Genomic DNA, 139,174 nt, shown 5'->3' with positions numbered 1-139,174 from the left:
GGAAGCTTCCACTCTGGGGATATCACTGATATGGCCACAGTCAAGCAGTTTGTCAGTGTCTGAAATGGGATGTCTTTGCCTGTTCTGAGGCCTCACATCTGACCCTTGATAACCACCTTGGCATCCAGCCCACTGGCCTCCCTGCCCACATCCTGCCCAAGCGTCGCCAGTACGTGACACAGACTGTCACAGGTCTTTTCAGACAAATCTGTACAGAGGCTGCTGGGCCCCTCTGAAGCAGCCATGGGGACGAGATAGGAGCAGGCACCGGCATTACTGGAGTTTTCCGGCAGTGCCATCTGGCAGGGCAGGACAGCAAGGACGGAGAACTGTCAGATCTGCTTTCTAACTTGGTCACTGCCACTTAGCTGGCTTAGGGCCCAGGAACCTTGGTCTGCTCGCCTGTAAAATGGTGACGATGACACCAACCTCACTGGAGGATGTGCAAAAGTATATGGCAATGAGTGCCACTGTCCCAGGGAGCTGGACACATTAGGGACGACTAAGGCAGGACTGGGGGGAAAGGGTTTTTCCATTCCTGGCTTTTGAGGTGGCTGAATCATAAGAGAGTGCCAGGCACTGTTCTAAGCATTTTACACAGTTTAACTTATTTAATCCTCACAACAACAACGAGACAGGCAGTATTATGCCCATTTTACAGAAGAGGACTCTGAGGCTCAGAGGCTGAGAAACAGGGCGTGCTCCATCAATGGCCGTAAGCTGTTTTTGCTCTCTCTTGGGTGGGAGATAAGAGTCCATTGTTGTGATGTCTTCACTTTGCCATTCGAGAAGTCAGCCAGATTTCTTGAGCCCGGAAGTACATGGCACATTGCTAGGCCCTGGAGGATTCTGCACGAACCAGATAACACCCAGGGAGGCCCAGCCTGGGGGAGAACTACCCGAGGCAACAGGCCCTGTTGTGTGATAAGAGTTTGTAATTGGGGGCAGAGCCCTGGGAAAAGGTGGCTGGTGATTTCTGAAGTCACCCTTCTGCATCTGTCATACTAAGAAGCCACAGTCCCAACAGCCGCTGATCAAAACTTCCCAACATTCACGGATCAACGCTTCTGAGTCCAAAAATCTCTGATTACAACATCCTTCGAAGGAACAGCCTGTGACCCAACCTCGGGGCTTCCAATTTTCTATGATTCAACAGCCAAGTGTGACATGGGAGGGTCCTAAAATACACCCATCACCCAGCGAAGAGGCTCAGCAGCCCCACTCAAGCCCCTGGATCTGGCTGGAAAGGAGCCTGAAGTCGGGATGGGACGCCCGCCGAGAGCTCAAGTGGCCTGATAGTATGTTTCCAATTGTTTTCACAGCAACTGCAGCTTTAGCCCATGTGGATGAGCCTTCCCCAGCCCAGGGCTGTGGCTCAGGCCCGGGCAAGCCTAGGAGGGACAGAGGTGCAAGCCAGGCCTTGCCCTCTGGAACCTTCAGACCAACTGGCCCCAGGTGGTCCAGGCTGGAGGCTGGGTTGGAATGGGGTGGGGGCGCCCAAGTAGTCCAGAGACTTCCAGGGCGGGGGAGGGGCAGGAGGGGTGGCGTCTAGTGTCAAGCTGTTGGCTTGGGAATCTTCCACCTCCTATCCCTGCACGCGGTTTGTTGAGTACATCGCGGAAACAGGGGAAACTGAGCCACAGCCAAGTTCTGGGATCTGGCCAGTGGGGAAGGTAGAGGGGACAAGACCAAAAACCCCACCTGCCAAACCCCAGCCCTGCATTTTCAGAAGCCAGACTGACCCCAGGCCCCGGTGCCCAAGCAACTGGAAAGGCTAGCTTTTCCCTCCACCTGGGCATTCCCCAAGCCCCGCCCCCATTCTAGAACCCACTCCAGGGGTCCTGGCCTGCCTTGGCTAGACTCATAGCCTCCCTGTTGGGAGAGGGGACATGGATCTCCTCTTAAGGCTGGTGCTTTTGATCCCAGACCTCCTGGCTTCATGCCAGGATTCCATGCTCAGGGGGGCTCCAGCACCAGGAGAGGGTGGGGTCTCTTCTCAGCCTCTCCCCACTCTCGCCCCTCCCCCACCAGGGTCTGCCTGACTCTCCCTTTGGGGAGTTGAGGGACAGCCTGGGTCCAGTGAGTGCCCCTACCCACCAGGCCCTGGGCTGGGCACAGAGGACACTGAGATATCTGAGCCCGAGGCCCTGCCCAGGGGACATGCCCAGGTCTGTCCGAGAGCCCGGAACGTGGAAAGAGCCCTGCTGGCCCAGGCACCCTTCACAGCCCGTGCGCCTGTGATGGTTCTTGGACCGAACTGAAATCAACAGCAGAGTGCGGTCAAGGGGCTGCGCAGTTCTCCGCACCCCCCACCCCTTCCCTCTCCCCACCCCCAGGCTCCTGATGCTGAAGGATGCAGGCTTCAGAGTAAGGAGAGCCTACTTTTTCCCCAAGGCTCTCCTTCTTTTAGTAACTAGCATTTATGGAGCACCTACTGTATGCCTAATCCTGTCCTGAGTGAAAGTCCAAAGAAGCAACTGCTCCTGGGTTTGGGATGTGGAGGTAGAGCAGCACCCACATCACTGCCTTACAAGACATAAGGGAAGACTGAGGGAAGTTTGCCAGAAGGTATAAAAGCAGGGGGCTGGGGAACTGCTCCCAGCGGATTCACTGTGGCTGGAGGGCAGTGGGCACCCCCTAGAAGGGGCGACAGGAGCAGGGGTGAGGAGGCTGCAGGAGCAGACAGGGGTCTTTTGTCAACTCTTCAGGATGGGCAGGGCCAGAACAGTGAACCCAGAATTCTAGGGACTTGTCCAAGGGCACAACACATGGGACCCAGGAAACTAAAGCTTCCAGCCAATCGTCCATCAGGGGGGCAGGGGTGGCCCCTAACTCCAGATGGCCAGGAGGTCCTTTGACGAAGGGAGTCCAGGGTGCCTCCTTGGCAGATATGCCAGGACAGGAGAGGGCCGAGCGGCCTGTCCTTGGCCTGTTCCTCCTCAGCCCGAAACCCTCTCTCCCTCTGGAGGGGTGCAAAGGTTATTTATACTCAGCGCTGCGGGCGGGGTGGCCGCGGGCTTACCTGTTCCCGCCACCCACCGGCGCGGGGCGGGGCGCGGCCGGGGAGGAGGGGCCAGGCCACCACCTGTGGCCGGCCGGGCGGCCCGCGGCTCGGACACTCGCGGGGGGACGGGCCGGGGCCCGCGGGGGGCCCGGAAGACCGAGCCGAAGGAGAAGCGAACTTGGCGAGAGGAGTGACCTGGGGGCCGGGGGCGGAGTCGCGGGCCGCGGAGGCGCGGGGAGGAGAGCAGCGCGCGGCGGCGGCCCAGGAAGCGGAGAGCGCCGCCCCCCATCGGGGCGAGAGAGGCGCGGCGGCCAGACCAGGCTGGGCCGGGGGGCTGCCCGGGCCCTCGACCCCCCGTCTCCCGTGACCCCGGAGCCCCCAGCCCGCCCCCAAGATGATGAAGAGGCAGCTGCATCGCATGCGGCAGCTGGCCCAGACGGGCAGTTTGGGACGGTGAGTGTAACCCCCCCTTCCACCAACCAGTCCCCGCTCCAGGACTTGGGTGGGGGGAAGGGCGGAGGGGTGGGAGACGACTGAGCGTGGGGGGGGAGCTGAGGACAGCTGGACAGCCACCCTGTGACCCACCAGAGTCCTGCTCTCTCTTCCTCCCCTCTAAACCTACCCCAACCTCCCAGGCAGAGCTGGAGAGCAGCTGGGCTTTGGGGGAAGGGGTGCCCCCCCCCCACTGTTGATTGAAGGGGAATGCGGGGGCAGAAAGTTCTCTGATCAAGGACCCTGGGTCTTCTCTGTCTCCGGAGCCTCTGAGTGGGCCTCAATTGTTCCCTCTGGACAATGGGGATAGGTAACCCTAAGCATCTCTAGCTGCTGAGAGGGGGAAGGGGGAGGGCAGGTAGGGCCCCAGGCCTTGGGGGAGGGGAGGATCAGGGTCCTGGCCTGGTGGGAGGAGGGGCCTGCCCCTGCCCTGCTGTGTCCCTCTCCCCAGGCCCCCACCAGCCCAGAGGCCTCCTGCTTCTCTGTCTTGCTTCTGCTTTTCCCAGACTCAGGTGGAAACGGCCCCAGGTCTCCTGGTTCCCACCCCCAGCCTCTGAGCTTGTGGAGCTTAGGCCGGAAGTTTGGGGAGCCTCTGAGGGCTCACTGAGAGCCTGCCTTCTCTCCTCCTCTTCCCCCAGAGTTGAAGAGTTCCCCATTCTCTGGGCTCAAGGGAGGGGACTTGTGTTCTAGTCTCACACCCGGCACAGACTCCCCATGGAGCCTGGGCAGTCAGGTCACCTTGCTCTGAGCCTCTGTGTCCCCTCGTGTCCCAGGGCAGAGGCCCAGGGCCTGCCCACAGGCACAGTCCAGAGTCCAGGTGACCGACAGCCCAGGAGCCTGGAGCGTGCACACTTCCCGTTCTTGGGGTGCCTGGGCCGCCTGTCCCCAGGATGCACTGAGGATTTGGGGGGTGGGCAGAAGAGAGAGGCTTTGCCCCTGCATTCCAAGGCTGGGCCCTGGGGTGGCCCCCACCCTGCCCCCTCCTTTGGTTTCGTCTGCCCACTCTCGGGGCACAGCCCTGGGTGGAGGAGGAAAAAGCCATGTGCCCTATTCCCGCCCCCATGGAATGTGCTCCGACTGGGATGAGGCAGATGAGCCACCCAGGACGGGCCCCACCTGGGATGGGCACTGAAAGCAAGTGGGGTCCAGGTGCCCCTGCAGAGAGTGAGGGGTGGGGGAGGCAGGGGGCTCCTAACCTGGGTGGGTCCAGCAGAGGCTCTCTCCCCACCGCAGCACCCCGGAGACTGCTGAGTTCCTGGGTGAGGACCTGCTGCAGGTACGTGCCTGGGCGGGCGGCAGGGGCTGGCAGGTCTGTGCAGGCTGGCTGAGCAGAGGTCCGGGCAGGGAGGCCTGCTGGGGACCCAGATTGAGTCATCCCTGAGCCATTGACCATAGGGTCCCCAGAAGGAGGGAAGAGAAAGATGGTTCCTGCCCTGGAGGGGAAAAGGGCAGTGGGGTGGAGGGCAGCAGCTTCCCGGGCTCCCTAACCCCTGCACCCCTCCCAGGTGGAGCAGCGGCTGGAGCCAGCCAAGCGCGCGGCCCACAACGTCCACAAACGGCTGCAGGCCTGTCTGCAGGGCCAGAGCGGGGCCGACATGGACAAGCGGGTGGTGAGTGGGGTCTTCTCGGGAAGGAGGGGCCCAGCCGGAGACCTGGGTTCTGGGTGATGCCTGGGCTAAGTCAGGTCTCCCCTGTGCTATGGGAAGCAAGTTCAGGGCTGGGGTCTCCCTGCCATTTGGAGCCTCTGGCACCAAGAGGGTAAAGCCTGCTCTGTCCCAGGGCCCCTCATTCGTGCTTCTCCTTCCTGGGGTCTGGTCTTTTCCCCCAACCCCTTCTTGACCCCATCTCCCTCTACACCACCAGTCCCCATGAGCCAAGACGAGGCCTGTGACAGTACCTGAACTTCTCTAATTAGCACCTATAGGGCTGGCTCTCTCCATTGGGGCAGCCCAAGAGGGCTTCCTGGAGGAAGTAACATTTGAGCTGGAGTGTGAATGAGATCAGTCAGGATTTAGTGATTACTGCTATGCTGTTGCTAAGATAAGTTCATGCATCATCTCCCTTAATCCTGGCAACTACCCTAGGAAGCTCCTTTCATTAGCCCCGTTGTACAGATGAGGAAATGGAGGCTTAGAGAGTTAGTGTCTCACCCAAGGTCATGCAGTTAGGAAGTCACAAAGTGGGGATTTGAACCCTGGTCTCTGATCTCAGAGCTAGTGCTCTCTTTAACACTAGGTGGGAAAGCGTGGCCAGATTTTGGGAACCAGCCTACAATTCACTGTGGCCACAGCACTGAGAGGGAGTGAGGGGTGGCGAGCAATGGGGTGCCATGGACAGTTTTGAGCACAGCAGTGGCCACATATGCCCTGGAGCAGGGGAAAGAGCCCCACTCAGAGGCTGGGGTGTGCTCCCAGCTCCTCCATTCTCCCTCCATCTGCCACCTTGGGCAAGCTCCTGTCCCCTCTGCATCCCAGTGACCCAGGCGGTGCTGAGGGTGGGTTGTCCTTCCCTTCCCAATCAAGTGGCTGCTGGGAGAGAGAAAGGGACCCCAGATGGGTGGGGACTTTGTTCACAATCACAAGGAGATGTCACCCCCACCATACCTCGTCACCATCCTGTTTCCGTTCCCCACTGTGACTGTGGCCCTGCTGGGTTCCTGCCTCCCCTGCCTACACCTAGGGGCTTGCCGGGTGCTCAGGCAGGGTGCAGAGGCCGAACAGGCTGGCACAGATACTCAGCTCACAGCTGGCCCCACCTCTCCCTGCAGAAGAAGCTTCCCCTCATGGCTCTGTCCTCCACGATGGCCGAGAGCTTCAAGGAGCTGGACCCCGATTCCAGCATGGGGTGAGCACGGCATGGGGGGCCTGGTTCCGGCATGGGGGATACCAAGAAGGATCTGGACTGGGAGGAGGGCCAGGTCAGCAAGGTGTCTGAGCTGGGGAGGCTCGGGGGTGACTAGGCCAGGGACACTGTTTGGCTCAGTGAAGACAGAGCAGACATAGGAGGGGAAGGAGGTGGTGGGGAGGGGGAGCCCCACCAAGTGTTTCCAGATAGAGTGAAGGGCTCTGGGTCCATCGAGTGCTGTCTCCCACAGGAAGGCCTTGGAGATGAGCTGTGCCATACAGAACCAGCTGGCCTGTACTCTGGCTGAATTTGAGATGACCCTGGAGAGGGATGTCCTGCAGCCGCTCAGCAGGCTGAGTGAGGTGACCCTGGCCCTGCCCCCAGCTCTCCCAGCTCCCAGCTTCTGTGTGCGTCCCCCCAGCCAGCCCACTGAACCCCTCCCCTGCCTGCCCCCAGGAGGAGCTGCCGGTCATCCTCAAGCACAAGAAAAGCTTGCAGAAGCTGGTGTCCGACTGGAACACCCTCAAGAGCAGGTGGGGGCCACAGCTGCTGGGTGGGGTCTGTACCTGCCCAGCCCACAGAGATGGCCCCAGTGCTTCGAGGCCCGTCCCACACTAGGAGTTCCCTGCAGGGCCCGCTGGGTGTGCGGCTTGTGTACTTGGGTGCACGTGTGCACCCCTGATCCATGAGAACACACGTGGGTGCCTCTGTGCACAGTGTGTGCCAGGCTTGTGCTGGGGTGACCCCAAAACCTAGGCGGCCGTAAGCCATCCTCCAAGATCCCTGGACCTGGGTTGCCCACCACCCTCCTCCCTGGACCTGGGCAGCTGTGAGCACCAAGCCCGCCACCAGGGGGGGCCCCCGAGCACTCACGGCTCAGGCTGAGCAGAGACCCAGGGCCACTGGGGCCCCTGTGTCCGCAAGCCCCAGAATCCTGGATGGTCAGGCCTCTGGCCCTGCGGCGGGGCCAGTGACCACCTGGCCTCGGGTTCATCTCCAGGCTCAGCCAGGCAGCCAAGAACTCAGGCAGCGGTCAAGGCCTGGGTGGCGGGCCCGGGAGTTACAGCCACGCTGCCACCGCCAACAAGGTGGAAACGCTGAAGGAGGAGGAGGAGGAGCTGAAGAGGAAGGTGGAGCAGTGCAAGGTGAGGGGCCACTCGGGGTTGCCTGGATGTGCGGGGGTGGAAGGGGTGGGAACCGTCCCATTTCACAGATGAGGAAACTGAAGGTCAGAGGCAACATGACAGAGCTAGGAAGCAGCAGAGCTCGGATTTGAACCCAGGCAGTCAGGCTCCAGGGTCTGAGTCTTAGCCATTACCTCATAGCCTCTTCTGTCTACACCACATACATCACACCTCAGAGGCAGGGTCTTGATCTGCTCCCCAGAGCCTTGTGTGTTTGCTAAGAGAATGAATGAATGAAGAGTGTTTGCTGAGTGAGTGAATGAATGAATGAAGGGTGAATGAGTGAAGGAAGGATATGGGAACACAGATGAGGACTTGAAGCCATGAAAGGTGCTCAAGAAAGACTGTGCTGGAGTGGTACGGGAATCCTGTATTTGATGCATGATTGTTCTGTAAACTCGCAACTTCTCTAGTAAAGAAAAAAAGAAAGTTCTTTGTGAACTGGCCCAAGTAAAAACCTTGGCAGAGAGGAGAGTTGACTGGGACACTCTGTGTACCGGCTGTGTGGCCTTGGGTGAGTCCCCAACCCCTCCAAGCCACAGCTTCCCCCTCTGCCCCCAAGGATGAGTACTTGGCTGACCTGTACCACTTTGCCACCAAGGAGGACACATATGCCAACTACTTCATCCACGTGAGTCCAAGCCACTGGGACCTCCTGTGAGATGGGGGAGGGAGGGCTCTGCTCCTCTGGACCCTGGGGCAGGCTCAGCTTCTCTCCCCCCGCCCCCACCCCGGGGGTCTCCCCTGGTGCCCACAGCTCCTGGAGATTCAGGCCGATTATCATCGCAAATCCCTGAGCTCCCTGGACACAGCCCTGGCTGAGCTGCGGGAGAACCATGGCCGAGCAGGTATGAACACGGGGGACCACCCACTCCTCTGACCCCCTGCCCTGACCGAAGCTTGGACTCACCCTGAGAGGCAGTAGGGAGCCATGGGTGAGTTCTGAGCAGGGGAAGTCTGGATTAGATTTGTGAGGGAGAGATTACTATAGCTGCTGCGTGGAAGATAGAAGGAAGCGGGCAGGGCTGGGGCTGGGAGAACCATTATGGGGCAGAAGGGAGGTGGGGTGGTCATGGAAGTGGACAGATTAAGGAACTGCACTGGATTCATCTCAGGGCCCTGGGCCTCTGATCCGTCTCGTCCCTGCAGATCCCTCCCCTTCGATGGCGGCTGCCCCCTTCTCCAGGGTGTATGGGGTGTCACTGGGAAGCCACCTGCAGGGGCTGGGCCGGGCCATTGCCCTGCCCATTGAGGCCTGCGTCATGATGCTGCTTGCCGAGGGCATGAAGGAAGAGGTGAGGCCCACCGGGGCAGGTGGGGCAGGAGCATGGGGTTCCTCATTCTGTCCCAGAGGCACCCATAATTCCACCTGAGAGCTCGGGCCCCTGGGAGAAGGCACGGCCTGGTATTGCTGAACTGATGAGCCTTCCCACTTGGTGCTGCCCACATGGGCTGGGTACTGTGCTCTAAGCCCTTTGCATTACTTGCCCTGTTAATTATCCCGATAACTCTTGGAAGGAGACCTCATTGGTTTCATTTTACTAGGGGGCACAGAGGCAAAGAGGTAAACATGCCCAGAGCCTCATGGGAAGGTGGCGCTGGAACCAGCAACTCCAAAGTGTGTCTTTGCTACATTCTGGTCCCTAACAGACCCGTGCATCTCCATTACATGAGGGCGTGGGTCCCTCACCTGAGGCTGGACCCTTAGGAGGCCAGAAATACTCAAAGTCAGGCTCAGCCCTCTCTCTAACCCTGCTGAGGCTCCCTCTTCCCCTGCCACTCCCACCCAGCACCAGTCTCCCGAGACTTTTCCCAGCTCCTCCCAGACTTCCCACCCCTGCCTTCTGCTCAGAATCCTAGACCCTGATTGTTGAAGGGCTCCACCGATCCTAGGGTATCCCCCCTGCCCACCAGAGCAATGGGGACACTGAGGCCCAGAGAGGGCCAGCAACTCACCCCGGGCCACACACGAGCCAGAGCCCCCAGTCAGGGGCCCCCCCCCCCCCCCCTCCATGGCCCCCACCTGCTCCCTCTCCCACCAGGGCCTCTTCCGCCTGGCCGCCGGCGCCTCGGTGCTGAAACGCCTCAAGCAGACGATGGCCTCGGACCCCCGCAGCCTGGAGGAGTTCTGCTCTGACCCCCACGCTGTGGCAGGTGCCTGCTCCAAGGAGCCCTGGGATGGGGGGGGCTCCACACAGCTGCCTAAAATGACTAAAATGACCCCCTGGGAGCTGGACTTGAGGTCTGATGTTCCGATGAGGAGACAGGGTTCTTTTCGCAGGGTGGGGGTGTGAGGGGTCCATTTTGAACCCCTTGTATATACATTTTTCTGGCAACAAGATCTCTAGCCTTCATCGTTTTCTCAAAGAAACTATCAGATGTAGACACTTTAGTGTGAACAAGGGCTGGAGGCGCCTTCCCCATGGGGAGAGCTGGGTACTCGGGAATGGGGTGGGAACCCCGGTGTCTGCCTCTGACCTTCTTCCCCCTTTCAGGTGCCCTCAAGTCTTATCTGCGGGAGCTGCCTGAGCCCCTCATGACCTTGACCTCTATGATGATTGGATGAGGGCAGCTAGGTGAGGATGTGGGGGGAGGGGAGGGATGGAGAGGAGGCGGCTGCAGGGGTGCAGCCCTGGGCTTGGCTCACCTGGTCTCTCTTTCTCCCCACCGCCCCGCAGCCTGAAGGAACCAGGGGCCCGGCTGGAGGCCCTCCGAGAGGTGTGCGGCCGCCTGCCCCCCGAGAACCTCAGCAACCTCAGGTGAGCCCCGAGCCTGCCTCCCAGGGCCTCCCTTCTCAGGTGCCTCTCCTGTGGCCAGAGCCCAGCTGGGACTCAGAGGCCCTGGGTTCAAGTACTGGCCCTGCCTCCAGCAGGCTGTGTGCCCGGGGGCAGGCCTTGGTTCCTCCAGGGCTTGGTTCCCCATCTGAAAAGTGGTTGAGGAGTAGGCCAGGACAGGGTACCCCACCTTCTGCCATGTCCACAGCCCTTCTTTTTTATCACTGTCTTAACTATTTGACTTAAACTGACTTGCTCTTTTATTCAAAAAACCTCCTTTCGCCTTGTCCTAAGGAATATTTCTGAGGACACAGCTTCGATGTGTTAGTCATACTTTTTTATACTAGACATTGAAATAAACATATACCTCGAGCCTTTGAAGCCAGACTGCCTGGCTTCAAGACCCATCTCTGCTGCTGTGTGGCTCTGGGCAGGCGACTTAACCTCTCTGAGCCTCACCATCCTCATCTGGGAAACATGGACCATAACTGTCCCTCCCCCAGAGGGTAGCAGGGAGGATTCTCAGCTCAGCTTAGTGCCTGGCACATAGCACTCTGCAGGTCAGCTAATTTAACTTAAACATTTTAAAACCATACTGTCTGGTAGCTTTCCCCTCTTTGGAGACCCCAGACTGAAAAATTCCCAGGCCTCTGGGGCTTTGATGGGCATTCCTGGCCCAAGATGCCCTGACCCTGGCCCCAGCCCTGCTCCCGCCTCCCCAGGTACTTGATGAAGTTCCTGGCCCGGCTGGCCGAGGAGCAGGAGGTGAACAAGATGACACCCAGTAACATTGCCATCGTCCTGGGGCCCAACCTCCTGTGGCCACCTGAGAAAGAAGGGTAAGGGGTCACGGCTGGGGGAAGATGGCGACAGTGGGAGGCAGCCCCCACCCCAACCACCTGCTGCTTGTTTCCCTTGAGCCTCAGTTTTCCCATTCTCAGAGTGGGCTGAGCCGCACCTATTCTCGAGGCTGCCACAAGGAGCAGCCTGAAGAGACCACGGACCACACGGGGCTTTGGAGATAGGCATTCTGGGTAATGGTGGTGTGGGGTGCTTGGCAGCCCCGGGGTGCTGGGAGCCCTGAGATCTAACTCTGCTCCCCACCTCCCATAGATGTGCCTGGAGCCCTCTCTGGCCTCCTTTCCTCATCTGTAAAATGGGGGAGAAATTATACAAGCTTCCAGGGTTTTGCTCTGGGGATTACATGAGATAATGGTTGAGGAAGTGTTCTGTAAACTGTGAAGTGCTGTGATATGTGAGAGGTCATAATTATTCACTTGGCCATGGATGGCAAGAAGAGTCCATCTGTGTGCTGAGTGCATGTAATTGGTAGGGGCTGCTTAGAGCCAAGATCTATGAGGAGAAGGACTCATGATTGGCTAGTGATGTCTGACATCGGAGAATGAAGGGGAAAATTTGGTGTGTGAGCAACATATTTGCCACCAACTAGTTATTTTGACTTGTTTTTGAGAACAGGGACTCTGACACATCCTTGTGTCCCCACTGCCCAGCCTAGGGCCAGCCAAAGTTGAGGTGACTGAGAGTTTGCTAAATGGATGACCCCTTTTCTCTCCCTTTTTGTTCCAGGGACCAAGCCCAGCTAGATGCAGCCTCAGTGTCTTCCATCCAGGTGGTGGGTGTGGTCGAGGCTCTGATACAGAACACAGACACCCTCTTCCCTGAAGGTAAAGCTCCTGCCTTTGGAACTGCACCCCTTGGTGCTCTCCAACTGCCCATCGCGGGGCCCCCCACACCCAGCCTCAGTTCCTGGCAGCCCTGCAAACTCACCAGGAGGCCTGGAGGAAATTGCTTCTCCACTCTGAGCCTCAGGTTCTCATCTGTAAAATGGGGATGCTCCTGCCTGCTTCGTGTGATTGTGAGGCTCACGTGAGAGCGGGAAGGCTGCACACAGTCTGAAGCATTCCAGGGGGCAGGGAAAGTAGCCCTGAGATGGGCTGCGGCAGGGATGCTGGCAAAGGCTCTGAAAGTCAAGACACATTCCTTTCCTTCTCCAGATATCAACTTCAACGTGTCAGGCCTGTTCTCAGCCCTCGTCCCCCAGGACAAGGTCAGTGACAGGCCAGCCTCTGAGGAACTGCCCACTGTTGCCATGCCCACTCCAGCTGCCACTCTGGCTCTGGCCCCAGCCCCGGCCCCAGCCTCAGTAGCGACCAAGGAAAGGTGAGGACTGTGGGCTATGAATGGGTCCTACCCTGACCCCAGAGATGCCCAGCCTGAGGGCTTCCATGAGCATCTGGGGGAATGCAATGATTGGTATTTTCTCCCAAAGACCAGGTTTCCCAGTTTGCGTGGCTGGGGTGGAGCCTTGGAGGTGATGTTCTCTCCATCCTCTGATTTTCTCCCTCATTTACTGAATGGCTATTTGCTGAGCCCCTACTATGAGCTGGGTGCTCCTTTAGGCCCTGGGGACTTAGGGAAATAGGGAGGTTATCATTTCGGAATTTGTAAAGACCTTCTAGTCTTCTTTGATCCTTTTTTCTGGAAGGGTCATTTAGGACTGTACATTCTCTGTACCAAACAAGTTTTGTTCAGTTCACACCATCACCCAAACCACGAATTTTCTCCAATGGGCAATACAGATAAATGCTGCGCTTCGAGCTGGCTTCCCAGGGGGACGGTGCGAGATAGATAATAAACAAGGATACTGACAGATGCATAACAATGTCAGCTCGTCTCAGTTTCCCAGTACCACAAACTGGGAGGCTTAGAACAACAGAAATTCTTTATCAGTTCTGGAGGCCAGAAGTCCCAAATGAAGGGGTAGGCAGGGCCAGGTTCCATCTGAAACTTGCTGGGGAGGATCTCTCCTGGCCTGTTTCTAGAACCTGGTGCTTTGCCAGCCATCCTGGGCGTTCCTTGGCTTGCAGCTTCAGCACTTCAGAGACTTGAACATCTCTTTTTGGGGGAGACAACTCCACCTTAACAGTGATGAGTGCTCTAAAGGAAAATAGAGCAGGGGAGGAGATAAAGTGGGAAGCTACTTTAGCTGAGGAGATGACAATGGAGCAGGGGCCTGGAGAAAGTGTGGAACAAGCCACGGGACCCCGTCTACTTCCCAGCTGCTCTCTGGCCTCCTGTGGCCAGGACACCCCTTAAGGGTCACATGGAAGCCAAGAGCCAAGGGCAGGGGGGAGGCCCTGCTTTCTACCTTGCACCCCGGCGTTACCTACCAGGCAGGTGGGGTACCCTCCCCATCCTGTGGGTCCATGGGAGCCGCTACGGAGTCATATGGCAGCCAGGAGCTCAGCAGACACAAAACTCTGGCCAGTGCCAGAAGGATCTTCCCAGGGATGCCTGGCTGGGGACCGGTTTGAAGCACAGCCTCAGGGCGATGGCAAACAAGTCCTGGAAGGGGCTGAACCCCACCTGGTAGCCAGGAGTCTCCCAGGGGAGACTCCAGGGAGATGACCAAGCCTGACCCTGACCCTCACCTTCCCTCAGCAGGACAGAGTCTGAGGCACCCCCCAGACCAGCCTCCCCCAAGATCAACCGGAACCCCTCAGAGACAGCCGCCCCGACGGAGGACATAGCTCGGAGGAGTGAGTTGGCTATGTTGGGTGGGGAGGGGACAGAGGGTGGACAGAGGGAGGTGCTGGGCCATCCCAGGTCATCCCGTGTTTCCAGCCATGTTTCCAGGGGAGGCAGAGATCCAGGTAGTTAAAAATTCTGGTTGCACTTCCCTTGCTTTCTTGGCTGTGGGAGCTTGGACAGGCTTCAGCTGTCTGAGCCTCAGTTGCCTCCTGTGTTATGGGAAAAATAACTGCTCTTACCTTGTGGGGCTGTTTGGGGAATTAGGTGATGAGGAAGGGGAGTGTCTGGCTCAGCCCAGCACAGAGTAAATGCCTGATAAAGGTGAACCATCGACACATTAAGGCCCCTGCAGCCCATCCCTCAAGAAGCCCAGAGAAGCAGGAGGAGGGAACCTTCCGAGGGCATTGAAGGAGGTAGTGTTGGGAAGGAATCTGAGGCTTCCTTCTAAGTCTGTCGCCCTCACCTACTCACCTGGCTCAAAGCCAGATAGGTGAGAAGCCAAGGGTTCAGGCGGGACATCTTCACCAGGGTGACGAAGCACAGGCAGGAGGCCCACCCAGCCTCTTCTGGGCTGGCCCCTGGAAGCACTGGAGTTTGGGGCCTGGGTGTACAGCATAGAGCTGGAGAAGGCAGAGCAGCTGCGGATGCTGCTGGGCCAGCAGGAGCCGGGCAGGTCACCCAGGGATCCCTTCCTGGAGGCAGGGGGCTTCTAGCCATGTTTCTGGAAGATGGGCAAGGAGGGCTATTCACTCACCTGAGCGGGTCCTCGCCCATGTCACCAAGGAGGAAACTGAGGCCTCGGGGCCAGGTGAGGTGCCCCAAACCCACAGTGGGTTGCAGGCAGAGCTTGGACAGAGCCCCTCAGCTGTGGAGTGGGATGTTTGAGAGCTGGGCGGGGTAGTTCTGGTGGGCTTCTTGGAGGAGGTGAGCAAGACCCAGTGTCACCGGGGGAGGCAGGTTTCACTTATTCAACAAGTACGGACTGAACACTGCTCAGTGCCCAACACCGGGCTAGGCAGAGCCCCGAAGCTGCCCTCACTTAGTCACGTCCTAGTGGGGGGCAGTAATCAAGTCAAATACAAATTGACAAGATAATTTCAGAGGATAACAAGTCCCATGAAGAAACTCAAACTGGAGAGTGTGACAGAGGCGCTGGGATGTAGGGGGAGAAGGGACATGCCTGGAGGGATACCTGATCCGTGAGGAGCCAGCTGCAGGAACAGCGGTCCCAGCAGGAGGAACGGCCGAGAGCAAGCTCCCAGGGTGGGATCAAGCTCGGTGGATTTTCCACAGCAGTGTGGATGCTGACTTTCCGCCCTCTCCCTCCTCCACAGCCAAGCGCCCAGCGCCAGCCCGGCCCACCATGCCACCCCTCCAGGTCCCCAGCACCCGCTCCTCGCCTCCAGCCCCACTCCCGCCCCCTGGCTCTGGCAGCTCCGTGACCCCCCAGGCTCTGCCCCGCCGCCTGGTGGGCAGCAGTCTCCGGGCCCCCACAGTGCCGCCCCCGTTGCCCCCCACGCTCCCCCAGCCTGCCCGACGCCAAAGCCGCCGTTCGCCAGCCTCTCCAGGGCCAGCCTCCCCGGGGCCAGCCTCCCCCAGCCCGAGAGTTTTGAGCACGTCTGCTCAGATGGACCCCGGGGACGCCACCGAGGAGGGAGGGGCCCCTGCCCCAGCCAGCCCCCCGCAGCCCTGGCCCAGAAGCCTTCCCTCAGAGACTGACTGAGGGGGCAGCTCCTGCTTGACTAGCCCGCAGCTCTCCCTCCCTCCCTCCCCACCTTGTACTCCTGGGACATGGCCCTCACATCTCCCAAGGGCTGGGGGCCTCCGGCTTTTGCCCCCAAGTGCCTCGGTGCCCAATGGGCTGGGCCCCAAAGGAGGACTCAGGACAGTCTCCCCACTTCCAGACCTTTTCCTCTTCCACCCTGGGCTTGGGGGCCCCACATCCGACTCCCCACCCTCTGGCAGGGTCCCAGGGGAGCTGCCAGAAGGAAGGAGAGGCTTGCCTGCTCCTACAGGACATTTATTTTTCTCTTGCCGATGTCTTTTTTGTAAGGCTGATAAATAAATTATTTTTGGACAAAACCGGAACAGCTGCCCAAATGATAGTATTATTTTCTGTCCTTGAAATAAATAAGCCACTTTCATAAAGGGGAAACACTTATGTATTCTTTGCCTCCTTTCTTCCTGTCTGAAAAAACAACAGGCAACGTTTTTAGCAGTCACCATACGCTGTACGCTGTGCTTTTATACGCATCATTTCCATTTAATTTTCTCCCAGGAGGCAGATGCATTACCTCTTTTTACAGGTGAGGAAACTGAGGCTCAGGAGGAAGTGACCTGCCAAGGTGACCTGGCAAATGAGGCACGGAACTGGGATTAGGACCCAGGTCTAATGCCAAAGCCGAGGCTTGCGCCTCACATCCGGCAACTCGTAACCTCTCGTTGCCCCAGTTCCTCATCTAGGAAACGGTATCACAATTTCCACCTGACAAGTGCTGTTTTGAGGACTAAAAGAGACACCCCATGTAAAAACCAAGGCACCACCCTAGGCATACAGAAGCAAACAATAAATGTTGGCTGCTGTTGGTGCTGTTTGTCCCACCCTGCAGTGTTCCCAGAGGAGGCAGGGAAGGAACCTTCCCTGAGAGCTGCTCTGAGCCAGACCCTGGGCTAGGCTCCTGACTCAGCCCTGTACCCCAAAAGCCCTGCACCCTGCCTGACAGACAGGCAGGAGAACTGACAATTAGAATCAAGTGTCATGGCACTGGGAGCCCAGGAGCAGGACATGTAGCCTAGCCCAGACTGCTCTGTGTGTGTGTGTGTGTGTGTGTGTGTGTGTGTGTGTGTGTGTGTGTGTGTGTGTGTGTGTGTGTGAAATGTAGTCAAGGAAGGCTTCCTGGAGGAGGTGATATCTAAGGGGAGTCTTTCAGGAGCTGGCAGGTCAAGGGAAAGGGAAGACTGTGAAAAGTTCAAGGGAAGACCATACCAAGCCAAGGAGACCACCTATCCAAGCGCCAGGAGCAAAAGGCTTGGGACACTGAGGAATAGAAAGCTAAAGCATCAAAGGCTGGGTGACTGTGACTTCCCTGGCCTCTGATGCTCCAGTTGCTCCTGGAGGTCAGTCGGGTCTTCAGAGCTTTCTCTGGGGTTGATGTACACCTTTGGAATTGTGTAGCCACAATTCATCCTTCATTCCTGCACTTTAAACCATTGGCTCTGAAAGGTCTCAAGACTTGCAAACTGCCACCAGATCAGAAGCCAGGCCAGCCAATCACCACCCTGGGCAACTGGCTCCTTCCCTCCCGTGGTGCTCCTGTGACAGCCTCCCTCTTGCCCAGTGCTTGCCCTCCCTGACCTGACAGTAGAATCCTTGGGTATTCAAGAAACAAACACACTTGCCCAGGCCCCACCCAAAACAATCAAATCCGAATTTCTGAACTGCAGCCACGCACCAATATTTTCAAAAAAATTTTCTTTCAAAAGTCATCCAACTGTATATATAAGAACAGCATGTAAATCATACTGCACAAGCCAGGATGGAGAATCGCTCGTCTCGTATGAGTCCCAGCGCCCCAGCTGACACCAGGTGCCTCTGGCCCCACCAAACCTACAAGCTTCTCAGGCTTTGGCTCAGAACTGGAGCGTACACGTCTCCGAAAGCAAGATTTGACCCAAAGATGACACCCCCTTAGCATCCGCTTTCCTCCTAGCAAGCTGCTCTCTGGAGCTTTGGATTGGCTGGGGGACGCGGGGCATCCGCAGCTCCTTATTGGTTAAGAAGAGCGCACATCTCCTAGCCTCCCTCCCTCTGAGAGGTTAGTCGAGATCCTTGAAGCCTCGCTCCAATCCGAGACGCTCGTCCCCATTGGCCGCGGGCCGGGCCGTGTTCCCGCCCCCGGGCCCACCCAGCTCGCCGATTGGCAGCCTCGAGCAGCGGGCGAGCGCGCCGTGCGTGGCGCGGGCGTGCGAGTGGCCAGCTGGCTGCATGGCGTCCTGCGAGCGGCTGCGCGGCGCGGCCGTGCGGGACGTGCTGGGCCGGGCGCAGGGGGTCCTGTTCGACTGCGACGGGGTGCTGTGGAACGGCGAGTGCGCCGTGCCGGGCGCCCCGGAGCTGCTGGAGCGGCTGGCGCGGGCCGGGAAGGCGACGCTGTTCGTCAGCAACAACAGCCGGCGCGCGCGGCCCGAGCTGGCTCTCCGCTTCGCGCGCCTCGGCTTTGGGGGGCTGCGCGCCGAGCAGCTCTTCAGCTCCGCGCTCTGCGCCGCGCGCCTGCTGCGCCAGCGCCTGCCCGGGTCGCCCGAGGCGCCGGGCGCCGTGTTCGTGCTGGGCGGCGAGGGGCTGCGCGCCGAGCTGCGCGCCGCGGGGCTGCGCGTGCTGGGGGACCCCGGCGAGGACCAGGACGCGGGAGGCGGCGCGGCCCCGCGTGTGTGCGCCGTGCTCGTGGGCTACGACGAGCACTTCTCCTTCTCCAAGCTAAGCGAGGCGTGCGCGCACCTGCGCGACCCCGACTGCCTGCTCGTGGCCACCGACCGCGACCCCTGGCACCCGCTCAGCGACGGGAGCCGGACCCCGGGTGAGCCGCCGGGCCGGCGAGGAAACGGGGTGCGGGGAGGGGGCGTCTTGTGCTTTCATCTCCGCACCTGGAGCGGGGCGGGATGGGGGGAGACGGGCAGGGAGGGGGAGGCTCCCCACCCAGGGAGAGCCCCTCGCGCTTTCCAGTAATTCTTGCAGCCACCGCCTTGCGAGGGGCGGCGGTGGGTTCCCCGTTTGACAGATGAGGAAACCGAGGCCCACCGGGGCTTAGGGAGTGGCTGGTGGAATCCGGAGCTCCCCACTTCCAACCCTGGCCTTCCTGAACCGACCTCAAGGGCCCCTGTCATTGTGCCGACCCGCCATCGAAGTGGAGTTAGAGGGTTGGGGCCGTAGCCTGGAAGGATCGTCCCGGTAGGAGGGTTGGAGCGCCGTTCCCGGAGGCAGGATGGAGTCAAGTGCGTGGGGAATGCGGAAGGTGGAGTGCGACCTGGGTTCGAGTTCCAATTCCGGGTCTGCAATCTTAAATTACATAACCTCCTCAAGCACCTCTGCCCTGGGAGTAAAATGGGAATACTACTAACCTTACCGGTTCCACCTGAGGGAGAATGATCAGACTTAGTGCAGTATGACGATGAGATGGTCTGGAGCTGAGAAGATCCGGGAGGGCTGCCTGGAGGATGCTTCTTGCAGGGCAAAGAGCTAGGGGCGGACCCTGGGACCAGGACTTGGTAGAATCAGTATCAGGCTGATACAGTTCTAGGTTAGTCCTACCCTTGCTGTGGACCTACTTCCTGTGTGACCACCTCAGCCTCAGTTTCCCCATAATCCTGCCTGTCCTAGACCATGCTAGGAAAAGTGGGTTTTCCTTGGAGGCCTCAAAGCTCAGGTTAAGGCTGTGGGTTAGAAGCCCCCTGAGGCTCAGGAAGGGTGGGGGTGAGGAGCTGGGGAGACTTGCCAGCACTTGCCAGCACCTGCCTCCTGGGTGAACCCAGCCCCCACCACCAGGCCCTGCTGGTCATTCCCACAGCCTAGAGGGGGAGGCAGAGGCTTAACAAATCCAGCAGTGCCGCGACATTTATGCACAAAGGATGCAGCTTTGAAACAGCATGGTATAAAAATAATAAAGACCCCTGTTAGGCATAAAATCTGAAATAATGCATGTCTTCCCCCTACACCCTGCCCCTCATGAGCCATCTAAATTGTGTGTTTACCTCATTGCCATGTGGCAGCCACTTGAGCTGTCTTCGGGATACGCCACCAGCATGCCAGGCCACAGCCTTGGATTGCAGGATGCTGAGACAAGACAATTAAGGGGTGATCTTGAGGGGCAGAGTCATGTTCATAGACTGCTCTGCTAGAATGCTGGGTCCCAGGTCGGGGACCTGCACTGGGTTCCCTGCTCCATCCCCAGTGCCTGGCCTGTAGTAGTTGGGCCTCAGTAAATAGTAGCTGAATGAAGGAAGCAGGAATAAATGAATGTCCTGGTGGGAAAATAAAGAGCTGACTGAGCTGGAGCTGTTTTTGAGCTCAGGGATACACTTTGGGGGGACTCAGCCCAGCCCTTCCCATCTTGGAAAGAATCTGTAACCAAAGGGGCAAATGACTTTTCTTCCCTACCCAGTTCTTAAGAAAACAAGCAGGCGAGTTCTAGGTCAGATGTCAGGGAGAACTTCCCAGTGGGATTGCTCAGGGCTGCCTGGAAGCCTGAGTCCTGGCCCAGCTCTGCCCTGCTCCTGTGACACTGGCAAAGTCCCTCCTCCCCGTCTGGGGGCCGCAGGGCTGAGGATTCTTGCCCTCTGTGCTTGCTTGGCTCTTCTGGCTTTGGCTTGACTAAGCAGGATGTTGCTACCAAGGTAAGGGAAACAGAGGCTGCGGGTGGAGGGGCTACAGTCTACCACCGGTAAATGTTTAATAACCCAGGCAGCCGTGCTTTGTGCCATTTGTCATTTTCTGTGGTGTGAATATTGCCCCACAGCCAATTTCAAGCTGCTTAGGTGGTCACTGGGCATGGGTTTGGGAAGAGCTATGCAGTAGCCCACCATTAGATAGTGTTTCCACCATAGGGATGTATCCTCAAGAGCAGAGACAAGAGTAAAATGTGGTAAAATAATTAGGAAGTGATGGATTTTGAGAATTTATTACCTTTGTGTTTTTTAATTCAGTTTTGTTGAGCTGTATTCACATACCCTACAGTCGTCCACAGTGTACAATCCGTTGTTCACAGTACCGTCATATAAGTTGTACATTCATCACCAAAATAAATTTTTGAACATTTTCATTACTCCAAAAAAAAAAAAAAAAGAATAAAAATACAAGGACACCCAAAACATCCCATTGCCCCTATTATTTAATTTTTATTTCCATTTTTCTACTCATCTGTCCATATACTGGATAAAGGGAGTGTGAGCCACAAGGTTTTCACAATTGCATAGTCACACCATGTAAGCTACATAGTTACACAACCTTCTTCAAAAATCAAGGCTCCTGGGTTGCAGTTCAACAGTTTCAGGTATTTCTTTCTAGCTATTCCAATACACTAAAAACTAAAAAGGGATGTCTATATAACACATAAGTATAACCTCCAGAATGATCTCTTGACTCTGAAATCTCTCAGCCACTGAAACTTATTTCATTTCTCTTCCTCCTTCTGGTCGGGAAGACTTTCTCAGTCCCATGATGCCGGGTCCAGGTTCATCCCCTGGGAGTCATGCCCCGTGTAGGGGGGAGGGCAGTGAGTTTACCAGCCAAGTGGGCTTAGAGAGAGAGGCCACACCTTAGCAACAGAAGAGGTTCTCTGGGGATGACTCTTAGGCACAATTATAAGTAGGCTTAGCCTCTCCTGTGCAGCTTCAGAAGGGCAAGCCCCAAGATCAAGGGTTTGGCCTTCTAAATTGGTAGTCCCCAATGCTTGTGAGAATAGCAGTAATTCCCCAGGTAGGGAAGTTTAATATTTCCACATTTTCCCCCAGTCCCTCAGAGGGGCTTTGCAAATACATATTCTCTGCCCAAATTACGTTGGGATGTATCAAGGTTTCACACTAACCTGTACAAACCAACTAGATCTCACTCCCTATTTCAAGTTCCATGTATTTACGGTGTTTGAGTAAACTGACCGAACAAGTTAAATTATCTGGTGTGCTACAGAAAATACAGATTTTGCACCAAATAAACATACCTTCCTTTGGTCTCACACAAAATTTGAAGGTTTAAAACATAGTCAATATTGTCCTTTACCCATTAGTCTGACTTGCCTTGGTCCTAACCATATCCACTTTATTCATATCTCTAATTGAATTCTGAACTCTTTTTCAGCTTTTTTAACAGTTGCTGTTTGGGATAATACTGACATGATAGCCACCAAACTCTAGCTCTGAGTCTCAGGTATCACAAAGATACTCAAAGTTTTAGGGACAGACCAGGTTATATACCAAGAGCTCAGCATCTCAGAATTGAGAGAGAACCATTACAACTCAGGAATAGATGTGACTGCTCTAAGAGCTTACAATTTAGGAACCTTTACAAGAAGAATTCCCCTGATAACTTGTTCTCTAAGATTCAATGCACATTATAGTTAGTCCATACTAGTGAGGCATTATAATGTTTGTCTTCATTTCTGGCTTATTTCACTCAAAATGTTGTGCTCAAGATCCATCCACCTAGCTGCATGACTCACAACCTTTGTTTTTAAAATGATTATTTGAATTGTAAAAGTTGAGATAAGTTGATTTCTAAAGGTAGCTTAACAACCATCTGCCAAAATTCAGCATTCCTGAGCAGGTAAAAGCCAGGCCAGCATGCAGCCTCCCTGAATGCAAATCCTTTTATAGCCGTGTAATAAGCTGGGCAGCTCTGGGCAAGTTACTTAATGTCAGTGAGCCTCAGCTTTCTCATCTGTAAGATGGACTTCCCCGAGCATCCAGCACAGCCCCAAGCCCTTGGAATGTGCTTCGTAAGTGGTGATTATCATCGTCATCATTTGTCCAGAGACATTAGCTGATGTGAAGACAGAATGTTCTGGCACAAAGACATGCCTGTGAGACAGGTACAGTGGACTCATTGTGGGACGCGGCATGATATTGGGCTGGGTGTCAGGACTATTTTCCTAAACAGTCGTCCTATTGTTGGATACTTGGGCGCATTCCATGATTTTGCTTATTACAGTTCCTGCAGCCACGAACGTCTCCAAGCCTGTAGCTTTTGGTCTCCAGTTTGAATTCTTTCCTTGTGAGCCCTTTCTCAGCTGATGCTGCTTGGATTGGAGGTGTGAACATTTCTGTGCCCTGCTGTGTTCCAGAAGGGCTGTGCCGATTTCCAGCGCCAGGAGCACACATTCCTGTAGAACAACCACAACTTCAGTTTATAAACTGCTTTTCCGTTTCCAAAGCACTTGCCCCTTGCAAGGCAGGAGCCCTTTTGCAGCGAGTCCAGGGAGACTCAGAGAGGTCAAGTGGCTTGTCCAAAGGCACACAGCTGCCAGAGTAATGTAGTGACCATCAGGCAGGACTGACTGAGCCAGGCCCTGTTCTGAGTGCTTGCTCTGCCGTGGCTCATTCAGTCCTTGCAGCAACTGCATGAGATGCTTGCCCTGTTAGAGAAAGGGAAGCAGCCCGGGGAGGCCTGCCCGAAGGTTCTAGAGGTGGAGTCTGAATGCAGACATCTGGTTTTGGGGCCTCTACTCCTAATGACTACAGTGAGACTTGGAAGCAAGGCTTTTGACTCATCTCAGAGTCTAATTTTACCCTGGCGGCAAGCCTGCTCCCCGGAGTCCCAGTTTCGGGGTCTGGATGCCTCCCTGCCACCCCCCACCCCACCCCCACTGACCGGGTCCCCCTTCTCCTTACAGGCACGGGGAGCCTGGCCGCTGCGGTGGAGATTGCCTCGGGACGCCAGGCCCTGGTGGCGGGCAAGCCCAGCCCCTACATGTTTGAGTGCATCACGGAGCACTTCAGCGTGGACCCCACCCGCATGCTCATGGTGGGCGACCGCCTGGAGACCGACATCCTCTTCGGCCACCGCTGCAGCATGACCACCGTGCTCACGCTCACGGGCGTCTCCCGCCTAGAGGAGGCCCAGGCATACCTGGCAGCCGGCCAGCACGACCTCGTGCCCCATTACTACGTGGAGAGCATCGCAGACTTGATGGAGGGGTTGGAGGACTGAGCCCGCCTGCCCCGCAACTGCAGCCCCACCCTGCACTCCGTCCCTGATCCCCGGGGGTGGAGGTTATGGGTTGTGAGCTGCATTAAGCACCACTGGCTCCCTGGCCCCAGTTTCTGCACCCTGGGAGGGTGGGGGCTGGAAGCCAGGAAAGATTATCAGGCCCTCTCACCCCTTCCCAGCAGTGGCTGGACACTCTGCTATCCCAGAACCCGTTCCCTGGCCTGTTTACCCTGGCCTGACCTACCCAGGTGGCCTTATTTGCCACCCTGTCACCTCCCATCCTTGAAATCTGGGCCTTGGAGCCAACCGAAGAGTTCCCTCCAACCTGAGCCCTTAATCCCCTGCCCCCTCACAGGTAGAGCTTTACCTGCCCCTCAGGTCCTGACCCTTGGGTTCCTGTTGACCAATCAGAGGTCTAGGTTACCCATTGTCCTGAGCTGAGTGGGCCAATCAGAAGGCTAAGTGATAATGACTCATCGATGTTGGGTCCTGGATGGGCCAGTTGGTGACCTGAGTAACAATCAGGTCACCAAGTAAAGATGACCCATTGGTCTCCCAGATCCTGAATAGACTGACTTGGAAGCCTGGGAGCCAGTGGCCTCTTGACAATCGGTCTGGACAGACCAGCCAGGGGACCAGATTCCAGTAGCTTGATAAGGGTTCAAGTTCTGAAGATACCATCTTCCACGCAGACTGGGATCCGGTGGCCTCGAGCCTCGCCCGTCCTGATCATGGACTGGCCAGCATTGCTGCTGGTCACAGTTTGGGGGGTGGGGGCTTTTATGCCCCTCCCTGTGCTGTCAGTGTTCCCCGTGTCACTTCTCCCCCATGCGCATCCCCAGTTATTTATTTATTGTGTGCCCATGGCGGTGGGGGCAGGGGCTGGGTCTTCCCCACCACCTCTACCTCGCTCTACCCCACCCTCCTGGACTTAATAAAGTAACAGTGGGACTGTCTGTGTTGTACTCTTTGTTTCCAGGGCTGGAGGAGGATCCCCCGCCGCACTCAGCCTACTCACCCCAGAAATGGCCTGCTGCAGACTTCCCCTTCCCGGTTTTCTGTGTGTTCTCTGTGCAGTGATTCAGTAGTACTTTGTATGTCATTGAACCTCTATACACCGTTCTGTCAGTCCTTCCAAAAACCAGGCAAGTTTGTACTACTCATCCCATTTTACAGCTTTAGAGGCGGAGATCACAAATGTGATGTCACTTATGCAAGGTCACACAGCTGCAAGGTGTGATCACCCTAGCAGGATTTGAACTTGCGTTGGCTGCAGACATCTCTTTATAGGGACTGAGGGTGAGAATGAGGTCACCCACCAGGGAGCCCTCTTGGAGACATCAATCCCACCTGGCATGCTAGGATACCTGCTCTGCTGCCCCAGCCTCTCCAGGTGGCAGCCACCTGATTTGCTCAGGGCTGCCAGTGCTCCGTGCAGGGTAGGGACTCAGCTATGAGCTGGCGGAGGGGCAGGCCAGAGAGGCCTGGAAAAGCTGAGCAGGGAGATGCTGTGACTACCCCAGGTATGATGGGTACTGATTTACTCCGTGAGTTTGGGGAAACCACTTCCTGTTCTGCCCTGGGCTCCTTGTTTGTAAGGTGAGGGGCGGGGCTTGGAGGTCTGGTACCGCCCTCCAGGGTGATTCTTGGGAGAGGAAGTGTGTGACAAGAGTCTGGCTGGTGGGACTTCAGCTGGGTCATGAAATTGGAGCAAATTTGTACTCGTGGAGACTTCTAGTTATGACAGAAACAGCTCAACTTGGCTGAGGCATAAGGAGGTTTATTGGCTGTGCCTTTGAGGCAGCCCGCTGCCTTCCAGGCATAGCCTCTCAGCTCGGCTACTCCGGTGGACAGCTGTTTCCTCTTACTCCACCAACACCCTGGGGCAGGCCCCCATTGGCCTGGCTGGGGTCCCATGCCTATCTGGGCACCTGGCCCCAGGGGATGGAACACAGCTATTGGCCAGTCTGGGTCCCCTACCCCCATCATCCCTTCCAGACTTCTCAGACCTAACAGCCACTCCCCCCACCTTCCTTCTTGCTGCCAGAATCCTCATTTCCTTCAGTATCATACATGGAGGCAGGTGAGGCGGGAGGGGGAGGCATCTCAGTCCCAAGTAGTGAATCTCGATTGGTTTAAAGCTTGAGTCTTAACCAGTCGTGGCTATGTGATCCCCCTCTGGCCAATGATTGGTTTAGACAGGTGTTTCAGTTTGCTAAAGCTGCTGGAATGCAACATACCAGAAATGGGTTGGCTTTTATGATGGGGAGTAATTAGCTTACAAATTTACAGTACTAAGGCCATGAAAAAATGTCCAAATTAAGGCATCAACAGGACATACTTTCTCTGAAGACAGGCTGCTAGCATCTGGGACTCCTCTGTCACATGGGGAGGTACATGGCTGTCTGCTGGTCCTTCTCTCCCGGGTTTCATTGCTTTCAGCTTCTGGCTTCAGTGGCTTCCTCCTTCAGCTTCTGTGGGTGTGTCCTTGTCTCTCAGCTTCTGTGGGGCCTCTTTGAGCACTTGGCTTTTTCTGTGTGTCCTTTATCCTCTTATAAAGATCTCCAGTAAAGGGATTAAGACCCATCTTGAATGGGGGGGGGGGGACAGATCTCAACTGAAATAACCTAATCAAAAGGTCCCACTCACAATATGTCTGCACCCACAGGCAGGATTAAAAGACCATGGCCTTTGCTCTCTCTAAGCCCACTCACTACCCTCCCCCTACATGGGACATGACTCCCAAGGTGTGAATTCCCCTGGCAATGCAGGAAATGACTCCTGGGGATGAGCCTGGACCCAGCACTGTGGGATTGAGAAAATCTTCTTGACCAAAAGGGGGAAGAGATATGAACCAAAATAAGGTTCCAGTGACGGAGAGATTTCAAATGGAGTCAAGAGGTCATTCTGGAGGTTATTCTTATGTGCTATATAGATAACACTTTTTAGTTTTTGGTGTGTTGGAATGGCTAGAGGGAAATACCTGAAGTTGTCGAAATGCAACCCAGTGACTTTGATTCTTGAAGATGATTGTATAACTATGTAGCTTGCACAGTGTGACTGTGTGATTGTGAAAACCTTGTGGCTCACACTTCCTTTATCCAGTGTATGGACAGATGAGTGGAAAAATGGGGACAAAAATTAGATGAAGAATAGGGTGGGGTGGAGGGGATGGAACGTTTTGGGGGTTCTTTTTTGTTTTTATTTTTATTTTAGAGTAAGGAAAAGGTTCAAAAATTGATTCTGGTGATGAACGCACAACGGTATGATGGTGCTGTGAATAACTGTACACTGTGGATGACTGTAGGGTGTGTGGATTTATCTCAATAAAACCGTATATTTAAAAAAAAAAGAACATGGCCTTTTCTGGGGTATAAAACAACTTCAAACCACCACAGCAGGGATAAGTGATGCACTGTAGCCAATCAGACATGACAGAAGTTCTGCTTGGGACTTCCAGGGGATGTTTGCCTTCTTCCTAAGATGGGCATGGCCGAGGGACTTATTCTTCTGGGCTTTGGATGTGGTGCTTGAAGGTGCTGCAGCCATTTTGTGCTTCAGGTGGCAGAGCAGAAAGATGGGAAGAACTTGTCGGGATTGTTCACTCCCAACTTATAATTTTGGGACATTTCGAACTGACAGAAAAGTGCAAGAATGGTACAATGAGCACCTGGATTCACCAATTGTTAAGATGTACCCTATTGTCTTCATTGCTCTTGATACATATTTACGTTTTTTGACTGAACCATTTGAGAATAAGTTGCAGATGTTAAGACAGTTCACCCCAAATCCTTTAGCTTGTATCTCCTAAGAGCAAGGACTGGACCATCTAATGGCCCCAATCCACCATCACAAAGAACCCCAAACTGTGATGACTTCATCAAGCCAGTGAATTAACCTGCCACAGAAACAGGAAATTCCCTTGCTCCAGACTTGTGATTTGAAAGAAGTTTTCTTTAATTTTTTAAGCTATCTCTAGAGTTTTCTGTTACTTGCAGCCAAAAACCCTCCTGGTACACAAGCCCCCAACACGTCATAGACAACAATAAAATGCATCCACATATATAGACATTTTTCAAGGACTTTCATACTTTCGCTAATTTGGGACAGACCAACTTCTAGGAACACTTAGGAACACTTTGAAGTAAGAAAATCCAACCTATAAATTGTTTTCAAACATAACAAAATTGATATGACTATCCAAGTTAATATTTCATTAAGTATGAACACAGCAAACATTTATTAATTTCAGCTTAGCAGTTTTAGTCTTTTGGAACCAGTGGATTTTTTCTTCAAGGCTTCAAAGATTTTCTAAGCTCCTAAAAGGCTGTTTCCTGTGAGTCTATAATTATTTCAAAATTAAAAGTTAAAAAAAAAAAAATGACAAGCCTGTTGCCCTGGGGGACTGAAGAATAACGGGCTGTGTATGGGGGCAGGGTGGTTCCCCAGAGGAGAGCCGGGCTTGTAATCAGAAGCGGGTGGACAGTGGTGGAAGGGTAGGCGTGACAGAGAGCCACGGTGCTCGGAGCAGGGAGGTGGGACTGGACGACTGAGGGAAGGGCAGGGAGGGCAGGGCTAGTTGGAGATCTGTCCTGGCTACAGCACAAACAGAAGGAAAAAGACAGTTTTTGAGACCCAGGTATCAGCTGGGATCACAGTGTCCATTCCTTAGCTCAGCAGAATGAGCTTTGGCCTTGGTTCCCTGGGTGACCTTGGCCAATTGAGTACACTCTCTGGACAGCTTCTGCATCAGTAAGTGGGGGAGCAGGTCAGGTGCAGTGTCTCCAGGGTCCCTCCCTGCTCTGACTTCTAGAACACTGGAGCTGGATGTGAGCACCCCAATTTCCCTGGTTGGGACGGGCAGGGTAGCAGATGGGTTGTGCATGGTGCCCGCAGTCCTGCCCTGTCCACTGTCAGGTAGAGGAGGTGCAGCTGCCCCCGGGACAGGGCAGGAGCCCGCAGGCAGAGAAGGGCTGTCTTGGCCTGGATCCCCCATCTGGAAGAGCTGAGCTCATTTCTCACGGCAGTGGCCAGTCCAGAGTGTGGGATGAAGGAATTCCAGAGAGCTCACTGCCTCTGCTCCAAGTGGGGAGGAAAATCCCCGGGGTACGGGGGCCTTGGCCTTGTAGGGGGTGGGGCATATACATCCCCACATCAGCTGGAGAACAGGTAATGTCATCCCCACCTTAGAGGCCTGAAAACAGGTTCAGAGAAGTTAAGAAACTTGTCTGCATTTGTTGCCAGGCAACCTCCAAACCTGGGCTTGGCATGCTTCTCCTGGTTCTAACTGCAGTCTCATCTCTGTGCACAGTCAGCTCTGCTGTCAGACACAAAGTAAGGGTACAGTTGAAATGAAATCATACATGAAAGAAAGGCACTGGGCACAGGGCCGGACAGATAAGTGGGCACCATCGCCAGGATGCCCTGATGACTTGGAGGGTGTGATGCAATTTATCCTTGCCCCCCAACCCCAGGAAAACCTGCTATAGGGCACAATGGAATCCGGAGAGACTCCCACCGCAGACTAGGCAAGAGGGGACTTGGGGATGAGGAGGGGTGGTGAGGGGAGACCACTCAGATGTTGCAAAGACCCCAGGAAGGGAAACTCAGCCTGGGAAAAGAGAAGAGGGAGGTTAAAACCTACAGAGACTCCATGAAAGAATAATCATATATTCAGCACAAGAGACCTGAGTTCCATCCTGCCCTACCCCTGAGCAGGAATGCAGAGCAGGGTTTAACCTCCCTGATTTATAGATGGGGAGACTGAGGCAAGCAGGGAGAAGCGACTTGCCAGGATGCCCTGGGGAAGGCCTGGAAGAGCTAGAACCAGACCCTGAGTCTCCGGATTCCCAGAGGGGCTGTGCCGCGGTGTCACGCTGCCTCCCTGCCAGCCCCAGCCAGCAGACCCTGGAGAGGAGGGAAATGGTCCCTCCATCCGACAGCAAACACTCCCAGGTGCTGAGCCCATTTTCCAGGTTGGGGGAAGAACATAGGGGCAGCTTGTGAGTCCAGGGAAAGCCCAGGAAGGGGCTGGAACAGCCAGGCAGGCCAGCCTGATTGCAGTCCAGCAAGGGCCGTGCCTGAGCACCTCCATTCCTGGCTCTGACAGTCCCCCTGAAACACCCCCACTCCTTGATCAGGCGAGAGAGGGTGCCTGTGGCCCTGACAGGGGAAGCACAAGGGGAAGGCAGTGGAGCTGAGCCCCACCCACCCCTCCCTCCCTGTGACTGAGGTTTTGGGGAGGCCCTGGAGGAAAAAGTGAAGCTGCCGTGGTTGCTTTGAGTCTTGCTCAAACCAACTGTCGAGCTGTCGGGCTGGAGCTCTTAGAGGAACCCCAGCAGGCCCCTCAAGAGGGCTGAAGCCTGAGGCCCGAGCCAGGCCCGGCACCCTCCAGCTGGTGCCCTCCAGCCTGGCACCCAGCCCAGCCTTTCTTTAGACGTTGTGAGATGCATAAGCAGCAGTCAAGTCCCTGCTTCTGGGTGAGGCCCAGGGGGACGCAGGGCCTTGTGGTTAGTGGGTCCTCTGCCTCCAGAGCCAGCCACGCCCTGGCCCCTGCTAAGGAGCAGCTTCACCTACCCAGGCCCCCTGCGCCCCCTCTCTCCCCAGCGTCTTCTCTGGATGCTTCCCAAGCTTAGCCTGCTGGCCCCAAGCCCCCTTCCCGCCAACTCTTAGGTCTAGCTCATCCTCAAACTATTTTCCATTGGCTTCCCCCAGTCCCTGCCATAGCACAATTTTGGGGGTGGGGTGAGGAGGGACAGAGAAGGAGAATGAGGGGTGGAGCTTAGACCCTGGGGGTGTGGTTCAAAAGGATGTGGGGTGGGATGTTGGCACTGTGATTGGTCACTTCTGTCTCAGGACTGACTTGAAAATTCCACTGACCCCGCCTGTGGTGGCCCCCATCCCGCTCCTGACTTCCAATTGGCTGAGCTGCCAGGGGGCGGGACTCAGCAGGGTCTGGTCCAGTTAAAAGGGTGGGAGCGGCCGGGGCCCATCTCTCGGGTGGAGTCTTCAGACAGCTGGTGCCGCAGTCCCGGGAACCTCCTCTTGCCTTCAGCCATGGCCTGCGTGAGTGTGGGGGCCCCACCCCAAGGCCCAAGGGATGGGATGGGGGCAGACAGCCAGGGGAGAGCTGGGGCAGATCAGGAGCTGGGTTCTGTGTCCCTCCGGGTGGCCTCAAACAAGTTTCTTCTCTTTTTTGGACCTCAGTGGCCATGTCTGTAAAATGGGGGTGGGAGTCATGGTCCCCAACGGCCTTCTTTGGCTTAAGAATTTTCTGGATTCCTCCAGGGCCTGTCGGCAAAGCTATTTCTGCCAAGGTCAGACATTCTGCAGCTCTGCAGCTCTCTGAGAAGTGGGAGTGGGAAGGGTGTGGCTGGCTGGGGGGTGCACTTTGGTGACGCCCAGGCCACTGTCTCTTTCCCCTCCTCCACCCCAAAGAACCCTCTGTCCCCTCCCCCCACTGCAGCTGTCCCCAGTCACCAGGCCAAGTCAGAGTCACCCTCTGCTCCAGAGAGTGCTGAAAATTGGCCAGAACCAGAGACAGGCTGCCCAGGAGAGGGCCTGCCCGGGTTAAGAGGGTGAAGGGTGATTCTGTCCAGGCTGGTGGGGTGTGGGCTGGGGGGATTCCCCACCACCCACGCCCTCAGGCTGGGAGGCGTGGGATGGCAAGGGAGGGAGAAGGAGTTGAAGATCTTCCACAGGCCTCCAGGGAAAGGGTTCAAGTTTCTGGCTGAAGGAACGACTTATTCCCGTTATCTCCCACCCCTCCTGGCGCAGGGAGGTGGCAGGGACCGGTGGGAGGGGCAGCTCCAACCACCCCAAATGCCCTCAGTCTTGTCGACTCTGGAGCCTCCCGGGCTGCAGAGCAGGCCCTTCGTTGTGCTCCCTTCTGTGTCCCTGGGGATCTCCTCTCCAGCCCTAGTGCCTCTCTCTGGCACAGAGGGCCTTGAAAGGGATGATGAGGGAAGCCTCCAACCCCAGGCCACTTCCTCCCCAGAGGAGGTGCGAACCCTCCATCCAGCTTACTTTGGACCCAGGTGCCAGGAGCCCTGAGGCTTTGGGCAAGTAGCTGCCCCACCCCGAGGCCGGTTCTCTCCATCTTAACTGAGGAGCTGGCAGAGCGCCCACCTCCCAGGCCACGCTGCATCCAAAACCCCAAACTGAACCGCAAAAGCTTCTAGATCCTGATTTCTAAAATCTCGCTCATGTGACAGACCCTGTTGGGCAGAGTCAGCCTGGAACTTGCAGACGGGGTCCCCAGATTTCCAGCTGGCCTGTTCAGAGGGTCCAGGACGCCTGTGTCCTCTTACCAGGCCGGGCGGGGGCTTGTCTGTGCAGGGTCTGGTCGCCAGCAACCTGAACCTCAAACCCGGGGAGTGCCTCAGAGTGCGGGGCGAGGTGGCCCCCGACGCCAAGAGGTGAGCGGGCGATGGCGGGGCCAGGGAGGGCCAGGGTGCCCGAGGGTCCAGCACCCTCTGGTGGGGCGTGGCCGGCCGGGGCCCGTCTCCTCCTCCCTGGCAGGGAGGGGGTTAACTGCAGCAGGCCGAGGCAAGGATCTTCAGATGAGTCACTTCCTCCGCAGGGTCTGGGCGCCCCCACCATTACCACCCCCTCCCTCCTGCCCCATCCTCTTAAACTAAACCAGCTGCAGCCTCTCATCTACCTCGGATTGGCTCATCCCCAAGGCAACTCTGGGAGAGACCCAGGGCTGGATGGGGGGAGGAGAGGGAATGAGACAGGAGTCACCCCCACTGCCCTCCCTCTGAGGTCCCCCCTTACTGCCTTTAGTCATCCATTCATTCACCTCCTCTTCGCTCAGCATTCATTCAGCCAGCTGGCAATTTGCTCAGCTGCCATGTGACCTTGGGCCAGTCAACCAGCCTCACTGAGCCTCAGTGGGTTAATCAGTAAAACAAGGGGGGAGGAAATAGGTGCTGGATATCTGGAGGGCAGCCACGATGGTTAGCGGACACCTCATGTGCGTGATCTCATCTAATTCCGGGACCCAGGCTGATGTCCGCCACTCTTGGGTTGTCAGGACCATAAGACCCACTGTGCAGTCCCCATTGTACAGATGAGGAAACTGAGGCCCAGAAGGGGGCAGGCACTTGCTCAGGGTCACACAGCAAGCAGATGGCAGAGTCAGAGCAGGAATCCAGGTTTCTTGTCCCCCAGTTCCATGAGCTTTCCCCACTGGGTGCACTAATGGTGTACCAAGTGGCACGAACTGGTCAGTCCAAGGGGCCTCAGTTTCTACCCGTTACCCCCCTAGCTTCGTGCTGAACCTGGGCAAAGATAGCAACAACCTGTGCCTGCACTTCAACCCTCGCTTCGACGCCCATGGGGACACCAACACCATTGTGTGCAACAGCAAGGATGGCGGGGCCTGGGGTGCCGAGCACCGTGAATCCGCCTTCCCCTTCCAGCCTGGGAGTGTTGTGGAGGTGGGCTGGGGCATGGGGGCTGGGGCTGGGCATTGGGTGGGCTGGGGCAGAGCTGGCTGTAGTGGCCCCAACTGCCCTCCCCTCCCTTGCTGTGCAATTTCAGGTAAGCGTCATCCCCTCTCTGAGACCCAATGGCCTCACCTGCAAAGCGGGGCTGTTGTCAGGGCTATGTGAGGAAAAGGCTCTGGGAGGGCCCGTGGCCTATGGGTTGTCGCTGTGGCTGCAGAGCCAAGGCTTTCCAGGCGGGGTCCGTGCCCGGGCCCAGCTCACTGCCCTTCTCTGCCCCCCAAGGTGTGCATCACCTTTGACCAGGCAGACCTGACCATCAAGCTGCCAGAGGAACACACATTCAAGTTCCCCAACCGCCTCAACCTGGAGGCCATCAACTACCTGGCTGCCGATGGCGACTTCAAGATCAAGTGCGTGGCCTTTGAATGAAGCTGGCCGGCCCACGGCCCCCAATAAAGGCAGCTGCCTCGTCTCCCCCTGAACTGGCTTCCCGTGTGTGGGTGTGGGTGTGGGTGGCGGTATCTTCTACCTTCTCCAGGCTCTGCCCCTTCCTCCACCCCCTTTCACTTCCTCACCGCACACCTGCACACCTCCTGAGTACCAGGGACGTCTTCCCTTGGACCCCCTGGGCCTAGCAGTGAGCCTAGCACACAGTGGGGGCTGGATGACTACTGAATAAGACCCAGCCCCTGCCTTCAAACTGCTTCCAGCCCAGTGGGCCCCAGTGCACAGTAGGTGTGCAAGAGGGGTTGCCAAAATGAAACCAGCGGGAAGAGGCAGGGACTGACTGATTTGGGCCATGGTGACTGGGAAGCATGCAGGGAGTGGAGGGTAGAATAACCAGCCCCTCTTGTTTGCATTCATGAGCTGGCAAGAGATCTGGAGGCAGGCAATGCAACAATGTGGGGCCACCAGCTGTGTGGCCTTGTGCATGTTAACTGGCCTCTCTGAGCCTCAGTTTATTCATCTACACATGGGGTATAATAATAGAATGTACGTCACAGGGTTGTTATGAGATGTTGGGGGAAGAAGACCAAGTTCAGTGCCTGGCACATCATAAACACATAGTGGCTGTTGGTTTCCCATCCCTCCTGCACTTCCTTTTGAGATGTTATTACTGCAGTTTGAAGAGAATGAAACAGGATGTAAGTACCAGCTGAGCCTGTATCTCCTCTCCCAAGAGGGTGTCTTCCAAGACTAGCCCTGGCTGCCTTGCCTTGGAAGGCAGTGCTTTACGAAGCCCCATCAAACTCATCCATCACAAGTGATGGGACCTGAGGGGATGGTTGGGGCACCGTGCAGACCTGCCACTTCCTTGCACCATTTTCCCTGCTGCTGGCTGTAGTTGGATCTTCCCAGGGTCCCTCCCTCCCTGGGGAGCAGCCACAGTAACTGGGCCAAGGTTCTGGAAGGCAGAATCAGAGCTTCACTGGATTCCCTAAAAGCCCTAGGGCCGCTGACGCCAGCTGTAGGACCCTCCCCTCCTTAGGACTCTATACTCCCCAGCTGCAGTGTCCTCATCTGAAAATGAGGGTCATTGTTTGCACTTAGGGTCTTTTGGGTGGATGATTCTTATCTGGGTGGGGGTGACCTACCACTCTGAGAAAGCCAAAAAAGATGAGGCCCACATTGCTGGGGGCTCACCAGTCTCCAGGCTTTCCTGGGGTTCCCAAGTGGCCATGCTGGGAGAAGCAGATCAGGAAAGCAGGCTGTGGAAGGGCGCCCCCTGCTGGACATTGGAGAAAATGTCCCCTTGGTTCCTTTCTCCAGCCGCCTCAGTTCACCCACATTGGTGCTCCCACTGACTGAGCACCCACAATTCCCCAGGACAGAGGAGAGCTCTGGGACTAGACAGAGAGGCCACTGGGTGTCAAGGAAGAAAACGGCTCCAAGTCTGACAGACTTGTGATCAAACCCCAGCTCCTTTGCTGTGTGTCCTTGGATCAGTTACTCAACCTCTCTGAACCTGTTTCCTCATCTGTCAAATTGAGTTAATACTAGTACCCACCATGTGGAATTGTGAGGATTAGCTGAGATAATGTATAGACAGGCATGATGGCTGGCACATAGTAGGGGATCTTGATGTTGGTTTCCTTCACCCCTTCTAAGACTCGGTGTGTCTCAAGATCCTATGAAACAGCCCAGAGAAACTGAGAAGCTGTTCTTAGACCACCTGGGCTCTTCCCTCAGCACGTGCTCTTCTTGCCTCTGTGACCTCAAGCAAGTGACTGCCCCTCTCCGAGCCTCAGTTTCCTCCTCAGTAAAAACAGGGATTGTTCTGGTTTGCTAATGCTGCCATTTTGTAAAACATCAGAAATGGATTGGCTTTTATCAAGAGGGTTTCTTTGTTTACAAAGTTACAGTCTTAAGGCCATAAAGTGTCCAAGGTAAGGCATCAACAGTAGGGTACCTTCACTGGAGAAAGGCTATTGACATCTGGAAAACCTCTGTTAGCCGGGAAGCCATGTGAAAAGGTTGCTTTTCAAAATGGCATTCTCCAAAACGTTGCTCTTGGGGCATTTTATCCTCTCTTAGGGGCAGCTCTGAGTTCCTTCTGTCAGCTGTTTTATATGGCTCCAGTGATTTAATTAAGACACACCCTGAATGGGTGGGGTAACCCCTCCATGGAAATTATCCAATCAAAGGTCTTGCCCACAGTTGATTGAGTCACATCTCCATGAAAACACTCAATCAATAGGTTCCAACCTAATCAACACTAATATGTCTGCCCCCACAAGATTGCATTAAAGAACATGGCTTTTTCTGGGGAACATAATTCCACCCCCTGGACCCCAGAAAAACATGCTCTTTCCATATACAAAATACATTCATCCCATCACAATATCACAAAACCTTAAATTATTTTGGTAACAGTAGGTAAGTACAAGATCTCATTAAAATCAGTTACAGGCATCCTCTAGTCCTAAAGCAAAGTTCCCCTCTGGCTGTGTACCTGTGAAACTTAGAACAAGTTATCTGCTTCCAATATACAAAGGAGGGACAGTCATAGGATAAACATTCCCATTGCCGTAAGGAGAAACTGAAAGGAAAACAGAGTTAACAGGACCAAGGCAGTTCCCAAAACCTGCAGGGCAAACTCCATTAGGTTTCAAAGTCTGAGAGTCATTTAGAGAATGATGCTTTACCCTTGGGGCTTGAGAGAGCAGCAGCCCATACTTTTCAAAGGCTTACACTGCAGCTCTTTTCTCTCCAAACGCTGGGGTGAGTGCTCCTACATATCCACACATTGGGGGGACCATCTTCTTGGCCCCACCCTCCTCAAATATCGGGGCAGCACCCAGACCCTTTTCCATCTCCAAGGCACACTCTCAACCCCTTCAGAACAGTGGGGTGGCGGCCAGGCTCTCCCCAACCCCGGGGGAATGTGCTCCGCCCTCCCTGGGGCCTGGGCATGGAGGCGAGGCGGAAGGCCTGAGCTTTGCGGGCAAACTCACCCTTTCCATGCATGTGGGCTGCTCCGCTCTCCCAGCCCGAGACCTCTTGACTCCAGACCTCAATCTCCAAGGCTCTGTCTCTGAAGAAATTTTTCCTTCAACTTGTTCCTTCTTCATCTCCTCCAGTCCAGACCAGCAGTGGTTCCGTTTGTATAGATTTCACAAAAATCTCCTTGGCTTGGCATGAAGCACACAGGGGTCAAAACCATCAGATAACAGGAGTTTCCACAAATCCTTTCTGGGTAACTCCATCTCCAATCTCCGCTTGTACTGAAATGGTGGTCGGGTTCCATGTTTGGGTAAATCCTCACGTGGGGCTGTAGCTTCTGGGGTCTCACTTTCTGGAAGCCCAGAATTTTCCAAACTATCAGTTTCTGGTTTCTTTGTACCCAAGATTTCATTTCTCAGCTTATCTCTGTCCTGTCTCATTTTACTATAACTAACTCATACAGGGATAATACCTCAAAAGAGATAATCATGTAAAGATTCTATTTTTTTAAATCATTATCTTCATCATCGTTTCTGTTAAGAGAATGGACCTTCGCTTGCTGTGCCTGACACTTGGTAGGTGCTCAATAAATGTAAAACTGACTTTGAGGGGAAACCAACTCAAAAAGGGTGGTGGGTGTTTGGGACCATGAGCTGCAGTGGAGGGCCCTAAAACTTTTGGAATCTCTGGGACTCCCCTGCCTTGGGGTGCGGTTGCAGCCCCTCGTCTCCTTTCCTTGTTGGATAAGGGGACGTGAACTCCCTGGGAAGAGTTTGGAGCAACAGCCCCTGCCCGGGTGGCTGGCAGCATGCTGCACACAGGGGGTTTCCACGTGGTCCGGCAGGGCAGGCTGGGTTGGGTTAGAGGCCGACTCTCGGAGCTCTCCATGCTAGGTCCTCTCCAAGCAGCTGGCTCCTTACCCATTCCCTGGGCCTTGACTCCAGACTGGAAGCTCTGAGAGGGCAGCAGTCAGGGGAGTGTCTCTGGCCTGAGATCACTTCCTCTGTGGGTGACCACTCTGGGCAAGTCAATTCCCCTCCCTGAGCCTCCATTGCCTCATCTGTAAAATGGAAATGATGGTAGCACCAACCACCTAGGGGGTTTGTGAGGATTAACAGATAATCCATGTGGGGTCGCGGGAACATTCCTCAGGACAGAGGAACACAGTGGGGTGGGTAAGAGAAGAAGGTTTATGATCTATCTTGACCCTTTATTTTTAATCTGCAGCAAGTCAGGGGGCAGGGGGTAGAAGCTTGGCAAAAAGAGCCAGCAGTGGTCCTGAGACACGGTGCCTGGGACTGTCCCTGGCCTCCCAGAAGTTTACTGGATGGCGAACTCGGGACGCGGTCTGGCTGCAGAAGGCGGCTCTCTGGGCATCTCTGGGACTCATCACTGCAACCAGGGCAAACCTTTGCCTGCTGGGATGATGCCAATGGCAGCTTTTGGGCGTGGCCACCAGGAGGCCAAAAGGGTTGGGTGGAGGGGCACTTGTCCTGCATGCCTGAAGCATGCCTCTAAGGCAGCCCCCTCTCGTGCCCTGAGCCAACGAGGCTGGAATAATTTTCTCCCAGCACCCAAAACGGAATCCCCATTCAGAGGTCCCTCGTGGAATGAATTCAGTATTCGTGTGCTGCACCTGCCTTGTGCCTGGCTCCTTCTGAAACCCAGTTCATGGGTCAGGGCCTGCATCTTACCCTCCAGAGCAGAATGTTAGCTACTGGGAGAGTGAGCCCTCAGGCCAGTGGTCTAGGGAGCAAGGCAGAAAGGCCACAGACCCAGGTTTGGGTCCCAGCTTTGCCACAGAGTAGCCATGTGACCCTGGACAAGTCCCTTTCCCTTTCAGAGGTAACAAGTCCCTTCTCCCAGTGGCTGCACACAGTAGGCACTCAGTACATGTGCTTCCTTGCATTCTGGGCTCTGGTCTTCCCACGTGTCAAAGGAGGGGTCAGGTCCTACGAGCCTGGTACAATGTGCCATATGCCTCTGGTAACCCCACTCCTTGGCCAGGGTCACCTCCACTAGGAAGCCCTCCCTGATCCTCCATGCTGGAGGAGCCAGCCCTGAACCCTTACAGCCTTCTGTGCTTCCCTCTGCCAGAGGAAGGCATTGTCCCCTGGCCAGTAACGACCCTTGAACCTGCTGGACAATGTGGGCTAAGGCAGCTACCCTAGCAGCTGTGCCTAGCAGAAAATATACCTGTAAGATTGATAATGGGGGAATGTTGAGGATTCAGGCATGCGACCCAGTTACTAACACTCCCCTTCAGCTATTCTTTCACTGAATGCCTTCACATCCCTGCTCTCATTTTCAGTAGAGGATGGGTTATTACAGGGAAACTGAAATGCAGAGGGAGGAGGCAGCTCATGTGGCAAACTAGTGTGTAGTATGGACAATGTTCTGCACACACATAATCGCTTGTTTCTCACAATGATGATTCTTGAAGTTTGGTCTCTAGACCAGCAGCATCACATCACCTGAGGACTTGGGAGAAATGCAAATTCTTGGCCCCACTCCAGACCTGTAGATGAGAAACTCTGGGAATGGAGCCCAGCAATCCGTGTTTTAACAAGCCTCCAGGTGATTCTGATGCTCGCCAAAGTCTGAGAACCATGGCCTTACAACAATCGGACAGTCTCTAGAGTTATCCCCATTTTACACATGGGGTCCTTGGGGCGCAAGGAAAGCAATTGGTCCGGGACCACACAGCTGTTAAGTGGAATACTAGGATTCTGATCCAGGCAGTTTGGTTCCAGAAACACAGTCTTGGGGACCACCAAAAAGTTCACATCGGCAGTTCTCTTTGGCCGTTCACTAATAACTCGACATTCAGAGCCTAGTATGAACCAGGCCAATCTGTAGCAACAGGAAGGGCTCCGCACGTGACACCGGCTTTGTCCCTTTAGAGGGCGGGGCCTGGCGAGCGGAACTGCGGCGCTTGGGTGAGAGACGCGCCCGGGAGGCCGAAAGCGCTGCACCCGGAAGTAGTTGGAGTGAACTGGAGCGGCGTCGCTTGCGGCCTTCACCGCTATGGGCCGTAACAAGAAGAAGCAGCGAGATGGCGACGACCGGCGACCCCGGCTCGTTCTCAGCTTTGACGAGGAGAAGCGACGGTGAGTGGAAAGGCCAGACCGAATTCCCGTCGGGCCACCGGGCAAGGCTAAGACCAGGCCCCGGCTGCGCCCGCGCACGCTCAGGGCCCTTTCGGTCCCGCCCCCTCGGCCTGGCCAGAACCTCCCCTTGGGCCGCTCTCCTGTGGAATGGAAGCGCCCGCTTCCGGCCCCCAACCCTGTGAAATGAAAGTGAAATGGAATCGCTTGCTTCCAGCTCTCACGCTACTTTTTCCCGCCGCCCCCCCCCCCCCAGCCCACCAACTCGCGCAGCGGCTCTGTACGTGCGGCCGGAAAGCCGGGGTCTCGAGTTACCTTCCACCCCGTGGCCCAGCTGCAGGCCAAGGGCTCGGCACGCAGTATAGTCTCAGCCGCTGCTGCTAAGTGAATGAGTGAAAGAAATGAGATTGGCCTTAAGTTCATTCATTCACTCACCAGACGTTTTTTGGCCTCCTGCAGTGTGCCAGCCTCAGGCCCGGAAGCTGTACCTCCATACCTCAGCGTCTGATCCGTCAAATGGAGACTCAGACAGTGCCCCTTGGTACATGCTAGTGGGTTAGGCAAAAACGCAGTGTTGGATGCCGGAACCCATAGGAATGGTGCAGCCACACTAGGGGGTGAGAGGGGACTGAGACGAGATAATGAGAGGGAGATGCTGGGTCAGCAGCGGAACTCCAGGGTGACATCATCAGGGCTTACAGGTGGAACTAGGGGGTCTATGTCCTGAAGAAATAGGATGTTGATTCAGTGGAGGGTTTTGGGGGGTCTGGATGAGGGTGGCCTTGAAGGCCCGGCTAGAAGTGGTTTAATCTCCTGAGTAATGGAGATGTGGATGGTGCCCCCTACCTGTCATGTGTATGCCACAATCTCTGGCTGCCACCTGGCTGTTGCGTGGAGCTGAGAGCCCCGCTGGATATTAAGTGAAAAGAAGCAGCGTCTTCCTTTCTTCTAACCTTACACTATCTGATGCTGGGCAAGTAATCTGGCCTCTTTGTGCCTCAGTGTCTCCATCTGCAAAATGGGGATTGGTACCTTCTACACAGGTAGTTCTGAGAATTGAGTGAATACTTGCAAATCTTTGGAATGGTGCCTGGCACATCGGGAGCACAGTGTTAGGTGTTTTTTCCCTTCCTGGAATGAGCCCTTTCCTTGTAGCCCCGCCTGACTTTCCTCTGCCTCCTTCCTGTAGGGAGTACCTGACAGGCTTCCACAAGCGGAAGGTGGAGAGGAAAAAGGCAGCCATCGAAGAGCTCAAGCAGCGGCTGAAGGAGGAGCGGAAGAAGCTCCGGGAGGAGGTCTCTGGTGCCTGGGATGACCTGAATAGGGGTGGCCTCAAGGGTGAGGGGAGGTATGAGAAGGATGGGGGAGCAGTTTGTACAGGTAGTGAAGCTGAGGGCCTGGGACCTGGAGAAGGTTTGGGATGGCATCTCCTCCTGGTCTTGTACTCCAAGCCATGGTCTCACTCTCCCTGGAGGTGAGCTATCCCCTGCCCAGGGTTGGGCTGAGAGCCATACTCACTGTGTTCCCTTCCCTTTGGGTTTCAGCGCCACCAGGAGTACTTGAAGATGTTGGCAGAGAGAGAGGAGGCTCTAGGTAAGTCTCATCCTTAAGTGGGAGAAAAGCCAACAGGTGTGAGTTGATTTATCCCTCAGTGTGGGGATTAGGTGCTGCACAGAAGGTGATCATCCCACCTCTGAGGGTCTTGGTGATGACCTGGGGGCTGAAGGTGGTCCTCAGGCACCTCTAAGTATGAAGGGATCAGAGACTAGGAAAAGGAAGCCTAAGCCTTCTGGTAAACTGATGCTGAGCAGAGAGCCCAGTTTCTGAGGCCTGGAGGGACTCAGGTTGGAGGAAAGGGGGTGGCAGCAACTCCCTTGTCACACTGGGTCCATCTTGAGTGGGGCCAGGAGGTCTGAGGTCTCTATGCAAGAAGTAAGGAGCGGCTTATTTAGGACGTTCATCTGTGGGCCAGTGACTTCACAGATGCTCTCCCCTCGGGTGGTGGCCGTTCCAGGGGTGGTGGTGCTGGAGCCTGCTTGCCTGTGCCCTGGGGCTGAGGGCCGATTCTATGCCCACCCCACATAGAGGAGGCAGATGAGCTGGACCGGCTGGTGACGGCGAAGACAGAGTCAGTGCAGTACGACCACCCCAACCACACAGTCACCGTGACCACCATCAGCGACCTGGATCTCTCAGGGGCCCGGCTGCTTGGGCTGCCCCTGCCTGAGGTGGGTCCCAGGCCCAGCTCCAGGGAAGAAGGGGCAAGGGGAAGACTGGCCTGTCAGGGGATTGTCAAATGCTGGCCATGTCATGGGTGTTCCAGTACAAGGGACTTCTTCCCTTCAGGTCAAAACAAAATCCCAGACCCCTGAGGCCTTCAGAGGCCACTTCCACCACTGAGCGACTGTGGTGCATGGGCATATTTTTTTTTAACCTTGCCGGCTGCCTTTTTTTCCCCCAGTAAATTGGGGTCCCTGATAAAGCACCTGCCTTGTGGAGTTGCTATGAGGATAAAAGTAGTTAATCCACACAAACTACTTAGCATGGGGTCCCAACACATACTGAGTGCTCAAAAAAAGATAGGTACTTATCATCCAGTAGGTTGCAAGTAGTATTTAAAACAACAACAACAAAGAAAATAGAAAAATAGAACTGAAAGCATCACAGTAAATATTCCTTCATGAAATATTTGTTTCAGTTAAAGTTGTGTCTCTCTGGTTTGTTCCAGAATTTATATATACATATAGATTCGGTTATAATGCAAAAGACATTCCTTACCACCATAGGTTATGGTTTTCCAAAGTCCTAAAGCCACTGCTTTATCACATCCTTACTGATCTCACACTTGTCTTTTATTTTATGCTCATTCTTTTGCAAGGTCTGAGGCAAAGACAGGTCATATCCCCATTTTACCATTTGTTAATGGTTATTTCTAAGCTGAGACAGTGAAGGATTTTGAACACGACTCTCCCCTGTGCAATCCCTACTTTAGGGTGTACCTGCACCTTTCCTCTCGAGACCTCTTGAGCCCCATCTCAGGCATGTGAGGCATCAGGTCACACCTCCCATGCTGACAGATACTCGAGGCGCTCAGGCCAGGCCTCCGATCTACTGCTTTCTGTAACAGTGCTTGTCTTCTCTGTAACAGTTCTTGTCCTGTGCTTCTTCAGCAGGAGGCTGAGGACAGGTCCAAGGAAGAGGCGTCATCTGGGGAAAAACCAACCAGAGCCTTACCCAGGAAGTCCAAAGACCCACTGCTGTCCCAGCGGTGAGCCCTGAGCTGTCGGCCCTGTGGTCCCATTCCTCGGGGCTGGCGCTGGTGACCTGGCCTGTGGAGCCACTGCCTGCTGGCCTGTGGTGGGTGGTGTGGGGTAGGGAGCAGCCCTCTGCTTTGCCTTCAGGTGGTCCTCAGTCTCTCCTCTTTCCCCCTGCCCCACCGCAACTGTCTGACCCTAGGCACCCTCAGTGCCTGGGAGAAAGGGCCCTTCTCTCTATGAACTGAGATGGTGGCAGGCCCTCTGGTGTCAGAGCAGGCTGACTTTGGGATGCAGTTGCCAGCATTTGAGGCCTGTCTTGACTTTCCCTCCATGAGCCACATTGTCAGTCACTCAGCCTTCCACCCACCACCCTGTTCCCCAGGGTAAACAGGCCCCAGCCTCACTGGCCTTCCACCTTCCTACAGGATCTCCTCTCTCACGGCATCATTACATGCACACAGCCGCAAAAAGGTCAAAAGGAAACATCCCCGACGGGCCCAGGAGTCCACCAAGAAGCCCCCGAGTGCTACTCGTACCAGTAAGACTCAGCGCCGCCGACTGACAGGCAAAGCCCAGCACAGTGGGGAGTGAGCCCCGAACGCCAGGCCGTGCCCGGCTTATGCTGCAGGGACCTGTCCTGCCTCATCTTGGCTCTCCCAGAAACCTAGTCGGTACAAAGGCAATGGCTCCACGGCCCACGGTTGGGACGCTGGGACCTCTGCAGCCTGGGGCTGCCCTTGCCTGAGGACCACCCTGGGGCTTGGACTCCAGAAGGAGCGGACATCTGATCGCTGGCCTTCCACAGCCTTCAGGGCCAAGTTTGGGGGCCTTCCCAAGTGTATACCCCACCCAGCACTCATCAGATTTGTGAAACTAAGTGTATCTGTGGTTTGTTTAGCCTTGGCCTTCATTCTGCGAGCCAAGGACTCAGACTTGAGCAGTTTTCCTTTTGGTAAAATAAGGTATTGATAGATCCAGGTCCCCAACCTGGGTCTAATCAGGACTGAAGACAAGCGTGACCATTGGTGGAACCAGAGCCCACCTACTAGTCTGAAAAGCGGGCAGCTGGGGCGGGCTGTGTGCGGTGAACAGTGCCAGGCTCTGCCTTTGACTGCCTGCGACTTTGAGCCTGTCCCTCCTTCTTGGCCTCATTGGTCTCAGCTGAAATTCAGGTGGCAGAAGTAGACGAGGCATGGGGCATTCCCCAACCCCAAACTTGGGCAGCTTCCCCAGGCTTCCAGCAGCTTCCACTCAGAGCCCAACAAAGGAGTGACTCATCCTTACTTGTTAAAGGGAGTGATCTCAACTCATGTAACAGTGTGAGCAGCTCCTCAGGAGGCCAGCTGGTGTTCCAGCACGGGCTGCCATTTCCCCACCCTCCTTCCAGATCTTCAGAGAGGCTTCAGAGCCTGATTCCTTTCCTTGTCCCAGCTTGTGAGTGACCCAGAATGGGGTTCTACCTCCACACCTACCTTGTTTACGTGTCCTGCCATCTCCTGGCTGAGAGGGACATTGGCAGAGTGCAGGCCCACGTGCAGCAGGTGCCAGCGAGGACAGGCAGCACCTTGTTCTGGAACATTATCAGATCCCTTGGCCCTTACTGGTTCCTCTGGGATTCTGGGGTAGATGCTGCAGGAATTTGGAGTGTGCCCTGCTTAGGGGAGCTATGTGGGACCCTAAACACTAGGGCTGCAAAGGGGAGTTAGATACACATGCTTTCAGCCCTCAGTGATGCTCATGGACATGTGAGAGAGATGGGCTGGGCACCCAGGAGCACAGGTGCGGGGCCTTCCCCACCCAGGGATGCTCCTGGAGGGTTGGGAGCAGGGGAATGGGGGATTGTGGGGCAGGCCTTTCCCTACATTCCGTGGAGGGCCTGCCAGGAATGGCCCTGCCCAGCCTCTGGGTGACTCAGTCACCCTCAAAATCCACCTGGTGGCTGGCTGGTACAGTCTGAAGGCAGCTCAGGCTGGGACCGTCCCCTTGACCTGGCCCCTCAGCTCCCTCCACCCACTCTTCCTGTTGCCCTCCCACTCCTCCCCTGCAGGAGGGTTGGGGGAGTGTGTGTGTGTGACTCGCTGACTCCCCTTGGCTGCCTCCTGCCTGGGCAAGGGCAGGGCCTGGGGCCCGACTCTCCAGGTGCTTCTGGTACTGATCTCACCCCAAGGCAGCGGGCGGGGACCTCGCCCTCCTGGACCGTGTGAGCACAGTAGGCCTGGCCGGGAGCCCTGACTGCCACCTGACCGTGGTGTGAGCTCCTCCTGGTGCTGACCTCTGGCTCATTTAACTCACGTGTGAGATGACACAAGATACCTGCCTCTTGGGATCCCTGAGGCTGAAATGAGACCTTGTACATGACCCACTTCCCATGGTGCCTGGGCTCGCTGGGTGCTCCTTCAGGGTGCGTTTGCCACTGCTGCCGTCGGCTGAGGGGTCTGACCCAGGTCCCTTCGCAACTTACATGTATAATTTGTAATGTTTACAAGTATTAAATTCTCAGCCACTCCCTCCTATATGTGCCACTGGTTCTTGCAGCAGACCTGGGAGATTGAGTCACAGTGACTGGTCAATTCTAGGGTCAGGGACAGTGGAATCAGAACCCCTGGAGAACCTGTTTCTTCTCCCAGGAGCCCGCTCCCCATGCTCCATGCCGGGGTGCCACCTGAGGCCTCCTCTGGGGGCCCATAGCGTTGGGATTGTGTTTGGCTGCATATTGTATACAACTGCGTTTTAGAGAACAACTGTCACCTATAAGAGGGGAATTCTTGGGTTAACTAAAGTTGGGTGATAACCAACCTGTAGCTGGGAGGGTTGCAGGGCGAGGGACTCCACAATTTGTTTCAACACGTGGTTGTCTCCTCAGGGTTCGATATAGCTGCTTGAGCTGCCTCATGATGTTCACATTTCAGCCAGCAGGAAGGAGGAAAGGATGGAAAACGTGCAGCCTCTTAGGGATACTTGGCATTTATGTCCCGTTGCCCGGGCAGAGGGCAGAGGCGGGGGGAGCTCCCGGCAACATGAGGGCTAGGAGCTGGTCTGTTCCGGGGGACCAGGTGCCCAGACAAGAGTTGGGGATTGTGTTACCACCAAAGGGATATTGGGATACAACCAGCCATCTCATAGATGGCAAATATATATATAAAGGGCTGTCACGAGAACAGACTTTGATTGTTCCTCAGTTACCACACTGAGCCCCGAGGGGTGGGCCCCATGCTGGCACTGGGAGCACAACAATGCCCACCGGCCATAGTTACGGGGAGCCAGGCCTCCACTCAGTAGAGGAGAAACTCGCCCAGTAGGGTCTGTTTGGGAGTGGCCTGAGCCTCTCCGCCGGTGAGGTGGGCCGGCCAGCCTGGCGCGGGAGAGGGTTCCTGTGTCAGGTAGGCCTTAGCCTCCGTCCTCACCTAGGTCCCCGTGACAGCTGAGGTCTGATGCTCCCAGGTTTGGGCTGTTGCCCTCCCTTTGGCCATGAGGATGGCTCTGGTGAGGGGTTCCTGGGCCTGGCAGTGAAGTGATGGTTAACAGGTCAACCGCGTTGTCTGAGCTTCACTGCCTGGGGCCGTGGGAGAGAGCATGGCTGTTGTAGCCAGAAGGGCCGGGGAGGGGGTCCGGGCTTGTCTTCTCTGGTAGCTCCGTGACCTTCAGCTTCCTCATCTGTGAAAGGAGAGGACAACACCTGCAGTGCAGGATCGGCGTAAGGTGTGGCGGCAATGTGTGCTGAAGTCCCTGGCACAGGGTAGGCACCTAGTGAGTGTCAGCTGGTTACTTCCTGTCCTAGGCAGCTGTGAAGCATCCTCCTCAACCCTCCCACTGCCCTTTGAGGTAGGTTGTCTTATCCACATTACAGGTGGGAAAAGCAGAGTTGAGAGGAGTTGGGGTTTTCTCTAAGTCACAGCTGGGATGGGATCTCGGCACTTGGTGGTTCCTTTACCCGTGCTGGTTCTGATGCCCGTGTGGCCTCTGTACCCTGCCCCCCCAACACACACACACACACCATAATGACACTGGGGCCCAGAGTGGGGAGGATGGGAGTTGCTGCCCATGACCTTGGTAGGAGACATGGCTCTGGGACCCCCCCACCTGTCTCTTGACCTGGCCTGTTCTTGCCATGCCTGCGGAATCGAGTCAGAGCCCTGCCTCCCTGTGCCAGGACAGTGTCCCTCCTGGGGCCAAGACTGGTGACAACTCCTTAGTCTCTGGTGAAGCCTGCTGAGAAAGGGACAACCCTCTACCTGCACCATCCCAGAACCTTCTCAGCCATCTCCCCCACCTCCAGGACCAAGTGTGGTGGCATGTTTATTGAGTGCCTTCTTTACATCGAGTGGAACTGTGAGTGACACGGTCAGGAGCCCTGTGCTTATCAATGACTGAGTGTCAGACCTTTAGCAGAGCGGCACACACACAGATGCGGGTGCACACACGCACAGGACTGTAGCTGGCAGGAACCGCAGGGCAGGCTTCGCCCAGAAAGTGATGGTAGAACCACCACCATGGTGGCTGAAGCTGCATTCCTTTCTCTGGGGCTTGTGGAGGCCTCTGCTTGGTCTGGTTGGGACCTCGGAGGGCCTTTGGTCCAGGCCCACAGCCATTGCTCCATCCCCGGTGAGTGAATCATCCTGAGCTAGGGGAGCTCACTGGCTGTTCCACTGAGCTGGTCGATGATTAGGAAAGCCCTCCTTGCCCCAAGCTTACATCTACTCTCCAGGCGCCACCAGAGCTGGCTCTCGCAGCCTCTTCCACTCTTCCCTTCTCTGAGCCGCCTCCTCAGACAAGCCTTCCCTGGCCCCTCCTTCCCCACCCTGGGGAGAATTAATAATTGCTCCATAGGATATCCCATGATTCTTTGTTTCCTTCTTTTAAATAAACCCTGAACACATTGTAATCTGGTTATATCTGTCTCCCCAATCAGACCATGAGCTTCCTGAGTGGCAAGTTGTGTCTTTGTAATTTCTCTGTTTCTGCTCCTGGCACACCACCTGTCTCACTGGAGGGACCCCACCCACCACCCAGGTGCTCTCAACAACACTTGAAATGATCTGTTCTAGAATTTTCTTGGCTGTACAGTCAAGCTCACTTGTCTGCAACTTTCTGAATCTCCCTTCTTTCCCCTCCCATCACTACATGCCTCCGTCCTGGGACCTTCCTCCCTGTCCAGTGAACATCGCCTTCTCCCTTCCACCCTGTCACCAGGATTGGCAAACAGCACCGGGGTGGGGAAGAGGATGGGAAACACCTTTTATTGAGCACCTCTGGTATGCCAGACATTTACATTATGAACTCAACAGCATTGTAAAGTGAATATTAGCTCCATTTGACAGATGAAAAAACTGAGTCTTGGAGATGTTAGGCCTCCAGGAGGTTCCCCCTAGAGGTCAGGGGTTCAGTAAAGCAGGGGTTCAGTAAAGCGCTAGAGGGCAGACATCTGTACAGGCCCATTGGGGCACAGAGCAGGGAGGAGGGCATTTGGGAAGGCTTCAAACAGGAGGTGATCCTTGACATGAGGCTTGAAAGATGACTCGGCTTGCCGGGTGCCGGGCAGATGGGGGAGGGAATGGCCTGCAGATGCAGGGCCCCCATTGAGCAAAGGAGGGGGCGTGTCAGAGGAGGAGAAGGCCACAGAGGCTGCCAGTGCCCAGAACTTGTAGGGCCTTGAATGCCACACCAAGAATCTGGCCCTTACCCTGTGGGCAGTGGGAGTCCCCAGGGTAGGGGAGTCAGGGCTGGCTCTGTGTTTTAGCAAGATCTCCCTGGTTGGTAGCATGGAGAGTTCACTGGTGGGGACCTGGAGGCCATGGACCCAGCTGCAAGTATTCAAGGGAAAAGTAGGGAGACCCTTCTCTTGCAGGCACCCATTCACTCTCTCATCAAACATATTACTGAGCACCTACTCAGTGCCGGACAATGGGGATACAGTGGGACTTACAGTCTGTGAGCAGCAGCTGTGCAGTTGGAGAACCAGAGACCAGAGGAGAGAGAAGAGTAACATGTATTGAGCACTTACTCTATACCAGTCTCTCTTTACATGGTTTGGCTCATTGAGTTCTCACGGTAAGTAACCCCCCGGGGCAGGCAATTCCAGTGGGCCCTTTTTGCAGGTGAGGCACTCTGAGGTACACGCCTCCCATCCCGGTTGGGCAGGAAACTGGCTTACCTGAGTGCTAACCACTCACCACCTCTCAGAGCCTGGATGTAAACTGTGGGTGGCCTCTGGCTGGGCACATGAATATCCTCAGGGAAGGATCCAAGGGGTGGAGGTGCAGTATCAGTCAGGGTTCTCAAGCAAAAACAGAAGCAGCAGGATGTATGTATGTGTACGTATTGATTATAAGAAATTGGCTCACATGAGTGTTGGGGCTGGCAAGTCTAAGTTCCATATGGCAGGTGAGAGGCTGAAAATCATGGGCAGAGTGATGATAATGTCTTCAGTCTGAGTCAGTAGGGGAGGCAGCAAGGGGGGTGGGGGGTCTGGAGGCAGAATTCCTTCTGGTTCTTGAAACCCTCAGTGCTTGCTCTTAAGACTTCCAACTGATTGGATAAAGCCCACCACCTTGCTGAGGGTAATCCTCTCTGCTTAAAGTCAGCTGCTTATAGATGCTAATTCCGTCTACTAAATACCTCCACAATGACCATTAGGCCAGTATTTGACATCATAACCTAGCCAAACTGACACAAAGTTAACCATCCCAGGTGCCCAAACTATGGGTCCTTCACCCAGGAAAACAACTCACACCCCAGACACATGCATCCTCCCTGCCAGACTGGGTGAACAAGCCTAAGGAAACTGAGGCTCCAGGGTCTGGGGTCTGACCTCCAGGGAGCATCACTCACAAGGTCAACAGTGTGAAAGACACACCAGGCTTTGTGCAAGAACAGCACAGCATCCTGGCAGAGTCAGCCCTTAAGGCTAGGGAAGCCAAGGAAGCCTTCCTGGAGGGGTGGCGTTCGAGGCAGCACAAATGAATGAAACTCTGAGTGTGGTCTACCATGCTTATGATGCATATATGAACATCATTTCTCCGCATAGAGCAGAGACGGCCTGAAGAAGAATTTGGTTTGACTCACACAACATTTAAAAACAACCTGACATAAAAAAAAAACAAAAAAACAAAAAAACTGTCCTAATTGCAATATTCAAAACTTCTGAGATTTAATATGAAAGTTCAGATTTCTGAATTTTCCACTAAGAAGCAAGAACTGGCTGCACAGTGTCACCACTTCCCACGGTAGCTAGTCATGGGCTGGAGCCAGCTCCACTGCCCTGGTGGAGACTCAAGCCTCCTCTGTCTTTGGGCAACTTGCTTGAACCTTGGATTTTCCTTCCATAAAATGGGGATAATGATAGTTATCTACAGTCCCCAACTTCGCAGGAATGGTGTTGGGATAACACACTCATCTACGTGCAGGGAGGGCAGGCTTGCCCTCGTGGGAAAGGAGGGACTGTTATTAGCTCTACTACAAAGGGTCCCTCTTCTGGCCTCACAACCCTCACCTTCCTGGCCCATCCCTAGATAGGGGCTTCTTCTGACAGTCATCTTTGATCCTCTCCTCCACATCCTTGGCTCCTGCCTCCTTCCAATCCTTTCTCTTTGCCGGATGTGGACTGCTGCCCACTGGCCCATCATCCTCCCACAGCTCCAGAGCTAGGGAGAGGCCAGGGACAGCCCACCAACCCACTGCCTCCTCCCCTAGCCCCCTCACTCACCCCACTCCAGCCACCCAGGCTCCTGTTTCCCAAACACACCAGGCAGGCTCCTGCCTCCAGGCACCTGCAGCTGCTGTTCCCTCTGCCTGGAAACATTCTTCCCCCAGAATCTTCAGGCTCACTCCTGGGTCCCCTCCATGTCTTTGCTCAAATGTCACCATCCCAGTGAAGCCTTTCCTCACCACCTTATTAAAGTTTATGCCACAGCATGGATGAAGCTTGAAGGCTAGGCGGAGTGAAATAGGCCAGACACAAAGGACAAATATTGTATTGTTTCTCCAGTATGAAATACTCAGAGTAAGCAAATTCATAGAGATAGAAAGCAGAAGAGTGGTGACCAGGGGGATGGGGGAGGGGAATAGGGAGTGTGCCGGTTTGGAGGTATTATGTCCCCCAAAATGCCATGTTCTTTGATGCAATCTTGTGGGGGCAGACATATTAGTGTTGATTAGGTTGGAACCTATTGATTGAGTGTTTCCATGGAGATGTGACTCAATCAACTGTGGGCAAGAACTTTGATTGGATAATTTCCATGGAAGTGTTACCCCACCCACTCAGGGTGGGTCTGAATTAATCACTGGAGCCATATAAAATTGCTGACAAACAGAAGGAACTCAGAGCAGCTAAGAGTGACATTTTGGAGAGCCTGCTAAGAGTGCCATTTTGGAGCTTCAGCTGAGAGACACATTTTGAAGACCACCGTTGAAAGCAGACTTTTACTCCAGAGAAGTTAAGAGAGGACAAACGCTCCAAGAGCAACATTTTGAAGAACGCACAGGAACTGAGAGAGGAGCTAGAACTCAATCCGGGATCAGCAGATGCCTGCCACGTGCCTTCCCAGCTTACAGAGGTTTTCAGGACGTCTTTGGCCATCCTCCAGTGAAGGTACCTGATGGTTGATACCTTACCTTGCACACTTTATGGCCTTAAGACTGTAACTCTGTAACCAAACAAACCCCATTTAAAAAAGCCAATCCATTTCTGGTATTTTGCATAACGGGCAGCATTAGCAAACCGGAACAGGGTATTATTTCTTAAAGGGTACAAGTTTCTGTTTGGGACAATGAAAATGTTCTGGAAATAGATCGCGGTAAAGGTTACACAAAATTGTCAGTGTACTTAATGTCACAGAATTATACACTTAAAAATGGTTAAAATGATTTTGTTAGGTACATTTTATCACAATAAAAACATAAAAAAAAACACAAAACTTAAAGCCTCACCCCCACCACTTCCACCTCCTTCCCCGCCTCATTTTTCTCCTTAGCACCTGTCCCTAGCCAGCATGCTCCTTATGGTGCTTATTCATCTCATTTGGGGTCTGTTTCTCTCCACTAAAACGTTAAGTGCTAAGAAAGTGGGAGATTTGGTCTTTTGTTTGCTGATATATCCTCAGCACACACAACTTTACCTGCACACAGCAGGGGTCCCATAAATATTTGATGAATTGAATTGTCAGGAATGTCACCCTGAATTGGTTCCAGGTTTTACTGACTGATGGCAGTAGAGCAGTGGAACTGTCCCCTGTGTGCCAAACTCAAACCTACCCCAGCCCTGTCTGGGGTCAGGCTCTGATTCCAGTCAGGTTATGTCATCCAAGCTTCAAAACACCCTCTATGTGTATGTACATAATTATTCCTCCTTTACTAGCAAACAGGCTCAGAGAGGTCAAGTAACTTTCTCAAGGTTTCACAGCTCAGAAGTACTAGAGCCAGATTTTGAACATGGATCTTGCTACCCCCTCTACTTATAGTAAGAGAGATGGAACAGAAAACATCATTCCCGTTACAAAGCTGTGCTTTAGCCCATCTGTCTGGACTAGGATGATTTGTTTGGGGGCCTGTCTCGCCCAGTGCCCAGCCCAGGCCTGGCATATACCAGGCACATGTGAATGAATGAATGAATTAGTGAATGTATATACTCTTTAGGGGCCCACAGAGTCAGATGCAAGAGGGTTTTGGTCCTGGCTCTGCCACTTCCCAGCTGTGTGACACAGCCAAGTTGATTAACTTCTCTGATCCTTAGTTGCTGAGAAATGGGGATCTCAGTACTTCCTTCTTAGGGTTACTTAGGTCCTCTTGAATGTAAAGGTTTTGGAATAGAACCTAGAGCCCAGGAGGTGCCCAATAAATATGAGCTTAAAAAAAGGGAGGGGGGGGGTGTTGTGCATTGTGTGAATGAGCTCCCAGTCAGTGCAAGAGTGCAAATGTGCAAATGGAGGCTGAAAGCCCCTGGTCAGGGAGGCTTGGTGGTCCCTAAGGCCCAGCATTAACTAGTGCTGACCATTCTAACACACTTACTTTTTACTTTGTATTATTTTATTTCATCCTCACCGCAACACTATTAAGCAGGTCTTACTACTGTCTCCATTCTACAGGGAAGGAAACTGAGGCACAGAGAAGTTAAATCTCTAGCCCAAGGTCTGGGCTTAAACCAGCCACAGGGACTGTGGTGGGAATGAGGAAACGGATGAACCAACAGGAAAGAGATCAGAAGGAGAATGTGTCACCACTTGAGGCGAGACCTGTCAGTGCCAGCCCTCTCAACGGCCCCCTGGGGTCCCCTCCGGGGGCGCCGGGGCGCGCGAGGATAAACGTGCCGCGGGTCCCGCGCTCGGGAGGCATCTGGGCACCGCCCGCCTCGGCACCACCCCCTGCCCTCGAGTTGTCCAATCCCACAGTCCTCATGCAAATGAAGCGCCTAGACAGAACGTATGCGAGGGCGGCAGGGGCGTGGTCTTCCGCCCACCACCCGGGCAATGTTCTGATTCATTGTTAAAATAAAGAGTCCGTGACCCCCGCGCCCCCCACCCCGGCACCCCCTGCGCATGGAAACCCGAGCCGAGGTTCGTACCGGGCGGCGGCAAGGGGAGGGCTGGGAGGGGGCCTGGGTGGGGCGAGGGATACCAGGAGGGACGGGTTGACTGCCTGGACGGAGAGAGGTCCAGGGGTCCATTACCAGGGTGGGGCATGCGTATGTGCTTAAGGTTTTTCATTATTATATCTACTTCCAACGTGCAATTTAGAAAACGATTGTGCACCTTGAGGGTGGGAGGGAGCGGGAGCAGCGAGGGGCACGTGGAGCAGAGCTTCCCCCTGCCTGGGGAGATGAACGGCGTGCTCCGCCCAAGGGGATGCTCCTGTTTGTGCCCCGACCGGGAGAGAACCGCCCAGCCTGGCCCGGGCGGATGCGCCCCCCTCTACCGAACGACGCTGGCAGACGGCCGCCCCGGGAGGGTTCAAGATCCTGGAGCCACGGAGGGCCCAGTAGGTGCCCCCACCCAACACGGAGCTCGGCCCGCCTGGTCCCCTCCCCAGGTCTTACTGTGAAGGAACCTGGCACCGGCTGCCCGGGAGAGGACCAAAATCCCCCAGCAATCAGCCGAGATTGGCAGCAAAGGACCGTCCCTTGGGACGTTTGGGAGGAAACTGGTCAGGTGAGGACAGCTATAGGCAGGTGACCTGGGGATCCATGAGGTCTCCCCTCCCCTCCCCTCTGCCTATTTCTGGGAATTTGGATTCCAACCTGCCCCCCCTTCTTCCCTCACCCCATGCTCCCCTCCTGGGCTATGATTGCATGGCGGGGGAAACAGGACATCCCCAAATCCATCTTCTGACCTGGCTCTCTGCCAGGGCACAATGTTGAAGCCCCCAGGGGCACCCAGAAGGGAGAGCCCTGGGCTCTAGGCAGGACACCAGGGTTTCTCTTTACTGAAGCTCTGCTGCAGTCTTGCTGTGTGAACTTGGGCAGATCATTTTTCTCTGAGACTCTGTCCTCTTCTCATACCCTGTATTTCCCGAGGTCCCTCTGCTAGTTGGCGGAGGTGTCCAGGGTGCCCTCACTTCCACATCTGAGGGTGAGGAGGCACACCACCTGGGGTGGACTCCAGCTCAGCCACTGGGACCTTGAGCAAGTTACAGACCCTCTCCCAGCCTTAGCTGCCCTATCTGAAATTGGCATTAATACCATCTACAATGCAGATTAGCAGTAAGACAAGGGTATTTTCAGAATCTGGGGTACACTGGAATCCTGGAGGACCTCCAGGCCTCATCCCCAGAGATTCTGACTGGGTGAATCTGGAGAGGGGACTGGGAATCTGCATTTTTATGAGCAGCCCCGCAGCTCTGATTCAGGATCCTCGCAGCACACTTTGAGCAACACGGCAGTAAAGACTCAAAATCATACGTCAAATACTTGTCAGAGTGCTTCCTAGGTGCTCAATGAGTGTTTGTTGAGTGAATAAATGAATGGATGGATGAATGTTTGTATAACCTGGTTTCCTTGGTCCTTGTCTGGCCTGGGGCAAGCAGGGGGCTCCTCCAGTCATCTGGTCTTTGCTTCCCTCCATTCTTCCCAGGCCCCACTCAGAGGATCAGCCATTGGATAGCAGGTGCTGCCCCAGTCTGACTCTCCTGGCATGGAGGGGTTGGCTGCAAATGCCCCCTGCACACACTTGGAGGCCAACAGACCTACTCAGAGCCACTGTCAAAACTGCTTCCACCCTGAGGAGGCCCACAGAGCCGGGCACCAGGTGGGCTGGCTTTCCTGAGCAGTTGGGGTGGTTTGGCATGGGAAGGTCGGTGATGGACCAAGGGCCCTGGCCCAGCCATTATCTTGCCATGTGACCCCAGACCCTGCCGTCCTCCTGGGCAGAGCCTCGGTTTTCCCATCTGTACGTTGAGGTAGCTGGGCCATGTAACTGTTTCTTACTAACGTCATCCAAATGCCCCGCTTTTATGATTTTCTGCCCTACCCTCATTTAATCTCCCACTTAGTTTACTTTTCTTTCCATCGACACCCTTTTTTCACTTATTCTGAAACAAAACTGTAAATCATCACCACAAATGGAAAACCAGAATCATGTCCTGAATATAGAAGGTAAGAGTAAAGAAAGAAGAAGAAAAAAAAACAGAAATATTATTAAATTCTGGTTAGAGTCCATTGCCTGCTGAAGGCTCCGACCCTCAGACCTGCTGTCTCTGGTAAAAAGGAAGATTAGCAGGTGCTAGAGAGGCATTAAAGAGACATTAGCACCCAGTGGAGACTCTCTCCTTAAGTTAATCAAAGAGTGAATGGGTGGAGAGGGGAGTCATTTTGTCCCTTTGGTCTGATGTGAACCCAGGGCACCTGCCCCCCTTGATACACAGGCTGTGAGAAGCCATGGGACCTGAGTCTCCAAGGGCCCTTCTAGTTTTTTGTTTTTTTTTTCCTTAATCTTTTTATTTTGAAATAATTTCAAAGTTACAGGACAGCTGCAAAAATACCAAACCCCCCACTCTGATACCCAGATCTACCAATTTTAACATTTTGCCACATTTGCTGTATCACTCTATCTATCCATCTTTCTAGCTGTCAGTCCATCTAACTATCTATCTGTTGAACTATTTAGCTATCAGTTTTCTAAAATCAGAGAGTAGGTTGTACATGTCATTCACCTTGAACACATAACATATCCATGTACATTTCCTAAGAACAAGGATATTTGCTTATGTAACCGCCTTAAGTGCTGTTATCAATTTCAAGAACTTTAACAGTCTATGTTCTAATTGTTTCATATGTCCCAATAATGTCCTTTTGGGCCGTTTCTCCTCCATTATTAGATCCAGTCCAGGATCATGTATTGCATTTAATTGTCAGTGTTTTTTAATCATTTGTTTTTTTAATTGTGGAAACTTGTACAACGTGAATGTTCCTATGTCAAACAACTCCCAAGCATACCAGTCAGTGGGATTAATCACATTTGCAATGATGTGCCGCCATCACCACCAACCATTACCGGAATTTTTCCATCACCCCAAACAGAAACCCCACACCCATTAGCATTAACTCCCCATTCTCCCTGCCCCTTGCCCCTGGGAACGTCTACTCTACTTTCTGTCCATGTGTTTGCATATTCTAGCTATTTCTTATAAGTGGACATCTACATACAGTCTCGATGCCTTTGTGTCTGACAGCTTCCTTGCCCACAGTTCGGGAATTGATGCCTGAAGGTCCTGGTGGTCCATTTCCCGTGCAAATGACCTTCTCCCAGTGGGTGGGGGATAGCAAGCATGGAGCAGGAAGAGAAGCCCAGATTCAGACAGATCTGAGTTCTGATTTCAATCCTGTCACCTCCCACCTGTGAGAACTTGGACCAGTTCACGTATTTAATACATGTGGAATGAGTGCTAGATGTCAGAGAAATGGTGACATATAAGATGAACACAGTCCCTGGCTTCATGGGGCTTGTAGTCTAGCACGAAGACAGGAAAAAAGTAATCACGCAAATAATTATTTAATCACAGGTGGGATAAATCCTATAAAAGAATAACAAGAGGCATGGGGGTAAATGATGAGGCATTGGGAAAATTCTCCAAGAAAACGACATTTCAGTGCTTCATGAAGGCTGTGTGGGCATTGGGGGGGTTGGGAGGAGGGGAGAGGAGGGGAACTGTCTGTGCAAAGGCCCTGAAGCAGAGAGGAGGAAGCACGGGGGCGAGCTTGGAGAGAGGCGAGGCGAGAGAAGGGCAAGGCATTAAGGACAAGGTTGGAGAACAGGATGGGGTCTAGGTCCCGTGGGGCCTTTGGACTTCTTCCTGAGAGTCGTGGGGAGACAATGAAGATTTTAAATCCGGGAATGACAGGATTGGATTTCCATTTTTCAAAGTCCCTCTGACTGCTAAGCAGAGAATGGAGTGCAGGGAGGTGAGAGCGAATCAGGATGAGCAGGGAGCAAAAGGTGCAATTACTTGCACAAGAGATGATGGAGATTTAGAGGTGGAGACAAATGGACATATTTCAGAACTAATTGAATAGGAGAATCTACAGGATTTGGTTCCTGAATAGCCCAGGGGAGGTGGGAGGCCCCTGGCTGCCTCACTATTTCCTGAGGAAGAGAACCCAGGAGAACCCAGGAGGGAGATCTGTCTGCAGTTGTTGGGATGTGGCAAGTCTGAGGTGCCTGGGGGACACCTGAGTGGGGAGTTATGGATATACAGGCCTGGGATCCGGCCCTCACTCTGGTCATGCTCATGGATGAGCCAGGGGACGCAGCGTTTAAACACAGGTGGACGAGGAGACCCAGACAGCCCAGAAGACAGAGATGGAGTGAGGTTGGAGGCAAACACCAGTGTCCCCACCCGTCTCCCAAGCCAAGGCAAGAGAAGGCAGGGGCACTTGTGTCAGATCCTTCACTTCCTTGAGCTTCCACTCGCTCCCCTGACGACCCCCAGCTTGTGAAACCCACTTGAGTTTTGCAAATGCACAAGAGGCGACTGAATCTGGAGCCAGGCCCGATAACCAGACCCTGGGTGGGAGACAATTCCCAGGATGTGACCGTAAAATACCGAACTCTGGTTCCCAGAAGCTGGCAGTCGCTTCTGCCTGACTTTTCCGTGCACCTCCCAGTCCACCCCTGTGGCCACCCTGGACCCCTGACCCCACTCCGGGTCAGGTGTATAGTAGGTGCTCCATGGTTACGGGTTAAAGGGATTTCTTCCTGCTGCTTTCTCAGGGGAGACGGGGTGCCCTGGCCTCCAAGGAGGTTCAATTTTAGAACTTTGGCCCTATTTGCCCCTAGTTTTTATCTTTGTCTTTTGTGTCTTTGTGAATTATATCTCAATTTTTAAACTTTATTTTTAAATAAGTTCAAACTTTCAGGACAGTTGAAAAATAATACAAACCCCATACAGACAACTCCAACATCCCCCCACCCTCCCAGATACCCGGACTCTCCAATTTTGACATTTTGATACATTTGCTGTATCATTCTATCCTCTATCTATTTTCTGAACATTTGAGAGCAGGTTGCATACTCCTTGAATGTACATAATACTGCCATGTACATTTCCTATGAATGAAGATACTCACTTATGTCATCTATCAAATTCGAGAAATTTAACATTGATATAAAGCTTACATTCTATATTCCAAATTTGTCATATGTCCTGATAACGTCCTTTTGAGCCTTTTCTTCTCCGTGCTTATATCTCATCCAGTATCGTGGTTGCATTTAATTATCGTCACCTGTTTAGTTTCTCTTTATTTTTTTTAATTGTGGAAACACATATACAACATAAATCTTCCCATCCCAACCCCTCCCAAGCATACAATTCAGTGGGATGAATCACAGTCACAGTCTTGCAGTACCCTCACCACCGTCCATTACTAGAACTTTCCCTTCACCCGAAACAGAAACTCTAAGGCTCATTTTGCATTAACTACCCCTTACCCCTGTTCCCCAAGCCCTGGTAACCTGTACTCGACTTTCTGTCTCTATAAGTTTACATAGTCTCTGATACTTTATTTGTGATTCCCATGAGCCCCTGACTTTGCTCAAGAGATTTCAAACATGTGGAGTCATAAACTCGGTCTGTAACGAAAGTAGCCTCGGCCTTGATGGAGCTGTGCAGTTCCTGAGCTGGGCCCCTCTGTCCTTAATTAAACCTGGGAGCAAACTCATCCCCACAGGGCCTGATAAACGTGTTCCCCGGAGCTCAGCAAAGAAGCAGGGTTGGGTGAGTTCTGACATCTTCACTTACCCACAATGTTCAGAAAGGGACCCAGTTCCCTGGGGCCCCTGAAGTTTGACCAACTGGTCATGCAAAGGGCCTGGGGGGAGCCCCAGCTTCCCTGGGCTCCTGGGCTCCTGGGCTCCCGTTCCCTGTTCTACTCACAGCCGAGCTTCCTGGAGGCTGGGAAGCAGGAGGGGGAGGGAGTTAGCGCTGGAGAACGTGCAGCCTTGGCCAGGTTGGGGCCGGTTCGGGGAAGGGGGTCTCGGCGGGAAGGCCTTTCTGTACACCAGGCACTGTGCATACCGTTTCAGTTCAGTTTTTCTTAATTGTGTTTAACATCATTTTATCTATTTAACATTTATAAAATTCTGTTTAACATTTTTGCATCATTTATTATATTTAAGATGTACAGCCAGGCGCTGCTCAAATTCCTCCATAAGCGTGAACTCACTGAATTCTCAGACCCCTGGGAGGTGGGCCCTGTGACTTCCCATTGCTGCAGCGGGGTGACCGAGGCACAGAAAGTTCAAGTCCCTTGCCCGAGGTTTTGGTCTCACCCCTGCCTTCATTTTAGAGATGAGAAAACAAGGCTCAGAGAGGGGAAGCCATGGGCCGAGTGCTGTGGTGGGTGACGAGGGATGCTGGGGCAAGCAGGGATGAGGTGCCATGACAGGCGGGGGCTCCCGCTGGGCCTGGCTGGGCCGGGACCCCTTGGCAAGGCCGGGTGAGCCTCTCCCTCCTCATTGCTGTCCCCAGGGCCGCCAAGGCGCCAGGCCGGGCTGCGGATCTGACACCTCCCGCTGTGCGCTCTGATCAGAATCTGGCCCGGGGGCAGGGGGCGAAACTGTACCCAGGCTGGGCCTCCTCGGCCCGGATGGCACGGCCGCCACCCCGGCCCCACTCTGTGGCCTTGCCCAGGCCCTGCCTGGGGCCACCTTCTCAGAGCCAGGAGAGCCTGTGCCCACCGGCGCTGTGGACGGGGCAGCCTCAGCCCTGGGCTCCGAGGTCCCCGGGGAGCCCAGGCCCGGGCCCCCGCCCGCCCGGCTCTCAGGTGCGCGGCCCAGATCGGGTTCCCGCGGTTTCGTGTCCTGCATTGTTCTTGGCTGGGCCTGGCTTATGAAACAGTAATGAGGGGCCCTTGCTCCCGCCGCCGGCTCCTCTAGGGTTTCCGCTGCCTCGGCTGCCGCCACCGTGGCCCAGAGTCGGGGCCTGGGAGGGCAGCAGCGCGGGGGCCAGAGCCGGAGCCCCCCGGGGACGAGGGTGCTGACAGCCGCCACTGCCGGAGCCCGCTGCCCAGGTAACCCGAGAGGAGGCGGGCCGCGGGGTGCCGGCTGCTGTCTCCCACCGCCCTGGGGGAGGGCTCTGCCACGCCGGGAGGTGGGGAGGAGTGGGGGGGCACTCCAGCCGTTCCCCCCGGGTGAGCCCAGCACCAGCCACCGCCGGCAGGTGTGGCCCTGCTGAGGGCAGGAGGGACAGAGGAGCTGGGGGCAGACTCGGGGCCCTGCCCCACTCCCAGGCCTTGACCTCCAACCCGGGAGCCCCCTTCCCCTCTTTTAGTGGCCAAATCTTCAAGGTCTTGTTTTCTCATCTCCTCTCTCAGCCCTCACTCTCCAAGCTGGCTTACTCGCTCCCCCATCAACCTTGTCTTCTGACTACAAAAGACCCTTCCGGCTCCCTCCCCTGCTCACTTCACTTCCTCAGGTGCACACACACTTACCAACATATATACATAAATAAACATCATGCATATTTGCAAACATAAGCATTAAGGTATGCACTGGAGCTGCATATACATGCATGCATGTGTGCACATATGCACACAAAACTCAGTGCAGTTATGTGCACCAGACATGCACACAGAGGTCTGTGTACACGCACATACCTGCACCTCGGCCTGTAAATGTCTGCACACGTGCTTGCATACACACACCCATGTACCCCTGCCAACCCCCTTCCTGGGTCCCAAGGGGCCCTACAGGCTGCTGTAGTCTCCTTGAGAAGTGTGAGCTCCTGGGAGGAGATGCCTGGAGAGGCTTCCTGCACCACCTGGTGGGGGGAGGGGCCGCGCAGGGGGAGGGGAGGCCCCCCCACTTGGGCGCTGAGCTGTCTCCTCTTTTACATTCTGTCTCAGCAGCCCCGGAGCCCTCCGCGTGCCGAGGCACCCTACTGCGACCTGCCTCGCCGCCCACCTGCACCTGAGGACCTGTTTGGCACCTTGACCTCCTGCTGCCAGTCTGTAGTGGGCGTGGGCCTCGGGCTGGGGCCTGAGAGGTGGGTTCAGCTCTGGGACCCGGGGAAGGGCTCCCTGGGGTAGGATGCCCTCACCCACCCGACTCGGCACCTCTTCATGGTGGCAGCATCTGTCTGTGATGGCTGCTGGGGAGGGTCACGTGGTCAGTCTGTGCCCACCAGACCCAGGCAGGCCTTGGGTACATTTCTTGGGCCCTTTGGGAGAACTCGGATGGGACTGTCCCTGCTGGCACCAGTGTCTCTGAGCCTACCCTCCCCAACCCTGGTTGCCTCTCCGGTGGCCCTGCTCACCCCTCTGATGATCCAAGACCTGGCTCAGCTTTGCTCTGGGGTGCAGGGCATGAGGCACCTGCTCTGCTGTGGGCTTGGCCCACAGCTCGCCCACATTCCCTCGGTCCCTTTGCATAGCTTTGAAAGATTAAACAGTCCCCGCACCCAGGAGTACCTGCTGCCACCCGCATACCTGGCCACCACTCCCCCAGGCTCTGGGATTCCTTCTGCAGCTTCTCCTCCCCAGGCCTGGGCTGAACGGCAGTGCCCCTTTGGGCTCGTGGTGCCGTGGGAGGGCATGGCCTGAGGGTCAGGAACCTGGGTCCCTGCATCAGCTCCACCCCTGATGGGCTGTATGACCTTTAGCAAGTTACTCCTTTCTGTGTTTCTGTTTCACTGTTTGTGAAATAAGAGAGGTTTTATAATGCCCAGTTAGGCATTATAAAACAACAGCTCTGCCATCAAATGTGTTTCAGAAAGACTGGGATAAACAAAGTTGAGTATCTTTACTGCAGGACTTTTCAGTGCCTTTATTTTCTTGGGTGCACTGTGGCTTTCAGGTTAGAGGAGATAAGAGATGTGTGTTCCAAACATATTTGACCACAGAAATCTTTCTCAGGGTCCTTGCCCATTGCCATCCTGTAGTCCATCTTTGGGGATACTGGCAGTCTGAGCCTGCTTGTTTCTGAGGTCACCCCAACAGGCTTTTTTGGAGCTGGACTTTCTCTGCAATTTCCTCTCTCAGCCTCCAGGCTGATGACCCTGTCACTGAGCCTGGAGCCCTGCTGCCTATCAAAGCGCCCCCCACCCCCATTAGCCCAGCATGATTCTCTCTTCTTAGCTTGGGGTCCCCACTCCTGCTCCAGTGACTGAGGGCTGGGTCTGGGGCAAAAGCCCTGAATTACAGTGCAGCTCTGCTACCCCCTACCTCTGTGATCTTGGCCAGTCCCCTGACCTCTCTGGGCCTCAGTTTGTTCATCTGTAAAATGGGAATCGTGATACTCTCACTGCAAAGGGAGGGTTTGTAGCTCGATGTGAAGTGCCCAGCACAGAGGCAGCTCTCTCCCAAGCTGGCCTGCAAAATGGCCCCCTGTGTGAATGTGTGTACCTGAGGGGGTCACCCCTTAATTCCCCATCACTTCTTAGGAAAGAGTCACGGGTCTGTGTCTCCTCTCCCAGGGGCCCGTCAGCAGGGCACCCTGAAGAAGTCCCCACAGCCATCCCCAGGCGCAGGAGCCAGGAACTTGAGGCAGTGCCCTACCTGGAGGGCCTGACTGCCTCCCCGAGTGGCAGCCGCAACGAGGGCCCCGACGTTGCCACCAGCTCCAGTCTTGACTGTGACACCCCTGATGACACCAGCAGCTCGTCCTCTGTGGTGAGCTGGGGGTGGGAGGCCAGGGACAAGAGCAGGTCACCCCTCTGTCCCCAGCCCGAAATGCCCCCCAAACCACCACACGAGGGCCGGGCCTCTTGCCCCAGGGAATTGGACCAAGGGCTTCGGGAGGCTTAGCCGGCACCTGGGGCCTCCCTGACTAACCACCCGGACCACCTGCCCCTGGGATGGGCAGGGGGCTCTGCACAGGGCTGGGCTCTGACTCGGAAAATAATTTGGAGGAAGGAGTTTTGGTAGACAGGGAGCTCTAAGTAAATCAGCAGCGGGCTAAGGTGGACACAAAGGGCTGGGACAGTGGGCATGGTGTCCACACACTGCTGAGCCCCACAACCAGCATGACACAGATTCCCAAGGGATAAAGGGAAGGGAGCAGGCCCGGGGCTGGGGGTGGTGCCAGCAAGGCTGGGGGGTGGCACATTTAGCCAGGAGAAAAGAAGCTGGCGGACAGGGGGTTGTTGGACCGTTATCAGGACATTTACTCCTCAAGGGCTGTCATAGAGCAGAAGAGGCAGGCCTGTTCCCCCAGGGGGAAGTGACTGGAGCTGAAGGGGTTCAGAATAAAAGGGCCCCAACCCTGCACTCCTACTGTGTGCTGGGCACGTGGCTAAGTGGTCGGTGGGCCGGGCTCCTGGAAGCTCACCCATCCCCTGAGGTGGGCTGCCAGGGCCCACCGTAGGGTCAGAAAACAGACTCAGAGAAGGGGAGCCACTTACTGGAGCCCACACGTCTGGGAAGTGGTGGGGCTGCGATTTGAATCCACTTCTCACCAGATCCTGGGGTGTCTCTGGGGGCTGCTCTGGCAAGGCCCTCCTACCACGTGGAGTCAGACTAACCTGGTGCAGGTCCCCTCCCAAATATGCCACTTCCCAGCCATGTGACTTTGGCCAAGTTCTTAGCTTCAACAACAGGCTTACCCCACAGAACTGGTTGGAGATTAGCCCAGTGCTGGGCATACAGCAGGTGCTCTTTAAATGCCAGTTCCTTCCCCTCCTCCTCCCCATCTCGTGCTGGGAGTGCAGACCCTGGTGCCCTTCTTCTCCCTCCCCAAACACGCTTTCTCCTCCCCTCAGCCACAGGACTGGGACCCTGACGAGAGGCAGGAGGAGGCCCCCACGTCCAAAGAGCTCCCCGTGATGATCCCACGGAGGCCCCAGGAGGGGCCTAGAGCTGACAGCCCCCGAAGGGCTCCGTCTGTCCTCGCCAGATCTGCTGGGGGAGGTGACACCACAGGCCAGAGAAAGGAGGGTGAGTCCTCTGCCAGGCCGGGTTGGTCACTGGGTCAGTGGGGGTGGTGAAAGCCTGGGGACTTCTCGCTGGCCCTCTGACCCCATGCATAGCCTACTTGGGGGGCCCAAGTCTTAATAATACTAGCAGTTCCCATATAATTATGGAGCAGCTCCGATGTGCTACTCTACCTGCTTTAATTAAATATATCACCTCACAGCTGGTGGGGTAGGCTCTTTGGGTTGCAAATGACAGAAACTACCAAACATAAATGGAATGGCTCACCTCGGTAAAAAGTCTAGGGGCACTGACTTCAGGCATGGCTGGATCCAGGTGTTCAAACAGCATCAGAAAGCTGGTCTTTGCCCTTCTTTCTTCTGTGTTGGCCTCATTCTCAGCCAGAACCTCCCCCGATGGGGACATGATGACCACCAGCAGCACCAGGCTGCATCCCACCGGCTTAGCTACTCCCGCAGAAGGAGGGCACACGCATCCCAACAGATGTGAAGTCCCAAGAAGGGCTCTCACTGGGCCAGCATGGGTCATATGCCCAACCTGGTGATCAGGGACAGGGTCAGAACCCTGTGCAAACCCCATGGCCTGACAGTAGGGAAGAGGAGATTGCCCAAAGGAAGGCAGGGTGATGTTCCCAGATAAAGGGGGAAGGCTGCTGACCGGGCCGAACCCAAAAGCACCCACGACAGCTGGTCAACATCTCACTGGCCTGGGAGCCCCTTATGCTGGACCCAAAGTCTGGGACCTCAGTCACTACTGCACTGTGTTGCCTACTGGTCTGTCTTCAGCATTGACAGTATTTGGGGTTGTGAGATCAGGGAATTCAAGTCCTAACACTGACCGTTGGTCCTGACTTCCCACACCCCTCTAGCATTCGGTCATCAAACATGCAAACACTAACTACGTGTGAAGCCTGGTTTTAGACACATTGGGTGTTTAAGAGAAGTGAGTCCTGTCCCTGCCCCAGAAATCTCATCATCTAGTAAAGCAGGCAGCTGGGAGCTGACGAATGGCAGCCCAGAGAAAGAGCAGAAACAGATGTGCCACACTGAGAGCAAAGGGCTGAGGGCCGGCGGGGAGGAAGGCAGGAGCAGAGGAGAAAGAGAGCGTTCCAGCCAGGAAAGAACTCTCGCAGAAGGGCCCTCTGGACCAGACGGCGTTCCAGCTGAGGAAGCAGCCTGGGCAAAGGCTTGGAGGTGTGATAAGGGAGTGTCCTGGCTTGGACAGCTCGAGTTTAAATGGGGATGCACAGTTGAGCCAGACTGTGCTGGGCCTCAAGAGTCTCGCCAAGGAGTCTGGACTTTTCTTCTCTGAGTAGTAGGGAGCCATGAATTGTGTTTGAGGAGGGGAGGGAATTAGGAAGTTCACTCCAGCAAAGGTGCAAAGGCTGAATCGGAGCAGGGCAAGGCTGAAGGATTAGAAAAGAGTCTTTTGCAGCCACTGTAATAACTGGTTCAGACACGAATATTGGCAGATGCTGAATCCCCTGGTGAAAGGTTGTTGGCAAACAGGATATTCACAAGGTCTCAAAGTATCACCCCTGAGATTACGCATTGATTACAGAGGGAAAAGTTACCTTGGGAGGGCAGGTCTGGCAGACAGCACCCTAGCCAAGCAGCTGCTCAGCCCCCCTGAATTGGAAAACGGGCCCCACAGGCCCCCTGACATGCTGCTAAAAGCACATTGCCTGCATCCAATCCTGAGGAAATACCAGACAAACCAAACTGAGGGACATTCTGCAAAATCACTGACATGGGCTCTTCATGAAAGACAAAACAGGTCCAGGGAACTGTTCTAGGTTAAAGGAGAGGACAGAGAGATGCAAGCTAAGTGTTGCCTGGGTGATTCCGGATTGGATCCTGGGTAGGAAAAATTAGAGCTATGGAAGACATTGGGACAATCTGAACATAGATGGTGCATTAGATAACAGTATTGTACCAATGTCATATTTCCTGAGTGTGATATGGCAGCGTGGTGATAAAGGAGGATGTCCTTGTTCTTAGGAGATGCTTATGGAAAGATTAACGATGAAGTGTCAGATCTTCAGCTATCACATGGTTCAGCAAGATAGATAGGGAGGGAGGGAGCTAGATAGATGGCTAAAGCAAATGAGACAAACATATAACAACTGGTGATTCCAGGTGAAGGACGGATCTTTTGGTTATCAGAGCACTGTTCCTACAACATGTCCATAGCCTGCTGTAGTTGTCCAGGTGAGAGGAGAATCTGGAATAAAGCGTGGTTGTGGGGCAAAGGGGAGACAAAGAAGGAGGGAGATTTAGGAGGTAGAGTTGATGAGACTTGGTGACTCACTGGATGTTTGGGGAGGAGAGGACAAACATCCTGGATGTGCTGGTTTTGAGAGCCCCAAGGAAGAGATTTAGGGGCTTCCTGCTCTCAGACAAAGGTCATGGTGGGATGGGATGTGGGTGTCTTCAGCACAGCGCTGTCACTCAGTCGCTCAACAAACACGTATGTATCACTCACACATCAGCTGTGGTTAAGTAGCAATGAGAATAGCAGCAGCAATGAGAGCAGAGCCCCACTTTTCTGGACATGTCAGGCACTGCACTAAACAAATGCCCAGCACAGGATCACTCGTTCCACCCGATGATGCGTTCTGGGCTTCCCTGACCCTGCTCTCCCACTCTCACTGTTCTCCTGCCTCACTGGCCATTCCCCTTCTCACTCTCCTTTGCTGCTGCCTCTTCCTCTGCTTGACCTCTAAACGCTGGACACCCCAGCACCCGGACCTGGACCCCCTTCTCTTCTCTCTCTGTACCCACAGCCACTTTCCTTTTTGATAATATCTAGAAGAAATCGATGGCTCTTGAGCATAACCTCTGGCTTTGATCTCTCTCCTGAACTCTAGCTCATCAATCCACCATGGCTCAACTTCCCCACCAGGGTGTTTAATTCAACACAGCCCAGACGGCACTCTTTCATTCATTCATTCGGTATTTATTGAGCACCTACTGTTTGGCAGGCTCTGTCCTGGTGCTGGAGAAACAGCCGCAAATGGGACAGACAAGGTTCTGCCCTCATGGAGCTGACAGTCCCGGGGAGGGGAGGCAGCTGGAAAACAAATGTGACAATAGACCAGGGAGCAGTGACTGACAGCTGGAGAATCAAGCAGGGATGGGAAAGACCTCCCTGAGGGGGGGCACTGCGGCTGAGATGGACCAGAATGGCCAGGAGGAGCCGGTGGTGCCAGGCCCCAGGGCGTGACAGAGGGGTAGAAGGAAGGCCAGGTTGGGGACACGTGGGGCAAGGGAGGGGGTTGGAGAGGGGTCTTGTACCCAGGGCCACCAGCAGGCTGCCCCCCACCCTGTTTCTCCTGCAGCCTGGTCTAGGTCAGTGAGGGGGTCACCCTTTATCTGGGGCTCAGGCCCCAAGTCTCACATCTTTCCGATTCCTCTTACCTACCCCTCTAGATCCAAGTCATCAGTGGTTCTTGTCAGCACCTCCCCCAAAACATACCCTAAATCTGTCCCCTTCTTGCCATCTCTTCTACTCCCCCCAAGCCACCATTACATCTCAGAAGGATTATTGTGGATCTCCTTGGAGTCTCCCTGTTTCTGCCCTGACCCCTTCAGTCCCTTCTCCCTCCAGCAGCTGGAGTCTTCTTTGAAAAGCATGAGTCAGGCCTGTCACCACCACCGTCGCCCTCCCTGCCTGCATCAGACCCTGGGGTGTGGGTGAGTGGGAAGAAGTAATGACACAGCAGAACCATATGCCTCCCCGGGGTACAAAGGGCCTCATAGGGCAGGCTGGATTTTGCACCAAATACCTGTGTTCTTGCTCTGAAACAGGCCAGGGTGGCAGCAGGGAGGTGCCCTCTGGACCCGTGCAAAGGCAGCTGCCACTGTCCACCTGGGGGCAGCTTCCTAAATCGCAGTGGGGGACCCCTGGACGTCTCTCCCTGGGGACCTCGCAGTTTGCAAAGCAAGCTCTGCAGGGCGGGCTTGGTAGAGCCCGCTGGCTGAGTGACAGGATGCAGAATGCCCGGGGTCTCCTGTAGAGCCTGCCCTGGGTGCCCGCTAAGAGAGGGAGGTTTGCATCCTGGGGTGCCAGGCTCAGAGCTAGGCAGGTAAAAGGAAGAAACCAGGGTTGGGGGCACTGACCCCCTGTGAGCCCCTGGGCGTGGTGGCCAATGCCATCTCGGCCAGCACTCACACTCAAAGGGCACTTCTGGAAGATTCCAGGGTGAGGCAGAACTCAGAGCTGGGGGTGGCAACACAACATTTATGGAGCACCCACAATGTGTTATGCACTGTTCTAACTCCAGGAGATAAAGACGGCAAGGCCCTCCCCAAATGGAGCTTATCGGGGAGAGTGCAATTAAGCAAATGAACAAGATAGATGTAGATGTAATTATACAAAGGAAATGAACAGAGGGGGCTGCTCCTTTCTGGCTGCCCAGGGAAGCTTCTGTGAGCAGGTGACATTTAAACAGAGACTCAGGGGAGGAGCCTGCTGGGTGGAGAGGGAAGGGTGCTTCAGGCCGAGGGAACAGTGAGAGCAAAGTCCTGAGGTAGGAAAGTGTTTGAGAAACAGGAGGAGAGCAGGGAGCTGGAGCGTGTGGGAGGGGGAGAGGGTGCTGGGGAGGCTCGGGCTGGGGTGGGGGGCGGAGACCAGGTCCCGCAGAGCCTTGCCCATCCTGTGAAATCCCTGGATTTTATTCCAAGTGCCACTGGGAGCCCATGAAAGCCTTTCTTTTTACCTTTTTATTTGGAAAGAATTTTAGATTTATAAAAAAGTTGCAAAGATAGTATAGAAAGTTCCAACTTACCCCTTACCCGGGTTGTCCTCATGTTAACATCTTACAGAACCAGAGTTATTAAAGTTAGGAAATGAGCATTGGTACAAAACTAAATGAAAACCACAGGCTTTATTCAGATTCCACCAGTTTTTTTCTACTGATGTCCTTTTTCTGTTCCAGGATCCAGTGCCGGGTCCCACACTGCATTTATTATCCTGTTTCTTTAGGTTCTTCCAATCTGTGACTGTTTTTCAGGTCTTTCCTTGTCTTCCCCCTGAAGGGTTCTAAGCATGGGTGATCTGATCGGGTTTGCCTTTGGAAAAGATCTCCCTGGGATGGAATATTGGGCCCAGAGCGTGCATGTCGGGGGCTATTGCAACCATACAGGCGAGAGATGAGGGCGGCTTAGAGTGGGGAGCTGGTGAGGGGTTGGAGGAAAGCAAGCAGACTTGAACTGTATTTCAGGATGACTGTGGGGCATCAAATGACAGTCCGTTAGGCAACAACACAGATTTTGAGTGTTATTATGTGCTGGATTTTGGTTCTGGAGCGAGGCTCTGGGAATTCAGACCAAAGTGACACCAGCTCAGAGAGGGTAGGGGAGGCGGGGAGAAGATGGGAAAGGAGAGGGAATCTTTTTTTTTCTTTTTTATTTTTAATGTTTAATTTTGAAATAATTTCAAATGTACAGGACAGTTGCAAAAATAATACAAAACCCATACAGAGAACTTGAACATACCCCCCACCCAGATCCACCAACTTTTAACATTTTGCCACATCTGCTGTTATCATACCATCTGTCATCTGCTAAACATTTTTGAGTACGTTGTATACATCATGCCCCATACATGCTCCTTGAACACCTAATACTTCCATGTACATTTCCTAAGAACAAGTATTTTTACTTACGTAACCACTTTAAGTGCAGTTATCAAGTTCAAACAATTTAACATTGATAAAAAGCTTGCAGTCTATATCCAATTTTTTTCATATGTCCTAATAAGTGGATAAGGAATCTTAAGCATGTCCTTTAATTTTTAAAGGGCAGTTGTAGCTCTTTCAAGATGAGGCCACAGTACTCTTTTCTTCGGAAGCACCAGCCCAGGGACAGCACCAACACATGCTTGGTGACCGAGAGATTGAGGGGGTGCAGGTGACACCAAGATCAAGGCAGCCCCTCAGGAGGATGGCAGCTGGGGGAGGCGTCACTGTTTAGGGCAATTACACTAATCCCTTAGAGTGGTACCTCGGAAACTGTAAAGTGTCTGCAGATCACCTGGGGATCTTGTTAAAATGCAGATTCTGATGCAGTGAGTCTGGAGTGGGACCTGAGATTCTGCATTTCTAGCAGATTCCCGGGTGAGGTCCGTGCTGCAGGTGCATGGACCATGATTTGAGGGGCAAGATCTTACATGGTTCACAAAAGGCTCTCCCATCCCCGTGCCCTTCCAACCCTTGTGGCAGCCTGAGGGGGAGCTTCTGGTGTAGGAGCCTCTGGATTCAAGGAACAGGAGCTTTCTAGAAAGAGGCTCATTAAAAGAAATTGAGGGAGCTTCTCAGAAGTAGAAGTGGGAACGGGAAAGTTGTCAGGAAGCTGCTGCTGGGTCCGCCTCTCCCTTTCCGGGGTCATACAGGCAAAGGAAGGCAGGGTGTGAGGGCTGCCGGGCCCACCCCTTATCTTGAACCTCCTTCAACCTCCCTCTTCTCTCTCCAGACACTGGCCCTGGGCGCCAGAGTCCTGGACAGCACTGGGCAAAGCTCCGGGGAGAAAGCGGGTACTTCTCCTTGGGGCGGCACCGAGCAGCGCCAACCCAGGCTGCCTCCACAGCACCACAGAGTGGACCTCGAAGTGCCACCCCCCAGGCTCCCTCTCCCCTTCGCTCTGCCCAACGGGACGTTGCTCAGGTGGCATCTACACAAAAGGACAACCCCCAAGCCTCCTCTCCCCCTCGAACCACTCAACAGGACAACTCCAGAACCTCATCCACACAATGGGACACCCCAAGAGCTTCCTCTCCCTCAAGAACCTCCCGGTGGGATAATCCCCAAACCTCTTCCACTCAACGAAACAATCCTCGAGTTTCCTCTCCCCCCAGAACCACCCAACAAGACAAGCCCCAGACTGCCTCTCCTTCTCATACTCCCCAATGGGAAAACCCCAGAACACCCTGTAGCCAACATGAAAATCCCAGAGCCTCTTCTTCCAACCGAGCCACCCAGCGGGACAACTCCAGAACATCCTGTGCCCAACATGACAATCCCAGAGCCTCCTCTCCAAACAGAGCCACCCAACGGGACAACCCCAAAACATCCTGTGCCCAACGGGACAATCCCAGAGCCTCCTCTCCAAACAGAGCCACCCAACGGGACAACCCCAGAACATCCTGTGCCCAACGGGACAATCCCAGAGCCTCCTCTCTCAACCGAATCACCCAGCAGGACAACCCCAGAACATCCTGTGCCCAATGTGACAATCCCAGAGCCTCCTCTCCAAACAGAGCCACCCAATGGGACAACCCCAAAACATCCTGTGCCCAACGGGACAATCCTAGAGCCTCCTCTCCAAACAGAGCCACCCAACAGGACAACCCCAAAACATCCTGTGCCCAATGGGCCAATCCTAGAGCCTCCTCTCCAAACAGAGCCACCCAACGGGACAACCCCAAAACATCCTGTGCCCAATGGGACAATCCCAGAGCCTCCTCTCTCAACCGAATCACCCAGCAGGACAACCCCAGAACGTCTTGTGCCCAAGATGACAATCCCAGAGCCTCCTCTCCAAACAGAGCCACCCAACGGGACAACCCCAAAACATCCTGTGCCCAACGTGACAATCCTAGAGCCTCCTCTCCAAATAGAGCCACCCAACGGGACAACCCCAGAACTTCTTGTGCCCAACAGAGTAACCCCAGAACTTCTTCTATCCAACAAGACAAACCTAAACCCTCTTGCACACTACGGGATAACCCCAGAACATCTTGTTCCCAACGGGCCAACCCATACTCCTCTTCCTTGCAGCAGAACACCTCTGGAACCTCTCCGCCTCGAAGCTGCACCCAAAAGGACAATCCTGGATCATTGTCTCCCCATCGCTCCACTCAACGGAGCAATCCTAGGAATTCCTCTCCCCACCGTACTAACAAAGATATCCCCTGGGCCTCCTTTCCTCTCCGGCCAACCCAGAGTGATGGTCCCCGAACCTCTTCCCCATCTCGCTCCAAGCAAAGTGAGGTTCCCTGGGCATCCATTGCCCTCCGGCCAACCCAGGGTGACAGGCCTCAGACCTCATCTCCCACCAGACCAGCCCAGCATGACCCTCCCCAGGCCTCTGGCCCCGCCCAGCACAACTCACCAGCCCAGGCCATCTCCTCCTCCTCCCATAACCCGGGCCACCACAGTGTCCCCCGGATGTCTTACCCTCTGCACCCCACTACTCGGGGTGCAACCCAGACCTCTTCTGAGCCTTCTCAGCCTCTATGTGCCGTGTGCATTGGGCACCGGGATGCCCCGCGAGCCTCTTCTCCTCCTCGCTATTTGCAACATGACCCTTTTCCCTTCTTTCCAGACCCCCAAGTGTCAGAGAGCGAATCGCCCCACCACGAACCCCCCTATTTACCACCTGCCGTGTGCATCGGACACCGGGATGCCCCCCGGGCTTCCTCACCCCCACGCTACTCCCAGTTTGACCCCTTCCCCTTCCTCCCAGACACACCAGAGGCCGAGAATCCGTCCCCTCAGCATGACCCTCCTCAGTTCCCCCCACCCGCGTGTATTGGGTACCGCGATGCCCCCCGGGCCTCCTCCCCACCACGCCAGGCTCCGGAACCCTCTCTCTTGTTCCAGGATCTCCCCAGGGCTAGCACCGAGAGCCTTGTGCCCTCTACAGACTCTTGGCACGAGCCTCCCCGCCTCCCGACCCCGGTGTGCATCGGGCACCGGGACGCCCCCTCCTTCTCGTCCCCACCACGCCAGGCCCCAGAGCCCTCTCTCTTCTACCAGGAGCCCCCGGGGACCAGTATGGAGAGTCTGGCCCCCTCCACCGACTCTCTGCATGGCTCCCCAGTGCTACCCCCGCAAGTGTGCATTGGGCACCGGGACGCGCCTCGAGCCTCCTCCCCGCCCCGCCGCCCCCCCAGTGACCTAGCGCTCCTGGCACCCTCACCTCCGCCGGGCAGCTCGGGGGGCTCGCGGGGCTCGGTGCCCCCTGGGGAGACCAGGCACAACCTGGAGAGGGAGGAGTACACCGTGCTGGCTGACCTGCCCCCGCGCAGGAGGCTGGTGCAGAGGGAGCCGGGGCCCCAGGCGCAGCGCAGCCCCGGGGGCCGCACCCGCAGCCCCGGCCGCGCCGAGGTGGAGCGTCTCTTCAGGCAAGAGCGCAGGTGAGCGCAGGGTGGGGTCGGCCCGGTGGGCTGGGGAGGAGCTGCCCTGGCGGCAGCAGGGCATGTGGGAGAGCCACAGGGTTCGAGTCCCCACCTGCGAGTTCCTGGCTGTGGGACCTTGAGCGCATCACTTCACCTCTCTGTTTCTGCATATTTGGGTTTGGGAGAGGTGCTTTTGTTTGTTTTTGAGGATGAGGTGAGACTGTGCCTAGGCTAGTGCTTAGGCATGATGACCAGGTAAAGTGATTTGCCCAACCTGAGCCTCAGTTTCCTCATCTGTAAAATGGGACATTAAGTGTCTTATTTTAAACAAGTTGGACTCCCAAACCCATTGATCCGGAGTCATGCTTTATTTTGGTTTTTCCCTCCTTGCATGTAGAAGAGGCAAGCGCTTATGGAGAAAATTCACGGGTCCCTGTGCCTTTCAGAAAACAGAGTTATCAATTTAAAGCGTATGGCCAGAGCCACAAATTTTAAAAAGAGAACTCACAGAATTACAGACTCTTTAGAATTTAAGCAAAGGCTGTTTTCCCCGGACGTGTCAAGTCTGGTGTCTGACCCGTCTGCTGGGTTCGGTGGCACTACTGGAAAGGACAATTTACAACCCCGGGTGTCTGCTTTTCTGCAGCCATAGGAAGGGGAAGTGTTTTCTCCTGATCTGGCTGAGATTTCTTCCCCCAGCAGTTTCAGCTCCAGAGTTCTCACTGATCTGGGCTGGAATGCCATTAGTTAGGGTCAAGAGGACAAAAAAAGTGGTTCTGGAAGTCTCAAAACCTTAAGCGTAAAATTCAGTGACTTTTAGTGTATGTACAACTATCCACGATCTAATTTTAAAACACTTCCATCACCCTTAAGGGACAGGTTATATTTTACAACTAGAATTTCCCTCTTTGTTGTCCCTTAGGCAACATTTTCTCTTACATTTGAATCTGCATGAGACTTTATCTCTTACTCTTCAAATTTCCTTTTCCAGTTAGCCAGACCCATTTAATACACAATTGGCAACTTTCCTGGTCTCCAGCATTGGCATAATTCCTCCTTTGGCTTTTTTATTGTTATGATTTTGGTCATACCTCTGACTTTTTCTGACACTAACAACTTTCAACCAAAGTTAAATTTCCTTTTTTTTTTTCCTTTCCTACTGGGAAAACCTTTAGAGAGAGAAAGCATTTAGAATAGGAATCAGGAATATGTTTATACTTTTATTAATCACGAAATTGCTTAGTTATTGCTGCAGATTTTATTTGACTCTATCTGAATTGGATTATTCATCTTTTAACCAAGGTTTTATAACTCTTTTGAGTAATTAAACATTTTCCCCTTGTGTGGCCCCTTTTCCAAGTAAAAAACCATTAGTTCTCTAAAGGTTAATTTTCTAAACTTATTAAGCATCTGTAAGTGACAGACTGGTATTTATGTTTGGGCGGCTGGAGAACTGTGCTTTTTTCCTTCCATTTATTCATTTAACATGTATTTATTGAGCATCTGCTGTGTCCAAGCTTTGTTCTAGCGGAGCGTGGAGCATTTTTCTTCAAGGGCTGTGGCATTAAAGTATTAGGAGTTTTGGCTTGAGATCTTAATATTCTCCCTCTAGATGCCTTTTGATTCTCATCTTAGAATCATATGCTTTGTAGTCTTTTGAGTTCAAAACAGGGTCTGCATTGACTTGGCTACACTTGTGCCTTTGTCCTTTACTGTACCCTCTGGAAGTCCTCAGGAGCCCATCTAAGCTTCCAAAGGCCACCCCTTTCCTTTGTCATCCTTGGTCTGGCCACACCAACGCTCAGGAACTTCAGTGCTAGAGAGGCTGGGGCTCCCTTGAGGTCTCAAAACCCTCCCGAGCCCTTCATTCTTCTCTCTCAATTCCACATGGGGAAAGCCTCACTGAAGGCATGATTAAATTATCGAGAACACGAGGTTTCTGGAAGGAGCATCGCCCATTTGAAGGAGAACCCGGGTTTGCCTGGCTGCCTGGCACCAGGTGCTTTCCTCTGCTGTCCTCCTAGTCACGCTTCCTGGAGGCTCCCAGGCTCCAGCTGAGGGAGGAAGCCCACACCTGCCGGCCTCAGCTCGCACAGAGCGAGGACCCTCACTCGCCTCGCGTCAGATTAAAAATTGAACCTGATCAGGCAGCCCTCAAACTTAGAAACACTCACTCCAGGATACGGAACTTTGGTTCCTACCAAAGGAACTGCTAAAAACTCCAGTTACTTTATGGATCTGATTCTCACGACATTGGCAAAACCCGTAAGACAGCAACAAACCCCAAACCCGTGGTGTTTTTACTCTCCAAGCGCTCTGCCGCATTTCAGCCTAGTTCTCTAGTGGGAGGCGGACTGTGAGGACAGGGTCCCCACCGAGACCAAGGGGAGGGTCCCCCTACCTGCCATCTTGCCGGCTCCTGTCGGCTCAGTTCAGGGTCGCCTCCTTCAGCCTTCTCCTCTCAGTTCAGTTCAGCCATCGGCTTGATTCGTCAATTTAGGTGAAATCAGACTCTTAAATCCCATTTAAATAAATGTCCCACAGAGGGGTGGGGTCTTTTGTTCTTAACCCTGTGAGTGTGCCGAGGGGAGGGACGTGCGCAGGTCCTCTCTGGCCAGGTGTCCTACCTGTCAGCAAACAGATGTCATGTGAAGCAAGACAACTCCTTCGAACTAGAGAATTCTTACAGGTTAGTGGTTGCCTCTGCCGACGTGGCACCTGAAGTCTGGTGTCTTAAAAATGACATTCGCTTGGATAGGTTATTGTGCCTTTTCTGAAGCTGTGGGGAAAGAGGGGACATTTCTTCCTTCTGATCCTGCTAAAAGCTCTTCCCAACAGTTAGGATGGCCTGGAGTTTTCAAGATGAAGTGCTGGAATTCTGTTGGAGGGTGGGGAGAGGCAGGCCTGAGAAGTCCAAAACTGGCCATATGACCAGGAGAAGGGGAGAAGAACAGGATACGGGGGCACGTCCCCGCCAGCCTCTCCCGTCCCCACCTCCTAGGGTAACGTGTAAAAAGTGCCTGGCACGTGGACCGTAGCAAGTGCTTAATAAACATTGGCTCTTATGATCACTTGTGCACACTGCCTGGTACATAGTAGGTGCTCAATAAATCTTAATTCCCACAAGGACCAGTTTAACCTTTGTCTGGGGGTGAAGGGTGGGCTGGGGGTGGGGTGGTGTAAACAACAGGAAGTCTTGAGAGGACAGGGGGCAGCCAGGGCCAAGGCTGGCCCCCCACCTTTGGCTCACCCCTCTTCTCATCTTCAGAGCAGCCTCATCAGCCATCCCCATTTTTCAGACAGGGAAACTGAGGCCCTCACTTTGAGCCCTTCAACAAGCTGTGGTGGGTCCCTGGATCTCCCACATCTCCTCCCGTTGGGAGTGGGAGCAGAGACGCTGGGTGCTGGGAGTGGGAGGTGGGCCAGGGGCCCTCAGCAGGGCGGCTGTGTTTACTCTTAGGAAGTCCGAGGCACCAGGGGCCTCGCAGGCCCGGGACGAGGGGCGGTCGCCGCGGTCCGGCCAAGGTCAGAGCCAGCTTCTCCGAAGACAGTCCAGCCCCGCCCTCGGCAGGGAGGTGAGCACTGCCAGCCCACCTGCCCTGCACCCCCAAGGGGCGGGTCACTGCTCCTCCCCTCCCGCAGGGGCCAGAGGGGGGTCCTGGGAAGGCAGGTCCTGGGGGAAAGGGTCAGAGCCCCAGTCGAGGGTGCCCAGCTCCTCCCCCTCCCCCCAGGCCAACAGCTCTTGGCAAAACTGTCAAGGACCCCAAATGAGCCCTTCGAAGGCCGCCCCTGCACATTGTCCCCTTCCTCAATTAGGTACCTGCTATTTTGAGACGTTTTCAGGGCAAGCTCTGATGCATCAGTCCTGTTCTAAGGACAGTCTTTCCCAGGTTGGAGATTTGTATTTTTAAAGATTCTCAGAGGGCAAGGCCCAGGCCAGTGGACCGGGGTAACAGTGGTGGAAATTCAGGCACCTGATAGCCCAGGTGGGAATCAATACGGGTGAGGGAGGAGCCACCAAGGTGAGCAGCTCTTTTTCTGGGACTGAGGCAAGTGGGGGAGGGGGACAAGCTAACTGCCCTCCCCAGAGAGGGGAACCCGAGAGATTTCTGCATCTTTCTACCCGCTCCATTCCAGGCTGCTGTGAAGACACAGCCTCCCCCTGGGACCAGGCTCAGCCCCCACCAGACAGAGGCCACCCAGCTGGGGTCCCAGAGCCTCACCCACCCCTTCACCTCATCTTCAGGTGACCAAGCCCCCTCCGAAGCAGGCAGACCCGGCCCGGCAGAGCCCAGCCGAGCTCCCTCACCCCAGGAGCCCCGAGAAGCGCCCTGAGGGAGACCGATGGCTCCAGAGGTCCTCACCGCCCCCCAGAACAGCCAGGACCCCTGAGAGGGAGCGGCGGACAGAGAGACCTCTGGAGAGTGGCCGGCTAGGCCCAAGGCAGCCTCTGGGGGGGTGGCCGAGCCAGGAGGAGTCCTCAGGGTCCCGGGGCCCTCACAGACACCTGGCGAGGGACTGGAGCAGCCAGGAGGGGGCCCCAGGCCCTGGGGGCTGGCGAAGTCTTGGGAACCTCAGCCGAGAGGCCACCAGGGCTCCTGAGGGAACATGGAGGGGCCCTCCCAGGGAGTCTGAGAAGAGCTGGGGGCAGCGGGCAGGGACCTGGGAGGAGCTCCCCAGGAATGGGCTGCGGGAGCCCCTCGAGAGGCCAGTCCAGAGGGGCTGGGGGAGCCTGCAGGAGCTGTCCAGTCTCCATAGGCCTAGCAGCCCTCCAGAGAGCTCCTGGGGAGGCCCTGCAGAGTTCTCGCAAGCCCATCAGCCCCACACACCCTGGGGTGCAGAGGGGCCGTGCCCACACCCGCGCTGCTCCAAGAGGCGACCTGAGCTCAACTGGAGGGACCTGGTGGCCCTCCTCCAGGCACCCCGCATAGAGGAGCCGCTCCTCACCTCCCGCCTCCCCACGCTGGCCTGGGAAGGCCTCCTGGAGCTCCTGCAGGCCCGGCTGCCTCGCAAAGACCCCGCCGGACATTGGGGTGCTTCAGGGCCAGAGCAGGAGTCCCCGGGCACAAAGGGAGCCCCAGAGCAAGAGCGACACGGCCGGCCCGACGGCTGGGCCAAGGCCAACCTGGTCAACGGACACAGCCCAGTGCAGGGGCCCCAGAGCCCAGCCCGGCCGCTCAGCCCAGCCTGCACCTCCACCCAGTGGCCAAAGACCGAAGTGACGAGTGGAACGGAGACCTCGACGGTGGCTGCTCTGGAGGAGCAGGGCCGGCTGGCAGTCGGGAGCCCTGCAGAGGGCCCCAGGGTGCCAGAGCAGGAGGTAAGTCAGCCCATCCCGGAGAAGTCTCCTTAGGCCTCTCCCTTCATGTACGCCGCTGAGCTCCTGCACACCCCCCAAGACCCTTCCTGGATCACCCAGCTGGACAGCAGTGAGAATGACCAACACTTTTTGAGCATTTGCTATGTGTAGAAGCCCTGGTCCGAAGGCTTTATGTGTATTTGTCTCCCATTTAATCTCCGTAGCTGCCTGGTGGGAAAGGCATTCTTTATTTTCCAAGAAGGAAACAGACACAGAGAGGTTCAGCCACCTGCCCAAGACCACACAGCTAGTAAGGGCTGGAGCAGTGGTGGAACCCAGGTCTGCTCAGTGCAGATCACCCTGAGGCTTTAAGCGTGACACTCTGGCCAGGGCATTCTCCCCTCCTGGTCTCATGACATTTGGTTATGTCCCTAGTGCCTCACACTGGACCCTGTCCCTGACTGCAGCCAGTGTGGTGGTGTCTGCTGCTCCCTGTTGTATTCCAAACTCTTCCAAGCCCGGGGGAGTCTCTCGAACCCCTCCCTGTCCCCTACAGCTCCTCCTGGAGAACGGGCTTCCTAAGTGCTCTTTGAGGGGAGCTGGCTGTGGAGGCAGCCTGCTCAGGTGAGGGCAGTCTGCAGGGTGGGCCCAGGTCTGCTCATGGTGGGTGCTCACCTGTCTCCTTGGCACAGTGGTGGGACCTCTGCCCATGGTCTTTGGGCTGAAGTGCCCTCCAGGGCGTAGGCTCACAGAGCCCGTGGTACTTTGGTGCTGCCTGGAAGCCTGGAGCACTTCTAGGAAGAGGCTGGGTGGGGAGGAGCATGGAGGTTAGCGCCCGGCAACAGGCCTCAGCTCCCAGGAAGGTGGCACCTAGTTTTGGACACGCAGCCTCTTAGCCTCAGTCTCCCCTTGTAAAACAGGGTGTCTGCTTCCCATAGGCACCAGAGGGTGATGCAGAGGCTCCTCCTCGTCCACCCAAAGCCTCCCCATCACCTCAACGCCCAGTCATGGATGATGGGAGCCCCCCACGCCAGGGTTTACTGGGAGCCACGCCCCGGGCTCAGGGCTTTGCAGGCGTTGCCGTGTGGGCCTCATAAGGATATGAGGCAGCTGCCATTAGCCTTGTTTTACAGAGGAGGAAACTGAGGCTCAGACGCGTCAGGCGTTTCACTGGGGTCACACATCCACAAGTCATGAGAAATGAGATCAGCATGCCGACTACAAGGCCCATGCTTTTTTCCTTTCTAATAGTTTATTTTTAGTTGTGGTAAAATATACATAACATAAAAATCATTTTAACCATTTTAAGTGGACAATTCTTTGAATTTAAGTACATTGACAATTCTGTGTAACTTTTGCCTTTATCTATTTCCAGGCTATTTTCATGATCACAAACCAAAACACAGACTCATTTAGCAATAACTCCCCTTTCCCCTCTCCCCCCGTACAAGGCCCATGCTTTCGACCACATTACAAAGCCTCTGAGCCCACAGCAGGATGGGGGAGCACTGCCCCCCCCCATTTCCCCGTAGCTTTTATGAATTCACCCTCTAATTAATTCAATGCCCAGATGCCAGAGATGCAAGCAGGAGCCAGCTTGGTCCTCAGGTGGCCATCAGGCCTGTTGGGAAGACAAGGGGGCCACAGGCAGCTCAGGGAGGCCAAGATGCTGTGTCCCAGTGGAGGCAGCAGCGACACGTAATGCTGCCGGCTGGCCTCATCACAAGGGAGGAGGGGAGCTGGAGAGCCTCTGTGGCTGGAGTTACTCCATGGTGAGGCCCAGGAGTCCCTGGGAGGTTCGGAGATGATGACTCAGGGAGCAGCAAGAGCACCAGGTGCTCAAGGGCATTTCCCAGATGACAACAGAGGCCCTGTCCAAACCCAAGGCAAGCCTCAGCTGGCGTTCACCAGGCCTGTCAGGGCTACAGTCACCCATTCTCTGTGAAAATCTTTGGTGTGGCTTTCAAGGCCTCCTTACCGCCCTTCCAGCCCAGATTTGCCCTCTAGTTCTGCTGAGCTGGCTGCAGGGCCCTGTGCACACTTTCCCCCGCCTCTGTTCTTCCCCTCCTTCTTCACTCACCAAATTCCTGTTCACGGTTCCAGTCTTAGACCAGGTGTCCCTGTTCAGAGAAGCCTTTCCTGAATGATCACCCCAAGCCCAGGGCGGTGACGTTCCCGTTCTAGGCTTGGAGGTTCTGCTTCCCTTCATCTGAGCACTGGCTGTCATTTCCCCATGGAAACATGAGCTGCATGGGGGGCAGGGGTTGTGCCTACTTTATCTTTGTACCTCCTGCCCTTGGCCCCAGGGCCTGGCACAGAGGAGGAGCTCAGCTCAGTAAATGTTGATTAGTATCTATATGGATTGTTTAGGAGCTTGCAAGAAGCAGACGGAGGATGGATCGGTCAGTGGGTAGATGTTGGATGAATGACAGATGGGTAGATGTTGGCTGGATGACAGATAGGTAGGTGATGGATGTATACATGGGTGATGAATGAATGTTGGATGGATGGATGTTGGACAGATGATGGATGTAACTTGGGTAGATGGTGATGAACAGATGGATGGATGAATGTTGGACGGATGATGATGGATGAATGAATGTTGGCAGGATGGTAGATGGATGATCAATGAGTGGATGTTGGATGGATGGGTATGTAGATGAATGTAGGATAGATATTGGATGGCTGCATGGATCTACTGATGCTGAATGCTAGATGGATGCTGGATGAATGGATGATGAATGGATAGATCAGAGGATGACAGATGGATTAAGGGGAATAACCTGGGCTAAACTGTCTTCTTTTTCCTCTCTAGTTCCAACCAGAGGAGCCTGAGGAGTCAGAACCAAGAAGAGGTCAAGACTCCCTGAGTGACCAGAAGCAGGCAGACTCGGTATTGGGTCATGGGCATGGGCATGTGGGGAGGGGAAGGGAAGGGGAATCAGGTTGAAGGTGGGTTGAGTTCTTCAGACAAGCTCTGGGGTCATCCAGATCAAGGTGACTCTGCCACAGGACCATCTGTGTGCACGGTGGGGCCCTGAGAAGAGGGGCTCCAGAGAAGCTGGTCAGCAGAGCCACTTTCTAGCTTGGGGACCTGTATGGCTGGTCGATCCTGGGGTCAGAAGCTCAGGGCTCTGCTTCTAACCTGCTGAGCTGCTCTGAGAAAGTCACTGCCTTTCCCTGGGCCTTGAACCCTGGCTGCCAAATGGTGGTTGGGCCCATGTGGTCACCGAAGGCAAGGTCCTTCGGGTTCTGAAGGGCTGAGCCAGGCCAGGAGAAAGGGTAGGGCTTCCAGGAGCCAGAGCCAGAGAAGCATCCAAGAGGGCCCAAGAGGGGCCCGCAGTCAGCAGGAGCTGGAGGGCCTCCAGGGTCCTGGGGGTGGGAGAGATGCGTGCAGGCGGTGGGACCCATGGGACTGCTCTTGAGGCCTGGCCACAGCTAGAGCACAGTGGCGCTGCCCCACCCCACCCCAGCCCTGCCAAACAGACTGTTCCCATCACTCTCAGCCTCCAGAGAGGTGAGGTCAGAGCTGAGGGCCAGGGGGCAGTGGGAGTGGGGGAGACCCAAACAAGCTGTTTGGGGCTGTGTTTTCTTTGTCTTGCTGTTCCCTGCATCACCTCCTGAAGCCAGGTGTGACGGGGAAAGAGTTTGTCTGGGCACCTGGAGCAGAGCTGGGGTGACACTGCCCAGCCCCTCACTGCAGAGAAGAAACACAGGGGCAGGGGAGTTGTCCCGGGTCACACAGCCAGTCAGTGGACAGATTCAAGTAGAACCCAGGGCTTGGTGCCCCCCGGCGCTTGCTGTCTGCTCCCCTGCCACGCTGCTTCCTAGCACCGCCCTATTCCCTCCTGGCCTGGGCTGGTTGTCCTGCTCGGTGGGCCAGTCTTCCCATGTGTGCCATGGGGAAGGGATGGGGGACTCTGATCACTAGCGCACCCAGCCCTCGTGGGGGCTCCAGCAACTTCACCCTTCCTCTTTTTGGGCTATTTCTTCATACTTCCTGGAACCAGAGTTTTGTGAACAAAGAGGAAATAGCCATACAGGGATCCCCCCTCTGGTCTCCCCAGAAATGGGCCCATCCCAGCAAGACAACCACGTCTCCATCCATCCCCACTGGGCAGCCTCCACTGGATGCAATTGATAACTGCCTAATTCATTCGCTCACATGCACTTAGTGTCCGCCTTCTGTGTGCCTGGCTGTGGGTCAGAGGGGAGGCGAGTGCCGCCTGGAGCTCACAGTCCAGGAGGACAGTCACCCGCTGTGTGGTGAGGGCTGTGATGGCAGATGCAGTGGCAGGGTGGGGGGTGCTCCTTGCCCCAAAGCTCCCCCTGACCTGGGCCTTGATGCTGCAAGTTCTGCCTCCAAAGAATCTCTGGATTCCGGAGAGCTGGGACATCTGGGCTCTGTTTTAGCTCTGCCACGAACCTGCGAATCTCTCCACTTTACCTCAGCTTCCCCAACAAGGATGACTCCAGGGTGGGGTGGGGGAGGCTTTTGCAGCTCCACCAGGGGTGGCTTAGGAGTCTTTGTGACTCGTTCCTGTTACTTAAGTAGGGTCACAAATCCTGGGACTGGGGGCATTTGTGGGACTCTATGGCTCTAGGTGGTTGTTGCCCTGGGAGAGATGGGCCCAGAGTTTCCATTTCTTTAGGTGTTACAAAAGAAACTGGAAATAGGCATTTATATGTTGAATCTCTTGATTCTTTAACATTGGAACCTAATTCAACGGACCCAGCACACATCTGTGGCCTGCACCACCCTCCCGCCTGCCACCTGTGGAGCTTTAGGGCAGTGCGAGTGCACACCCCACGGGGGCTCGGCCCTGGGAGCCCTGTCAACCAAGCCCAGTGCCGCGTGAATGAGTAAACAAGCTCCTGTCTTGGCAGCTGGGGAGAGGAGAAAGACGGGGCCTTCGTGGTGGGCACAGCAGATTGGGCAGGGGAGGCGATAGCCAGGGACACCCCCATCCCACTGAAGGGACTCTGGGGCCAACGCTGAACCCTGTTTGACAGGCAGACAAGCGGCCAGCAGAGGGCAAGGCCAGGAGCCCACTCAGGGGCCGACTGGTGACCTCATGGCGGATGCCCGGGGACCAGCCCACGCTGTTCAATCCGTTCCTGCTGTCTCTGGGGGTCCTCAGGTGGCGAAGGGTAGGCCGGCTCCAGTGGGTGGGAGGGACCTGGGTGGGCTGGGGAGGGGAGGGAGGAGCGGGCCCTAATCAGAGAAGGGAGCATGGAGAGGCTGGAAGGAGGGACTTGGGGACCCCACATGAAAGGAGATGGGGTCTGAGCTCTGATAAGGGAGTGAGTGGGTTTTCCCACCTGCAGGGTGGGGCTGGGGGACTGTTTTCAGCTTGCTTTTGGGGTGAGGGGGGATTGAATAATCCCCACAGCTAAAAGCTCCTTCTTACCAACCCCTGAGCCAAGGGAAGCCAGATGGGGTTAAGGGAGTGGGGGAAAGGACCTGTGAGGGCTCTGGGCTTGCAAAGTGTGTCTCGGACCTGGGCGTGGGCCAATTTCACAAACATCTGGCGTTACGTAAGCTGTTCCCTGCCCCAGAGAGGGCTGTAAACACCCAGGCCTCTGGTTCGGGGTTTCCATGAGGGCAGGGAGGGGAGGCAACTGTGACTCGCCTTCCTCCTGCCCCTTCACAGTGGAAGAGAAGTGGCCTGGTCATCTCCAGGCTAGACTGTGGGGTGCTTCTCTCAGTGACAGGCTGATTCTCATACTCACCAGGATTGGTTCTGTCTCCAGCACTAAGCTGGGCACATCAGGGACAATATGCCCATTTTATAGATGAAAGGACAGAGCCCAGGGAGGTGAATTGACTTACCTGAGGTCACACAGCTGGGGTGTGGAGGAGCCAGCCTCTTGCAGCAAAGAGAATGATGTGAGGAAGGCTAAAAAGAGCCCCTCCCAATATTAAGTTCCCCATCTGCCTCATAGTTTTCTCTCTTGCTTTTTTGGGGTTAAGGCATGGAGGGTGAGCAGGCAAACACAGGTATCTGGGCAGGGTGGTACCTTCAAATCATGGGCGGGAACTGCCTTATCAGACTAAGTAAAGGTCACCAACACTCTGTCTGTCTGGCAGGAAGGGGGAAGGTAAGTCCCAGGATGGAGGGAGGGGGAAGAGAGGTCGGGAGAAGGATTCTGGGATCATGGTGATGACAAACAGCATTTATTGAGCACCTACTATGTGCCCAGCTCTACGCTCAGGGTGTGGTGTGCCCAATTGCATTGAATCCTCACCACCAGGGACAATTTCTTTTGTCCATTTTACAGATGAGAAAATGAAGCTTAAGGAGGAAAAGTTACTTGTTCCAGGACACATGAGGGTGAGAGGCAGAGCTGAGACTCAAAGCCTGTTCTGGCTGACCTCGGAGGCAACGGGTCACAAATCCTCCCATTACCCCCACTTCCCAAGCCTGTTCCCAAGAACCTGCATGGGTTTCTCCCTTAGGTGGATACGGTAGATCAGGTGGATATGGCAATTGAGGCTCTCTGAGTCTGGCTGTGTCGTTCTCTCGTCTGGGAATGAGGAAAGTGAGGACAAACTGCCAGGGGGACCTCCCAGACAATTACTTAGAGCAGCTTCAAACATCTCTCAGGCTGAAGCAGTGAAATGAGCCCAAGGCCAAAAGCTGGGAAGCCTCCTTTTGAGTTCTGTCTCTGCCACTAACTTGCTCCGTGGCTTTGAACAATTGCCCCCACTCTCAGAACCTCACCTGGTTATCCTTGAACAGGTGGTGGGTTCAGACTGGATAACCCCAAAGGTGGTGGCTCTGGTCTTTACCAGAGCCCTGAGGCTGTGCCCCCTCTGTCCTTCCAGGGTGAGTTGTACTAAGGGTTTCATGCTTTCATTTGTGTTTTTATTCACTTGACCAATGTTTACTGAGGATCCATTGTGGGCTGAGGTCCTGGGATGGCATTCCAGACACAGACAAAAACACTCCATCCCTGCCTACAAGGAGCTCACACTTCAGGGAGGACATCAGCAGGTAACTGGTTAGAACCGTGTGGTCATCACTTTAGTAAAAGAATATACAGATGACGGGAGCACTGAGTAAGGAGTCAAATGCAGGGAGCACTGGGCAAGGAGCTTCTAAGTCTGCTGGGGGCACCTTGGCTTCCTCTGGACTGAGACTTGGAGTATGAGGAGGAATATTCCAGGAAAACAAACATCTGAAGGGAGAGGAGGGGTGAAAGGGAGAGAAGGAGAGAGGGAGAGAGGAAGAGAGAGAGAGAGAGATTGCATGTGTGTATGTGTGTGTTGGGGCACAGAAGACAGGAAGGGAAGTGTTCCAGACGCAGCAGAGAACAACATGTGCAGTTGGGAAGGTACAAGAGGACCTGGCTTCTCCTGGGAATTTCCAGCAGCCTAGGCTTGTGTATCCCTAGCATGTGAAATGTGTGTGTGCCATGATGGAGGACAGGCAGACCCTGCCTGCCCGGAGCAAGAACTAGAGCTAGTCTCTACACTGGTGAAAACCAAAGACCTCTGAGCAGGGCAGTGGTCTGGACACTGGGCTGAGCGTACTAGCAGGGGAGTCCCAGAGGCAGAAAGCCAGAGAGAAGGGTAGTGCTCTCAGGCCCGCAAGCCAGGGCAGGGGTGGTGGGTGAGGTCTTCCATTTGTTCACGCAGTTTCCCAAGTGAAGTGCAGGGGGAGAGCAAGAAAACTCAGCACAGGGGTGCCAGAAGGCCAGTTTCTACAGGGAGATGGACTTACCCTTGGCCTTATTCCTCATGGTAGAGAACACCCTTTGGGAAATGCAGGGAAAAAAAATTTCAGCTCCCTGGGCTTCCATTCCTTTACCTGTGAAATAGGGATCATAATAACAATTGATAGCAATAATTTTGGAACCTCCAAACAGATGGCAGAATAAGTGAAATGGCAATTGTTCCATGCTGTCCTGCCCCCTGCCCCCCACCCCTCCAAGGATAGCTAACTGGGGTCAAGGAGGTTGTACTAGGCCTTCACTTGAATTGTTTAATCCTTAGAGCAACCTCTTAAGATAGTAGCACTACCCCATTTTACAGAGGGGGAAATTGAGGCAGACTTTAGGTACTTCGCTTGAGGTAGCACAGTGGAAGAGGCAGAATTTGAATCATTTGTCACACAGGGTACTAGAGTGTTGGGCAACAAATCCCATCCCAGCTACTCCTCTGCGGCAGAACTCAGATGAACTCCTGTGCCCAAAAGGCCTCCCACAAACTGCCGCCAGCTGGGTGAATAAGCGGGGGAGGGGGGCACTCAGGGAAGCTCGAGAAAGACTGACTGGTGAGGAGGGGGCACTAGGGGAAGGCCCTACTATTCAAGGAGAACTCACTTTGTGTGCAACTCCTGTGCTAGGAAGCTCGTCTCTTCTGACTGTGTGACCTTGGGCCAGTCGCTTCACCTCTCTGAGCCTCCGTTTTCTCATTAGTGAAATGCGGACCGGGAGACGTCCCTCCCCGGCCTGTGGTGAGGACGAAATTCAATTAGTCAGGTACCGAGCAGGGCTCAGCGAGTGGGACCCACTGAGTTGTTAGCATCAGAGGCTCTGCCCACGTCCTCATCAAACCCAGGCGCGGCTGGAGGAGGCCCAGGCCGGGGACGCCGAGGGGGGCCCATCCCGTCCCCCCACCCCCGCGCTGGGCCTGGACGGAGTCACCTGCGCGCTGGGCCCTTCCTTCCTCCCTCCCAGCGCGCCCGCGGGCCGACTCGGCTCAGCCCCGCGGCCGCCGCCCTCCCGCACCCCCCACGCTCCTCCCGCACCTCCGCCCCCATCCGCCCGCCGGGACCGCCCCCGCGCGCCCGTCCCGTCGCGGCCGGCCCCGCCCCCGGGCCCGTCCCGCACTCCCATTGGCCCGGCCGGGGCCCCCGCCGCTGTTTGTCCTCGCGTCCTCGCCGCCCATTGGGCGGCCCGGGTCCTCCCAGGAAGTTTGAAAAAAAAAAAAAAAAAGTTTTATGGGCGGATGGAAGGGGCAGGGGCAGCGCCGGGGAAGGGAAGGGCCGGAGGAGCGGCGGCGGCGGCGGGATTCCCGCGCCGCTGAGCCCGGCCCGAGAATCCCTTCCACCTTTCTGCCTCCTGCCCCCGCCGCCCCGGGGCGCCGCCATGACGGTGAGTGCCCCCCGGGGACAGCCGGGCCGCGCCCCCAGGCCGGGAGGAGAGCCACGGCCCGCGGCGGAGCCCAGCCGCTCCTCTCCCGGGCAGCCCCTTCCTCACTTCCCGGGGGCGAGAGGAGGTCGCGGCCGGATCGCGGGGCGGTCCCAGAGGCACGGGCCGCGTAGACACGCCTCACCTCCCCCGCAGCCTCCTCTCCTGCCCGGGGCCCGGAGCCGGAGCGACCTCGAGGACACGGGTCCTCCCCGTCCCGGCTTTGCGAGGGCCAGCCACGGGCGGATTCGGGGTGACCTTTCCCCACCTCCCCTGAAGCCCCCTTGGAGAAGGCCCGATCTCCCCGAGCTGCCCGAGGGGCTCCGGGTCGCGGAAGGAACGGAGATGGGCCTGGCCTGGCTGTGGGGTCGGTGATGGAGTAGGGGTTGGGTGGAGGCGCTTCCCGGCTTGGCTCGGACGGGTCGCCCTGACCGGGGCCTGGGAGAGCTGCCCACCCGTGTGGGCGCTGACCCGGGGGCGGGTGGGTGAGAAAGGGCCGCCCCTCCCCACCCTGCCCTGTGGCCCATCCTGGGACTTCTGAAGGGGCGGATACTGTGCTTTCGGGACTTGCCACTTGGCTGCTTCGCTGGGCGCGGGGCCTTGGGTGGGGCCAGCGGGCCAAGGGGAGGGCTGAGGGGCCGTGGCAAGAGGGAAGAAGTGCAGCGGTTTGTCTTCTTTTGCAATGGGCCCTACCCAAGCTCCATCAATACCTGTTCCTCAGTTACCATATTGAGCCACACAACTCAGCCAGCCATCATTATCTCCATCTCACAGTCCGATAAACTAAGGCTTGGGGAGGAGGGAGTTGACGGCTTGCCTGAGGTCACCCCGAGTGTGAGAGAAGGTGTAACCCCTTTCCGGGTCAGCCTGGCACGCTCTGAGGGAGATGTTCTGGAAGGGAGGGGCGGGGCTGTTTTGGTTTCAGGCCAGCGTCCTAGTGGGCTCTGAGAGCCTGGTGGCAGGGGCCGGGCAGGGTGTGCGTGTGTGCCCCCTTCCTCCAGGGAGGAGACCCTGATGAGTGTGCTGGGCTGCTGGGGCCCCTGACCTTGTGAGCGTGATGACCTGGCGGCGGCTGCCTGGATTTCCTCAGCCTCCGCACATCCTGCCACCTCCCTGCTGGCCCTTCCTGTTGTCAGCAGCCTCCCCTTCCCTGTGAGGGGGACACGGGAGAAAGCTGATTCCGTCATCCCGGGGCCCCCACTGGCTCCCTAAAGTCAGGGGGAGGATGGTTGCACTGGGCCCTGAACTGGGTGCTTTCACGATACCAGATTTGATCCTGTAAGGCTGGTGGTACCTGGCTCCTCCTAACAGATGAGGGAACCGAGGTGCAGAGAGGTGAAGTCATGTGCCCCAGGTCACACAGCTGGTCCCTGGCGGGGCCTGAATTTGCATCCAGGCCTGTCCCAGTTGTCTCCCCTAGGAGAGATAAGAAATGTACACAGTTGCCTTTCCTGGGGCAAACATGTGCTGAGTGGGGCTTTGGCTACTCCAAGCAGCATGTGTGGAGTACCCAGAGGAGGGACTGCACATCCCTGCCAGAGAAAGGGGGGCTTCCTGGGGGAGAAGATGTCCCTCTGCACTTGCAGGTCTTTGCCAGGTGGAGACGGGCAGGGGAGAAGGGCAGAGCATGGGGCAGAGGGAACAGTGGACAGAGGCTGGTGCTCATGTTGTGGGAGATGGTGAGGGCCTGAAGAAGGGGCCTGGGAAGGAGGGTCTCAAAGGCCAGGAAAAGCAGTTTGGATTTTGGTCATAGACAGTAGGGAGCCATAGAAGGTTTTGGAGCAGAAGGGGAGGTTCATGATCACCACCAACTGTTTTTGTCTGGTTTGTCCTGGTGGCCCTTAGGCCCGCCTGAGCCTGCTCCAAGTTGGTTTCCCATCTACCCCTTCCTCATAACCTTCCTCTTCTCCCCTGGCCCCCATCTACCTGACCCCATCCCACCCTGTGGCCCTGCCCCCCACCCCCTGCGCTCAGGGCTTTATACAGAGCAAGTGGTAAAGGTGCTGTGTGTGGGTAGATGCTTAGAGGTCTCAGGGTGGCTGGTGGTTCCGAGGCTGGGCTTGGGGTCTGGATCATCCTCTGTCCTTTTCAGCCTTTGCCTTGGTGCACTTTTGCCCTGGAGTATCTTTCCCCAACCACTGCCTGGCATCAAATTATATGCTTGTTCGCTTGTCTCCACTACGTTCCACTAGGGTGGGGGTCACGTCTCGTTGGCTGCTGAGTTCCCGGCTAGAACAGCGCCTGGTGCTTAAGAATCCAGTCCCTGAGCCCTTCATCTGTGCGGGGTCCTGGGGGTGGGGTGGGATGTGACCAGCATTCCCTGGCCCTGAGTTGCTTCTGGTCTAGCCTGTGAGGGATAAGTAAATGGCCTCAACAGAATCAGGAATGCACTAGCGGCCTCTCCATGGGTGTGGGAGGGCAGTGGGGAGGCAGAGGGAGTGCAGCTGGCTGGGCAGTGTGTGGTGTGTCCCAGGAAAGGGCCTTAGAGGTGGTGGTTAAGCTGGGTTTTTAGGCATGAGTCGGAGTTTGTCTGGGCAGCAGAGGAGGAGGACACCTAGTAGTTCAGGCGAAGGGCACAGGTGTATGTGAAGGGCCTGAGGCCTGATGTGTTGGGGGAAATCAGAGAAGAGGTTGTGATATAAACATGGGGCCTTCTGAGCAAGGGGTGGCTGGAAGGGCGAGTTGAGGCTTCTGTGCTGTCCTGAGGCAGCTGGACTTTTTTTGAAGCTACTCTTGAAGGTTTGAAGCAGTCTTGAGACATCAGGCCTTTTGAGGAGGGTCCCAGGCCCGCGTGTGCTCAGAGGAGGCCGTGGCAGTGGTCCAGGCGAGAGGCAGTGCTGACCTGTGGCCGTGGCCCAGGGCCAGAGGGTGGGCTGTGTGCTCCTGAAAGGAAAAAGGAGAAACCATGAGCTTTCTGCAGGTGGAGGAAAGTGGAAGGGTGGTCGGGCCTGGGGAGCAGTGGGTGAACGCTACAGCATGAGGAGGTTTAGGGTAGCAGACAGTGCCAGGCTCTCTGCTGCCAGTGGGTTTAAAAGCTCACCTTGGCATCCCCCTCTCCCCAGGGTTGCCGGGCCATCCTGTGGCTGATATGGCAGGTGGTGGGCTTGCCCAGACTCCAGAGGGTCGCGCGGCTCCTCCAGCCTGTCCAGCCCTCTTGCAGAGCTGGGCCCCCCATCAGTTGCCACATCAAGCAGCCAGGGCTCAGGGAGGCGACCTGGCTTAGGGAAGTCACAGCAGCTCCACTTCCCCAGCTGCCGTCGGGGTCTCCACCCACCATGGCAGCTGAGGATCCCTTCCAAAGCCTTTCTCCCAGTCCGTTGGCTGGGTCTTCTCACACCCTCCCAGGAGCTCCCTGGGACAGCCTGGCAGTGCTCTTGGCTCCTGAGGACTGGGAGTGGGGGCTGCTGGGAAATCATGGGAATTTAGACCGGAGAGGTAGAGGAGGGTGGGAATTTATTTGGCAAATGTTTCCTAAGACCTGCCATGGCCAGGCCATAAGGCCACAAGAGGTCTCAGTCTGAAGGGAGAGGGACCCAGGTGGACTTTGGAGCCAGGCGGTGGCCCTGAGGGTGCCATTCTGCTGTCTTAGTTTGGGACCCCCACCTCCCTGGGCAGCCTTCCTCACAGGTGGGTTTCCCAGCTCTGAGCTGAGCCCCAGCCCCTCCCTCAGGCAGGTTTGCAGGGAGCAGCTGGGACGCAGCCAGCAGGGGCAGGGCCACTGGCCTGCTGAGGTCCAAGGGGCCCTTGTCCCATCACCATGGCTGTGGATGGCCCCTCTCGGGTCACTTCCTCCACCCGAGGAGGAGAGTGGGGCTTGCTGGGAGGAGGGCAGGCCAGGGCGAGGGTAGCTAGGTCGCGTGGCTCTGGTTTCCAGCTGCCGCCCACCCCACCAAGCCATGCCCCAGCTCCCTCCACGCAACCAGACACCTTGGCCTGGCGAGGCCGTGATGTGGTGCTGATAGGTGGGCGCAAAGCCATGGCAGCAGGTGGCCGCCTCCTCCCTGCCCGCCAGCCTGGCCCACACGGCTCTCTCCTCGGCGATGGGCACAAGCCGAGGCTCTGCAGAAGGACTGGGGCCTAAACGAGGAAGGTTTCCCCAGTGGGCTGGGGGGTGTCTGGTGGCTGCACAGACCCAGGTGGGCATGATGGGCGAGATGCTGGAATGAGCAGGACCCTCACTTAGGACCCCTGCCCACCCCTGGCCTGGTGCCGTGGAGCATGCTGCAGCTGGGAGCTCCCAGACCTGGGGGCTGTGTCCCCCTGGGCAGCACCTGGCAGGTAGGGCTTGCCAGGAATAAGGTGCCATCACCCTGGCCCTCCCAAAGAGATCTGGGGGTGACAGGGGCAGAAGGGCTCTGCCCCAGCCTGAGATTGGCTCCACCTTTCCGGGTCTCCAGGAGGTGAGGGGAGGACAAGATGGGAGGGTCAGTGGATGGGGGTGGACGGGAGCATTAGGGCATTTTCCTGGCGGGCTGCCTGGTCCTGGACAGTTTGCTCTGCCCTGCCGGTCAGGGCTGTTGCCTGGGCTCCCCGGGGTCTCTTTTCCTGGGCAGGCACTGCTCCTGGCCCCCCTCCCCCTCTCGGGTGAGGACCTAGGCTGGTGGGAGGGAGCTTGGGTGCCCACTGGGTATGTGCCAGTCACCCTCTGGGCTTGTAGAGAATGGTGGATGTTGGGCGAAGGGGCAGAGGCTGCCTCAGTGCCTGGAGATCCTGCCTGGATTTGGGGGATTATCTGAATCCCCAGCCCTCTTTGCTGGCTTTCCAGGACCTCAGTGTCACTGGGCTTGGATGGCAGGATGGGCGTAGCATCCCTTCCCCCAGCCTGACCCATCTCTTCATCTCCCTACAGCCCGATCTGCTCAACTTCAAGAAGGGATGGATGTCAATCTTGGACGAGCCCGGAGAGGTAGGAGGGCTGAGGCGGGAGGAGGGTTGGCTTGTGCTGCTGCAGTGCCCTGAAAGGGCCCCAGGGTGGCCCAGGAGGCTGAGCGGCTTCCTGCCTGTCCTGCTTTCAAGGGACCCTGGCCTTTGGGGGACTCCAGGGTGGGGGGGATTTTCTTGCCCCTGGGAAGGTGGCTTGGGCTGTTGGGGGCTGGAGGGGCAGAGGCTGCCCTGTCCGTCTGCCTCCTGGTGCAGCTCTGCAGTGTGTTGGCGTCCCCTGGGCCCACCCACTCTTCTCACCAAGAGCACCTTGGTGCTCCCTCCTGATGACCCCAGCTGGGAATCGAGGGTCTGGGACGGAAGGACTCATGGCTATCATCTAGCCTGACCCCCCACCCCCACATGTTTAAAGATGGGGAAGCCAAGGTCCCAAGAAGGAAAGGGCCTGCCTGAGGCCCCCGAGCAGAGCTGGGAGGACACAGGCTCCTCCTCGCAGGCTGTGACTCCTCCCTGTTCTGTCCGTCTCATGAGGATTGCTGCTCTCCCAGCAGAAACAGGACGGGGAAGTGAACTTGCCCTCTTCCCCCGGCTTGCCCTCATTTTCTGACCTGAGCCGCATACAGATTCCAAAGACCCTAAGGGTGGGCTGCTGCACAATCTCTGAAGTCTCACTTACCTTGGACCCCACTGGTCTGAAGTCTCCTCATGCTTCAGCCACTGTGGCTGTGAAATGGGCACAGTGGCAAAGGGCAGTTCTTTCCCAGGCGGATGAGAGAGTCGCAGGAAGGACCGAGCATAGCCCCTGGTGCCAAGTAGGGGCTCAGCTAATGACCCTGCCCTACCTCGAACTTGAATGTCCTTAGAGCCAGAAAGGACAGTGGCCGTTTCACCAGCTCTGCCCTGTCAGCTGCCAGGCTAGAGCCCGGGAGCTGGAGCTGGCTCCCCGCCACCCAGCCCTTGGGGGGGATGCATCCCACGCTGCCCAGCGTGTGCCCGTGGCCCTGTGTCTGCATGCAGCCCGCCTGCCAGGCAGGGCTCGGAGCCAAAGGGAATCGCATTGTGCTCCCTGCCCACATGCCATATTCCCTCCAGCCCCCAGTCGTCCATCTGTCCCTGCTGCTGGCTGCCGCCCGTCTCACACAGGGCCTGGCACCCTGCCAGTAACCCCCTCCCAGCCTCCCCACCCAGGGTCTCCAGAGGGCAGAGGGATTATAGCCCCACCCAGAACTGGCTGCTACTCATCCTCTTTCACAGGGTTTTGGAATGTCCGATCTGGAAGGGCCCAGGGAGTTGCACCAGCCCAACCCCCTGAGGGCTTTGATCTGCCCCAGGCCTGTAGCAGCACCTGGGCTGACCCAGGCCTAGAACTTGGGGTGCCTGAGCCCCACTGGAGCGCCTCCAGCTCCCAGCTCAGACAATCGTAGGCGAGGCCTGGAAGGGCCAAAGAGACTGGGTACAGCTCCACTGTCCACTTTTCAGAGGGCAACTCAGGCCGCTCAGTGAGAGCAGTCCGTAGGGCCGGCCTCCTGGAGCAATCCCCAGCAACCTTGAGCCTGACCCGACGCCCCAGGAGACAGGCAAGGGAGGTTAGAGATTTCTCACCTCACAAGATGGTGTGCAGACTTGTTAGTCCCACTTTATAAGTCAGAAGACTGAGGCTCAGAGAGGCCAAGATACTTGCCCAAAGGCACACAGCTAGCAGGAGATCAAACGGGTGGTAAACTCGTCTCTTGGATGCCAGAACCCTGGTTCTTCGGGGAGGCTGTGTAGAAAGAAGTGAAAAATGCCATGCTTGCACACCCTTGGAACTTACCATCTTCTTGAAACAAAGGACCAAGTACTTGGAAAGGCAAACAGTGTGGGCAGGGCTTGGTCGTGTGGGGGAACCCCAGGAGGCCCGAGGACTGAGACTGGGTGACGTGTGCTGACCCTGCCGGGGGTGGACCCAGCCTGGCATTCCAGTGTGATGAGCAGAAGCCCAGGGGTGGGCAGGGCTTGGCTTGTTTAGTGGGGCTTGTTCTGGGCCCTGCCTCCCTCCCGAGCGTCCTTCTGCCAGCGTCACCCAGAGCAGAGAGGGGCACTGTCAAGGGGTCCTCTGAAATCAGCCCAGAGAGGCTCAGCCCCTTGGGCTTAATTCCCCTGATGTCTTTAACTCACCGTGGTGTGTGCTAGGAGTGCCCCACTGCCCTGGCCTGGGATGGGAGCCTATCACCCTCTGGAGACTTCTCGTGTGTGTGTCAACTTTACTGAAGTGTGATATGCATACAGAGAGGTGCCCAGCCATAAATGAGCAGAGCATGTGTTCTTACAAACTGAACACGTGTGTAACCAGCTCCCAGATCAGGACAGGCCCACTCTCCTTCTGGGCCTACTCACTGGGAGGCTTTTGTCCTTGGTCACTGAGCTGATGCATTGGGCATATGGAAAAAGACTTGCAAAATACTGGGCCCATGTGGCCCCTGACTAGCCAGACAAGTGGCCTTACATAGCACATGCCCCATCCCTGGTCTGTATGCAGGGCATTTGCTTGGGGGTCACGGAGGAAGCCTTGGGGGTCACGGGGTAAGGCTCAGGAGGGAATGGGAGGGTTGATAAGTTGGAGAAGGGCTCCAGGAAGGAAAGTGAGGCCGTCTTTTCTGAGGTGCCCACCCATTCCCCAGTGCTGGCCCTGAGGCCCAGAGAGGTGGCCTGCCAGGCAGCAGGGAGACAAAGGAGCTGGCCTTCAAATCTGGATTGTTTTACTCTGAGCTGCTTGCTCCCCACCCCTCCTCTGAGCAGAGTGGTTGACCTGGCGGCCACTGAGCCCCAGACACCTGCAGAATCTTGTACACATATGCATGCACACACACACACACACACACTCTCCCCCTCTCTCTCTCTTTCCTTCCATCTTCCCCGCAGCCTCCCTGCCCCTCGCTCACCACCACCTCTCCTCCACAGTGGAAGAAACATTGGTTTGTGCTGACAGACTCCAGCCTCAAGTATTACAGGGACTCCACTGCTGAGGAGGTGAGGCAGCTTGGTCAGGGCTCCCTCTCCCCTTCAGCAGCCAATGGACCCCTGGAAGGGGCTGGGGTGGCCCAGGTGGGGACAATGGCGAGTGGGCTGCCCAGGGCCCTGGCACCTGTACCATCATGGGCCTTCCTGCTCCAGGCAGATGAACTGGATGGCGAGATCGACCTGCGCTCCTGCACGGATGTCACGGAGTACCCGGTGCAGCGCAACTATGGCTTCCAGATCCACGTGAGGCTGCAGGCAGCTGGGCGGTGGTGGAGCTTGGGCTTCCCCCGCAGAGGTGTGGGTGTTGAATGTGGCTGAATGTTCTGGTTTGCGAATGCTGCCAGAATGCAAAATACTAGAAATGGATTGGCTTTTATAAAGTGGGTTTATTTGGTTACAAAGTTACAGTTTTAAGGCCATAAAGTGTCGAAGGTAAGGCATCAGCACGGGGTGCCTTCACTGAAGGATGGCTGATGGTGTCCAGAAACCTCTGTTAGCTGGAAAGGCACGTAGCTGGCATCTGCTTGCTCCCAGGTTGCGTTTCAAAATGACATTCTCCAAAATGTCAGTGTCAGCTTCCAGTGGCAGACTTCAAAATGTCTCTCAGCTGCAACTCCTCTCTCAGCCTCTGTGCATTCTTCAAAGTGTCACTCTTGGCTGTAGCAAGCTCGCTCCTTCTGTCTGAGCTCATATAGGGCTCCATTAAACTAATCAAGGCCCATGCCGAATGGGAAGGGCCACACCTCCATGGAAATTATCCTATCAGAGTTATCACCCACAGTTGGGTGCGGTGCATCTCCATGGAAACGTTCAATCAAATAATCAACACTAATATGTCTGCTCACACAAGATTGCATCAAAGATAATGGTGTTTGGGGGGTCATAATACATTCAAACAGGCACACTGACCCTCAGAGACTGGCTGCCTGTCACGCAGTCACCCCAAAACCCATCCTCAGCCAGTTGGGAGCTCTGGGCCGACACTAAGCATACCTGGGGAGCTCCTGGATGTCATTGACCTGGAGCTTAGAATGTTGGGGAGATCTTGGGTTCTTCCTGGGCTAGCTCTGCTGTCTGGGAGTGAAGGGGAGGTTTAGTTGCCTTCCCTGGGGTCTACAGTGGGGAGGGAATAATGGGGCCACATGTCAACCCACCCCTGTCTGGACTTGCAGACCAAGGACACCATCTACACCTTGTCGGCCATGACGTCAGGCATCCGGCGGAACTGGATCGAGGCTCTGAGGAAGACCGTGCGTCCAACTTCAGCCCCAGATGTTACCAAGTACATGTTGGGCTGGACTGGGACACTGGGTGGGGGCGCTTACCCCTGCATCCCCAAGTGGGTGTCTGGGCACCCACTCAAAGGCCCTGTAGCTCTGCCTTCCTGGCCTCAATTGCACTATCAATAAAATGGGTAGAGGGCAGTGGGTATTCTTGGCAGGCTTCTAGAAATACATTGCAGATGTAAGGCTTGAGCTCCCATCCTTTTCCACTCACCCCATCCTGAAAGAGTGGGATGGGGCCTTGGCTCCTTGGGGAAGGTGCCAGTGAGCCAAAGGCCCCCTAGTTGGCTGATTGCCTATCCCTGTGTCCTGGGGGCTATGTCTGAGCCTGTGCTAGGGGGTGGGGGTGGCTGAGTAGTCTTGCCTTTGTGCACACCCCTCCAGGGGTAGGGAGCTCGCTTCCTCTGGGGGCTATTGTGGATAGAGGGACAGGAACCTGAGTCACCTGGGGGTAGGGCCCCCACACAGTAGAAACCCCAGACGTGCATGAGGGAGCTGGGACCTAAGGCTGCTGGGCTTTAGGAACAGAGAATGGAATTGAAGGGGGCTGAGCACAATCTCCCCCACCCCCCACCCTGTCTGGCTACTCCCTGACTGTTCAACCCCAGACCAGTGGCTTTCCTGTCTGAGTCTCAGATTCCTTGTCTGTCATGTTGGGGTGTCAGGTCTGCTTCGTGTGACGAAGTGCCTGAGGCCGTTTGTAAACTGTGCAGTACCATGCAGTGGGGATAGGCTCAGCTGCTGTAACAAAGAGACTCCCAAACACAGTGGCTTAAACAAGATAAAAATTTGTGTATTTCTCCAGAACAGTCCAGAGTTGTGCCATTCAGGCCTGGTAGGGCAGCTCTGAGGCCCTTAACTCACAGCTCCCACCTCTAGGTCAGAAGTGACCGCCCAGGTTCTCACGGAGTCCCAGCCAGGGGCCAGGAGAGGGCATGGCTGGCCTTTTAAAGGGTGCCATTTTGTCAAGTGGCCATACCTAGCCTCAAGGGATGTTGGGAAATGTAGTCTTTGGCTGGGTAACCATGTAACACGCCATCGTTATGAAAGGCGAAAACCACCACAGGTGTTAAAAGTTTCAGCTGGGTGCTCTGTGCACCCAGAGGTCTCTGTTTTTACCTTATCATCAGTAACTGTGGGCCTCTTCCCCTATTTCGCTATAAGCCTCCTAAATCCAGACCCTAGTCTCATCGTTTTATTTTGTTTGGTTCATACTTACAAAGGGTTTCCTGGTTGCTCACCTGGTGCTCACACCCATTCTGGGAGAGACACTGTTGAACCGTCTTACAGATGAAGTAACTGAGGCCCAGAGGGGAAGCCGGCTGTCCCGGTCCCTCTGCTGGCAGGTGGTAGAGCTGGGATTGTTCCCAAGGCCTGTGACTGGTGAAGCTCGAGCTCTCGGTCTCTACGTTGGGCTGCTCCCCCGTTGGTGTCTGTCCCAGCCCCTGGCACATGGGGGGCACTCCAGAAGTGCTGTTGAGGGGCAGGGAGGGCAAGGTCCTGCCTGACGAGGTTCTGCTGTCACCCTAGGCTCTCGGACCGTAATAAGGAGAACACACTGCACAGCTACGGCACTCCGAAGGGCTCCCTGAAGGCGGGCGAGCAGCGGACAGGCTCGGAGGTCATTGGACGGGGCGGCCCGCGGAAGACGGATGGGCAGCGGCAGTCCCTGGATTATGTGGAGCTCTCCCCGCTGACTCAGGGCTCCCCGCAGCGGGCCCGCGCCCCTGCCCGCGCCCCTGACCGCCTGGCCAAGCAGGAGGAACTGGAGCGGGACCTGGCCCAGCGCTCCGAGGAGCGACGGAAGTGGTTCGAGGCCACGGACGGCAAGGCCACGGAGACAGCGCCTGGGGAGGGGCCACGCCGGGGCTTGGGCGCCCCTCTGACCGAGGACCAGCAGAGCCGGCTCAGTGAGGAGATCGAGAAGAAATGGCAGGAGCTGGAGAAGCTGCCGCTGCGGGAGAACAAGAGGGTGCCTCTCGCCGCTCTGCTCAACCAAAACCGCGGGGAGCGCCGGGGGCCCACGAGTGATAGTCACGAGGCCCTGGAAAAGGAGGTGGGCATCATGGCTTGCTTCTTTGGGAGCCCCCAACCCCACCTGCCCCCTCCAACCTTGCATTCCCACTATGGCGTTGACCACACATAAGCATAGCCACGTGACGGTGAGCTCACCCCTGATCCACTTCGGACTCCTTGTGAACTGGAATCTTCTTCCCTGGACCTGGGATTATTTTATCTTCATTCTGCCCTCAGTAATCACGGAAGAGAAGGGAAGGGAGAGGCCATTTGTTGAGTGTCTTCTCTGTACCAAGCTTGCCCCAAGCCCTCTCAACTGATATTAGCTCATGTTGTCCTCACAGCCATCTCATGGTCCGACACAGTAGGATGGGGAAACTGAGGCTCAAAGCTGTTTCTCATGTTACCCCTATAATGTAAATATCTGTGATCACAGTGTTCTGCTCCCAACCCCATGGGCTTCTCTGGGCCAGAGCTCTCCCAGGGTTGTTGACCTGGCCTTCAGGAAATAGCCAGAATGTCCCCCTTGCCCACAGCTCAACACCAGGGCCGCTTCCACTTCTCAAAACCACAGCTGTTTTTAAGCATCCTAGGGAAGCGGGGCTTGCGTCCATGTAGAGCAGGAAGCCTGTGGGCTCTTCTCTGCCTCCTCCCAGCCCTCTCCCTGCCTCTAGGCCCCTGCTGACGCCACCTCCTTCTCTCCCAGGTCCAGTCTCTTCGCTCCCAGCTGGAGGCATGGCGTCTGCGAGGGGAGGCACCTCAGGATGCACCCAGACCCCAGGAGGATGGCCACACACCCCCAGGCTACATCTCACAGGTGAGCCCCAAGGCCTACCTGGGGGTGGATGGTGGCTTCTGATTGCCTTGTTATCAGAAAACAGCTAATGTTTTTAGAGGTCTTCCTGTGTACCGGGACCTGTGTGAGGCAAGACATGCATCATCTTGTTTAATCTCCCCACAGCGGGTGGGTGTCATCACTGAGCCCCTTTTACAGGCCAGACCATGAGCCCAGAGGCCGCCCAGCCTGCAGCTGTCAGAGGTGGGATCTGAGTTCGGGTCTGGCTGATGGCAGCGCCTGTGTGTGGGCCCCTGCCTGGAACTCTGCATTTGGTGAACCCCTTCTCTTCCCCTGTGTCACCTGGACAAGTGGGGGACCAGTGGAGAGTGGAAGCCCCAAGGGGCAGGCCCCTGGGAGTCACTTTCTAGACATAGGGAAATCCCGCCTGTGCCTGTGTGAGGTGGTCCAGGCTGCCTAGGACAGTGGTTCTCAATGGGGGCGAGGTTTTCTCCTGGGGACATTTGGCTATGTCTGGAGACATTTTTGGTTGTCACGACTCGGTGGGGAGGTGCAGCTGGCATTTAGTGAGTAGAGTCCAGGATGCTGCTAAACATTCTAGAAGGCTCAGAACAGTCCCCTACAACAAAGACTCATCCGGCCTCAAATGACAGTGGTGCTGAGACTGAGAAACATTGGCCCAGGAGTTAGGCCTGAAGACAGCGATGTGCTGGCAATTGTTTAACTGGCCCTCCAGTAAAATAATGGGTGTGTGTGTGTGTGTGTGTGTGTGTGTGTGTGTGTGCGCGTGTGCGTGTACACATTCTCATAGATAAACTTATACATTTTACTGATATAAAGGATGTTCAATACAAATTTACAAATAAAAAATATATAATAACTTTTATCATATATTCCATATAGCAAATTGATTTTTTGCAGAATGGTTCATTGATTTTTGCTGAACTCTTATAATTGGCTAATAGAACTTCCAAAGAACTTTCATCTCTTCATGTAAAATGCCTGAAGTACTGAAGTCTTTTCTGTAGCTTATTGACAAACGAGTGCAGTTCTAATGTGAATGTTGGTTGAATTTTTGTTAATGTTATCAAGTAGGATGAGAAGACTTGTCAAAAGCGACTTTGCTGAATCAGATAATAGTTTCTATTGAGATATTTGAGAATATTCTATTGAAACTATTTCTAGTTTTTTGTTCTGTTTAACACAAATGGACCTGGCACACTTTTAAGTTTAATGTGCATTTTTAGCATTTTTCCATCACTTCAGTCTAGATAATCAACAAAATAAGTAAGCCCTGATTTGTGATGTTTGCCAGTTTCCCTGGGGTAAATGCTCCCACTCTGGCTCATGTCAGGCCACCAGCGTGCAGTCCCTGAACACAGAGCGTGGAGAGAGGTGTGCATGATGATACAGTTTCCACCAAACCAATATGAGCATGGATTATAATAAAGTAAAGTGAAATAATTAGGACATCATGAGTTTTGAGGATCTATTGCTTTTGCTTTTTTTTTTTAAAGTACAAAAGAACACTGGGTACTTTTTTTTTTTTTTTGGCCCCCATTTTTCTACTCATCCATCCATACACTGGACAAAGGGGAGTGTGGTCCATATGGCTTTCCCAATCATATTTTCACCCTTCATAAGCTACATTTTTATACAATCATCTTCAAGATTCATGGGTTCTGGGTTGTAGTTTGATAGTTTCAGGTATTTACTGCTAGCTATTCCAATTCATTAGAACCTAAAAAGAGTGGTTGGTCTATATTGTGCGTAAGAGTGCCCACCAGAGTGACCTCTCGGCTCCTTTTGGAATCTCTCAGCCTCTGAAGCTTATTTCATTTCCTTTCACATCCCCCTTTTGGTCAAGAAGATGTTCTCCGTCCCACGATGCCAGGTCTACATTCCTCCCTGGGAGTCATATTCCATGTTGCCAGGGAGATTCACTCCCCTGGGTGTCAGATCCCATGTAAGAGGGGAGGGCAGTGATTTCACCTGCCAAGTTGGCTTAGCTAGAGAAAGAGGGCCACATCTGAGCAAGAAAGAAGTTGCCTTTGCTTTTAAGACAATTAATTGTAAGTTTATGTAATTTAACTTTTAATAATGGCTGTGCCGAACAGCTGGCTCACGAAATTCCTAAAAACTTGACAATGAGCTGTCTCGAGTCAGGACTGACTGGTTTCAGTGGGCCATTGCCTGCAGGAGAAAGGAATGCAGGGACCCCAGACCCTGGGCTGGAGGAACCTGCCAGAGGTCACTGCCAGGGTCTTTCAGGTGGGCGTCCTGAGGGGTGGGGGTGACACGGAGCTCTGGTGGGGGGCTCGGGTGGGGTGGGGGTGGAAGGCTGATGGGTGCTTACCCCGGAGGCCTGCAGTCCTAGTGAAGGAGTTGGACTCTGATTGAGCACACCCTAAGACGTCTGGGACATGGAAAGTGGTGTTGGTGGGGAGGGGGTATGGCTGGGTGGGAGGAGCTCAGCGCTGGCCAAGGGTGGTAAAGACAGAGGGGGGGTTCTGGAGGGAGGGCAGTTGAGGGCTTAGTGACTACACCCCTGGGAAGGCCAAGGGGGGCTCACAAAGGCCCTGAAGCTGGGGCTGCTGGACTAGGGCAGGGCCTTGTCTGGGAACCTTCAGCTAAAGGGAGCCCAGGGGCATGGGGAGCTAGGGGTTGGTGCAGAGAGCTGGCCCGGGGGGTCATCTGGGTGAGGGGGTGGGAGGAGGTGGAGACAGAGTTGTCAAGGGCTTCTGTGGCCAGGAAGGACTAGGCAGGGTAGGGCTCAGCATGATACCTGAGACTGCTGGGAAGGCCTCAGGGAAACCCCCCACCCCCAGGCAACTTCAGACTGTTCTGTGGAGCCACTGGAAGCCCCTGGGAGCTGCCTTTCTGGGGGGCTAGGGGATCCATTCACACCTTTCTGTCTTCGTCCATTTTACTATTAGAACCTGCATTCAATTTCATTTGGGAGAAGTTTTTTTTGCCACTAAGATGAAGTTTGAAAAGCATTGCTCTGGTTTCTTAGCTTAAATGTGAGGAAACTGAGGCCCAGGAAACTGGACATGGCCTTTGAGCTGGAGGCAAACCTTTGTGGGAACCAGGCGCCCCAGCAGATGCTCCCCAGACTGCAGGTATTTTGTCCTGTTAGGTTGGGATGGACATGGGGAGCAGGTGTAATTGGACTGTCTGAGGTGAAAAGGGAGTAATCAGGAAGCAAGAGCAGAAGGGGTGAAGGAGTGGCCCCAGATGTGGAAGGTGCCAGAAGAGAGGAGCTGAGTCATCTGCTCGCCTCCGGCACAGGAGGTGGTGGCTGGAAATTCCCGGGCACTGGGGAGGTAACGGCTGGGGAGGGATTCCCTTCCCTGGCACTGGGCCTCAAGTCTGGGTTCTTAGGTTGTGTGGGTGCCCTTCTCTCTGGGCTGGGGGCTTGTCACTGCAGGGCAGCAGTGGGGGACCTGGGGGGCCACCCCCTCGGGCAGTCCACCTTTTGCAGCGGGGGCCGCCAGCATCCCTTTATCTGCTTTGGTGTAGCTCGGAGGTGGCAGCCAGTGTGAAGACATGTCAGGCCACTCAGGAGGGTAGGTGAGGGAAAGTAGCACCTAACCTTCTAGACACCTCTCCTCGGGGGCCAGCTCCTGCCCCCTGACCTCAGCCTCTCCAAACGCCCTATGACTCTTCAAGAGAAATCCCCACCCCCACACTGCTCCGAGAGTGTCAGTGATAAAGACCGCGTTGGTCAGGGGGTCTCCACAGGTGGGCCTGGCTTACCTTCCCCTTCCCCCTTCGCAGGGACCCTCGCAGGTAGACTTCTGAGGCCTGTTTTCCAGTCGAGAAGACTAAGGCTCGGAGAGGGAAGGGGCCCGGACAAGCTCACTCTGCAGTGGAGTCAGGATTCGGACGCAGCCTGTGGGACTCCAGAGCCATGTGTTCTGTTGTTCTAAGTTGGGGGAGAGAGGTGCATGCTCAGGGCAGGTGCCAAGGCCCTGGGGCAGACATCTCCCGGCCCCTCCCGCCCCACAGGCCTGCGGGAGCCCCCAGGGGGTCTCTCCTGTAGGTGGGGCTGCGGGGGGGGTGGGGACGTGAGTCAGTGTGTGCCTGTGGCACGGAGGGAGAATACTCTTCCTGTGGATACCCTGTGCCTCCATTTCTTCCCTGGCTCTCCGCATTCCCTTTTTAACTATCTTATATATATATATCTCATGTAAGAGACATGTCTGCATTTTCAGAAATTCAAAGCAAAAGGTTAGAAATTAACAGGTGCAGCTCTGTCTCCTCTGCTGTTCCCACCCCGGGGGCCACCTCGGGTGTCCTTTGAGCCCACCTGCAGTGGAGTCCTGTGGCTGCTCTAACAAATTCCCCCAAACATAGTAGGTTAGTTAACACAAATTTATTACCTTACGGTTCTGTAGGACAGAAGTCTGACAGGGGTCTCACTGGGCTAAAATCAAGAACCGTAAGTTCTATGTGGGATCCACTTCCTTGTCTTTGCCTGCTTTTGGCAGCTGCCCACAGTCCTTGGCTTGGAGCCGCTTCCACCATCTCCGGATCTCACAAAGGACAGTGGAGTCCTCGCCTCATGTCACTCTGACTGTTCTTTACAGGCATATCTCCCTCTGCCTCTTTTCTCCTGCCTCCCTCCTCCGTTTTTAAGGAGCTTTGCCTTCCAGATAATCCAGGATCATCTCCCTGTTTTAAGATCAGCCGACTAACATCCTTAAATCACGGGTTCCAGAGATGAGGTGGGGGCCATCCTTGGGGCTGTTATTCTGCCTCCCACAGCATCCTTCCATGCCATGTGTTTTGTTTCCGTGAATGGGATCCCACCACACACGCTGTCAGAAACCAGCTTTTATCAAACCAAACTTTCCGGACATTTGTCTGTGGCAGCCCACACAGGCGGCTCTGGCTGTGTCTTTTAGCAGCAACCTGAGGTCCTTTGTACAACTCGATCTCATAATTTATTAAGCGTTCTCCTTTTAGGCATTTAGGGTGTTCCCAGTCTTTATCACCGAGCTTGCCCTAGGGGACCTTTATCCAAGAGTCCTTGTGCACATGTGCCTTTCTGTGGGATCCTTCCTACAACTAGGCCTGTTGAATCAAGGGGTGGGGTTGTTAAAAATGTGGTGATGCCACCAAACTGCCCTCCACAAACCTCGTCGCCGTTGGTGCTCTGTTGGCGGTGCATGTTTTGCCACATCCTTGCCTGCAGCGGGTATTATCAGTCTTCCAAATATTTGCCAATCTTGTCTGCAAACCCCCTTTTGCATTAAGTCTTCAATTTCAGCCCATTTACTGAGCATCTGTCATGTGTCAGGCCCTGGGCTAGACATTGGGGACCGAGATGGATCAGAAGCTCCCTGTCTTGTGGAGGCAGAGGAGGGGCTGCCCAGAGACGGAGCTGGGGGCGCCACTGCAGCAGCTGCAGGGGAGTGAATGACCTGGGGGGAGAAAGTTGCGAAAGCGTGTTCCAGGCAGTGGGAACAGCCTGAGCTAAAGCTCAGAGGCATGAGCATGACTTTTTTGGCTTTTTATGGCTTTTTTATGGCTTTGAGGTTGCTTGGCAGGAAAGGGCAGGGGCTCAGGCCTGAAAGATTGGGCACAGGAGCAGTGGTGTACCTGATCCTGCAGAACGGGGAGCCTTGGAAGGGTTCAAAGCAGGGAAGGACAGGTGAGGGGTGGATGAGGGGGTGGGAGTGGTGGCAGGTGCCAGGCTGGTGGCACTGGGATCCAGGGAGAGGAGAAGCCGGGACCAGGGCAGGCCTGCCCCTGAGCCTCCCCTCCTGGAGGCTGGGGTAGGAGCACGTCCCTGGGCGAAGGGAGCAGCTCCGTGACCTCCTTGTCCGCTCTCCTGCCCATAGGAGGCGTGCGAGCGCAGCCTTGCAGAGATGGAATCCTCGCATCAGCAGGTGATGGAGGAGCTGCAGCGGCACCATGAGCGGGAGCTGCAGCGGCTACAGCAGGAGAAGGAGTGGCTCCTGGCCGAGGAGACAGCGGCCACGGCCTCCGGTAAGGGCTCTGAGCAGGACATAGGTCGGGCCCCGCCAAGCCTCCAGGCTATGGCTACTCCTAACTGATCAGGGAGGCCTTTAAATAAGAGGTGGGGGTCTCAGTGCCCAGACTTCGGGCAGGGGGCCTGAGGGGATCTGAAGGCCCCAGTACTGGCCTTTGGCCCAACTTGGAAAACGGGGAACCGAGGCAGTAAAGACCCCATGGGTTGTGACTCCTTTGCCTCAGGGGGCTGCAGCCACTGAGAGCCCCTTCAAGCCACATGGGCATGCTGAGCTCCAACTCTGTGCCCAGGCCAATGCCATGTGCTGGGGGGTGGGTTGAGGGGGGAGACTGATCAGCTGTAGACCCTGCTGTCATAGGAGTGTGCTCTCACTGGGTGAAGGGGCAGGGCAAAGCAGGGAAAGATGTGAGCATTTCCCAAGCCCCTCTGCATGCCAGCCTCTGTGCCCCATGTGTTACCCTCATCAGCTCCCTTAATCCTCTCAGATGAGAAAACTAAGGCTCAGAGAGGGTGGTGGTGGCAGAGCTGGGGTTAGAGTCCAGTGACCTCTAACCCATGCTCTGAACCCACCCTCTGCTCTTCCTGGGAAATGAACAGTCCCAGGTCAGGAACAGAAAATGCCCAAGATGCTGGGCAACTCCCTCCCCTCCCTCTGTCCTCTGCATACCAGCCTTATGTGCCTGGCACATCCTGGGCACCACCATGGGGTTTGCAGAATGACAGGAATGACAACCTGCTGGTCTGCAGTCCCTTATCCTGAACCCTCGGGGCCGGGCAGGTTTGGCATTTTAGAAGGATAATCCAGTGCATGCACCATCTATTAGAGTGAATGTTTCAGCACTTACCTCGTGCTGTGTACTGCTCTACTTTATTCACGTCTTCCGATAACCTCACGAAGAGAAAGTGCTACCATTATCCCCATTTTACAGCGAAGGAACCTGAGGCACACTGAGGTTAAGTCACCTGCCCAAAGTCACACAGATGTGAGTGAGGGAAGTTTGACTCGTATGGACTGCAGGGCCTGAGCTCTTGACTGGGCAAGGTAGCTGGGCCTTATTAAAGAACCGTCCAGGCTCTGCAGGGCTGACAGGCTGTGTGGGCTCTTACCTGATAATCCTGACAACCAGGGGTGCCGCTGGCTAGACACTGAGGTGTCACCCCTGCAGGTTTATTGTCCTCCCTTGACAGGCTCAGAGAGGTTGAGCAACTTGCCCATGGCTCCTCACTTTGTGACACAGCCTACACTGCTCTAGACTCCTGGTCCAGTGCTCTCTGCACACCACTACCCATTCCTGACCCCTCTCCTCCTCTCTGCCCTGCTTCCAGCCATCGAAGCCATGAAGAAGGCCTACCAAGAGGAGCTGAACCGGGAGCTGAGCAAGACTCGGAGTCTCCAGCAGGGCCCGGATGGTCTCCGGAAGCAGCACCAGTAAGATGGCGTCTGGGCCCTGGGGTCTGTCAGTTGGGCCTCCCTTCTGAGCCAGGGGCCCAGCTGCCCATGCTGGTGGTTGTGAATCAGGAAACTTTGCAGAGGGATGTCATCTTGTCCCCAGCTAAGACTCCTGCTACGGTCACATGGACACAGGGAAGAGAAGCAGTGGGGCCTCTGTTGACCTCCATGTCAGTCCACATAGACAGTTCTCCAGGCCTTTTCTTGTCTTGACCAGTATCAATCTCTACCTTCCTCCTCCCCTTCACATCCCATAGAGCTGGGCTGCAGTACTGCCCTCGGCCAGTAGGTGTCTCTCCCTGCCACAAAGCACAGTTTTGAAATGTTGGGGCTCTAGGGGTTTTAGAGCCCTCTCCCAGGGAAGGCACTGGCAGCCCAGAGAAGCCAAGTGACCCATTTGTAGCTCCAGAGTGGGCTAGTTGGAGGCAGAGCTAAGAAGGGAACCCAGAAGTCCTGAGCTGCTTTGAGTCTTCCGTGACCTGATGCCTGGCCTGGCAGAAGACAGGCAAGCCCACGCTGTCCTTCCCCTCCTCCCCCGGGCAGGTCAGATGTGGAGGCACTGAAGCGGGAGCTGCAGGTGCTGTCGGAGCAGTACTCGCAGAAGTGCCTGGAGATTGGGGCCCTGACACGGCAGGCCGAGGAGCGGGAGCACACGCTGCGGCGCTGCCAACAGGAGGGCCAGGAGCTGCTGCGCCACAACCAGGTAGGGCTGGCCCAGGGCAGGGCGGTGGGGCGGCAGTCCCTAGCCCCATTCACTGACTAGTCTGCCCCTCCCAGGAATTGCACACCCGCTTGTCGGAGGAGATTGACCGGCTGCGCAGCTTCATTTCCTCACAGGGCACAGGCAATGGCTGTGGGCGCAGCAACGAGCGGAGCTCCTGTGAGCTGGAGGTGAGTGTCCACGCCTTGCTGGCGGACCCCTGGCTCTCAGGGCCTGGGGCATGTGGGAGAGCTTCCTGCCAGGCTGAGATGACCTGCAGCCGGGGCTCTAGCCAGGAGAGGCTGGCGCAGCTAAGACAGAGCACCAAGCTGGGGTGAAAGCCCTGTGTCCAGAGAGTCCAGCCCTCCCACACAGCCCACCTACCCTCTGTGTGACCGTGGCAAGTCACCTCACCTCTCTGAGATTCGGCAGCTCATCTGTGAAATGGGGCCAGCACCTCCCTTACTGGGAGAAGCTGGAGCGAGGACACGTGTGTGATCCCAGGAGCACTCTGTGCTGGGGCTTCTCTGAGCCTTTTGCATCTGTTAGCTCTTCCAGTCCCCAGGACAGTCCTATGGGGTAGATGCTCTGACCCTCTCCTGTTTACATATGAGGAAACCGTGATACAAGGTCAGGTACCTACCTACCCAAGGCTACACGGCTGGTCAGGGCTAGGGCTAGGATTTGCTCCAGTTAGTCTCCAGAGCCTAAGCTTTAAAGTCTCCCCACTCTTGGCTGCACCTCAGTCTCCTTGGTCAAGTCAGGACAGGACACCTGCCCCTCAGGGTTGGGGGAGCACTGAGAGAGAGAGATGGGGGAGGAACAGCCCTCTGGTTCACAACAGGGCCATGTTATGGCTTCCTTGCATCCCCTTTGCTCTGCATTTGAGGGCCTGGCCCTGTGTTGGGGTCATAGCAGAGATGACTGTGGGATACCCACTCATATGGTATAGACAGGGATAAGAGAGAGAGAGAGAGCAAGGAAAGCAGGAGATATCAGGAAGGACTTCCTGGAAGAGTCTGCCCTGGATTGTAGTGGATCTTGGTGCAGACTGGGGCTGCACTCTGGGGGCCCCAGGTGGGGAGAAGCCAGGCAGCAGAGCACTGCGGGGTGGGATAACTCTGGCCCTGAGTCAGCCTGGCACCCATGACTACAGGTGCTGTTGCGAGTGAAGGAGAATGAACTTCAGTACCTGAAGAAAGAGGTGCAGTGTCTCCGGGACGAGCTCCAGGTGATGCAAAAAGTAAGTCCCAGGAGCTACTTCAGGGCTGTCTGCAGGATGGGAGACTCCTGGCCCACCTCAGTGCCCAGCCACCTGTGGGCACCTGCTCAGTGCCAGGCCTTGTCCTTGCTTATGTCATCAGACTCTCCGGGTGCCCTTTCCAAGTGGGTGTCTATCCCCACTGACCAACAGTGGGGATAGAAGCCAAGGCTCAGAGAGGGTAAGCACTTGCCCAAGGCCACACTTGCTTTATTCCTTCAGCAGGTATTTATTGAGCACCTATGTATGCCGGGCACTACACTAGGTGCTGGGGATATGCTTGCCCGTGTGGAGCATCGTTCCAGGGAAGAGTAAACTGCATCGCTGGGGGTGGGAGGGCTGAGGTTGCAGCCCAGGTCTGGAGAATGCAGCCTGCCTGGCCTGCCCCGGGCTTGTGCTGTCTGCCCCTCTGAGAACCTCCACCAGCCTGGGAGATGGGCTGTGAGCCGGTGCCTGCTGGCAGCGTGCATTCGTGGAATAGGCAGCACACATTAGTGGAAAGGGCCCCAGCACTGGGCCAGGCTGTCGTGGTCGTGGGCAAGCATTTCACCTCTCTGAGCCTCCACTCTGGGGGGTGCCGGCTGGGGTATGCCCAGAACATGGGCCACCGGGAGGGACAAGGCCATGTGGTCTGTCAGGCAGGGAGGGCTTTGCACCCTCATGACCCTTTCCCGGCTCCCAGGACAAGCGCTTCACCTCGGGCAAATACCAGGACGTGTATGTGGAGCTGAACCACATCAAGACGCGGTCGGAGCGGGAGATCGAGCAGCTGAAGGAGCACCTCCGCCTGGCCATGGCTGCCCTGCAGGAGAAGGAGTCCATGCGCAACAGCCTGGCAGAGTAGAGGTGGGCGCCGGGCCTGGGGATGGGAGCCACTGGGGACAGTGACCCCGGAAGCATGGGGTTTGTCACGGGGAGCGAGTCAGACCAGGGCCAGGGGTACTTGGTAGAGCTGAACAGGACTGAGAGTTTGAGGCGCTGATCGTTGTCACTTCTCTGTCATGTGACAGCCAGCACCTCTCATTACAGTGCCACACCCACACCCTGGTCTGCCTGAGCCTGGGGTGGCAAATCCAGGGTCTGCCCCCACATCCAGGCCCTGCAGCCCTGCGCCCCCAGCCTCCTGCCTCCAGGCAGTACGAATCAATCCCAGGCGCCTCCCTCCAGCCTCTCGCTTCAGGCATTGCTAATCAACCCTGACATTCTGTCCCATTCGGTCTCCCAGTCCACCTGGAACTGCCTCTCTCTGACAAGTCCTCATGGACTTCCTAAGGCACGAGGGAGGGTCACCCTGTGGGCCAGGCAGTTCAGGAGAGGCCTGGAGGAGCTCTGGCTCAGACCGGAGGCAGTGGAAGGCCCCACTGGACCCAAGGCCGGGGCTCTGGGAGGCTTTCCCCACCCCCAGCTCACCCTCCCCCACCCCTGCCCTTGTCTTCCAGGTCCCTGAGGTCCAGTCCAGCTGGAGACCCTCCACCCTCCAAGCCCCGGGGACCAGTCTCCCTCCCTCCCTGCTGGATGGAAGCCAGAAGCCAAGCTTTCTCCCCACCCTCTGTGGGCCGCATGTGTACTCACACCCATCACACACACACACACACCACACACACACACGCATGCACACATGCACACACACTCTGCATATCTGAGCGTGCCCTTCGCACTGGGTCTTAACCTTGCACCTTTTTCAGGATTTTATATGTGAAGAGATTTTTATATAGATTTTTTTTCCCTTTTTTTTCCAAAACACTTTATACTTTTCAAAAAAGCAATTCTTGGTGGCTGTGTGCCTCGAACACTGGCTCCCCCGCTCCATCCATGCCTCGCTTGGGCTTCGGGCCGTGGCCCTGCTCCAAGGACCTAGCGGAGGCCCGGGCAGCAGCCGAGGCGAGGTTGCCTCTGCTGGGGAGAGGTGGGAGCCAGCCACCCCCTCTCTACCCCACCTCCCACTAACTGCTTCCTGCCCCGAGTGGACCCATATCCTGGGCTCTGGAGGGAGGGCCAGGTGGGTGGAGGGGGCTGACAGCTGTCCCCGTGGCCCCACCTTCTCTTCTGAAGGTGTTTCTCTCCTGCTCCGTAAACCTACCTAACTTAATAAAATGTTCCAACAGCTCTAGTGTCTGAGATGGCTGGGCAGGGTGGGATATGGAGCCTGGGGCTTCTTAAAATGGTTTCCCCGCCCTTCCTGAAGTGGTGTCGTGTGGGAGGAGCTGAGAATCCAGCTCCCACGTGAATGAGGGCTTGGCAGCCCAGGTGCAGTTCCTAGGCCAGCAGCAGCGACATCACTGGGGAGCTTGTTGGAAATGCTGAATCCAGGCCCCACCCTGTCCTACCAAGTCAGAATCTGCATTTTAACATGGCTCCCCAGTGGTTCATGTGTACCTCAAAGTCGGCAATGCCCTGGAGTGGGGCACTGGGCCCAGGCCTTGGAAAGAGGACCGGAGCTGTCTTTGTCCCTGGCTGTGACCTTGGACAAGCCCCTTCCCCTCTTGAGCCTTGATTTGCTCCATCAAATGGGTGTCTTCAGCACTGTGTTGAGGACGTGTCCCGGAGGTCGTGTCCAGCTTTGGGTGGGGTTGGGGACATGGTCACCAGGCTGGGAGGCCTGATGCCGGCTGGCTATGCCAGTGATGGCCACGGGTGGGCTGGGACAAGGCCCCATCTCGGCGGCCCACCCAGCTGTCCGTTTGCAGGTCTGTGACTGAGGTGACAGATGGTAGCTTGGGCTCACTCCCTTCACCCCTGGGCTGTTCCCATCATGCCTTGCTGCCTCCCCTGAGCTGGGCACTGGCTGGGCAGAGGTGGACAAAGAACTGGCCCTGCTTCTCCTTGGGCTGTGCCAACAGCCCACATCAGGAAGGTCCCAGGAGATGGGACCCAGAGGATCCCGACCCAGCCTGCCAGGTGGAGAGGGCTTTTGGAGGCAGCTTTGAAATCTGACTTTTCCAGATGGAAAAATCAGGAAGGGCATTCCAAGCAGAGGGAGAAGCACGAGCAAATGCCCTGCAATGTATTTGGGGAGAGACCTCACACCTGTGGGGTGGGGGGTGGGGGAGGGGAGTGCAGCCTACCCACCCACCCCCCTTGCCCGGGATTGGTTTAGAAATGGCCTTGAGGCTCCGTTCCAGCCAATGAAACGCAAAGGGAAGTTGGTTGGGCGGAGCCGGTGGGGACCTGGAAAGGTCTTCCTCCCTCTTAAAAAGGGGGCATAAGGAACGGAGGCCTCTCTCTCAGCCCTTGGGCACCCTTGGGGGACGGCCCCCTGCTGTTCTCATGTCAGGAGCTCCTTGAGCCGCCTGGAGGGGGAGTGTTGCCCTTGTCAGCCACAACCCCCAGGCGGTGAGGCCAGAGCCCTGCCCTCACCCAAGCGCCCTGTCGCCTCCCTCCAAAATGTGCAAGCGTCCCCGAGTCCAGCCCCTGCTCCCCTCACTGCCTCAGCCCCACTCAGGGCTCCCCACCCCACAACCCTCCTTAGGGCCGCCTGGAGGCACCAAAAAATCAGGCCAGCATAGGAAATGGAGCTCAATCCCGTGAATCAGCAGGGAACGCAAACTGAAAACAACGATTATCCATATAATGGAATATTGTTCAGCATAAGAAGGAATGAAATTTTGATACCTGCTACCATATGGATGGACCTACAAAACATCATGCTACGTGAAATGTCAGACCCAAAAGGACAAGTACTGGCTGATTACGTGAAATACCTAGAATAAGCAAATTCATAGAGATAGACAGTAGACAAGAGGTTCGCAGGGCCCGGGGGGAAGGGGGTATGGGGAGTCATTGCTTACTGAGAGCAGGGTTTCTGTTTGGGGTGATGAAAAAGTTTTGGTAATAGGTGGTGGTGATGGTAATACAATGTTGTAAATCTAAACACCACTGAATTGTAAACTTGAAAGTGGTTAAAATGGGGAATTTTATGTTATATATATGTTACACAATGAAAAAATAACAACAGACTGCAAGATGTCACTCCCCACCGCCCCCAGAACAGCTCCAATGAGAAAGACTGACACTACCAAGTGTTGGGGAGCCCGGGGAACACCCCCTCGCGTGCCGGCGGGAGTGTAAGCTGTACCGTCACTGTGAGCAAGTTTTCATCAGTTTCTTAGAAAGTTATTCATCTACCTTGTGATGTAGCATTTCCACTCTTGCATGTACACCCAAGAGAAATTAGTGTTCAAGTCCACAAAAAGACGAATACAGGAATTATTCATTGCAGGAAATAATACAAATGTCCATCCACAGTAGAACGAATAAATAGATGATAGTATATTCACACACCGGAATACCATACAGCAATAAAAGTTGAATCCCTGATATAATCTCAATCTCAGATATAATCGCAAGCGAAAGAAGCCAGCCACAAAAGAGCACCCACTGTGGGGGTGGGCTGGCGAATGGGAGTTAATGGTCAATGGGTCAGAGTTTCTGTTCGGGTTGATGGAGAAGTTTTGGACATGGGTGATGGTGATGGAAGCGCAACAGTGTATATGTAAATTAATAGCACTGAATTATATACTTGAAGGTGGTTAAAATGGGAAATTTTATGTTGTATTTATGTTAACACAATCAATTTTTTTTTTTTAAAGATGCAAAACATTTCCATCGCCACAGGGATCCCTTGTGCTGCCATTTTATGGACACCCTCACCTACCTACCTCCATCTCCATTTCCCTAACCCCTAGCAACTACTAATTATTCCTTCATCTCTATAATTTTATTATTTCAAGAATGTTATATAAGTGGAATCATACAGTATGTAAGCTTTGGGGACTGGCTTTTTTCACTTAGCATAATTCTCTGTAAATTCATCCAGGTAGAAGTATCAAATAATCTGTACCTTCCTCTTGCTGAGTAGTATTCCGTGGCCTGGATGCACCACAGTTTGTTTAGTTATTCATCTGTTGGGGGGTGTCTGGACGGTTCTCCATTTTGGGCTATTACAAGCAAATTTCCTAAGAACATTCACGAACATCTTGCAACTTAAAAAAATAAAAGGAGCACCCTGCTGCATGATTCCATTTATATGGACTGTGCTGGCAGTTGTCAGAAGAGTGGGGTACTTCTGGGTGGTTGTGGGGGGACATCTGCTGGTAGTGGGCACAGAAGAATTCTGAGATGGCAGGAATGTTCTAGGTTTTTCTCTGGATGGTGGTTACACGGTATAAACACTGTAGAGATACATCAGGCTATACACTTAATGATTTGTACTATTTACTGTGTACAATTTATATATCCATTTTAAAAATCTGCTTTAAAAAAAAAAAAACGCCAGGTTCCAGCAGGTACCCGACGGGGAAAACCCCAGTCACCTCAATCACACAGGGAATTCGGCCAAAGCCACACGGTTTGGCTGGCAAAGCCCGGCCCACGGCCTCAGGCAGCCAGGGCAGCAGACAAGCTGCCCAGGTTCAAGCGCCAACCGCTGCCTCCAGCTGGCTTTGGGAACCCGGCTGAGCCCCAGGCCCCCTCTGGACTCTATTTCCTCATCTCTTAGATGGGGACAATTTGGGTGTCAAATTACTAACTGTTCTGATGACCTGTTGTTGTGTGACTAACCAGCACAAACTTAATGGCTTAGAACCACAGCGTTTTATCATCACACGGCGTCCTGTGGGCTGACTGGGCTAACCGGGAAGTTCTCTGTGGTGTCTCTTTGCAGGTGCAATCAAATGGTGGCAGGGGCTGGAGTCATCTGAAGGCTCAGCTGGGCTGGCTGGCATGGCTGGCTTCTTTACTCGGGCCTGGTCTTCAGCGGGGTGGCTGAACAGCTGGGGGCCAGCCGGGATCTCTTTCTCCATCTGGTCCATCCTGTGGCTAGCTTGGACTTCCTCCCAGCATGGTGGTCTCTGGGTAGCCTGAGGTCTAACCTCCTGCATGGAGGCTGGCTTTCCTCAGAAAGAGAGTTTCAGGAGCCCCAGGTGGAAGTTTCAAGGCTTCTTACAAGTTAGCCTTGGAAGTACTGTGGCCACATCAATCAAAAGTGGGTCACAGCAACTCGGCAGGTGAACTCTGCCCTCCCCCCTACGTGGGACCTGCCTCCCAGGGGTGTAAATCTCCCTGGCTACACAGGATATGACTCCTGGGGATGAATCTGGACCTGACATCGTGGAATTGAGAACATCTTCTTGATTGAAAGGGGGATGTGAAATGAAATAACGTTTCACTGGCTCAGAGATTTCAAATGGAGCCGAGAGGTCACTCTGGTGGACATTCTTACGCCCTATATAGATAACCCTTTTTAGATTTTAATGTATTGGAATAGCTAGAAATAAATACCTGAAACTATCAAACTGCAACCCAATAGCCTCGACTCTTGAAAATGATTGTATAACAATGTAGCTTACAAGGGGTGACAGTGTGATTGTGAGAGCCTTGTGGATCACATTCCCGTTATCTAGTGTATGGATGGATGAGTAGAAAAATGGGGACAAAAACTAAATGAAAAATAGGGTGGGATGAGGGGAATGATTTGGGTGTTCTTTTTTACATTTATTTTTTATTCTTATTCTTTCTGGTATAAGGAAAAATGTTCAAAAATAGATTGGGGTGATGATACACAACTATTTGATGGTACTGTGAACAGTTGATTGTACACCATGGATGATTGTATGGTATGTGAATGTATCTCAATAAAACTGAATTTAATTAAAAGAAAAAACAAAGCAGGTCATGGGACCAGCCCAGGTTCCAGGGGAGGGGCTGACCCCAGGGAGTGGCTACCGCGGGTGAGGGCTACCGGGCCTCTCTGGCTACCAGGACTCCCTGCTTCGCCACCTACCTCCCCAGCTGCTCCTTCTGTTTCCTTTGTGGAGTTCTCTTCCTCCGCCCAGCCCTCTAATGTTGGGGTTCCCCAGAGTCTGTCCTCAGCTCTCCTGTCTCTAATTCTCCATGTTGTCCTGTGATGACCTTGACCCTTGTCCTCGGCTTTCCAGAGCATCTAAGCTGAGCACCCACATCTGTCTCCAGACCCGGACAGCCACCCAGCTGCCTTCCGGATAGCCCAAGGGCACCTGCGATTCAAGGCCACTGTCGGGGCCTCTTCCTTCCAACCTGCTCCTCTTTGGTGTATGTTCACCCATGAGCTGGCCTCTGAGGACACAACATGGAACCAAGCACCACTCTCGTCCTCCGGAGGTCTCGGTCTGCAGGGAGGTGAAATTGGAATCAGGCAATTGCAAGAAGCCACAATCAGCGCAGAGGATGCAGCAAGCCCGGCCTGGGAAGTCTGGGGAGGCTTCTTGGAGGAGGGGGTGCCAGAGCTGCCAGGCTAGGAGTGTGGAGAGATAATTCCATCAGGTTCAAAGGCCCTGCTGTGGAAAAGCAAGGCACATTCAGGGACTTTGAGCAACTGGCTTTGACTAGAGGCTGATGTGAGACGAGGCTGGGGAGGCAGGTGGAGCTGGAATCTGACTCTGCAGGGACAGGACAGTGGGGCTTCATTCTCAGCCCAGTGGGGAGCCGTGGGGAATTTCAGGCGGGCAGCGCCCTGACTCAGTCAGAAGGCAGGTGAAGACAGGGACCAGGGTGTCCTTGGCACGTGGAGATTATTGGAGGCCCCAAGTTGACCCAGGGGGTGGTGTGGAGAAGGGAAGAGAAGAGAGCAGAGATCAGAGCCCCAAGGGAGAGCAGAAGCCCACAAAGCAAACTGAGAACTGGCAGTCAGAGAGGGATGGGGAAGCAAAATGCTTCCAGAAGAAGGGCGTGGCGGGGGGGGAGGCGGGAAGATAAGGCTGAGAAGGGGTCCCTGGATGTCGCCAGGACACAGGAGATGGACAGCGGTGGCTGTGGGGGAGGCTGGAGCCCGGCACAGCAGGAAGGGTCTGGAGAGGGAGGGTTGACATGTGGAGAGGACTCCTCCAATGCCACCTGTGCCTTGGTTTCCCCAGGGCTGTTTCCAGACCAGTTCCCTCATCCCCAACGCTCTAATCAGTCCATGGACGTTTCTGTTCTACCGCCCTCTGGACGCCTCGCCCCTTCCTTGTCCCCAACAAGGCTGACGTCACCGCCCTGCCCTCTTCCTAGCCCCAGGGCTTCAGTGACTCCAGCCCCCACCACTCCAGGGGCTTGGCACCACCCACCCACTCTTGGCTCCAGGGACCTGCAGCCCCTCTTGGGAGTGCAATGTCACCCCACGGCAGCTCCCCTCAGAAAGCCATGATAATGAGACCCCCACTCTCCTACTCCCATCCCTTTCTCTTCCAACTGCCCCGTCTACACCCGCTGCCCTGCTCTCTGCCCACAGATACCCCTGCCCTCACCCAGCACTGACTCTGTAGGAGGCAGAATGACGAAGGGTAAACATGTGGGTCCCAGAGGTGGGGAGCCCTTGGGCAGGTTACATAACTTTGCTGTGCCTCAGTTTCCTCATCTGTAAAACAGGGGTGGGTTACCTACCTCACAGCAGGGTTGTGGAGATTAGCAATGAGCTAATGCACGTAAAATGCTGAGAAGAGTGCCGGGGTCCCTGGCAAGTGTGCGATAAATGCTAGCCATTGCTGCTTCCGTGCTGGCTGGCCCTGCTCAGCGGTGGTTCTGAGGGTTAAATGAAACGATGTGCGTGAAACACATGGTGCAGAGCCTGGAACGTGGTATTTCAATAAACAAGAGCTATTATCCTGTTATTATTAGTCAGAAGTCAGCTGGACCCCACCCCCACCATCCCCAGGGGATCTGGTTACACTTGGTCCAAACCCAGTGCCATGGCCTGTGAGGGTCCAAACCCCTCCCCTCCTCTTGACAGCGCCCACATGTCACTTTTTGGGGCTTCGCTTCTCTTGAGGCTGCAGGTGCTTTAAGGCACAAAGCCAGACCCTTTGTTGGTTCTGCAAAAACTCCTCTCTCCAAGAGGCTCCTCTTCTGGAGCGCTCAACAATTTGCCGTTTGCCATCTCAACCCCTGGCAGGCAGGGGGTGCCCCCAGGACACTGGGCATTGCCCCACTCCTCCCACCCCTCTGAGCCCAGCCAGTTACCCCTTTACCTCTTGGACACAGCTGTTACCCTTGTCCCTGTGAGCATGGCCTGCTCCAGCCTCTCCCCTGGTCCCCAGGCTCTGGTTTCCCCCCTCCCAACCATCCTCTGTGCCTCAGCAGGGTGATCACTCTAAAATGGAGAGTGGACCGTGTTGCTCCCCTTTGTGAAACCCTGCCCTGGTCCCCCTTGCCCTTAGGACCAAGAACTGGTAGGGGAGTCCTCGGCCCACCCCAGCCTCCTCTCTCCTTGCACCCCCAGCTCCCTGGACCCAGGTTCCCACTGTGTGGAGCCACCTGCAGCTCCCCGAGGGGCCCCGCTGTGCACCTATCTGTCCTCGCGGCCTTCCTCCCAACCACACCACCCCCTCTCCATCCCCTCCCCAGTAGACTCATGATCCCCCAGGACCCAGATCAGGCATCATCTGCCACCTCTGGAAGCCCTCCCAGACCCCCCCCAAATGGGGCTAGATGCCTGCTCTGAGATCCCACCATCCCTCCACTTGACATGCTGTTTCCACATGGTTCTCCTGGACCAGGGACTGGCTCTGATTTACTTCTGTGTCCCCAGCACCCAGCAAGGGGCATGGGGAGCCTCAGCTGGATGGATATGTGTTTGTTGATTGACTGATCGACTGTGAGTGATAGACTACCCAGACCCCCTCCCAGACCAGGCACAGCCACAGCCACAGACTCAGCCCAAGGCACTGGACCTCCCCATAAACCAGATGGAAGGCCAGCGGCCAGCCTGAAGGGCTGGGGGCCAGTGGCGGTTTTGTGTACACGAAAGGCCGGGCTGTAAGTATGAGTCATTCCTGTCACCCCTGCCTCCTATCTGGACTTTTGCAAAGGCTCTGAGGCCCAGGGAGGGAGGAGCTCACTTTGATGGAGCTTCTGCAATGAGCAGAGAACTTTATAGACTCACAACCCTTTGAAGTATCTATTACTGTCCCCATTTTACAGAGGAGGAAACTGAGGCTCAGAGAGAGGACATGACTCACCCAAGGTCACTAATTTAGTGACTCATATCTCGGCTCATCTGGTTGTGCAGCCCAAATCTTCCCCTTGCTCAGGCCACCTCCCCTAACAGTAATGGTTTCTACCTTTTGTGGAGCACTTCCTGTGTGCCAGGCCCGTGGTACACATTTCACATTCATTATCTCCTGTAATCTGCAGGACAGCCCAGTGAGGAATGTAGCCCGATTATCCCACTGCACAGGTGAGGGGCCGGGCCACAGAGCTGTGAGTTACCCAGTCACAGAGCTGGAGCCAGGTCAGCTGGTGTTGGAAGACAGGTGGCCTCTTGGGCCTGCTAAGGCTTTCTCATTGAGGGCTGCCTGGAGCCCAGGGGCCTTGGTGCCCGGCCCAGGGGAAAGGGATGCGGGGAGGTGGGGTTCATTGCACTTCTGCTTGGGCAGATATGGATGAGCCACTTCAACACTCCTGCCTCAGTTTCCCTAGACAAGCAGAGCAAGAGCTTCCCCCCAAGGAGGCTGAGAAGGCCAGAGGCCCCTAGAAAGGGCTGGGTGTATGTGTGGGGGGTTCCAGGGGTCCCTGGGTCATTGGCTGGCCTCACCCCTTCACCATCTCTCAGCTCCAGCCTCACCATGCACGCTTTGCTCCCATAAGCTCTTGAGTCCTTGCAGGTGCTGCTCCTTGCCTGGAATTCCATCTCCCCACCCAGGCCAGATTCTCTCCAGCCCTGGCCACCCCCGGGCTCTGCTAGTCAGGTGCTCTCCAAGCCCCCTTGCAGCTCTCTGAGGCCCTAGAACAACCTGGGTGCTTGGCCAACCACTGACCCTGTGACCTCGGCTGAGCCATCTCCAGAGTGAGGCCTCAGCCGCCCCCACCTGGCTGTGCCCTCGGGAGCCGGGTAGCTGGCTGCACTGGTCAAGCGAGCCCTGAAAGGTGACTGATGGCCTGCTCCCCCAGCCGTGGGAGGTCACAGCATCAGGGTCCGGCTCACCATGACCCTCCTGGACCCCAGCAGGTTCCCACACACTCCCGTTTCCTTCTGAAGATAGGTTTATAAGCATCTTCGGGACCCTGGCAAGCATTTTCAGGCCCAGGGTCACCCCACAACCCAGACTCCAACCTCTCACCTTGCCACTACCTCATTCACTCCTTCATCCATTCATTCAATGAAGGTCTGCGTCTGTGCAAGAGCATTCATTCACTGCAGCACTGGCTGTAGGGAAATAAATTCGGCACCACATATGCCAAGCAGCAAGGAACTTCTCTACCTGTTGATCTGGAGACAGTTCCAAGATGTACCATGAGGTCAAAAAAAGCAAGGTGCATGGGGGTGCCACTGTTTATGGAAAAGAAGGAGGATAATGAGTGTCCAGATTTGCATGTGCATTTATATATGTGCAAAACTTCTCTGGAAGGATCTGTACACACATGCACACATGTGTGTGCGCACACACATTCACACACCCAGAGGGAGAGAAGCCAGTGTGGAGGGACCCTGGACTCATAAGAACTGAGAACAGTGGCTGCCTTGGGGAGGGGACGGAAGGCTGGGGACAGGGATAGAAGGACCCGTATTTCGGTTTTATATACTTTCCTACATTCTGAGTTGTTTCCCATGTGCTTAAGTTATCTATTCCAAAATAAATTAAAGTTTTAAAAATAATACAATGATATAACAGCCCTGAATGGAGCAGGCGACGGCAAGGCTGTTGCTGAGCTCGGGCTTCACATTCTGGGTCTCTGGTCGATTACCCTTTCCCAGCCCTGTGTCATGTCCTCATCTGAAGTGGGGTTAAGTGAAGTCATGCAGGTTGCGTCCCCAGCACCCACCTGCCACAGTGGCCGTCAGTCTGACAGCTGTTGTTGTCACGGTGAATGCCCCACTTGGGTCTGTTTCAGACACCCCAGTGACACAGGCTGAACAGGGACACACCCCTGCCCTCATCCAGCTCGAGGGCAGGGAGAAAAACAACAAACCAGGTTGGGCTCGGTGGCAACTGCCCTGGCCAGAGGAACCAGGGAAGGCTGCTCAGCGGAGGTGACGCCTGCACCCAGTCTTCAAAGGCAAACAGGCGGGGCTCTTACAACTCAACAACAAAGAGACAAACAACCCAATTAAAAAACGGGCCAAGGACTTAAATAGACATTACTCCAAAGAAGATATGCAAATTGCCAATAAGCACATGAAAAGATGTCTACGTCATTAGCCATTAGGGAAATGCAAATCACAACCACAATGAGACATCACTTTACACATACTAGGATGGCTTTAATAATAAAAAAATAAAAAAAAAAAACACAGAACATAACAAGTGTTGACAAGGATGTGGAGAAATTGAAACCCTCATACGTTGTTGGTGGCAATGTGAAATGGTGCAGCCGCTGCAGAGAACAGTCTGGCATTTCCTCAAAAAGTTAAACATAGAATTACCATATGATCTGGCAGTTCCACTCCTTGGTCTATACCCAAGAGTAATGAAAACATATGTCCACACAGACACTTGTCCACACATGTTCACAGCAGCAGCATTCGTGATAAACCGAAAGTGGAAATGAGATAGCGTCCATCAGCAGATGAATGGATAAACAAACTGTGGCATGTACAGACAATGGAATATTATTTGGTGATAAAAAGGAATGAAGCAGTGATACATGCTTCAACTTGGGTGGACTTTGAAAACACTATGCTAAGAAATTGGTCACAAAAGGACAAATATTGTGTATTTACTTTTATATGATATATTTGTAATAAGCAAATCCATAGAGTCAGAAAGCAGATTTGCATTTACCATGGGACTGGGGGAGAGGAATGGGGGAGTGGTTGCTTACTGGGTATGTGGTGTTTTTTTTTTTGGTTATTTAATTAATTTATTTATTTTTGAGAAGGAAAATATCCATCTCTTTATTTACTGGTACAGTTTGTGTGGGTTTTTTTTTTTGTTTTTTTTTGAGAGTTGACATTTTATAGAAAAATCACTCAGAAAGTAGAGTTCCCATATATCCCCCCACACACAGAATTTTCGTCTATTATTAACATTTTGCATGAGTGTGGTATCTTTGTTACAGTTGCTGAAGCAGTATTATTACACTTATACTATTAATTATTGTCATAGTTTACATTAGGGTTCACACTTTGTGTTATACAGTGGTTTTCTTTTTTAATTTTTATTCTGGTAACATGTATACAACATAAAATTTCCCATCTTAACCTTTGCAAGTATACAATTCAGTGGTGTTAATTACATTCACAAGGTTGTGCTGCTATCACCACCAAACCAAGATCAAAACTTTTCCATCACCCCAAACATAAACGCTGGCATGTGGTATTTTTAAGAAGTGATGGAAGAAACTGGAAACTAGAGGGAGCCGTGTTTGCACAACACTGTGAAGATACTAAATACCATGGGATTGAATGCTTTAAATGGTTAATCATATGATTAAAAAAAGGATTCACCTCGACTAAAGAAAGAAAGAGAGAGAGAAGGGAAGAAGGAAACGAAAAAAAGGAAGGAAGGAAGGAAGGGTGGAAGGAAGGAAGGGGAGGCAAAAGGAGCAGGACGAGCAAAGACTCATGTGAAAACACTCGTGCTGGACACACTTGTGTCCACACCACCTAAATGGTTTGGACGTGCATGGTCATGTACACCTGCACACACCGCCCCACCCTGGACATGCCTACATGGGCACCTCTGTTCTCATATCCAACCCTTGCTCCAGGGGTGCACACATCCTACTGAGCACAGAGGGATGGGACAGCATGAGGGTCAGGAATGTGGGCTCCAGGACAGACTGTGTGACTCTGGGTAAGTCACTTGCCCTCTCTGTGCCTCAGTTCCCTCACCTCGAACACAGGGATAATAATAATAGCAACCTCATAGGGCTGTGGTGAGGATTACATGAGACAGTATCTATAAAGTACTGATAAGAGTGAATTTCAGTAACTCTTTACTGTTACAATTTCTAATATGTATATTAATATGTATATTTAATGATATATTGATATTACATGCTCATATTTCTATGTGTTAATATTTTATTAAACATATGCTTAGTCTACATGTATACATATGTTTTATATACATACGCATGTGCTAGCCTATATGCACCCACACACGTCTCTTGCACACCGACATGCACATGTATAGGTGCACATGCACACTCACCCCAACACACACACGTTTATAAATACTTGCACTCAGGTACGTGCATGGGCAGATACGTGCACCTACACACCCACAGACACCCTTTCTACATGCCCAGTCCACCTCTGCCTTCTCCTCAGGCAGGTGGTCCTAAATGCCCTGACCTGAGCCAGCCCATTCCCCAACCCCCAGGCTGCCCTCTCAGATCCGTAGAGGAGAGTGGAGCCAGGCAGGTGGGGCCAGAAACCACATCCTAGAGCCACTGGGTGAGAGTCTGGCTGCTCTGGTTGAACAGAAGTCCCTGGGCTCACGGGTGTATGTTCTCAGCCTGGGACCACTTTAGGGCTGGGCTGTGTCAGTGTCCCTGCACCCAGCACAGTGCATGGTGTTGAGCAGGAGGCCTGGCTCTTGACGAGAGTTGACTGACTGCATGAGCAAGTGGATGCCTATTGCATGAAATTGAAGATAGACTTGTTCTGGGATTGTCTGTTTCACCTCTATCTCCCCTCTGGATGGTGAGTTTCATGAGGATAGGGCTGATGTCTGATTTGTCTCTAGTCCCAGCACCCAGTCAAGGTCTTAGCAAAGAGTGGTCATCAGTGAGTGAATTAATTAGGATATGTTTGACTGTGAGTGACAACAACAGTAGCTTAAACAAGGAATGTTTATTTATCTTACCTGGAAAATTCTGAAGGGAAGGGTCCCAGGCTGATCCACAATGTCTAGGACTCAGGCGCCTTATATCCTTATAACTAGGACTTGGACCCCATTGTTCACAACCTCCATTCACAAATGTACCTTATGGTCCAAAATGGCTGTTTCAGCTCCAGTCCTTACATCTGCATCCCAGCCAGCAGGAAGGAGAAGTGGAATGAAGAAGGGGTAAATGGCCTAGGTTGGCTACCTCTTAAGTAAGCTGTAGTGCAATAATTGCACTTATATCCCATTGGCCAGAAATTGGTCACATGGTCATTTCTAACTGCAAAAGAATTTGGGAAAGGAAGGGAGTCTCCGCTCTGGGCAGCCATGTGCCCTGCACCAGAGGCTGTACAGCCCCATGCTCCAGAGGGGAAAATGGATGTTGGCTCCACCATTGTCTGTATTTGCTGAACTCAGCTGTCTAAAATTCAGAAACTGTCTTGGTGGTTGTCTGTTGTGCTGGGGACACATACTGTCCCCAAGGAAAGAAGTACTCTTAGCTGTTCCACAGCCTGCTCTGCCTGCACAGAGAGGGGCCAGGAGTAACCTCTATTAGCTGGAGCCCAGAGAAGGAGCGAGGCCATGTGATCTGCAAACCTCCCAGGTGTCAGGAGGAGTTACCACGGGACATGGGCTCCATGAGCACAGCAGGAACCAATTTTACTGCCACTTTTGTTAGACCCCCCTGTAAGCTTAAACAGACTGTGGTTCACTATACAAGTGAGATATGTTCACTGTTTACATGCAAGAAGGAAACAGATAAGCTAAAAGAAAATGAACTACCAAGAAACCTCCCACCCAGAGCTAAACTTGAACAATTTGTTGAATATCCTGCAACATTTTTGTAATTGTATGTGTTCATGTAACTATGCATACTTATATACTTTTTTAAAATGTAGAACTCATACTTTTAATGGGATCACCCTACACACTAGGCTACTGGAAAACCTCAAAACCTCAATATTTTTTCACACCTTGACATATCATTGACATCTCTCCATATCAGCTACTGGGGAGCTCCATTACTATTAATGGCTTCAAAAGATCAAGCTTTAGTCTACCAGTGCCTCTCTGATCGTTTCACATGTAGGTTTTTCCCCATTTTTACTCAGTTACAAATCATGCTGCAGTGAAGATCCTCATACCCAAATCGGTGAATTTCTGGTTATTTTCTTAGGCTAGATTCCTGGAGGTGGACCTCTTCCATAATATAAAAGTCATGGTCTCTCAAACAAACTGCATTAATAATTAAGGGAAACCTATGTTAAAAAAAATAAGCAAAGCCATATGGAATAGCCAACTAAAGCTTGAGATGCACAGGAGAAAAACAACTTTTCCCACATTGAATTGAAATAAATATTAGCCAAAAGTCAGGACACTTGACACGTTCATGAGTGTCTGCTGCCTCATTGGGGGTAACCCATCATTTTAGACCAGCCGTCTGAAATATATCAAGGGTGACAACAGCGAACACTCAAATTGTACTTATGTGTCAGGCTTTCTTCTAAGGGATGCATATACTACTGTGTGTGATCGATATGATCATAGATCACTTATTATATATATAGATATTACAGAGACATCTGTATTTACATATATACAAATACATTGAATCCATGAAAACGCTATTGGGTGGGTGTGATTCTTATCCCCAGTTCTGAGGCACAGAACTCACCTTGCCAGAAGCCTGTAGGTGACGGGCTGGAATTTGAACCGAGGTAACATGGATCTCTAGTGCTGGGGCCTCACCACTATGTCAGCCTTTGTGGACTTCTATGGGGTCAGTGAGGTCCATGTGGCCTCTCAGTTTATAGGAGAGAGTGCACGGGCCCAGAGAGGGTCAGCAAACGACCTCAGGTCACACAGCAAATTTGGGTGCTTCTCCCTCCACCCCAGATTACCTCCTAATGTTTGTTTAAACACCTTCAGTGGCCCTGGGGAAAGGGCCCCTAAACCTCTCCAAAGAAGCTGTGGTGACCTGAGGTTTGTGCCCACTCCTTCCTGGGAGCAGCACTTTGTCCCCTGTCCCCAGCAGTACCAAAGCCTGTTTTGAAGACCTGCAGGGAGGGATGTCAGCTGCGTTCAGGACTCAGCTGGGCATGGCTCTCTCCGGAGGGCAGCCGGGCCCAGCGTGTGGGCCTCCTTCCCAACCCAGACGTCCCGGCCTTGGCGCCAGGTCTCCTGGGTCCTGGTGCTGATCATGTCAATGGCTCGTGTCTTTGCGAGCGGATTTGCCCATCTGCCTAACCGCCTTCCAGCTATCAGAGATCATGCTTCTAATTTTTTATAATTTAGAATTCTGACATAAATGAGAATTCTAACATGAGGACCAAATTCCTAGCTTCCATAATTCTATTATCCTGAATTCTTTGATTCTAGAAGTCTTTGTCCTATACTCCCCAAAGCCCCAGCTTTTGGGACAGGATTTGTGCTGCCTGCAGGAGAACAAAGTTGGGGGGCCGCTGGTTTAGGAAGGGGCCTCAGCCTTGTGTAATTTGCCATCTTTTCCCGGATCCCGTGGTTTTGTTTTGTGTTGGGTGTTGCTCCCCCACCCCACCCCCAGGGACCCCTGCTTATCTCCTTCTCCGGGTCCCAAGGTCAAGCGCAGCTGACCACTTTGATAGCAGAACACGTGTCCTGAAGTTAGGAAAACAGCCGGTGCTGACGCTGCATGTTACTGCTTTCTGAAAGGGGGGGGGAGGGAGAGAGAGAGAAGGAAGGAAGGAAGGAAGTGAGGAAGGAAGTAAGGAAGGGAGGAAGGAAGGAAAGAAGGAAGGAAAGGAAGGAAGGGAGGAAGGAAGGGAGGAAGGGAGGGAGGAAGGAAGGAAGGAAGGAAGGAAGGGAGGAAGAAAAGGAAGGAAGGAAGGAAGGAAGGAAGGGAAGGGAAGGGAAGGGAAGGAAGGAAGGGAGGAAGGAAAGGAAGGAAGGCAGGCAGGGAGGAAGGAAAGGAAGGAATAGCTTCCCTGTGCCCAGCTGCCTGGGCACACAACAGGAGGGGCTGACTGAGCACAGAAGCGGCCTGGGGTGTGGGACGGGCCCTCCAGGAGCTCTTCTGGGAGACCCCCCCGGGGCTCCCATGCCCTTCCTGGCTGTGGTCGCCTGTCCACACGCCTGTTCATGGCAGGAAAAGACACAACTGCAGAGAGTTAGGGAGGATGGATGAACAGATCCCACGAGGAAACAGGCCCATAGTGGGAGACAGCGGGGACACTCAGGCAAGAACCCAGGCAGAGCCAGGCCTGGGCGGTGGTCTCCTAGCAACCCGGGCAGGGCTCCTTGTCACAACCCAGGGGTGCACACCAAGCTCTGGGTTTGGCTTCATCCCAGGCCTGTTGTGGGATGAGGGCATGCACCGGAGAGACTGGCTAAGGGATCCAGAACGGGACCAAGGCCAGGGCGGGCCATGCATGGTAGAAGCCCCCAGTGGGAGTGGGGTTGGGGCAAGGACTGGGAAAGCTGGGGCAGGCTGGGGGTGTCACTCAGCTGGTGTGTCCTGCCCCTCTGCCCTGGAGGTGTGGCTGAGCGTGGGCTTTGCATCTGGTGTCACTTGGCCCAATGTATTTTTCTGAAAATTTTCAAACGATAAAGACCCAGACATCCTTTAGGTTCACATTGTTAACACTTGCCACTTGTCATCTTCGTTTTCCCTCTCTCTCTCTCTCTCTCTCCCTGCCCCACTGCTCTCTATTGACATCTGTGCCTAAATATATAAGGATCTATAAATCTATGTCTATGCCTAAACACATATATTTTTTGGAACAATTTGTGTGGCAGACATAAGACTGTACGTAGGTCTCCTAAGTAAAAGGATATTCTCCCACCTGACCATGACCCAAAGATCACACTCCGCAAACACCACATGGCTGGAATCCCATCATCAATATACAAAACTCATAGTCAGACTTCCCCCAATCATTCCAATAGTGTCCTTTTCCAGGTTTATTTCAGCCCTAGGTCCAATCAAGGGTCATTCATTGCATTTAATTGTCTTGTCTCTTTAGTTTCCTTTAAACTCCTCTGCTTTTTTTTAGTCTTTTGAGACACTGACATGTGTGTGTGTGGGGGGGGGGGAGGGTCGTCCAGGCCAGTCAGTTTGAAAGACGTCCCTTGGTTTCAGTTTTCTCATGGTTAGATTAAGGTTGAGTTTAAGCAATTTAAGGCTCTTGATTCTATGTGGCAAACTGTTTTCCAAAACTGTCACCCTGCTGTCCTCTCCTGTGAGTGCAGGGGGAGTGCCTGTCTCACTCCGCTCTTGCCAGCACTAGCATCATTTTAAAAAAATCCTTTAAATCTCAATGTAGTAAAAGGTAGCACTGCTGTCATTTAAAGCTCCACACTCTTGGTTACTTATGAGGCCAAATTAGCCATTAGTATTTACTTGTCTGTAAATTATTGACATACTTTCTCCCATTGGGAGGTTATCATTTTTTTAAAGGATTTTTAACAGAATTCTATATGCTAAGAATATTTACCATTCATTGTATTTATTCAAAAGTTTTTATCCTAAATTATATTTTTTCTTTTCTTCATGTTTTTTTAAACTTTTTATTGTAGTAACATATATACAACTCAAAATTTCCCATATTAACTGCTTTCAAGTAGACAATTCCCTGGTATTATTACATTTGGAATATTGTGCTACGATCACCAACATCCATTACCCCAACTTTTTCATCACCTCGAACAGACTTGCACCCACTAAGCAATAACTTCTCCCTCCCACCCCCGGTAACATATAACCTAATTTCTGTCTTTAGAAAATTTACCTATTCTAGGCATTTTATATAAGTGAGATCATACAGTATTTGTCTTTTTGCATCTGGTTTATTTCACTCAACATGATGTCTTCGAGGTTCATCTGTGCTGTCACATGTATCAGAACTTCATTCCTTTTTACAGCTGAATCATATTGCATTGCGTGTATGTACAACATGTTGTTTATCCAACCATCTATGGCAGAACCATACGTGTTTTTAACATTGGAAATTTCTTTTTTTATTGCAAAAGCAATATGTGCTTATCATTTATAAAATTAGAACAATTTTTGATGCAATGGGCCCAAACAGGGGAGAGGAGGGGCCCGGATCACATTCCTCCTGGGACCCCCCAGGCCTGCCACAAATGTGCTTACCTCCTCCTCAGGTTAAAGGAGGGGCAGCTTGGTGAGTTGGTTGAGGGCATGGAGTCAGACCGCTTTCGGTAAGGTTCCCCCTGTGATGGCAGCAGCAAAAGTGCCCAGCTTGCAGGGCTACTGTGGGGCATCAGTACATCCATTGCTGCCAATAGAGCTCTTAGCATGGTGCCTGGCACAGAGTAACTGCTCAGTTAATGTGAGCTGTGATTATATACCCAGGTGTAGCTCTCTAATTTCCCTATTTTATAAAAATGAGACACCCCCCACACACACACACACATATTTTTCTTAACTTGCTTTTCTCAATTAATACCCCAGACACATTTTTCTTGTCTTCACGTGGAGTCTCCTCTTCTCCTGGGGAAGGGCCGCACAGCCCTTAAACTATCTCCACAGTGTCAAAACCCACTGCCTTTTCCTGGTTGATGTCTTCCATCATTTTAAAACTTAAGAAATTTAAAGTTTAGTTCAGTTAGATCAAAGTTTAACTGTTAAACTGTCACCTATATTTCATTCCTTTGTCCCAGGAGTGTTTGTCTTTCTGTTCATCATTTGACTCTCAATCCACATGGGATTGCAGTCGTTTTTCTAATTTGGGGGAAGCAGGTGAAGAAGTCAGGCCCCACAGGGTGAGGTTTAAAGGATGTGGAGGAACCAGGTTAGAGCAGGAAAGGGGGAGACCACCAAAGAAGGGTCCCTGTGTCAGACTCCCTGGCCATCATGTTCTTGGACCATCCCCCTTCCTTGCTTCTGCCCCAGTCAGAAAACTGGGAGGTTTTCCAGCTTTTTGCTTGACCTCTACAGCAAACCCTTCAGCAAGTCTGGTGGACTTGTCCTCTGTTCCAGTTTGCTAATGCTGCCATTATGCAAAATGCCAGAAATGGAGTGGCTTTCATAAAGGGGGGTTTATTTGGTTACAAAGTTACTTCCCTATGTCCATAAAAGTGTCCAAACTAAGGCATCAACAATAGGACACCTTTCAGTGTCTGGAACACCTCTGTAAGCTGGGAAGGCACGTGGCTGGCATCTGCTGGTCCTTTGCTCCCAGGTTGCATTTCAGCTCCTCTCTTAGCTCCTGTGCGACCTTAGCTTAGCATCTCCAAACGTCCTTCTGTCTGCATCTCCAAGTGTCTCTAAGCATCAGCAGGCATCTGGGCCTGTCTTAGCATAACCCGGGGCGTTTTTCGTCTCTCTGCTCTCTGTGTGAGCTCCCTTTAAAGGACTCCAGTAAACTAATCAAGACCTACCCTGAATGGATGGGGTCAAATCTCCATGGAAACATTCAATCAAGAGGTCACAACCTAATCAAAAAGATTAATAAATCTGCTCCCACATGATTGCATTAAAGAATATGGCTTTTGGGGGGACATAATATATCTAAACCAGCACATCCTCCTAAATATTTCTCACCTGTGCCCTCTTCTTCCCACTTCCACCACTTTAGTTCAAGGCACCCTATTTTTTTCCTGGGTAGCTGAAATGGCCCCTAATAGTCTTGTCACCTTCATTCTGCCCTTCTCCCAACCCATAGTCCACACTGCAGCCATGGTGGGGGGAGGATTTAAATAACACAATTGCCTCTTTGGAAAGCAGTTGGCACCCCCTGGTAAAGCTGAAGTTATGCAGACTTCCTTCCCATTTGCACCAGGACACATGTAGAAGAAAAGCCATAATGAGATTGTTTGGAAAGAAAGAAACTGGCAACAACCCAAATATCCATCTGCAGTGCGTATTAGATTCCTACCGCTGCTATAACAAATTGCCTCAAACTTGGTGGCTTAAAATGATACACACTCATTCTCTTACAAGTCTGGAGGTCAGAAGTCCAAAGTGGGCTGCACAGGGTAAAAATCAAGGTGTGGGCAGGGCTGCATGCCCTTCTTGGAGGCTCTGGGGGGAACCCATTTTCTGGCTTCCAAAGGCTGCCCGCATTCCTTGGCTCTTGACCTCCTGCTATCTTCAAAGCCAGCAAAGGCCAGTCCAGACTTTCCACGCTGCCATCTCTCTTTTTCTGACTCCTCTGCCTCCCCTTTCTCCATTTAAGGGACCCTGTGACTACTCGGGGCAAACAAATAATCCCGGATCATCTCCCTATCTCAAAATCAGTTGATTAGCAACTTTAATTCCATCTTTTCCCCTTAATTCCCCTTTGCCATGACACAGGACATGTTCACAGGCTCTGCGGTTTAGGATGTGGACATCTTGGGGGGCCATTTTACCACCATAGAATGGGGGAAAGTTGTGGTCTCTTCCTACAATGGAACATGCCACATTCTGGGATGGATTCACCATGAAGCTGACCACGCTGAAGCCTTAGGGTCCCTCCCTTGCCCAAGTCCCTTGCAAGAACCTCAGAGGGGCCCTAGCAATGTGGGTCAGCAGCTAATTAATTAAAATAGCATGTATTGTATTTGTCCAGGATTCTCCAGAGAAACAGAACCGATAGGAGATATATATATATATATAATCTAGATCTTCATTGTAGGGATTGGCTTATGCGCCTGTGAGGACTGGCAAGTCTGAATTCTCCAGGGCAGGCTGCAAGTTGAAAACTTGATGAAGGTGACACTGAACTCCCCAGAAGAAGTGGGCTGACTGAAGTAGAGATTAGAATAGAGATTCTCCTCTTTCTGACTGCAGAAATCTTCTGTTCTCCCTTTAGAGCCTCCAACTGATGAGAGGGGAGACCCCCTGAATGCTGAAGGCAACCTCTTTTGTTGATTGTAGATGCAATCAGCGATAGATGCAAACTGACTAAGGATTGAAATCCAGCTATGAAATACCCTCACAGTAACAATCAGGTCAGTGCCTGCTTGACCAAATGACTGGACACCACAGCTTACTCAAGTTGACACATGAAATTAACCATTACAGTTATATTTCTGGATTTTGTGATGTTGTGGTATATGTCAGCTTTTTAAAATATTATAATGTATTGTGAGTTCTTTTCTCATTCTAAATATAAAGTCATTTTTCACTTAATACTGTATCAGAATTTTGTGTGTATAAACTTCAGGCACTACGGAACAGGATGTACCCTTGCCATAGCTGCAAAAATAAATGAGCAATGTGCACCAATGTGGACAACCCTCAAAAATATAATATTGAGTGCAAGGAGCAAATCACAAAAAAAAACACACCAACAGTATGATTCCATTTGTATAAGGTTCAAAAGCAGGCAAAATTAAGCTATCTATTGTTTGGGATAAGTACATACACAGTAAAGCTATAAAGAAAAAAAAGGAAATTATTTACATAATTTCCGGCTGGTGGTCATGAAGATGGCATCAGGAAGGGGTGCCAAGGGGCCCTCCAAGGAACAGGTGATGTTTTTTATCTGGAGTGATGGTGGCATAGGTATTCATGTCATTATTAAAGAATTGCACACATTATATACTCTCTTGTATGAGTGATGTATTTCATAGTTAAAATTTTTATTTTAAAATAATTGGATTATTTTCTGAAGCTTAAAATTCTGCAGTGGCTTCTCACTGCACTGAGAACAAAACCCCCATGCTTCGGCCAGGCTCACCTCCCTGACAGCCTCTCACACCGCGCTCCCCCTGGCCGTCCCCACTTCGGCCACCCCAAGTTCCCTAGCACCTGATCGACATAAGATCGGCTACAAGCCCCTCTCGTAGCCCGCATTCTTTTCCTTCTTTGTACTGGTCACAATCACAAATCAGAGTCGATGTCTGTCTCCCCCAATGGACAGCAAGCCCCCCGAGGGAGGACACCCAGCCCCCAGCAGGTGACTGACAACTCGTGCCTGCCTGGGCCTCCTCTGCTTCCAAAGTGCTCTGACTGGCACAGTTTGATCTGAGGTTCACATGCTGTGGGTTGGATGAGGCAGATGGGGGAACAGAGGCTCCAGAGGGGACAGAAGCTGGGCTTGGAGATGGACTGGGCAGGGGATGGGGGAGTAGGAGAGCCTGGCGAGTGGTCCCTTGTTCAGCAGGGATAGCTGCTGGGCCCTGGTGCTGTGTCCCTTCCTCTCCACTCAGTCATGTGGTTACTCCTGTCTGGGACCTGCCAGAATCAGGAGCTAACCCTTGCCCCCATCCTGGGCTGGGTGTAGCTTTATAACTTTTTAAACTGGGAAGGGACTGGCATTTGGAGGCATCAGGAATCTAACAGAGTCCAGCCACCAGGTTTTTACCAATGTTCTCTGTGCCCACCTGGCCTCCAGCTCTCTGCCCAGCCTGGGATTTTCTGAACATGGGAACCTCCTCAGTTGGTGCCAGGGTGGGCGGGGAAGGATTTCCATCAGGTATCTCAGCCCCTATTCTGTTATTCATGTGGGAAACTGGGTGGAGGAGGCAGAACAATGGCCTGTTAAAGCTGTCCACAACCTAATCCCCAGAATCTGTTACTATGTGACCCTACACAACAAAGGGGAAGTAGGCTGCTAATCAGATGACCCTGAGATGGGGAGGTGATTCCGGATTATCCGGGTGGGCCCCGTGTAATCACAAGGGGCCTTAAATGGAGGGAGGGGTGGGGAGAGGAGTCAGAGTCAGAGAGATGGCAGCCATTGCTGGCTTTGAAGACGGAAGGAGGGCACGAGTCAAGGAATGCGGGCAGCCTCTGCAAGCTGGAAAAGGCAAGAAAACGGGTTCTCCCTAGAATGTCCGGAAAGGAAATCAGCCCTGCCTCCTCCTCGACTTTAGCCAAGGGGGACCATTTTGGACTTCTGAACTCCAGAACTGTAGGAGAAAAAATGTGCGTTGTTTCAAGCCATCAAGTTTGTGGTCATCTGTTAACAGCAGCTGTAGGAAACTAATACGCTGGCTAACATTCTTTCCCTACCTCTCCTCGGCTAGAAACCGAGGGCCCTGAAGGACCCCCAGGCATTACTCTCTGACCCCATCTGGGGCACCGGAGAGCAAAATTGTCTTTACTCTTACAAGAAGCTTGGAAAGCAGTGAGCATCACCTTAAAAAAAGAGGGACCTCTCCCCAGGAAGTTTGCAGACATTTTCCTCCCCTTGTCGTAGTATATATAATGTTTGCCATGAAGGTACAGACAAATTCATTCACTTATTCAACAAAATTTTATCAAGGTCCCTTACTTAAGAACAAGGTGATCACACTCCCTTTATCCAATGTATGGGTGGATGAGTAGAAAAATGGGGACAAAAACTAAATGAAAATGGGAGGGGGAGGATGATTTGGGTATTCTTTTTTACTTTTATTTTTTATTCTTATTTTTACATTTTCTGAGGAAAATGTTCAAAACATAGATTGGGGTGATGAATGCACAACTATATGATGGCACTGTGAACAGCTGATTGTACACCACAGATGATTGTATGATATGTGAATATATCTCAATAAAACTGAATTAAAAAAAAAAAATGTCTCCAGACATTGCTGAATGTCCCTTGGAGGGGCAAGATGGCTCCTTGTTGAAAACCACTGAACCACACAAATGGCTATACTGCGAGGTGGAAAGTTCTCGCTGAAGTGCTAGAGCAGGGGAGGCTGGGAAATCAGCAGGGCTTCAGGGAAGAGGTGATCCAGAGGCTGGGCCTTGAAGATTGGCCAGGATTTCCAGAGGGCTAGCTCTCCTCCCGCCTCTGCTCCACAGGATCCTGAAGTGCTGGGGTCCTGGGAGCTGTGTCCACAGCCCCTTCCCCACTTTCTCTCCTCACTTGCCCTGGGTCAGTGCTCCTTGGGAAGGACTGACTCTTCACTGCAGACCCTTCCATTCCCTGTGTCTGGCCCAGACCTCGCTGCTGAGCCCCTGGCCTCTTGTACAGCTGTCTGCAGACACCTCTGCTGGGAGCCCCCCAGACTCTGCAACTCTATGCGGCCAGAACTGCCCTCTTATTCCTCCCCACAGTCCAGATCCTGACACCCCAGTGACACCTGGGAGTCCTTCAATTTTCTCACCCTCACTCCTCTTTTCAAGAATTGCCAGTCTGGCGTCTTGAATGTCTCCAAATCCAGCCCCTCCTCTCCATCCCCACAGCCAGCTTCACTTGGACTCTACCACAGCCTCCTCACTGGTCTCCCTTATTTCACTCTCATTCTCTCCAGTTCACCCATCACACAGCAGCCAGAGATCATTCTAGAATGCCAGTGTGATCACACCCCACACCCTCCTTCCCTTGTAAAAAACTTCCCCTGGCTCCCCATTGCCCCCTCAGCCTAGCAGATAAGGCCTGGGTTCCTCTCCTGGGTTCCTCCTGTGGGATCCCTGGCTCCAGTCCCTGCAGTGTCCTCAGTTCCACCTAGAAAAGTCACCCACCGCCAGGCCTTTGCTGCTGCTGCTCCATCTGACTGGAACACCATCCCCACCTCACCATGCCCTCCGGAAGTTCTACTCACCTGTCTCCTCTTCTGGGAAGCCTTTCCCCATCCCAACCACCATCCACCTTGCCAAGTTTCTTAGGTCTTCTTGTCCCTGAAGGAAAGATGCTGGAAAGCTGGGAGCTGAGCCTGTAGCCCCCCAGGGCCCTGCTCCTGGGTCCCAGAGAGCTGGAGACCCTCCAGTCAAACTTCATTTCCAGATGAGGGCAACCACCATTTCACAGGGACTGGCCATGGCCTCTGCTGCCCTGGCTGACGGTGTCTGAGGTGACTGGCCGCTCCTCCCTCTCCTTGGTGCATTCTCCTTCCTCAAGAGGCACTTTGTTTTCCTCCCACCTCTAAGTCTCCTCTGTTGGTTCTCAGGTGGGCATCCCTTGGCCCAGTCCTTCGTCCCCGTCACGTCTGCTCTGACTCCACTGGCTCCTGGAACTCCGAGCCCTCCATTTACCTGTCTCCCCAGCGTCCACTCTCGTGCCTGGGAGGTACCTCAAACCTAACAGGGCCAGAACCCTCGGACCTCTCACCCGCAGTCTTCCCCTCTTCAGTTAAGAGCAGCTCCTTCTCTGTTGTTCGGGCCCAAACTCTGGGGTCCTCCTTGATGCTTCTCCCACACCCAATCCTCCAGGTAACCCTGTTGGCTCTACCTTTAGTACACAGCTGGGACCTGACCATTTCTCACTATTTCCACTGTTGCCACCTGGGCCAAAATGCCAGCGTCTCTCGCCAGGATTATTGCAACAGCCTCCAAACCCAGCTTCTGCCTCTGCCCCTCTGAGCCCTTTCTGCACAGCAGCCAGAGTGGTCCTGTTGACTGTGGGTCAAAACCCTCCAGTGGCTCCCATCTCTGAGTAAAAGCCTGCAACGGCCACAAAACCCTACGTGACCTACTCCCCCACCCCCACCCGTGCCCCTTGCCTTTTTCTCCCCTTACCTTTTGTAACGCCTCTCCTCCCACTGTTCTCCTTGATTCAAGTACACTGGCCTTCTAGTGGTTTCTCCAACACACTAGAGATGCTCCTGCCTTAGGGCTTTCGCACCGGCTAATCCCTCTGCTTGGAACGTTCTTCCTCCAAAAATAAGAATGGTTTTCTCTCTCAACTCCTTTAAATCTTTGCTCAGATACCAGCTTCTTACTGAGGCCTCTCTGCCTACCCTATTTAATTTAAAATTGCAGACCACCTCCTCTCAGCACTGCCCACACCCCCTTACTCTGCTCTAATTTTTTGCTTTGCAATGATCATTTTCCATCCTACTATATAATGTACTTATTTATTTAGTCTGTTGCTTATTATCTGTCGTCTCCACTAGAATATCAACTCCCCAAGGGCAGGGATCTCTTGTCTGTTTTGTTCACATCCATATCCCTAGTACCTGTCACATTCTGGGCACATATTAAGTGAATAAATTAGGATTGCAAAGCCCAGAGGGGGTGGGTGGCTTGTCGAGTTCTCACAACAAAGCACTTGGGGCTGTGGAAATGGCACTGGCCCAGGCATCTGTCGGCCTCCACCCTGTTCAGGCTGATTGACTTTGGACAAGTCCTTTGGCCTCTCTTGTCCTCCTGTGGTAAAAGAGAGATGTTGTGTGTCAGGGGCTCAATAAACGCTGGATAACCCATACACCTCATTAGTTAAAACTTGACACCCGCCACTCGAAGGCGTCCTACACTTTCCCATACAGGGTTTTATGTCACCCTCACCCCAATCCCAAAGGTAGACAGAGGTCCCTTCTGACAGAAGAAAAAATTGGGGCCCAGAGGGGCAGCGAGGATGCCTGGGCCGGTTCCTGCACCACGTGACCGACGATGTCCGATCCCCCTGCCCACACCCGGGCCCACCCGCAGTTCCGAGGCTCAGCCGGGTCCCTGGCGGGGGGCGCAGCGCGGGGCTCGGCGCCGGAGACTACATTTCCCAGGAGGAGTTGCCCGCAGCTCGGCGCCTCCCGGGTTGTTAAAGGGCCTCGCGTTAAGAGGGGCAGCGGGAGTTCCGCCGACGGCCCGTCGCGCTGGTGGGGGGACGGGGACCCTAAAGTGCCCTGCGGGGGTGTCCGGGAGAGGCCGGGCCGGAGTCGGGGAGTCTGCACGACCCTGCAGTGGCAGCGAGGCGAGGCCAAGCCAATCGAGGCAGCCTTTCTTCATCTAGCCCACCCTCCGGGGGACCCTCCTGTCCCCCTTCCCCTCCTCCGCAATCCTCCCGAACAAGGGGAGGGGCGGTGAGACTCGCCGCCTGGCGGGAGAAGGGGTGTCGGCCATCAGAAAGCACCCGCGACCTCGAGATGATCGCTTCCCCCAATTCTAGCTTCAGTTCCGGGAGAGAATTTCCAGGTTGCTGGGATGGACTGGGATGAGAGACGTGACAGCTCCTACAAAATGAAATACAGGCCTGGGAGCTGAGTCTCACAACCCCCAACCCCCACCCAACCTCCATTATCGTCCACGGTAAAATGGGGTGATGGGGTACTGATCACGTTTTCTGCCTCCCAAGCACGGAGGATCAAGAAACGGGGAAAGAGCACTTTGCAAACTGCATTGCGATGTGCAAATAAAATTATTTTATCGTGTCATTGGATTCTTCGGGTCCTTCATTCTAAGACACAGCAGGGACCTGAGGTGGGGGTGGCAGGTCTCTGGGAGCACGGCTTGGAACAATCTCTTGGACGTGGAGGAGGCTATTTGGCCACTTATTTCCCCAACCAAGTCTTATTTCCACATCCAGAGAATTGTTTATGAAAATAACCAGAACAAAACACCATACTGTTGTGTTTTCAAATCAGGAAACTTCGGGGGGTAATTGACATCGTCCAAAGGAGAAGCTTGACCTTTTGATCTAACCTGGCCCCTCATCGCTTTCCTTCCCGGCCTGTGCCACCAAGATAAGCCCGGGGAGATGACAGTCTGCGAATTTCCCCTCTCCTTGCTCCCTTCCCCGATCATTTGCATTACTCCTTGGTGTGGGGGCAAACCCATTAATTTGCCCTGGTCTCAGGGAGGAGACTCCGGAGTCGGTTAGGAGCCCCAGCCACTACCCCCACTCCGCTCCCCCCTCCCGGACCATTCCGGATATGCGTTCATCATATTGACCGGCTATAAGACCCCATTCCCAGGGTATTGTTTAAGTGAAGAGTGCCGGGCCTCTGCGTTTAGGGAATAAAGGCGGTGTGTTGTGGGAGGGGGCCCAAGGAACGAGCATTCCAGAATCCCGACCCCGCGCTAAATGGAGCCAAGAAGAGTGTGAGCAGGAGGTCGGCGGGAAGAAAGGGGTCCCTGGGACTCCGGGGTCCCTTCCGCTGGCCCCTGGGTTCCTAAAGCCCCAGGATTCCTTACAGAGAGTGGCGCTCCACCGCGGGTTGTCTGCCTCGTCTATACCGGCCAAGCAGCATGGGAAAAGATGTATACATTTTAACAAAGACATCAGCATCCCCCCAGCAAAATGGCGGTGGCCCCGGCCCCGGCTCCCTGAAAAACTGCACACTTTCCAAGGATTGGTCGGGATCCAAAAAACGCGTCTCCCTCCTCGGTCGCTCCCCCAGCGCCCCGCTTTCCTTTACACCCAAAGCGCTCCGGGCCTCCCTACATCCCAGGGGTCCCCAAGACGGTTTCTGGTTAGAGCCTTTGGAGTAGCTCCTCCATTGTGGACCCCACACCCCCACTACTTCAAGGCCCTTGAGAGGGGGCTGAACCCCCAGACTAGACCTCAGGCGTGGGGGCAGCGAGCTCTGCCCCTTACACCCCAAAACTCCCAGGCTGAGGGAGGCATATAAATGAAATCCCCATTAGGCTATTTGGGAGATGTAGGACCTTTGAGAAAAGGCGACCCCAGAAGCCCTCTCCTCATCCTTCAGGGGGT

General features: G+C 54.4%; 4 protein-coding genes and 1 long non-coding RNA gene across 6 annotated transcripts; 4 read left to right on the top strand and 1 right to left on the bottom strand.

Moving 5' to 3' along the window:
- Positions 1 to 3,216: 3,216 nt before the first annotated feature.
- On the top strand, positions 3,217 to 24,497 carry SH3BP1 (SH3 domain binding protein 1). Its single transcript, XM_037846187.1, is given in 19 exon segments — positions 3,217 to 3,457; positions 4,730 to 4,772; positions 5,002 to 5,106; positions 6,264 to 6,340; positions 6,591 to 6,702; positions 6,797 to 6,873; positions 7,341 to 7,485; positions 8,087 to 8,155; positions 8,282 to 8,372; positions 8,674 to 8,819; positions 9,567 to 9,678; positions 10,020 to 10,064; positions 10,067 to 10,100; positions 10,203 to 10,283; positions 11,021 to 11,137; positions 11,886 to 11,983; positions 12,314 to 12,479; positions 13,764 to 13,858; positions 23,225 to 24,497. Coding segments are annotated over 19 exon segments (1,989 nt in total). The 5' UTR covers positions 3,217 to 3,398; the 3' UTR covers positions 23,542 to 24,497.
- A 5,975-nt stretch (positions 24,498 to 30,472) lies between these two features.
- LGALS1 (galectin 1) lies at positions 30,473 to 33,475 on the top strand. The gene is made up of 4 exons (XM_037846186.1): positions 30,473 to 30,606; positions 31,879 to 31,958; positions 32,813 to 32,984; positions 33,276 to 33,475. Exons 1-4 carry the CDS (start codon positions 30,598 to 30,600, stop codon positions 33,420 to 33,422), a joined length of 408 nt encoding a protein of 135 aa, XP_037702114.1. The 5' UTR covers positions 30,473 to 30,597; the 3' UTR covers positions 33,423 to 33,475.
- A 5,936-nt stretch (positions 33,476 to 39,411) lies between these two features.
- On the top strand, positions 39,412 to 43,674 carry NOL12 (nucleolar protein 12). Of its 2 annotated transcripts, none has more exons than XM_037845983.1 (6): positions 39,412 to 39,547; positions 40,734 to 40,839; positions 41,089 to 41,137; positions 41,630 to 41,772; positions 42,718 to 42,812; positions 43,227 to 43,674. In XM_037845983.1, the coding sequence occupies exons 1-6, from the start codon at positions 39,465 to 39,467 to the stop codon at positions 43,390 to 43,392; spliced, it is 642 nt and encodes a 213-aa protein (XP_037701911.1). In that variant the 5' UTR covers positions 39,412 to 39,464; the 3' UTR covers positions 43,393 to 43,674. The 2 variants fall into 2 exon arrangements, with proteins under 2 accessions (XP_037701911.1, XP_037701910.1); XM_037845982.1 differs by having other exon boundaries at positions 42,715 to 42,812.
- Positions 43,675 to 54,905: 11,231 nt separating this feature from the next.
- LOC119541828 (TRIO and F-actin binding protein) lies at positions 54,906 to 111,202 on the top strand. The gene is made up of 23 exons (XM_037846113.1): positions 54,906 to 55,034; positions 61,127 to 61,266; positions 62,695 to 62,890; positions 63,985 to 64,153; positions 70,624 to 73,288; positions 76,731 to 76,845; positions 77,517 to 77,977; positions 78,038 to 78,590; positions 81,385 to 81,462; positions 83,583 to 83,720; positions 92,557 to 92,613; positions 95,490 to 95,597; positions 95,742 to 95,831; positions 96,761 to 96,870; positions 98,402 to 98,927; positions 99,594 to 99,704; positions 105,533 to 105,680; positions 107,011 to 107,113; positions 107,678 to 107,837; positions 107,912 to 108,025; positions 108,991 to 109,077; positions 109,778 to 109,941; positions 110,535 to 111,202. The coding sequence occupies exons 1-22, from the start codon at positions 54,921 to 54,923 to the stop codon at positions 109,937 to 109,939; spliced, it is 6,405 nt and encodes a 2,134-aa protein (XP_037702041.1). The 5' UTR covers positions 54,906 to 54,920; the 3' UTR covers positions 109,940 to 109,941; positions 110,535 to 111,202.
- On the bottom strand, positions 79,038 to 87,258 carry LOC119541829. The gene is made up of 4 exons (XR_005218357.1): positions 87,222 to 87,258; positions 86,898 to 87,026; positions 86,297 to 86,383; positions 79,038 to 79,374 (listed from the first exon to the last, which is right to left on the bottom strand). It is a non-coding gene; the product is annotated as an uncharacterized LOC119541829 (long non-coding RNA).
- Positions 111,203 to 139,174: the final 27,972 nt, after the last annotated feature.

This window comes from Choloepus didactylus, chromosome 8 (assembly GCF_015220235.1).
Source record: "Choloepus didactylus isolate mChoDid1 chromosome 8, mChoDid1.pri, whole genome shotgun sequence".
Classification (NCBI taxonomy): domain Eukaryota; kingdom Metazoa; phylum Chordata; class Mammalia; order Pilosa; family Megalonychidae; genus Choloepus; species Choloepus didactylus.
This window is presented reverse-complemented; position numbering and strand designations above follow the sequence as displayed.

What these genes read in the sequence shown, in the direction of transcription:
- LGALS1 (XM_037846186.1), top strand. An exon ending in GTGGCCCCCGACGCCAAGAG is followed by an intron (nt 31,959 to 32,812) that starts GTGAGCGGGCGA and finishes TTACCCCCCTAG; the next exon opens with CTTCGTGCTGAACCTGGGCA. An exon ending in AGCCTGGGAGTGTTGTGGAG is followed by an intron (nt 32,985 to 33,275) that starts GTGGGCTGGGGC and finishes CTGCCCCCCAAG; the next exon opens with GTGTGCATCACCTTTGACCA.
- LOC119541828 (XM_037846113.1), top strand. Translation starts at nt 54,921, where the DNA reads ATGGAGGGGTTGGCTGCAAATGCCCCCTGCACACACTTGGAGGCCAAC. An exon ending in TCTTGGACGAGCCCGGAGAG is followed by an intron (nt 92,614 to 95,489) that starts GTAGGAGGGCTG and finishes TCTTCCCCGCAG; the next exon opens with CCTCCCTGCCCCTCGCTCAC. An exon ending in ACGAGGCCCTGGAAAAGGAG is followed by an intron (nt 98,928 to 99,593) that starts GTGGGCATCATG and finishes CTTCTCTCCCAG; the next exon opens with GTCCAGTCTCTTCGCTCCCA.
- NOL12 (XM_037845982.1), top strand. Translation starts at nt 39,465, where the DNA reads ATGGGCCGTAACAAGAAGAAGCAGCGAGATGGCGACGACCGGCGACCC. An exon ending in TTGGGCTGCCCCTGCCTGAG is followed by an intron (nt 41,773 to 42,714) that starts GTGGGTCCCAGG and finishes GTGCTTCTTCAG; the next exon opens with CAGGAGGCTGAGGACAGGTC. An exon ending in GACCCACTGCTGTCCCAGCG is followed by an intron (nt 42,813 to 43,226) that starts GTGAGCCCTGAG and finishes ACCTTCCTACAG; the next exon opens with GATCTCCTCTCTCACGGCAT.